Source organism: Ceratotherium simum, chromosome 33, assembly GCF_057802395.1.
Source record: "Ceratotherium simum simum isolate JZ-2026a chromosome 33, ASM5780239v1, whole genome shotgun sequence".
Taxonomy (NCBI): Eukaryota; Metazoa; Chordata; class Mammalia; order Perissodactyla; family Rhinocerotidae; genus Ceratotherium; species Ceratotherium simum.
Window position 1 is genome coordinate 5,610,946 of NC_141932.1, and position 143,874 is coordinate 5,754,819.

Sequence of the window (143,874 nt, forward strand, 5' to 3'; positions counted from 1 at the left end):
TGGCCCTGGGCTAACATCCATGCTCATCTTCCTTTACTTTATGTGGGACACCGCCACAGCATGGCTTGACAAGAGGTGCGTCATTGTGCGCCCGGGATCCGAACCCATGAACCCTGGGCTGCTGCAGCAGAGTGCGCGCACTTAACCACTTGCGCCACTGGGCCGGACCCTCTATTTCTTCTTTTATATTTGAATTGTACTGATTGATTTTTGAATATGAAACCAACCATGCATTTCTGAAAAATAACATACCAGCATGGTCATGATATATTATCCATTTTATATACTGCTGACTCTTTTTTTTTTTTTTGGGAGGAAGATCAGCCGTGAGCCAACATCCGTGCCAATCCTCCTCTTCTTGCTGAGGAAGATTGGCTCCGAGCCAACATCCACCACCAATCCCCCTCTTTTTTTCTTTTTTTCTCCCCAAAGCCCCAGCAGATAGTTGTATGTCATAGTTGCACATCCTTGTAGTTGCTGTATGTTGGACACGGCCTCAGCATGGCTGGAGAAGCGGTGCCTCGGTGCACGCCCGTGATCCGAGCCTGGGCCACCAGTAGCGGAGTGCGGGTACCCAACCGCCAAGCCATGGGACCGGCCCCTACTGACTCTTTTTTGGGAATATTTTGTGTAGGAATCTACAGCTAAGTAAATGTGAGAGAGCTTCCTCTGATTTTCCCACTTGGTAGGTTCTTGTGAGGTTTTGGTATCAGTTTTTTTGTGGCCTGATAAAACGTGTTGGGAGGAATATTCCCTCCTTCTCTATTTGTGGAGGAAGCTTATTTAAATTTGGTATGTGTATGTTCGTGTGTGCGTCCGTGTGTGTGTGTGCGTCTGTGTGTGTGTATGTGTGTCCAGGTGTGTGTACATGTGTATTTCATAAGTGCATACATGTTGGGAAGCGTTCACCAGTGAAGCTTTCCAGACTCAGAGTTCACTTTGTGGGAAAATTTTTAATTACAGATTCAACATTTAATATACAAAACAATTCAGATTTTCTGCTTAGTTTTATGTCTATCATTTTGGTAAATTGCATTTCTTGAGGATTTTGTCCATTTCATCTACATTTTCTAATATATTGGCATAAAACTGTTCAAAATGATCTCTTATCTACTTAAAGTCTGTAGGATCTGTGCTGCTGTGCTGATAATGTAATGTGTGCCTTCCCTCTTTTTTCCTTGAGTGTTGTGGGTGGGATCTATGTGTGATTAATGTTTTCAAGAATGAATTTTTTTTGTCTTTATTGAATTTTCTTTATTTTTTATTCATCCTCATTAGTAGCTACTCTCGTGGTTACTTTTTCCCTCCTACCTTCATTTGGAATAATTTGCTATTCTTTTTCTAAATTCTTGGTATGATAGCTTAGGTCATTGATTTTTTTAGGCTTTTCTTTTCTAAGATATTCATTCATTTACTGTTCTTAATTTTCCTATTTGGTAGGTTTGATGTGTAATATTTACATCATCGTTCAATTTAAAACATTCTCTCACTTCTGGTATGGATTTCTCATTTCACTCATGGATTACTGAGAAGTCCGTTGCTTTTATTTACAAAATGTGTGGATATCAGTTATCTTTGACTGCAGAATCTGGTGAGTCCCAAAGTGTCCCAGAAGCTCCTGGTGGTCCATGTTAGGAGTTTAGACTGGCTGGGAGTCATTAGGAGGTGTCCACTGGAGGAAGCTCCTGTACCTTCTGGGGTCCCTGCAATCTCTCACCCTGGAGAGTGGGTCTGGGTCATTTCTGGACTAGCGCATGGCCAGAGCTGCATACACAGTGGGCTCTGCTCGGGGGTCCTCTGACTGGGTGGAAGAGGGTGTTCTATCCCTTCTGAGGGTCAAGTGGCACAGCTGGGCATAGGTCACATCCTGGGGGGCTTCAGATGCAGCAGCCTGGAGCAGGGGAAGAAGGGGGGATAGGTATATGGTTGGGGTGGGAGAAGCCAGGGGTCTAGGAGAGGATGGGACCCACCTGTCTGCCCATCTGTCTGTCCTCTTCTACTTGTGTGTCCTTCACGTCCAGTGATTCCACTGACATGGGGGAAGGAGAGGTTGCCACTCCCCACCTGCATCTTGATCTTGAGTGGTTCACCTGGGCATATGTCACTCCCTGGGGGTCTTCATCCTGGGGGCCCTGCTGGAGGGAGACAGAGGGCAAAAACAGTGTCTCCCTGACCCCACTGCTGACCTCCTCCAGTCAACTGTCCACACTGTTACAGAGTGAGGTCACTTCCTGATGGAATCCTCAGGGACTTCCTGAACCTTGGACATCTGGATACTTTGTGTGGTTCTGATTCTTATCCTAACATGCTCTCTCTCACTCATTTGTCTCCAGCCACGTGGCCCATCTTCCTGAAAAACCATGTTGCTGCCTCAGGACCTTTGTACCTGCTGTTTCCACCACACCCCACATACTCTATCCCCTTTCCTTACTTTATTTTCCTTAACAGCACTTTGCATTCTAGGATGGTACCTGCATATTTACATGTTGTCTCTCACCCACGAGGTGAGCTTAAGGAGTGTGGAGACAGTTTTCTCACTGCTGTACCTGCAGCACCTGAATGGAGCCGGGTACACAGGGAGCTCCCTGTGCACACTGTAGGGTGAGTGAATGAAGGGAGCCTAGGGGACGTGCGGGTGAATCACTCATTCACGTGTCCTTTTGAGACCTGGGGGTGCACTCCAACAACCAGAAGTTCAGACAGAGGAGGAACCAGGAAAGGGGATCATGAGGGAGGAGCCATGAGGTCACAGAAACTAGGAGGAGTGAAGTCACAGCAGGACGACCCAGGGTGCCTGAGAGGAGAGGTCAGTGTGGGACGCTGCTGAGAGTTGGGTGATATGAGGACAGGAAGTGTCCATTGGATTAAGTTTGGCAACAGGAATGTCCTGGGTGGCCTGGACAGGAGTAGGGGTCTCACCTGATGGTCCAGCTCCACGCCCTCCTCAGGCTGTGTGTCCTTCATGGTAGCACCTGCTGGGGCAGAACAGGGGGTGTGTCTCTTGGCGGGATTCCCTGAGATCTCTCAGGGCTGCGGCCCCCCTCTGCTCCCAGATGGGCCACTGAGATCCAGGGGTGAAGAGATGTGCCCGAGGTCACTCAGGGTGAGATTTCAGTCCTTCTAAGATGGACAGAGTCTCAGCCCTGGGGTGTTATGACCACTCACCCTCCACATGGGATTTGGGAGGAAAGAAGGAAACCTTAACATATACTTTGTATGTTTCAATAATTCACGAGATCGAAAAGCTGAAAGAATACCTTAAATGTCTATGTGTGCGCTCTGTCAAGCGTTTTCTTTAGGATTTCCTAATTGGAGATTCTGGAACGTGTTTTTCTAGTTGACTTTCCCATCTATTGGGTTTCCTTCTAGCTAGTGCCCTAAGGCCGTCGCCTCCTGTGACCTGGGTCACCCTGTTCCCTGCTCACCCAATGTCCTGCATTTGCCGTGATGCCGATGACAGATGAGAAGGAAGAGGAGGAGGGAGAGCATCAGGACAAAGGCTGTCGAGATCCCGATCAGAGGCTTCAGGTACCATTTGAAACCTGGGCATGAGTGACATCATGAATGAGCCACTGATGCTGTTTAATTGAGGGCCTACTGTGTGCCAAGCATGTGCTGAGTTCTGTGCATTGCCTCGTCTCACTCACAAGAATCCTGCAACAGGGGACTGTCTCCCCCACACATCCATTTCACAGATGAGGAAACTGAGGCACAGAGAGGTAAACCATGTGCCCCAGGTCACCCAGCCTGAAGTGGCAGAGCTAGGAACTGAATCCAGGGAGCTGACTGCCTTCCTTGCTCTTTCCACTCAAGCTGAGCATCCTGAACACCCTGGAACCTTGTCCTGACCCTCCCTCCCCATATAATGTCACCATCACTGCTGCAGAGGGGACAGGTCTCCATAAAATCAAGTCCTGAGGGCTTCCTTGTGAGGCCTCCTCTCCCAGGAGGTCAGAGCCATAGTCAGAACTGAAAGGAAATGTAAGCCCTGGGCCACGATTCTCTCCTTTACACTTGGAGAAACTGAGGCCCAGACAGGGAAAGGCATGTCCAAGTCAGGGTCTCCTGATGGCATAACTCAGCCCCCGACTCCCAAGAAACCACCCACCACCTCTCCACAGAAGCCCTCCTTTATCCCTCCTCACACCTGACTCCCTCCCATAGGAGGGAGTTGACCTTCAGAACCACCTGGGGGTCAGGATGGAGGTGGGGGGGCTGCTTCTCCCCACTTCAGCCCTAGTGCCCCTCTCCCAGCCTGGGCCCCAACATGTCCCTCTGTCATGATTGCCCCAACCACTACCCCCCCAGCCTCAGAGCCCTGGAGCCCCATGGACCCCCATCTCTGCCCGACTCCCAGCCCCCCTGGGGGACAAGCTGTGCTGAGAGAGGAACTGGGAGTCAGCTCAGCTGAGTCTCGAGAGACAGGCCTGGGGAAACTGTGACCTCTCTGGACAGAGACCCTGTGACTCACTAGTTGTTAAGTTGAGTCCTGTGGGTGGGGAGGTGGGATCCCCAGAGGATCCTGGGAGAAAGGACAAGAGGAGATGAGGGGCTGGAGTTTCCCCAAGAGACCCTGTCTCTGTTCACTCTCTTCTCCTTCATCTGCCCTGTGTCCCCAAGGCTCTCCCTCCACCCACCTGGAGGATTCTGGAGATGGGGACATGGGAAGAGGCAGCCATGGGAGGGCGCTGTTTCCCTCCTGCACTCTGAGGGGCAGATGCCTCTCTGGGTGACCCTCCCTCAGAGCCCCCTCACTCCCATCCCAGCCCAGAGCTCTCTGGGGGACAGAGCCCTGAGCTGACTGACTCAGAAAGGACAGAGTCACGGCCCCTCACCTGAGACCATGAGCTCCAGGGGGTCACTGGGTTGTGATAACAGGTAGGGGGAGGTGCTGTGTGAGCTGTAGCACCTGTAGGTCCCCCCGTGGGCTAAGGTCACAGGACTCATGGAGAATTGGGCCTTGTACTGCTGAGCCTGGTACTCTGATCTAAGACGCAGGGGGGGATCAGCTGTCCCCTCTTTGGACAGAAGGAAAGTGTCCCTCGGGCTCCGTGACTGACACAGCAGGGTCACATTCTCTCCTGAGGCCACTGTGGGGCCCGGCTGCACTGAGAGGGATGGTGTGTCAGGGAGCTGTCCTAGAGAGAGGAAGGTTGGGTGAGGGGCTGCCCATCCCACTTGTTCTGAACTGAGTCCCTAGGCCTCTCTTCCAGGACGCTCATCTCTGTCTGTCTTGTTTGCTCTGAGTCTCTCCCTTTGCCTGCCCATCCCGTTTCTCTGTCTCCCTCCCTGGGGACCCCTAACTAATCATCCCAGCATCATCACCCGGGGCTCCCCCATCAGGACCTGTGTAGAGTCTGAGACCCTGAGTGACCTATTGACCCCTCACCTGCCACCAGGATGTCCAGGGGGTCACTGGCAGCCGACCACTTGGAGGAGAGGTTGTGCCCACCATAGCATCTGTACTGGCCCCCGTGGGAAGGTCTCACAGGGCCCAGGGAGAAGTCAGCCTGAGAGAGCCCAGCCTGGGGCTGCCGAGCAAGGCCCTGGGGGAGGTCACATCCTCTCTCCTTGGACAGAGCAAATCTGTCATAGCCGACATCAGAGAGACACTGGAGGGTCAGGTTCTGTCCAGAGGCCACGACAGGGCCCTGCTGGGTCAGGAGGGAGGGCTTCCCAGACACACCTGGGAGAAAGAACACCTGTGGATTGTAGGGGTTGATTTCTCCCATAAATCCCCTCCTGCATCCTGGGCCCCAGGTCTCACGGTCTCTCACCCTCTGTGTCTCTGGCCCAGGAGCCCCATGCTTCCCTCACCTCACTCTGTCACAAGGGGCTTCCCTGGGAGCAAAGACCCCAATAAGCTGTCTGATGCCTGTAAACATGGATGGGGCCAGGATGGGACTATCGTACCTGGAACCAGGAGCTCCATGGGGTCACTGGGGTCTGACCACGCCTGCGGCCTGTACCTGTAAAAGCCATAGCATCTGAACATCCACCTGTGGTGGGGCATCACGTGGCTCACAGGGAACAGGGCCTGGGACTGCCCGTTGGGGTGTTGCTGTGAGTTCAGGGTCCAGGAGGTCTTATGTTCTCCTTCCTTAGTCAGAATGAATCTGTCAAATCCCAGCCATGAGCCACACTGGAGGGTCACGGTCCTTCCTGAGGTCACCACAGGGCTCGGCAGGGCTGAGAGGGAGGGTTTGCTGTAGACTCCTAGGAGAGGAGGAGGCAGCTTGTTAAATGGGGCTCACACCTCCCACATATCCCCCAGGGCTGGACTGTGAGAGGGAGACACACCCCTGAGAGAAGACCACCTTCCTGAGGGCAGAGCCTGAGGCTTGGACCCCTGAGTGTCCTCTTACCTGTCACCACCAGCTCCAGGGGGTCACTGTGCTCTGACCAGCCAATGTGGCTAAGATAGTAACAGTGATATCTCCCTGCATATTGCTCTGCCATGTGTGGGATCGAGAACTTGGCTTTGTCCTCTGGCTTCAGTGGGCTCTGTCTGCTCCATGGCTTTGGGCTTCCCTCTTTATCCAGATGGTACTCCTGGGCCTCCAGGGTCCCCTGACACCAGACAGTCACAGGCCTCCTCCAGGGGATCACAGAGCCTGGCTCAGCCCAGATGGTGGGTTTGGGGAGGGTCCCTGGAAGGAACACAGAGCCGGAGTCCAAAGTCTTTCCCCACCCCTCATTCTCCCAGCTCAGCCTCCGGCCCCTCTTGGTTTTATCCCCATCATCCCAGAGTCACTGGGCTCATTCCTGAGTGCTCAGGGGCTGAAGTAAGAGGTGGGAATATGGCAGCCTGGGGAGGACTCACCTGCCTGCACTCGGGTCCTCAGAACCAGACTCAGCCCTAGAAGAGAGTCCCTGTGAGAGATCTGCACCCGCATGTCTGAGCCGATTCTCTTCCCATCAGGATCCCAGTCCACTCAAGCTGCCAGAGCCCTGAGGTTCCCCATGAACAAGGGGTGTGGAGCCTCCCCATCCCCTGCTGCTGTCCCCCTTCCCACTTTCCACAACTGACCGAGGCAGAGAAGAGCAGAGAGGATGGAAGTCATGGTGCCTGCTCTGAGCACTCCCACTGTGCAGATGGAGGAGACCACGGGGCCTGCGGGACAGACACATGCACAGGATGTGGTAAGTCAGGGGCTGCTGCCACCCATTCGGGTTCCCACAGCTGTGGACCCACAGGAATGGATGGCCCCTCCCTGGGCCTGGCTCTGCTTTTCTCCAGGGCAGGGCTCAGGAGGACTCCAGCCCCTCTGGAGACGTCTCAGCCCAGAGCTGAGGTCCCATCACGTTCCCAAAACTCTGCCTGACCTGAATCCCACTCAGAGAGGATGGGGACCTAGGTTCTCGTCCTGAGTGGGTCTCTGACAGACTGGCTCTTATGGGACACACCACTGATTTCCTCAGCACCTCGACAAGTGGAGTTTACTTTCTGTCTTTGGCCAGTCCATAAACAAATATTATTGAGCACATTCTACATACAAGGCATTGGTGTCAAACACCAGAAATACATCCATGATCCAGATAAACCCATTCATGTATTTTGAGAACCCAGATTAACAGATTATAGACATTCAAAGGCTAGTATTGCCCTTAATTTATTTACAAAGGAGAAATATGAGAATAACTGGAGACCATGACTAGTCTATGAAAGAGAGAATAGCTGTTTGAGGAGGGGGAGACCTATGGGATGGGATACCTACGAGAACCCTCTAGAGATGAAAGGACATTCTAGAGAATGTCGTAAAGGGAGGGAGAGAGGGGAAGGTGGCGGCTGGTCATGCAGGATGCTGTCCACCATGTGAGGACATTGGATTTTATTTTTAAGATAAATAGAATATATCAGCAAAGACTGTTATGATAAAAATTTATATGAGAGTCATATTTGCTGCTATATAGAAAATTTATAAAAATAAATAAACAACAATAGTTGAAGTCTAATTACTCCCATACTGGTGTGTCAACCAGTATTATAAATGATTTATGTGGATTTATCATATGAAACTCATACACCCTTAAATGAGACGAAAACACATTAACAGAGGATAGAAATGATACATGATTTACATTCTGTGTCTATTTTGTACTGGGAGTTGGGAAGGAATTTGTTGGGTCCAAGCTCTGCAGGAGAGCTGATATGGGAATGCACAGAAGTGTTAAATGGCCCATTGTTTTGCTGTGTGTGTGTGTATTTCTGGTATGGCTGCACTGTCTGGTTTGTGGGGAAGGAGAACTGAGAGCTGAGAGTGGAGAGTCACATCTGGACTGATCATGCACAGCATTTATTTTAAAGAGAAGAGTTTGGAGTTTACCCTGAAGACAGTGAGGTCCATGGAAGAATTTGGGGCAGGGAAGGGACAGATTCTGAAACGGATGTTAGAAAGACTGACATGTGGAGGGCGAACTGGAGAAGGGAGTGTGGGCCTGCAGCTCAGAAACCAGGAAAGTGGTGGATGTGATCACACAGGCCAGCTGTGTCCAGGTGTGGGCTGTGGGCTGGACTCTGTGGATGGGGAGGACAACAGGGGTCAGGGGGATTCTGGAGGCTGAATGGTTTTTATTGGGTGCTTGGCTGAGAGATGTAAGAGACGAGGAAGTGAGGGCGACCTTCCCTCCCTGCCTTGGTTGACTGGAGACGTCAATGGTGCCCTCAGAGACATGGTGAACCCAGGGGTGGTGGGGATGGAGGGGCCTGGGGAGTTTGGTGCAATACGCTTCTGCTCCCCCAGGAAAGAACAGCTCATCCTCTTGGCCCTGGAATGTGAGTTTCACTTCTCACAAACAGCTCCCTGACTGACATGCTGGTTTCTGTGAGAAGCAGGACCTCTCTCTCTGTCACCTTGGGGTGAACCATTTGAGTCATCTCTGTCTCTTCAGAGCACCCTTCAATACTGGGTGTTGCTCTCCACTTCAAACTGTGGAGATGACTCAGAATTCAGACAAGAATAGTCCTCATCAGAGCTCCTGTTTGAAGACAGTGATATATATATATATATATATATATATATATATATATATATACTTGAACAAGAGGGAAAGTAGCCTGCTAAAGATCATCAACCCATTCAGGAAGTGGTAGTGCTACATTTCATATGTATGTGTGTATGCATGTATGTATTTACTGACTCACTCATTAATCAATCAATAAATTAATCAATCTACCGACCTATACATCCAGTTTTATAGAGATATAATTGACATACAGCCTGTATAAGTTTATGGTGTACAGGACAATGACTTGACTTACATATCTATTGAAATGATCACCACTGTAAGTTTAATTACCATCCATCATCTTGTATAGATACAAAAAAAGAGAGAACATTTTTCCCTGTACTGAGAACTCTTAGATTCTACTCACTTAATAACTTTCAGAGACATAAACAGCAGTGCTAACTATAGCTGTCACATTGTACATTCCATCTCCAGTACTCACTTATCTTAGAACTTGAGGTTTGTGCCTTTTCACCCCCTTCATCCAATTTTCCCTCCCCACAATCTCTGCCTCTGCACAAATATAATCTCTTTTTCTATGAGCTCATTTGTTTTTTCTTTTAGATTCCACCTATTAGGCAAATCATACAGTATTCGTCTTTCTCTGTCTGACTTATCTCACTTAGCATAATGCCCACAAGTTCCATCCATGTTGTCATAAATGGCAGGATTTCCTTCTTTTTACGGTTGAATAACATTCCAGTGTATATATACTTGTTTATTCTTGATTTTATTGCTTGTCCACGAGTGTTGATAAAATCTTAAAAGAGAGTTTCTCTTAAAACACAATTTTATAGCTGACCTACCTAACACGTAGTCACAAACACAGGGAAACAGGCAAAATGAGGAGGCAAAGGAATACATTCCAAGTAAGCGAACAGGACAAAACCCCAGAAAAGGAAATAAGTGAAACAGAAATGAGCAACCTACCCAAAAGAGAGTTCAAACAAAGAGTGTTAAGGATGCTCACTGATGTGGGGAGAAGAATGGATGAACTCAGTGAGAATATCAACAAAGAAATGGAAGATATAAAAAAGAAGCAATCAGAAATGAAGAATACAATACTGGAAATTAAAAATTCACTAGAGGGACTCAAAAGCAGAGTAGAGGATACTGAAGAACGGATCTGCCAGCTGGGCGAAAGACTAGAAGAAATTACCCAAGCTGAACAGGTAAAAGAATTAAATAGAGTGAGGACAGTCTAAGGGACCTCTGGGACAACATCAAGCGCACTAACATCCGTGTTATAGGTGTCCCAGAAGGAGAAGAGCGGGACAAAGGGGCAGAGAATCTATGTCAAGAAATAATAGATGAAAACTTCCCTAACCTAAGGAAGGAAACAGACATCCAGGTACAGAAAGCACAGAGAGCCCCAAACAAGATAAACCCAAAGAGGCCAACACCAAGACACATCATAATCAAAATGTCCAGAATTAAAGATAAAGAGAGAATCCTAAAACCTCAAGAGAAAGTAAAGTTACATACAAAGGAAACCCCATAAGGCTATCAGTTGACTTCTCAGTAGAAACCTTACAGGCTAGAAGAGAGTGGCACGATATATTTAACGTGTTAAAAGGAAAAAACTTACAGCCAAGAATACTCTACCCAGCAAGGTTATCATTCAAAATGGAAGGAGAGATCAAAAATTTCCCAGACAAGCAAAAATTAAAGGAGTGTGTCACCAAGAAACCAGTGCTACAAGAAATGATAAAGGGACTGATTTAAGGGGAAAAGAGAAGACCACAAATAGGAAAAGTTATCTATTTCCATGATAAGAGGGTAATGGATACAAATGCACAAAAAAGAGGTTAGATATGATATCAAAAACAAAAAAGGAGGGAGGAGGGGAGTTAAAGCGTAGAGCTTTCAGACAGAGGTCAAACTAAAGTGACCATCAATTCTGTATAAAAGAAGTAAGAAACAGAGAAGGACTACTAAAACACTGAGGAAAAAAAGTTAAAAAATGGCAGTAAGTACGTACTTATCTATAGCTACTTTAAACATCAATGGACTAAATGCTCTAATTAAAAGGCATAGGGTGGCTGATTGGATAAAAAAAAAGACACATAAATGCTGCATACAAGAGACACACTTCAGACATCAAGACACACACAAACTGAAAGTGAAGGGATGGAAAAAGGCACTCCATGCAAATGGTAATGAAAAGAAAGCTGGGGTAGCAGGACTCATATCAGACAAAATAGACTTTAAAACAAAAACTGTAAAAAGAGACAAAGATGGTCATTACATAATGATCAAGGTACCAATCCAACAAGAGGATATAACACTTGTAAATATCTATGCACCCAATGTAGGTTCACCTAAATATATAAAGCAATTATTAACAGACATAAAAACAGAAATAGACAGTAACACAATAATAGTAGGGGACTTTAACACTCCACTTACACCAACGGATAGATCATCCAAACAGAAGATCAATAAGGAAACATTGGCCTTAAATGATACATTAGAACAGATGAACCTAGTAGACATATACAGAGCATTCCATCCAAAAACCGAATAATACACGTTCTTTTCAAATGCATATGGAACATTCTCCAGGACTGATCACATAGGCCACAAAACAAGTCTACATAAATTTAAGAAGATTGAAATAATACCAAGCATCTTTTCTGACCACAACAGTGTGAAACGAGAAATCAACTATAAGAAGAAATTCAGAAAAGCCACAAATACGTGGAGATTAAACAAAATGCTACTGAACAATGACTGGGTCAACGAAGAAATCAAAAAATACCTGGAGACAAATGAAAATGAAAATACGACATGCCAGAATTTATGGGATACAGCAAAAGCGGTTCTAAGAGGGAAGTTTATTGCAATACAGGCCTATCTCAACAAACAAGAAAAATCTCAAATAAACAATCTAACAATGCACCTAAAGGAACTGGAAAAAGAAGAAGAAACCAAGCCCAACATCAGTGGAAGAAGGGAAATAATAAAAATCAGAGCAGAAATAAATGAAATAGAGACCAAAAAAAAAACCAATAGAAAAAATTAATAAAACCAAGAGCTGTTTCTTTGAAAAGATAAATAAATTGACAAACCTTTAGCTAGACTCACCAAGAAAAAAAGAGAGAAGGCACAAATAAGTAAAATCAGAAATGAAAGAGGAGAAATTACAACAGACACCTCAGAAATACAAAAGATTATAAGAGAATACTATGAAAAGCTATATGCCAACCAATTCGGCAACCTGGAAGAAATGGATAAATTCTTAGAATCATACAGCCTTCCAAAACTGGATCAAGAAGAAGTAGAGAATTTGAATAGACCAATCACCAATAAGGAGATTGAAACAGTAATCAAAAACCTCCCCAAAAATAAAAGTCCAGGACCAGACGGCTTCCCTGGTGAATTCTACCAAACATTCAAAGAACACTTAATACCTATCCTTCTCAAACTCTTCCAGAAAATTGAGCAGGTGGGGAAGCTCCCTAACTCATTCTACGAAGCCGACATTACCCTGATACCAAAACCAGAGAAGGACAACACAAAAAAAGAAAATTACAGGCCAATATCACTGATGAACATCGATGCAAAAATCCTCAACAAAATACTAGCAAATTGCATACAACAATACGTTAAAAAGATTATACACCATGATCAAGTGGGATTTATTGCAGGTATGCAGGGATGGTTTAACATTCGCAAATCAATCAACGTGGTACACCACATTAATAAAATGAATAATAAAAATCACATGATCATCTCAATAGATGCTGAGAAAGCATTTGACAAGATACAGCATCCATTTATGATAAAAACTCTGAATAAAATGGGTATAGAAGGAAAGTACCTCAACATACCATATATGAGAAACCCACAGCTAATATCATCCTCAATGGTGAAAAACTGAAAGCTATCCCTCTAAGAACAGGAACCAGACAAGGATGCCCACTGTCACCACTCCTATTTAACATAGTACTGGAAGTCCTAGCCAGAGAAATCAGGCAAGAGAAAGAAATAAAAGGAATCCAAATTGGAAAGGAAGAAGTGAAACTATCACTATTTGCAGATGACGTGATTTTATATATAGAAAACCCTAAAGAATCCACCAGAAAACTTTGAGAAGTAATAAACGAATATGGTAAAGTTGCAGGATACAAAATCAACATACAAAAATCAGTTGCATTTCTATACACTAACAACAAAGTAGCAGAAAGAGAAATTAAGAATACCATCCCGTTTACAATTGCAACAAAAAGAATAAAATATCTAGGAATAAACTTAACCACAGAGGTGAAAGATCTGTACACGGAAAACTATAAAATATTGCTGAAAGAAATTGGAGAAGACACAAAGAAATGGAAAGGTATTCCGTGCTCTTGGATTGGAAGAATTAACATAGTTAAGATGTCCATACTACCTAAAGCCATCTATAGATTCAATGCAATCCCTATCAAAGTTCCAACAACATTTTTCACAGAAATAGAACAAAGAATCCTAAAATTTATTTGGAACAACAAAAGACCCTGAATAAGTAAAGGAATCCTGAGAAAAAAGAACAAAGCTGGAAGTATCACACTCTCTGATTTCAAAATATACTACAAAGCTATAGTAACCAAAACAGCATGGTACTGGCACAAAAACAGACACACAGATCAATGGAATAGAATCGAAAGCCCAGAAATAATCCCACACATCTATGGACAGCTAATCTTCGACAAAGGAGCCAAGAACATACAATGGGGAAAAGAAAGTCTCTTCAACAAATGGTGTTGGGAAAACTGGATAACCATATGCAAAAAAATGAAAGTAGACCCTTACCTTACACCATACACAAAAATTAACTCAAAATGGATTAAAGACTTGAATGTAAGACCTGAAACTATAGCAAAGGAAACCATCAACAAAACGAAAGGACAAACTAACAATTGAGAGAAGATATTTGCAAACCATACATCTGATAAGGGCTTAATCTCCATAATATACAAAGAACTGATGCATCTCAACAACAAAAAAACTAACAACCCAATTACAAAATGGACAAAAGACCTGAACAGACATTTCTCCAAAGAAGATATACAGATGGCCAACAGGCACATGAAAAGGTGTTCAAAATCATTAACTATCAGGGAAATGCAAATCAAAACTACAATGAGATATCACCTCACACCCATCGGATATGGCTATAATTAACAAGACAGGAAACAGCATGTGTTGGAGAGGATGTGGAGAAAAGGGAACTCTCATACGCTGCTGGTGGGAGTGCAAACTCGTGCAGCCACTGAGGAAAACAGTATGGAGATTGCTCAAAAAATCAAGGATAGAACTATCATATGATCCAGCTGTTCCACTGCTGGGTATTTATCCAAAGAACTTGAAAACATCAATGCATAAATATTCATGCACCCCTGTGTTCATTGCAGCGGTATTCACAATAGCCAAGACTTGGAAGCAACCTAAGTGCCAGTCAAGGGATGAATGGATAAAGAAGATGAGGTATATATACACAATGCAATACTACTCAGCCATAAGAAACGATGAAATCAGCCAATTGTGACAACATGGATGGACATTGAGGGTATTATGCAAAGTGAAATAAGTCAGAGGGAGAAGGTCAAATACCGTATGATTTTCTTCATTAAGTAGTAGATAATAACAACAACAAACACATAGAGACAGAGATTGGATTGGTGGTTACCAGAGGGGATGGGGGGAGGGAGGACAGCGAAAGGGATAATTCGGCACGTGTGTGGTGATGGATTGTAATTAGTATTTGGGTGGTGAACATGATGTAATCTATGCAGAAATAGAAGTATAATGATGTACACCTGAAATTTATACAATGTTATAAACCAATGTTTCTGCAATAAACAAACAAAAAAAACCACGCAAGTTTAAATAACAACAACAATTATACACAGAAGAGAGCAGCAAGTTGTACTTGATGAAAATGAGGTGAAATGTGAACGCTGATTTTTTGTTAAGCTTTCGCACATCAGAGTGTGCCCCAAGGTGCAGGTGGCCCTGCCTGCTGACCAGTCCCTTCCTCTGAAGGAGGTCAGCGGGAGGCCCTGCAGGTCATAATTCAAGGGCAGGTGGAGAAGGCGTGTGGGGTCCTGGTCCTGGGAGGGCTCTGTGGGTCCAGTATTTTGTCCCCCTCTCATTGTAGAGATGAGACGCATCTGCCCTGACCCCAGTTTCTGAAAATCACAGCCTCATTCAGGTGAATACAGAGCTGGGTTAGCCTCTGGGGAGTGTGTAGACAGAGCCTCCAACACAAAATAAGACCCTAGGATCCACAGGGCATGCCACTCTCCTTGTATTCCCAGAAGTCTCATCACAGATCCTCCAGTATCACTTGTATCAGCTCCAACTCCTCTGCTCCCCCTCCCTGGGTAAAACATACTGTTTTGTGTCCACACAGTCATGAGGGAATGGGGAGGACTCACCCACGTGTGCCCAGATCCTCTGGCTCAGACAGAATCCTGGAAGGAAACCACATCAGAGATGGTTTCCAGGCGTTGATGCCCCCCATTCATGGGGCTTGGGCATGTGCCATGAGAAGCCCAGATTTCCACCATGATCCTCTTCTCCCTTCCCTTATAGGACTCACCAAGGCCCAGGAGGATAAAGAATTTGGAGGACATGGTGCTGCTTCTGTTTGACAGGAGACAAGTGCTGAGCAAAGCTGACAAATTCACAGGATGTGGTAGGCATGGTCCCAACAGCACAGTTTATACAGTCCACAAGGTGCCTGTCACACTGGAAGATGATCAGCTTCTTCTCAGCCTAAGGGTGGTGAGTGTTGAGGGTCTGAGTTGAGCCACATCACTGAACATGCCTTATGTCTAAAGTATCACATTTAGTTTTCCTAAACTCTACAATCCTGTAAAAATTTTGAAGATCGTGCTGCATTTTGTAAGTCATGGTTATTTTGTTTATGACATGCAATATTCCCTTCTCCAGCTAATATATAAATTTCAATAGTATAAAACTCTTTGTGGAAGGAATATCCTGTGACTCATATTTTTGGGGCTTCATACTAGCTGCAAATTCTTTACTTATGTAAAAAAGAAAGCAGTTAACTGGAAGCTTTGTTTCTTTTCTCCTCGACTTTATTGGGGTATAGTTGACCAACAGGAATTGTATATATTTTAGGTGTGCATATTGATGCTTTATGTGTGTGTGCATTTTGAAAATATCACCATGCTCGAGCTTATTCACACATCCATCCCCCCAAATAGTTAAAATTCGCCTGTGTGTGGTGAGAAAATTTGAGACCTCTTAGTATATTTTAAGTACATAACACATTATTATTAACTATAGTCACCACACTATACATTAGGACTCCAGAACTTATTCATCCTGTGACTGACAGTTTGTAACATTTGGTCAATATCTCTTCTTTTTCCCCATCCCCCAGCCTCTGGTAGCCACCATTCTACTCTTTGTTACTACTAGTTCAGACTTCTTTTTTCCTTTATGTAAGTGAAATCATCAGTGTTTGTCTTTCTGTGTCTGGACATTAACGTAACGTCCCCCAGGTTCACCCATGTTGTCACAAATGTCAGGATTTTCTTCTTCTTGTTTTTTTTTTTTTGTTTTTCTTTGTGTGTGTGAGGAAGATCTGCCCTGAGCTAACATCTGCCAATCCTCCTCTTTTTGCTGAGGAAGACTGGCCCCGGGCTAACATCCATGCCCATCTTCCTCCACTTTATATGGGACACCACCACAGCACGGCCTGACAAGCGGTGTTTCGGTGCGCACCCGGGATCCAAGCAGAGAACCCTGGGGACCCCAGCGGAGCATGCGCACTTAACCGCTTGTGCCACCGGGCTGGTCTCAGGATTTTCTTCTTTTTTAAGGCTGAATAATATCTCATTGCCTATACAAATGTATTCACCACATTTTTTTATCCGTTCATCTGTTGATGGACACTCATGTTGTTCCCCTATCTCGGCTACTATGAATAATGCTGCGACGAACATGGGGCGCAGACATCTCTTTGAAATCCTGATTTCATTTCCTTTGGATGTATCCCCAGTGTGGCATTGCTGGATCATACGGTAGTTCTATTTTCAGTTTTCTGAGGAACCTCCACACCAGCTGCAGGGTCTGCGGGTGGGCTGTGGGCAGCATCTGTGGGTGGGTTGAGATCCCACCCTGTCTGCTGTGAACTCCTCTCCATTTCTTTGTTCTTAGCTGCCCCCAGAGGATCCAGTCATGCTGATTCCCTCAGCAGGACAGAAGGGGGCTCTCACGCAGCTCCTGGAAAGGCTGCAGATGAGACGCTCACATTGTTCTCTGCCCCCCAGGAGAAATCGCGGATGGAGGGGTCTCTGTGTGCTGAGCTGAGCCAGCTTGTGGGAAGGTGGTGCAGGGGGAGCGAAGCTGTTCTCTCTACTCTTTTCAATGAGGTTGTTCTCAGATTGTGTGCTCTACCGGCGTGCTGAGACCTCACACCTGGACTCCAGAGCTTTCATAAAGATATTTACGTCTGTGGCTGGTGGTTAAATCGTGGTTTCTGTGGGCGATGAGTGCTGGACTTTCCTATCCCACTATCTTGCTGATGTCCATCACTGTCATTTTATTTTGTATTTCCCTAATGACCAATGAAGGTGAGCACCTTTCCCTGCGCTCACTGTCTTTTCACAGAATTATGTCATCTTTGCAGAATGTCTTATCTGTAGAAATGTTTACTCAAGACCTCTGACCATTTTTTCAAATTGGATTTTTTTTGGTAGTTGGGTTGTATTATTTGATACATATTCTGGACCAGACCATTATCAGATAGATAGTTTGCAAACATTTTCTCAATATGTACGTTTTCTTTTCACTTTCTCAATAGTGTCCTTTGATTCATACATATTGTTAATTTTGATGAGGTTCGATGTATCTGTTTTTTTAAATTTTTTTGGAATATTGTACTTTTGATGTTCTTTCTAAGAAAACATTGGAAGGCCAACCCTTATGGAAGGAAAACCCTTATGTTTTCTTCTGAGTTTTATAGTATTAGCTGTTACAATCATCCATTTTGAGGTCATTTTGGTGTATGGTATGTGATGAGGGTCCAACTTCATTCCTTTGCATGTTTTCTTTTTGCATTCAGTTATCCAACACCATTTGTCAAATCACCAAGTCTTAGTGATACTGTGTTTGTTTTTCAAGGTCAAGCATCCATTGAGTTTCCATCTGGGAATTGAATCAAAACAAGCCGACTCCAACATCCGGCACCCTCTGCACACAGCTTCCTTCCCCTGATTCCCCCTCACTGGGGTCTGAGAAGAGAACAGGCCGCGTGAGTATTATTCAGTCTGGAACCAATCCCCGTGTGATCCCTAAACCAGGACTTTATGGGGTTGTCCCCATCTCTGAAATAACCCCCAAGTCCATATTGGTGGCCTCCATACCAATTCAGATTGTTTGACCAAAATGGAGTCAGAAATTCCAGTGGCCGTTTAAATTTTTCAGTTGCATGTCAAGTGATACTGGACAAGGTGTTTTCTGAGGCCCATTTTCACCCCCGGGCAGGGACCCATTGTTTGACTGGACTTTGTGAGGCTAATCAGGCAGGTGGTGGTCATGTTTTGAGGAAACTGCATTGCCATGATGTGATGTATTTAATATCTAACACATCAACAGCTACATTGTTGGAAGTTCAAAGCCTAGTTCAGGCTGTAGATTTTAACCCCTACTTCAATCCCAGATCATTAAATTGTATGGAAAATAAAGATAGAAAGGCAAAAATAGGTTACAAAATAGAAATGCAGTGTTTACCAGTATGACAACTGGACTCATGAGTCACCAATGAGGGTAAAGAAGAATATCACCAGATTTCCAGTGCCTGTGTCTTCCATTTTGAATAAACCTTTCGACATTGCATTCTATTTAACCACTAAAAGCATTTCGTGGAGTTCTTTTCCTTCTTTTACTTACTGGGTTTATGTTAGGCATGCCTACATAATGACACATGGCGTCTCTTTCTGACCTTTATATAATGAAATGGCCCTGCTTGGCTCCTTTTGACAATCTTTCATTCACTCATCACCATGTTTGAAAATCTATATACATTGCTGTTTGTAGATTTAATCTGTGAGTTTGCAGTGCCATATGATATTCTATAGTGGAGATATACCACCCATCTTTCTTATTTTAATTTATGTATTTTTTGTATTTTATGGATGTCTTCTAAATAAGGGCCTCTCCTATCAATGTTCTTGTGAGTGTTACCTTGTGCTTACACACACATTTACCTATAGGGTATAAACTTTCTGGTCATAGCTTTGTGTCTCTTTATTTTAACTAGATAATTCCAATATATTCCCTAAATTTGTTGAAGTAATTTTTACTCCCATCATTAATGTGTTGGAAGTCTACGTGAACCCTATTATCACTAAAAGACAATGAAAGACAGGTCTACGTGCAGATGATAGGGAAGTGTGCTGCAGATGGCTCTTACACATTTGTGAGGATGATTCTGTTGATCTCCTCCCAAATCTGCATTTAGTGAAGTCACATTTGCACCTTGTTGTTGGCCTTGAAGGGAGGATTTATGTGACAGAAACTGGAGAATGCAACGAATCAGGGATTTTTTAAAAAGTTTTTTCAGAGGCAGCACACCACTAGGCTGTCCCTTCAAATACCTGTGTGTTGATTCCAAGTGATGCCATTTTTGGGGAAACAACACAGGTGGCATCTGAGGAAGAGAGAAAGGATTACGGGGTCCAGAGAGGGTGGTAGGCATCATTTTGGATTTATCTTTCCCGGACTAGAATCTCATTTTTTCCCATTTATTCAGCTATTGAAACCAACTTAAATCCTGTGAACTGAAGCGATGGAGACTCAACAATGTACATCTGGTTATGTGGTTATTAGAAATAAAGGAAATTATATAACATAAAGGTGGATGACAACATCAGGTTTTACATGTGGACCCAAATCAGCCATGTGGGATGTACCCTCATGTCATAGGGGTGAGAAAAAAGGGGGAGCCAGTCAAAGAAAGTCAACAATGGCAGGGAGAGAAACATCTTTAATGGTTTGAGATCATATTCAGGGAACACTCCAGACATTTTCCTGCATAAGCAAGGTCTACTCCCCTCGACATTCTCAGCAGGCAGATCCCCAGACTTATGGTCTAGACTTTCTTTCAACCTCCTGGGATCATCAGATTTGTTCCAAGCCTCCACCACTCTGAACGGTGCAGTGTTCCCTCTTGTGTTTTCCTCCTGGCTGCATCTTGGGTCTTCCTCTTGCTGTGTAGAGCCTGTATCAGCAGCACCCCGAGGACCACCAGGATCAAGACAGCCATTCCCATTCGGATGAAATTCTCCACTGCGTAGTCTTGGGGGTGTGAGGCTAGAAATTGTGGACAAAGAGTTCATGAGGTCAGTGCAGACCTAAGTCACCCCAGGATCACTGCATGTCTACCCAGGGCACCTGCCTCCCTTTGACAGGACATGACCCTCTGAGCTCATCCCCATAAGAAGAATTTCTCCTGCTCACCACTCTTGGGGTCTGACTTGTTTTGTGATGGGTTGATGATATCAGCTGTTCCTCAGGAAAAAAACCAGAGAAGATGGTGAGGAATTGAAGAGATCCTACTCCAGCCTTTCCTCTGGGCTCTGTGTTTTATATGCCTGCATTCCTCATGACATAATTTATAAATAGTTCCTTCATTAACCCTTTCTCTGCTGTAGCAGGGTTCCTTCTGGTCTCCTCACTGGATTCTTTCAGGATCCCTGTTTTCTTTGAATTCAGAATCTGCTTCTGAGTCTCAGTGGAACAGAATTTGGATGTGCCCCAAGAGTTCAGGATTGGGGAGAAAAAGTTGTCCCAGTACAGAAATAGTTGAGCCCTTGTATGTTACACTGTTTAGTCTGGGATACAGTCCCATAAGCTTATTCTGTACAGCTGAGAGTTTCCACTTATTCAACAGCTGAGGACCCAGGTTCCATGGATGATGGGTTGGTGTCAGGGGCTCCTGAATGTCAGGAGCACAAAGGATTGAGAATCTGAGGCTGGGTCCCCTTCACTCCAGTTCACCCAGTTCCCTCCCTTCTGCATTGTAATCACCACCTGGACTTTTTCATCCGTTTCTTCTTCCATTACTTCAGTCTTCAGGTAGTTAGTAATACCTCCAATGGTAGATAGATGGACAGACATATACACATAGACATGCAAACAAGTATTTTCTAAAGGTGATGTTCAGTTATTGTGTTATAAAAACACTGTTATTCCTTGCTTGGAGTGTGAATCAAGGTGGAAAGACTAATAACAAAGGTGTGAAAACATACCCAATGAAAGGTATGGGTACATGGACGAATATTGGTATATATTCATAGATGTGTGTGTATAAATATATATAACTGTATATTTTATATGATAGATATATGTGTAATTACATATATACACAATTGTGTGTGTGTGTATATATATATATAGAGAGAGAGAGAGAGAGAGACAGAGAGAGAGACAGAGAGAGAGAGACAGGGAGAAGTAAGCTCTCAGTCTGCTCTTCAATAAGGAACAAAGTCTTGTCTGAGGGATGTACAGAGGGGCAGAGGATAAGGAGGAGCTGAGACTCGGGGGCCTTGGTAAATTGGAGACAGGTCAGGGATGGTGCCCAGAAGAGGGGGCTCCATTATCATCTCTCTTCTTTTGGACAAACTCTAGAAAGCCTGATAAATTATCAAGTAGAGGTGGCTAATCATTTGATTTTTATCTTAAAGAGAACCTTTACCCCTTCTTTATAAAAAATCCAGAACCAAGCAAGTCCACGGTTCTGGTTTGCAAATCTCAAGGAACATAGAATATCAGTGGAAGTATAATACTGAGTGAGAACAAAAAGAGAAAATCATGTTAATCTCAACCCAGTTTTGATATGAAAACCAAGATAGTAGAAAAAAAGAAAGAAAGAAAAGAAACACGTCATAGACCAACCCTAATTATAAAGGTCCATGCAAAAATTATAACTAAATATTAACATAAAATTCAGAAAATGTGAATGAATAATAAAGGCTATTCAGTTGGGTTAATATCCAAATGTTTGAAACTAAGACGCCTTTGTAATGTGTCTGACATGGTTATAAATTAAAGAGAAAAGATAATTGTGCAGCTGATGTATAACTTCCAGGAGAAGAAATTATTCCTAATAAAACCCTAATGAATCAGGAAAATGAATTGAAATGGACAGGTCCATAGTGCTATAGATGTGAAATACAAATTTTAAGTAGATTAGCCTCAAAATAATGTTGGGTATAAATTAAGCTGTTTTCTTGAGGTGAAGATCAAGGACACTTTATACTGTCGTCATCATCATATGGTATTCAGAGAGAGAAAAATTGGTATGCAATTTGGAATAAAGAAGTTAAATTTCCTTTTACCTGTGGAAATTACTGTTCTTATCAGTCTATCAGAAGAGATCAATTGAAAAACAATTGAAAGGGAGAGAATCTGTAGGGAGTGAATAGGACATAAAGTTAATACGCCGAAACCAGGGGCTTTCTCGTGTGTTCTTAACTGTTATTTAGAAAATATAAAGGAACCAAACACCTTACTTCTTAAAATAGGCTATGGAGTGACACCATTTTGTGAATAAAACTGAAAATGCTTCTGAAGTTTAGTAATAAACCTCATTTGAAAATTTGTGTTATAAGGAGACTTGATATTAATAAAAAAGTTATTCTCTATAATGTCTGCATGAATTTAATCTAATCCCAATAATAATGTAGAATTATATATATTTGAATCAGAAATCTGTATTACATAAATTAAATTTGTAAGTTTATAGATTTAAATACTGCTTAAAAAATTCTCAAAAAAAGAGAAATAATAGAGAAGTGTGCATAGAAAATGCAGAGTAGATGTGAGCTGCACACAGACGTGCTGTGCAGTGATCCCCTACATGACCCCAGTGAGCCGTGCACGGTCCCTCCTCAGTGTCAGGTGTGCACTGAGTGGCTGGAGGCCTCCAGGAGAGCAGAGGAGGGCTGCGCAGAGTGGTACCTGTGGGGGGGTGTGCTTCCCTCCATAGGAGAGTGTCCAGTGGGGGCTGGGACACCAGAGGCTCAGATTCTGAGATGGAGGCCTCAGGAGGTGAGCAGTGGGGCCTGTCTTCTACCCTCAGTCTAGTCACCTTCCTGCTGGGTTCACCCATGTCTCACTCAGCTCTCCCTACTCTGTATCTCTGCTGAGACTTCAGGGAAGGGGTGCGCCAGGGGCGGGAGGACCCTGGCTCTTTCCACCCTCTCATGAACTAGACCCTTATCTGTGGAGCCTCCCTCTGTGCCCCCTCATTTATTAGAGTCTCTGATTTCCTGAGGACAGAAATCTGAGCTGACTGACTCAGAAAGGACAGGGTCACAGCCCCTCACCTGAGAGCACGAGCTCCAGGGAGTCTCGGGGGTGTGACAACAGGTAGGGGGTACTGCTCTATGATCTGTAACACTTGTAGGTCCCCAGTGGGCTGAGGTCACAGGACTCATGGAGACTTGGACCTAGTTCTGCTGAGCGCAGTAGTTTGATCTAAGACGCAGGGGTGGGGATCAGCTGCCACTCCTTGGACAGAAGGAAAGTGTCCCTCGGACCCCATGACTGACACAGCAGGGTCACGTTCTCTCCTGAGGCCACCATGGGGCCCGGCTGCACTGAGAAGGAGGGTGTGTCAGGGAGCTGTCCTAGAGAGAGGAGGGGGGTGGTGAGAGGCTTGTTCTGAGCTGAGAGTCCCCAGGCCTCTCCCTGAGGACCCTCATCTCTGTCTGTCTTGTTTTCTCTGAGTCTCTCCCTCTCCCCTCCTCTGCCCTGTCTCTCTTTTTCTCTCTACCTCTCTGGAGACCCCACATCCCTCATACTGGCATTAATACCTGTGGCTCCCAGGCAGGGCCTGCACTGATTCTGGGTCCCCAACTGAATCCACTGGCTCCTCACCTGCCACCAGGATGCCCAGGGTTCACTGGGGGCTGACCACTAGGAGAAGAGGTTGTGTCCATCATAGCATCTGTACTGGACCCAGTGGGACCCGTTTGCAGGGCACAGGGGGAAGTCGGCACGAGAGAGCTCAGCCTGGGGCTGCAGACCAAAGGGATGAGGGAGGTCACATACCCCCTCCTTGGACAGAGTGAACCTGTAGTAGACAACAGAAATGATACTGGAGGGTCAGGCTCTGTCCAGAGGCCACAACAGGGCCCTGCTGGGTCAAGATGGAGAGCTCCCCAAACACATCTGGGAGAGGGATGACCTCTGGATTGCATGGGCTGATTCCCCCCATGAACCCCCTTCCCCATCCTGGACCCCAGTTCTCACTGGCTCTCACCCTCTGTGTCTCTGGCCCAGGAGCCCCATGATCCCCTCACCCCACCCTGTCACATGCATCTCCCCTGGGACAAAGACCCCAATAATCTGTCTTGTACATGAAAACATGGATGGGGCCAGGATGGGACTTCCTCACCTGGAACCAGGAGCTCCATGGGGTCACTGGGGTCTGACCACACCTGGGAGGTGTACCTGTAAAAGCCATAGCATCTGAACATTCACCTGTGGTGGGGCGGTCACGAGGGTCACAGGGAACAGGGCCTGAGACTGCCCATTGGGGTGTCTCTGTGAGTCCAGTGTCCAGGAGTGAAAGTCTTCGCCTGCTACAGTCAGAATGAACCTGCAAAATCTCTGCTGTGATCCACACTGGAGGGTCATGGTCACTCCTGAGGTCACCACAGGGCTCGTCAGGGCTGAAACTGTGGGTTTGCTGTAGAATGCAAGTAGAGGAGGAGGCAGCTTGTTAAATGGGGCTTACATCTCCCTCATATCCCCCACGGCTGGGCTGTGAGAGGGGAGACACCCCTGAGAGCAGACCCCCTTCCTGAGGGCAGAGCCTGAAGCTGGGACCCCTGAGTGTCCTCTCACCTGTCACCACCAGCTCCAGGGTGTCACTAAGCTCTGGCCAGCCAACGTGGCTAAGATAGTAACCGTGAAATCTCCCTGCATATTGCTCTGCCATGTGTGGGATGTAGAACTTGGCTTTGTCCTCTGGCTTCAGTGGGTTCTGTCTGCTCCACGGCTTTGGGCTTTCCTCTTTATCCAGATGGTACTCCTGGGCCTCCAGGGTCCCCTGACACCAGACGATCACAGGCCTCCTCTAGGGGATCACAGAGCCTGGCTCAGCCCAGATGGTGGGTTTGGGGAGAGTCCCTGGAAGGAATACAGAGCCTGGAGTCCAAATCTTTCCATATTCCTCATTCTCCCAGCTCAGCCCACAGCCTCTCTTGATTTTATCACCATCATCCCAGAATCACTGGGCTCATTCCTGAGTGCTCAGAGGCTGAAGTAAGAGGTGGGGACATGGCAGCCTGGGGAAAACTCACCTGCCTGCACTCGGGTTCTTGGGCCCCGACTCAGCCCTGGAAGAGAGTCCCTGTGAGAGTTCTGCACCCGGATGTCTGAGCTGATTCTCTTCCCATCAGGGCCTCAGTCCACTCGAGCTGCCTGAGCCCTGAGGTTCCTCATGAATGAGGGGGTGTGGAGCCTCCTCATCCCCTGCTGCTGCCCCCCTTCCCACTCTCCACGACTGACTGAGGCAGAGAAGAGCAGAGAGGATGGAAGTCATGGTGCCTGCTCTGAGCACTCCCGCTGTGCCGATGGAGGAGACCATGGGGCCCAAGGGACAGAGAGAAGCACAGGGTGTGGTACGTCATGGGCTGCTGCCACCCATTCGGGTTCCCACAGCTGTGGACCAACAGGAATGGACAACCCCTTCCTGGGCCTGGCTCTGCTTTTCTCCAGGGCAGGGCTCAGGAGGACTCCAGGATCTCTGGAGACATCTCAGCCCAGACCTGAGGTCCCACCTCGTCCCCAAGACTCTTTCTGCCTGGCCTGAGTCCCGCTCAGGGATGGTGGGGACCCAGGTTCTCGTCCTGAGCTGGTCTCTGACAGGCTGGCTTTAAATAGGACACACCACTTATTTCCTCAGCGCCTCAACAAGTGGAATTTACCCTCTGTCTTTGGTCAGTCAATAAAACAAATATTATTGAGCACATTCTATGTACGAGGTATTGGTGCCAGACACCAGAAATATGTTAGTGATCCAGGTAAATGCATTCACGTATTTTGAGAACCCAGATTAACAGAATATAGGCGTTCAAAGGCTAGTGTTGCCCTTAATTTATTTACAAAGGAGAAATATGAGAATAACTGGAGACCATGACTAGTCTATGAAAGAGAGAATAGCTGTTTGAGGAGGGGGAGACCTATGGGATGGGACACCTATGAGAACCCTCTAGAGATGAAAGGACATGCTAGAGAATATCGGAAAGGGAGGGAGAGAGGGGAAAGTGGTGGCTGGTCATGCAGGATGCTGTCCACCACGCGAGGACATTGGATTTTATTTTTAAGAGACATAGAATATATCAGCAAAGATAGTTATGAAGAAAAATTTTTCTAAAGGTCACATTTCCTTTTATGTAGCAAATGAAAAGGAAGAAAGAAGGAGAGAGAGAGAGAAAGAAATGAAGGAAAGGAGGGAGACGGAAAGGCAGGGAGAGAGAGAGAGAATGAGAGACAGAGAGATAGAAGGAAGGGAGGGAGGGAGGGAGGAAGGAAAGAGGAAGGAAGGAAGGAAGGAAGGAAAGAAGCAAGCAACGAAGGAAGGAAGGAAAGAACAATAGTTGAACTCCAATTATTCCCATAAGGATATGTCAACCAGTATTGAAAATAATTTATGTGGATTTCTCATATTAAACTCACATGCCCCTTAGTGAGACAAAAACACGATAACAGAGAATAGAAATGATACAGAGTTTGCCTTTGTGTCTATTTTGGGCTGGGAGTTGGGAAGGAATTTGTTGGGTCCAAGCTCTGCAGGAGAGCTGATGAGGAAAGCTCGGAAGTGTTAAATGGCCCATTGTCTGAGTGTGTGTGTATGTACGTGTGTATGTGTGGTGAGACTGCACTGTCTGGTTTGGAGGGAAGGAGAACTGAGAGTTGAGGGTGAAGGGTCACATCTGGACAGATCGTGAACAGCATTGAGTTCAGAGAGAAGAGTTTAGGGATCACCCTGAAGATGTTGAGAACCATGGAAGGATTTGGGGCAGGGAAAGGACAGATTCTGAAATGCATGTTAGAAAGACTGATATATGGAGGGTGAACTGGAGAAGGGAGGGTGGACCTGGGGATCAGAAACCAGGAAAGTGGTGGATGCGACCACTCAGGCCAGATGTGTCTAGATGTGGGCTGTCGGCTGGACTCTGTGGATGGGGAGGACAGCAGGGGTCAGGGGGATTCTGGAGGCTGAATGTTTTTTATTGGGTGATTGGCCGAGAGATGTAAGAGACAAGGAAGGGGGGGCGACCTTCCCTCCCTGCCTTGGTTGACTGGAGACGTCAATGGTGCCCTCAGAGACATGGTGAACCCAGGGGTGGTGGGGATGGAGGGGCCTGGGGAGTTTGGTACAATACGCTTCTGCTCCCCCAGGAAAGTACAGCTCTCCCTCTTGGCCCTGGAATGTGGGTCTTTTCACAAACAGTCCCCTGACTGACATGCTGGTTTCTGTGAGAAGCAGGACCTCTCTCTCTGTCACCTTGGGGTGAATCATTTGAGTCATCTCTGTCTCTTCGGAGCACCTTTTGGTGCTGGGTGTCTCTCTCCACTTCAGACTGTGGAGACTGTTCAGGATTCAGACAAGAATGGGCCTCATCAGAGCTCCTGTTTGAGGACTGTGATGTATATATATACACGAACAAGAGAGGAAGTAGTCTGCTAACAATCATCAACTCATTCAGAATGTGGTAGTGCTACAATTTACATTTATGTATATATGTATTTACTTATTCACTCTTTAATCAGACTGCCTATATCTGTCTGTCTGTCTGTCTATCTATCTATCTACCTACCTACCTACCTATCCATCGAGTTTAGAGATATAATTGACACTCAGCACTGTATAAATTTATGGTGTACAGCATACTGACTTTACTAACATATCTTGTGAAATGATCAGCACGATATTTTTAGTTAACATTCATTATCTCATATAAATACAAAAAAAGAGAAAAAAAAGGTTTTTTCCTCCTGTGATGATCCCTTAGGATCTATTCTCTTAACAACTTCCAGATACACAAACAGCAGTACTAACTATAGTCCTCACGTTGTACATTCCAACTCCAGTACTTAATTATCTTATAACTAGAGGTTTGTGCATTTTGGACCCCTTCATCCAATTCTCCTTCACTTGACCTTTCGCCTCTGGTTAAGACAAATTTAATCTCTTTTTCTATGAGTTTGTTTGTTTAATTTTTTTAGATTCCATGTAATTGAGATCATGCAGTATTCGTCTTTCTCTGTCTAACTTATCTCACTTAGCATAACGCCCTCACAGTCTATCCATGTTGTCATAAATGGCAGAATTTCTTTCTTTTTATGGCTGAATAATATTCCAGTGTATATCCACTTGTTTATTCTTGATTTTGTTGCTTGTGCAAGAGTGCTGATAAAATCTTGAATGAAGTTCTCTTAAAACACAATTTTAAATACCGACAATTATACACAGAGAGAGGACCAAGTTCTATTTGATGAAAATGAGGTGAAATCTGAACCCTGATCTTTTGTTAAGCTCTCCTACATCTGAGTATGCCCCGAGGTCCAGGTGGCCCTGAATGCTGACTAGTCCCTTGCCCTGAGGGAGGTCAGTAGGAGGTCCTGCAGATCCTAATTATTCAAGAACAGGTGGAGAAGGCGTGTGGGGTCCTGGTCCTAGGAGGGTTCTGTGGGTGCAGTATTTTGTCCCCCTCTCATTAGAAAAGGGGAGTAGATGGTGACACACATCTGCCTTGATCCAGTTTCAGAAATTCACATCCTCCTTCAGGTGAATACAGAGCTTGGTTAGCCTCTGGGGAGAGTGTAGGTAGAGTATCCAGGACAAAATAAGAACATGGGATCCACAGGGCATGCTGCTCTCCTTGTATTTCCAGAAGTCTCAGCACAGGTCCCCCAGTGCCATCCCCATCAGCCCCAACTCCTCTGCGCCCCACCCCAGCTCTGGATAAAACACATTGTGTTTGGTCCACACAGTAATGAGGGAATGGGGAGGACTCACCCTCGTGTGCCCAGATCCTCTGGCTCAGACACAATCCTGGAAGAAAACGCATCAGAGATGACTCTTCCCCAGTGAATCCCAGGCTTCATCATGCCCCCATCCTCCAAACCTGGTCATGTACCATGAAGAAGCCCAGATTTCCACCATGACCCTCTCCTCCCTTCCCTTCCAGGACTTACCAAGACCCAGAAGGCTGAGGAATTTGGGGGACATGGTGCTGCTTCTGTCAGACAAGAGGCAGCAGCTGTGCAAAGCTGACAGATTCACAGGATGTGGTGGGCAGGGTCCCCACACCACAGTTTGTACAGTCCATAAGCTGCCTATCACACAAGAAGGTGACCAGATTTTCTCACCCTGAGGATGGCAGGTGCTAAGTGTCTGACTTGAGCTGCATCACTGAACACGCCTCATGTCTACAGTATCACATTTAGTTTTCCTAACCTCCACAATCGTGTAAGGACTTTAACAGATCTTGCTGCATTTTGTAAGTCATAGTTATTATCCAGTTTATAACATGAAATATTCCCTTCTCAAGCTAATATGTAAATATTAACATTATAAAACTCTTTGCAGAATGAATATCTAATGTGTGTCCCACTAATATCTTTAGGGCTCGTGCTAGCTGCAAATTCTTTACTTCTGTAAAAAAACAAGCAGTTAACTAGAATCTTTGTTTCTTCCCCTCCCAGCTTTATTGGGGTATAATTGACAATCAAGAATTATATATATTTAAGGTGTGCATATTGATGTTTGATATATACATTCATTTTGAAAGGATCACCACCCTCAAGCTAATTAATACATCCATCACCTCACATTGTTACCATTTGTGTGTGTGTGTGTGTGTGTGTGGTGAGAACACTTAAGATCTCTTAGTAAATTTCAAGTATATAACACATTATTGTTAACTGTAGTCACAGCACTGTACATTAGGTCTCCAGAACTTATTCATCTTATAACTGACAGTTTGTAACATTTGAACAATATCTCTTTTTTCCCCCAGGCTCAGCCTCTGGTAACCACCATTCTACTCTGTCACTATGAGTTCAGCTTTTTTTTTTTTTCCGTCTACATATAAGTGAAATCATGCAATATTTTTCTCTCTAGGTCTGGTGTATTTAACTTAGTGCAATGTGCTCCAGGTTCATCCATGTTGTCACAAATGGCAGAATTTCCTTTTCTGAGGCTGAATAATACCCCATTATATGTATATATATACACCACATCTCATTTATCCATACATCTGTTGATGGACACTCATGTTGTTTCCATATCTTGGCTATTGTGCAAGATGCTGCAATGAACATGGGTGCAGATATCTCATCCAGATCCTGATTTCATTTCCTTTGAATGTATCCCCAGAGTGGCATTGCTGGATCATAGGGTAGTTCTATTTTCAGTTTTCTGAGGAACCTCCACACCAGCTGCAGTGTCTGTGGGTGGGCTGCCGGCAGTGTCTGTGGGCTGGTTGTTGAGATCCCCCATTGTCTGCTGTGAACTCTGCACTGTTTCTTTGTTCTTAGCTGCCCTCGGAGCATCCAGCCATTGTGATTCCCTCAGCAGGGCAGAAGGGGCTTTCAGGCAGCGCCGGGAGAGGCTGCAGAAGAGACGCTCACATTGCTCTCTCCCACCTGGGAGAAATCGCAGGTGGAGGGGTCTCTCTCTGTGCTGAGCTGAGCCAGCTTGTGGGAAGGTGATGCAAGGGGAAGTGAAGCTGTTCTCTCTACCCTTTTCAATGTGGTTGTTCTCAGAATATGTGCTCCACTGGCGTGCTGAGACCTCACACCTGGACTCCAGAGCTTTCATAAAGGTCTTTTCATCCATGGATGGTGGTTAAATCGTGGTTTCTGTGGGCGATGAGTGCTGGACCTTCCTATCCCACCATCTTGCAGACGTGCATCATTGTCGTTTTATTTTGCATTTCCCTAATGACTAATGACAGTGACCATCCTTTCTTGTGCTCGTTGTCTGTTTCTAAAAATATGTCTTCTTTTTAGAATATCTTTTCTGTAGAAATGTCTATTCAAGTCCTTTGAACATTTTTTTAAATTGAATTTTTTTGTGTGTTTGAGTTGTATGTAGTCTTTACGTATTCTACACCAGACCATTATCAGACACGTAATATGCAAATACATTCTCCAATTCTGTATGTTTTCTTTTCACTTTTTTTTTTTGCAGGGTAAGAGTCACCCTCAGCTAACATCTGTTGCCAATCTTCCTCCTTTTTCCTTTGTTTTTCTCACCAAAGCCCCAGAACATAGTTGTGTACAGTTGTAAGTTCTGGTTCTTCTATGTGAGCCGCCACCATGACACAGCTACTGACAGAAAAGTGTTGTTCCCTGCCCGGCAGCCAAACCCAGTCCACCTAAGCTGAGCACGAGGAAATTTAACCGCTACGCCATCAGGACTGGTTCATTTTTCACTTTCTTGACAGTGTCTTTTGATTCACACACATTTTTAATTTTGATGAAGCCCTATGTATGTGTTTTTTAATTTATTGTGCTTTTAATGTTCTTTCTAAGAAAACATTGAAAGCCCAAGTTCATGAAGACTGACCCTTATGTTTTCTCCTGAGGTTTATAATATTGGCTGTTACAGTGATCCATTTTGATCCATTCATTTTGGTGTATGGTGTGTGGTGAGGGTCCACTTTCATTCTGTTGCATGTTTTCCTTTTGCATTCAATTATCTAACACCATTTGTCAAAGATACCAAATCTTAGTGATACTGTGTCTGTTTTTCAGGGTGAGCATCTAGTGGGTTTCCATCTGGGAACTGAATCAAAACAAGCCTGACCCCAACATCTGGCACCCTCTGCACACAGCTGCCTTTCCCTGATTCCCCCTCTTTGGGGTCCAAGAAGAGACCAGGCAACCTGAGTATTGTTCAGTCTGGAACCAAGCCCTGAGTGATCCTAAACCATGACCTGATAGGGATGTCCCCATCTCTTAATAACCCCAAGTCCATATTGGTTACCTCCATCTGTAATGGAGCATGAAGAGGTTAAAAAATCTTCCGTGGGCTAGAAAAAGGGAACAAAAAGCTTTGATAACTGCAGCTGTGCATATTCAGCATAATCAACTGTTGTTTAAAACTAACCAGGTCTTTCTGTCCCTTCTTAGCATATGAGTGAGCTGTCTTTCCCAGGAAGTCAAGGTCCAGACATCAAGATTCAGCCTCACAAGGCCAAACTCATGCTGAAGATGAAAACTAACCAGAAAAGTCCAGACAGTTAAGGAAAAAGAAATTCAGACTTCAAGACTAAATACAGGATGGTGGGAAGGTGCCAACCAGCAAGGCCACATGCTCCCCCTCCCCTACCTAAAACCCCAGCACACGCTCTTCCTCCCTTCCTTAAAACCCCAGCACATACTCGCCCTCCCCTGGATAAAATTCCAGATAAAAAACCCTACCTTTTTCCCTTCAGGGTGGTGGATCTGAGTTCTAGCTCCCATCTCCTCGTCTGGCTGCCTTTTGATAATAGTAGACCTCTTTCTTTGCCACAAGTCTGGTGCTTCAGTTGTTTCTTTATTGGTCCTACTATGCGGTAGGTAAAGGAACCTGTGTTTGGGTTCAGTAACAATATGGCGAGCCAGCCAGGAGGCTCTTTGCCTGTGGCTCCACAGCCCAGGGCTGACTGGGATCTCCTGGGAAGCAGCCCAGCAGCTGCCTGGGTGATTTGCCCTAGGGACTGTCCCCAGTACTTTCCATCTGACCAGACTCTGCTGGACTTAGGCGCATTTGTCTTGTGGCAGGGAAACAGGCTCCAGATTTGTTTGTTCTTTTGTTTGTTTGTCTGTTTCTTTTGGCTTCTGCTTTGGAACGGATGTCCTTTTGGTGAGCTTCCTCGTAAAGTTGAGTGAGACCTGTTTTTCCTTTGTTTGCCTCTGTTTCAGGGTTTTTGTTCCCTGTTACTGGAGTTTGTTCAAGGGGCTCAGATTTTGTTGAAAGGACTAGGGAATCTTGCTCAAGAGAAAATTCTGGGCCCCATTTGTTTTGGTTGAGTGTCTTCGTTAAAACTGACTGAGTCTTAATTTTCCTTTTCTTTATTTGCCTCTGCTTCAGGGGTTTTGTTCCAGGTTTCTGGAGTTTTGTCAGGGGCCCTAACTTTGTTGAAAGGACTAGAGATCTCACTCAGAGAGGACTAACTCTGAGCTGCATTTGTTCTGGTACTTGTCTGCGTATGTGTGTGAGTGTGCATGTGAATGTGTAGTTTGTTTCCTATGTTTCAGGGGTCTTGTTCTAGGTTACTGGAATTTGTTGGGGGGGGAACCCTAATTTCTTGAGAGGACTAATTCTTGGTTCTATCTGTTTTGATACTTGTGTGGATATATGTGCGTGTGTATAATATGTGTGTGTGAGTGATGTCATAATGGGATACTCAGATTTGATTCCCAGTGGCTTATGTATTGCAAAATTGGGATGTTTTCAGTTATAAACCTATGAAAACTTAAAAAGATGAAACTTAATCAAATTTGGGTTCTCAGGTTCCTCTCATGGTCTTACAGATGCTAATGAAAATAAGTTAACAAAAAATTTTAAAAATCTTAGAATAAAATAAAGGGACTCTTCTCAACAAGGTAGAAATTTTTTAAAGTTTTTTTTTTTAATAAGGCAAATGGGCGTGGTAAATAAGACAAATATTAAAAGTGGAGAAGTAAAGAGGAATCAAAAAGGGAAGAATCACAGGACTCAGCAGGATGGAAGTCTTTAGCTAGTTATTAAAAAGAAAAGTGGGATAAAGGAAACAGACATGAATTTGGTTAAAACAGAGGTTTTAATAAAACACTGCCTAAGTTTGGGTGGGCTAAAGGGACCTCCTCCTAGCCCCCTACATTAAATCGCCTCAACAGGCCCATTCTGTTAACCCTAGTTTGGAAGAAAAAAAAATTTAAAAAGCCAGAAGGCAGAGATCACAATGAAAAACCTGACCAAAAATTGTTTGGGGCAAGAGTTAGGCCTCTAAAGTTGGGAAGATTATAAAGACTAAAATGTTTGAGCTAATATTATATGATGAGGTCATGTCAACTTTTCCTGAATGCTTTCTTTTTTCTTTGAAATGGATGTTATATCTGGCTTGGAATGCTTCCCCTACACAATATTATGAGACTGAGAGTTATTGATGAAATCCTAATGAAAGCTATGATTAGAGGTATAAGAGTTGATAAAATTAAGAAAAGTTTTGTAAAAAAAATTGGTCTATTTAATTGGACTTTATGTAAAATGATTGCATCTCTTTTGTCTGATTGTATTATAGATTATGTTGTGGGGATATTCATTGTGTCTCACTGGGAATGTTTCTTCTGCCTGATATTGTAAGAACATAAAAATCCACCCTTCAGGCAATGTTAATTAAACTTGCTAAAGGAGATTTCACTTTAAAATGACCAAAGTGTGGCAGCCTCAGTTTACCTAAATTGGTGTATTTATATATGCGATTGGAAAAAGCCAGCTATAAAATCAAACAACCAATGGGAAGCCTATTTTCATCTTTTGAGGCTTCTAAATTAAACCAGGAATACAGTACTGCCTCTTTAAAAGAAAATAATTAAACATGCCAGCAGTGGAAGCTGAATCTGCCGCTCCTCTCTCCTCTCTTGCTTAGCTTCCCCACTTCAACTCCCCCGAAATTCCTGAACTAAAATTAAGCAAGTAGAAATCAGTAAACTTTTGAGATAATTTGGAGTTGTAATGGCCATTCTGGGGAACCTCTGTTTCAGATGAGTCTGCCTTAAGGGTCGCCCTTACAAGAGAGGATTCAAAACGTCTCAGAGACAATGGAATGCAGTCATTGATCAAGATGCAAAAGTTTCTAAAAGACAAAATGATTTCAAGAACAGCTATTAAATAGATCCTTACAACAAAAAGGAAAGAATATTAGTAAGTATTTTTAGTCATGAGCAGGTCCATCTGTCAAGAAGCAATGGATCTAGTCGTTCTTCTGAGTTTTGTACCTGAGACCTGGTTAAAATTTTGTAGATCTCTCTTTGTGTCTATCTGTATGTAAGTCTCTCTCTACTCTTGTCTGCCACCGGATGGTACAATTTCTAAAAGATCTCTAATTGACTTAAACTAAGTGCTTATATAAACTATTTCTAAATGTAATAGAAACTAACCCAATTGCCTTTCAAGTTAACATAATATAAAATGATCTTTGGTAAATAAAAGCTAGTTTAAGTTTGTTGGTTGGATTAAAATAAATATGTTTTCAGAGTTATCAACATTGCATATGGTACAAACCTTATCTCTCTTACAAAATTTGTCAGCAAAAAATAACTTTGAATAATGGCTGGTTTTGTCTGATGTCTCATGATGGTTTGGTCAGAAATCTAAATGTAATTATTGGGAACAAGTAAACTAAATAAATGTGAAAAGCACAAAAGACTTTGGGGGGACCTTTTTAACATAATTGTGTGTTATGGTTCATGTCCCTAAAACAACTCAAGATGCTGGCTAATTGCTTTAATGGCGCATGAAGTTTTTGTGAGTAATCTAAACATAATTGTTGGGAACAAGCAATTTAAATAGATAAAAAATGAGGAAGATGTTTTGGGTACAATAATTATGTTTTATGGTATGGAACCTTAAAAAATAGCTTCCAAAATACTTTGCAAATTTAGAATTTTGCTAAATTAAGTTAAATAATAAAATTTGTTGATTGTCTAGGTTATTTCTACATAAGATGAACTATTCAAAATTAATGATTGAGCATAGATTTGTCTTCCTTTAGTTTCTTATCTCAAAGAAACTAAAAAATGTTTAAGCTTATTGATAAACATGTTTTGTGTATGCTGAGAAATTTTCTTTGAGAAAGCACATATTTCTGGAAAGTCTATATACAAGGAAGGTAAAATGTATATTTTCAGTAAAGAAGGTATAAAAGTAGAGATATTCTTGTTTGTTTTATTAAGAAAGATAAATTTGCCCTAAAGTACTAGAGAAAAAAATGTTAAAAATGCATGGCACAAATTCTGAATGTAAAAAGTAAGTGACAGTAGGTTTGTGGAAGTAAAACTCTGAGGAGCTTTTCGCAAGGTCAAGTGGGTTAAAGTAAGCTGGTGGAAAATTAGAATTTGGTTTTCTCTCTTAAAATGAAAATTTTCTTGAACTATGGTCTGTTTTTGATAAGAGCTTATAAAAGGTGTTTCCTTGCCTTGAGTAAGTCTCCCTAAATGACAGAAAATTTACGTTTTATTAAAATAACTTCCTATGTTTGAAAGGACAGAAGTCTCTCTATGAAGGTTTTTTGACTGTTTTAACTCTCTGTTGCCTTTGACTGTTTCTGTTGTCACCTTGATTAAATGGATAACTAAGCATTATTTCCTATTTGACCAAATGTTTTAAAACTTTTTAATATTTTTGACAAACTCCCGCCCAAAATTAAAGTCTTTCTTTTGACTTAAAAAGGAATCTTTGAGAATTTCCAATCAGCCCTGAGACTTCTCAAAAAGTTTGCTCTCTTTTACTATAAAGAGGAAGATATTAAACTAATTAGGCTTATTTGCTATGTTAAATTATATGTGAAACATTATGAGATAAGTAATAATAAGACTTCCTTGACTATATTATATAGGTAAATATTATTAATGTAAGTGTTTTAAAAATATATAACATTCCCAAACTTCTGATCTGTCCTGATTGTCAGTCATAATTCTAGTTATTATCTCAAGGTGCTATATGTGACAAAAATAACCAAATGTCTTTGTCAATTGTCATTTTGAATGTTTTGTCATTTGCAGATAGCTGTTTTACTCTGAAGTTTTTGCAAATATGTTTCCTCTTCAGAGAGATTCATGGAAAAGATTCTGACACTTGCTCTAGAATAGAGGTTTGTGATAAAATTTCAAATTAGGAACCTGAGCTGGGTAAAAAAAATTACAGAACTGTAATGGAGAAACTGATGTCGTCATGAAACTGCTAACAGAAGATCAAGAGTTGATATCATGGGACCAAATAAATTAATAATGATGATTATAATTTTTAGGACTTTTTGTTTAAAATATTGCTGTTTTTTTAATGTTTTGTTTTTCCAGGTTTAATGAAAACTTTTTCTCTTTTCTTTTAAAGAACTATGACATATAAAAATTTGTAAACAAAATTGAAGCATTTATCTTTTTGTTCCTATCCGATCTTTCAAGAATTTGAAAACTTTTGATTAGTGAGTATTCTTAAATTCATGGCAATATAGTTATTTATATAAGTTCAATAATAATCTGTTTTCGTTATATCAGGACACAATTGAAAACACTTGTTATAATACCAAGGCTTTGACTGAAAAGTCATATTTAAGAGAAATATGCATAAACTTGGTATGACCAGACAGATTTAGAGAAAAAAAGGTCGGACTTTATAAGATAAAGCCATGGAAATATTGGCCTTGCACCTTGCTTACAGGGTTCCCAGCAACTGAGTAAGTAAGGTGAGTAAGGAAGGTCACTTCTCTGGCAGGTGCAGAGAACCCCAGGATATTTTGGGAACCTCAAGAAGACAGGAATTCACTGAAATCTCTTGGTATTGCAGGAGGAGTCTAATGACAAGTCCTTGGCTTGGCCTAGCCTCAAGAGGCCTTTAAAATTCAACCTGAGATTCCTTGTAAAAAGTTCCAGCAAAGCAGATTCAAAAGAGCCTATATGACCAACTGTCATTCTTGTTGTGCTTGTGTAAATAATTGGGCCAAGTTTATTAAAACTAGAGTTATTTTGCAAGTGAATGAGTCTTAATTTGGCTATCTTTGGTAAGAATGAGGGTGATTTTAGGGAGAAAAATTATGTTTCAACAGAAACTATAATACATATTTGTGGATGTTGCATTCTGGTCTGTTAATTTTCTTCAAGGTTTGTGTTTTCTATCTGTAAACTGGCCTGGATCCTGAATTCTACTTTCCTCAAGTACCTAGTACAGATCTCAAAATTAACATTTTCAATTTTTTTTCTGTCCTTTTCATTTGGAATCATTGAGAACTAACACCACGCTTTTTCCTGAAGCCCTGCAAACTGAAGCTGGACAATTAAGTATAAACCTAAGAGAGAGCACCATGTTAGCCCACATTTGAACAATCTTCATGCCTCTTGCTATGGAAGCCACTCAGAAGGTTTACCTGAATGCCTGATAACATCATTGGAGACATTTCAAACTGTGGAGGATTCTTTAATACTGACATCTAGAGATCCTCTTGACTGCCCATCCCCTGAGCTCAGAAATTGGTTTATAATTTTTTCTAATCATTAACCTTGTTTTTCTTTTTGTTTTTCTAGAAATGCTTCTTATTAAATATCTGGTTACCTGCTTACACAATGTAGGACTAACTTTGGGACCTTTCTATGTTCTGGAGATGATCCAAAAGACCCGGAGGAAACATGAACTAAGGAACTAGGCACTGTCAGATGTTTCTCTGCACTATTTTTGTCATAGAGACTGGGTCATATTGAAATCCTAAACTTCATCTCTGCTGGATGGGACCATACAAAAAACAGGAAATATGAACCATGCCATAGAAAAACATCACAACTGGGATCACCCAAACCTTGAGTGACTTCACACTCTAGACACTGTCTTTTCCTAATGGTCGAGGGAATCCCTGATAGACTGCAAGTTGTTGTTCAGAAAATGGCCTTCAAAAGATAAGTAATAAATGACTCCCAGATTCTTACCTTACTTGTTGGACTATTAGACAGGAGGCTACTTGGCTACATCAGATTTCACCTGAGGTTCTACACACTAACCTTGATTGGTTTACAGGCCTCTTCTACTGGATTTCCCAAAGATTGAGATCCTTTATGGAGGGGATACTAAAATTTGGGCTGTCTATTTTGCTAATATGTGTAGTCATCCATATAATTTTAAAATGTGAAATTAAATGTTATTCCAAAGCCATTCATCAGAGTACTAAATTATTGGTGATGCAAAACATATCTTGCTCTCTCCACCCGGTATCCAAAAATACTTTAAAATAAAGATAAAACATTTTCATTCCTCTGATCCTGATCTGCACCCTTTTACAGAAGGAAGCAGTTAGAGTGGTCTTTGACCCCATTCCCCAAGATTGCAGAATGATCATAAGACAGTGGGGATTGAAACCAAACACACAGAGGTTAAAAAATCTTCCCTGGGCTAGAAAAAGAGAAGAAATACTTTGAGATGAGCTTTGCTAACTGCAGCTGTGCAGCATAATTATTCAGCATAATCAACTGTTGTTTAAAACTAACCAGATCTTTCTGTCCATCCTTAGTATATGAGTGAGCTGTCTTTTGCAGCTAGTCAAAATCCAGACATCAGCATGCAGCCTCCCAAGGCCAAGCTCAGGCTGAAGCTGAAAACTAACCAGAAAAGTCCAGACAGTCAAGGAAAAAGAAACTCAGACTTCAAGGCCAAATGCAGACTGGCAGACAGGTGCCAACCAACAAGGCCACATGCTCCCCCGCCCCCACCTGAAACCCCAGCACATACTCCCCCTCCCCTACCTAAAACCCCAGAACATACTCCCCCACCCCTACCTAAAACTCCAGTACACGCTCCCCTCCCCTACCTAAAACCCCAGCACATGCTCTCCCTCCTCTACCTAAAACCCCAGCACATGCTATCATTCTGCTGCCTAAAATCCCAGATAAAAACCCCTACCTTTTTCCCTTCTGGCAGGTGGATCTGAGTTCTAACTCCCATCTCCTCACCTGGCTGTCTTTCAATAATGGTAAACCTCTTTCCTTACCACAAGCCTGGTGTTTCAGTTGTCTCTTTATTGGCCCTACTATGCAGTAGGTAAACGAACCTATGTTTGGGTTCGGTAACACATCCCTGTTCAGCTTGTTTGAACAAAGTGGAATGAGAAATTTTAATGTCCATTTAAATTTTTCAGTTGCATGTCAAGTGGTACTGGGCAAGGTCTTTTCTCTTCTGAGGCATAGTTTCTCTCCCAGACAGGGACCCATAGTTTGACTGGACTTTGTGAGACTACTCAGGCAGGCGGTGGTCATGGCTTTGAGGCAACCACATTGCCAAGATGTGACATACTTGCTATCTAACACATCAATAGCTACTTTTTTGGAAGTTCAATGCCTAGTGCAGGCTGTGGATTTCAGCCCTTACTTCAGTCCCAGTTCACTCAATTGTATGGAAAATAAAGATAGGTTACAAAACAGAAATGCACTGTTTACCAGTATGACAACTGGATTCATGAGTCACCAGATGAAGGTCAAGAAGAACACCACCTGCTTTCCAGCAGCCCCTGTGTTTTCCATTTTGAATAAACCTTTCAATGTTGCATTACATTTAACCACTAGACGGATTACATGGGGTTCTTTCCCTTCCTTTATTTATTGAGTTTGTCTTATGTGTGCCTATGTAAATGACAAATGATGTCTCTTTCTGAACTTTATGTAATGAAATGTCCCTGCATGCCTCTTTTTAAAAATTTTTCATTTATTCATCACCATTTTTGAAGATTGCTCGTTGTAGATTTAATCTGTGCATTTGCAGTGTCATATGATATTCCATGATGGAGATATGCCACCCATCTTTCTTTTTTTAATTTATGGATGTTTTCTAAATAAGACCCTCTCCTATCAATGCTCTTTAGAATGTAACCTTGTGTTTACATACACATTTCCCTCTAGGGTATATGCTTTATTTTTGTTGCTCAATGTCTCTTCTTTTTGCTAGATAATTCCAATATATTCCCCAAATTGGTTGAAATAACTTTTACTCAAACCACTAATGTATTGGAATTGTAAGTGAGCTCTATTATATCCCCCAGTGGATTTTTTTTCATTTGCCTCTCATGTGGATTTGCTGGGGCTGGAGAGTTTAGCTCAGCCCGATCATCAACCTCATGGATTGTCATGTGGAGATGGTTGGAATTTTCTTGAAGGAAGGAGGAGACCTTTGGAAGGGCTTTCTGCAGTGTCATTGACAGAAAAGTTTGGGGCCATAACAATAAAACACCTTATCAGGTAGTGAAAGCCCAAGGTATGCAGCAGGAAGGAGGCTGATGGGGTCCCACCAAGATGTCTTGAGTCTTTTATTGAACTTGGCCCTGGTGGTGGTCTAGGGTCATGGATAAAAGGGATCAGTGGCAGAACTGTTGAATTTGTTCATTATAAGTGATCTGCAAGAGAGTGAAGAATTGAGGGCTCTTCCTTTCTCTGTCTTGGTTGGCTAGAGGAACCAATGGGGCTAACACAGGATGGGTGAACCCAAGAGGAGAAGAAGGCCTGGGGAGATGTTTATAATACTGTCAACTGACTCACAGAGGAACCACCACCTCCCTCCTGGCCTGGGTATGTGGTTTTGTTTCTCCCAAGCACTTCCTCTCTCTGACTTTCTTGTTTCCATAAGCAGCAGCACCTTCTCTTCACCACTATCCATCAAAATGTCTGAGGCATTTCTGCCCCCTCACCACCTCTTGTCCTCCAGACAATAACTCTTCATCTGAGACTGTGGATTGCATCTCCCTGCTTTTGGCAAATGTACTAGTTGGAGACATTCAGAGGTTTTAATTGTTGTTGTTTTTCCATAATCAGTTGATGGGCATTTGGGTTGTTGTCACTTTTTGTCAATTGTGAACAGTTCTTCTATGAACACACTTTCATAAGTGTTCAAATATCTGTGAGCAATTATTTTTCTTTTCTTTTCTTACTGTGGTAAGAGAACTTAACGTGAGATCTACCCTCTTTACAAATTTTCGTGCATGCTACCGTATTGTTAACTATAGGCACATAGTTGTATGACAGATCTCTATAATTTATTAGTCTTGCATAAGTGAAACAAACCTGGAAGGAGATTTTCTAGATCGTATGGTAATTCTGGGTTTAATTTTTGAAGAACTGCTGAACTGTTTTCCACATGGCTTAATCATTTTACATTCCCACCTGCAGTGTATGTGGGTTCAGATTTCTCCACATCCTTATCAACACTTTTTTTTTTTCAAATTATGGCCAATCCAATGGGTTTGAAGTAATATTTCATTGTGGTTTTATTTTCAATTCCGTAATAACTAGTGAGTTGATCATATTTCATATGCTTGCTGTCCACCTGTGTATCTTTTTTTAGAAATGTCTGTTCAAGCCATTGGACTATTTTTTTTTAAATAGGATTGTTTTTAGTTGTTGAGAAACGTATTCTTTTTACATAGTGGATACTAGACTCTAATAAGATGCGTGATTTGCAAATTTTTTCCACTTTTGGAATTTGGCTTTTACACTCTAAATCATCTTTTTTTTTTTTTTTGTGAGGAAGATCAGACCTGAGCTAACATCCATGCCAATTCTCCTCCCATTGCTGAGGAAGACCGGCTGTGAGCTAACATCTATTGCCAATCCTCCTCATTTTTTCCCCTTTTTCTCCCCAAAGTCCCAGTAGATAGTTGTACGTCATAGTTGCACATCCTTCTAGTTGCTGTATGTGGGACGTGGCCTCAGCGTGGCCAGAGAAGCGGTGTGTCGGTGCGCACCCGGGATCCAAACCCGGGCCGCCAGTAGTGGAGCATGCGCACTTAACTGCTACACCACAGGGCCAGCCCCATAATCATCGTTTTTAACGAACATATATTTTAAATTTGATGAAGTTCAATTCTTGTATTTTTTTTCTTTTCCAGTTTGTGCTTTTAGTGTCATAACTGAAAACTATTGTCAAGTCTAAGTTTATGAAAATTTACTCCATGTCATTCTCACATTGGCACCTTGAAGTTGGCCGTGAAGGGAATATATACACCAGAGAAACTGGAAAATGCCTTGAATCAGTGTTTTTAACAATGGGTTTTTCAGGAGCAGTAAGAACTGTGCTATGTCAAACAGCAATGTCTTGATTCCAAGTGATGATATTTCTGAAGAAACTACACAGGTAGCATCTGATGAAAAGCGAAGGGCTTGTGGAGTCCAGAGAGGGTGTTAGGAAATCATTTTGGATTTACCTCTTTCAGGCTGGATCTTTGTTATTATAATTTATTGATTTATTAAAGTAGATTTCACGCTCCCAAAGAAGAAATAGAGACTCCTTAATACACATCAAGGAATGTGGAAATTAGAAATAAAGGAAAAAGGAATTGCATGAAAATGTACCAGAGCATGAAAGTGTGAGGAGGTGAGGACCCAAATCCGCCATGTGGGATACGTGCTGATTTCACAGAGAAGGGGAAAGATAGGAGCCAGTCAAGACAACTCAGCAGTGGTTGGGAGGGAATGTTCCACAGTTTATTGGCAGAAGAGTCCAAACATTGTCTCTGCACATGGACAATGATTCCTCCACCTTGCAATGACCTGTAGACAGTTCACACTACATATGCCCCGGATGTTCTTCCAGAACCTCCTGGGCACACAAGATTTATTTACAAGCCTCTACCTCTCTGAACAGTGCCTTGTTCTCTTTTGTGTCTACCTCCTGGCTGCATCCTGGGGTCTTCTCAGGCTGTGCCGAGCCTGAAAGAGCAGAATCCCGAGGACCACCAGGATTACGGCAGCCACCCCCATCCGGATGAGATTCTCCACTGTGTAGTCTTGAGGATGTGAGCCTAGGAATTGTGGAGAAAGAGGTCACAGAGGTGAGGGCAGAGCAAAATCACCCCAGGATCCCTAGATGTCCACCCAGGTCACCTGCCTCCCCTGTGGAGGACGTGACCCTCTGCACCAGCCCCATAACTGAGAATTTCTCCTGCTTGCTACTCTTGGAGTCTGACTTGTATAGTGATGGGCTGATGGTGTCAGCTGCTTCTGAGAAACACAAAATAGTGAGGATGGTTGAGGAGTTGATATGACTCAAGCCTTTCCCCTGGGCTCTGTGGTCTTATAATTCCCTCTGTTTCTCATGAAATAAATATGATGCAGTCTCTTAAAGAATCCTTTCTCTGTTGTAGAAGGATTCCCTCTGTTCTCATTGGATTCTCTCAGTCTTCATGTGGTTTTTTGAATTTAGACTTTGCTTTTGAACTTCTTTGGAACAGAGTTTGGATGTGCCCCCAGAGCTCAGGATTGTTGATAAACCTGGTCTCTCAATACAGAAATAATTGAATTCTTGTATGCTCTCTGTTCACTCTGGGTTATTGACCATGTAGGCTAACTCTTCCAGATATGAGTGCTTACATTTACTCAACGACTGAAGACTGGGGATCCATGGATGAGAGGTGGGTCATATACACATGAGAAAAGAGAGAAAATTCAATCCATACAAACATACAGCGCCAGTTGTGTTAATTACAAGAAATAAATTATGTAACGGGGAGGTAGGTCTGATCTATACAGTATCACCATGAAGGTCACACTTGGAGATTATGCTTAAACTGATTCCTGAATAGGAGAAGGAGCCTGAGAGGAGCCACTTGAAGACCCAGATGAAGCACATCACAGGCTGCAGGAGGAGCAGGTCCCCAGAAAGACCTCTGACTGTTCTTCAATAAAGAATAAAGTCATGTCTGTGAGATATAGCCTGGTCCAGAGGAGAAGGGGGCGCTGAGATTTGGGGTGTTGGTGCATTTGAGACAAGGTAGAAATGACAGGACAGATGAGGGAGTTTCCATAACTGTCATCATCATGATGATCATCATCATCATCATGATGATCATCATCATCATCACCATCATCATCATCTCTCTCTCTCTGTCTGAAATAACTCTGGGAAGTGGTATAAGATTCCAAGCAGAGAAGATAGTCATTCGATTTTATATATGAACTTTTTCATGCTAAAATACTGGATAAGAAAATGAGTTATAAGAATGTGTGAAATTCTCAGCTTCTTTGATATTAAAATCATGTAGAAGTTAATGGCACTCAGTAAACACTACATGAAAGAAAAAAAAGTAGATAATCTCTACCCTCTCCATTTCAGATATCCCAAACCAAGAAAATCCACATTGTTAGCCTTCAAGTTGTTAAGGAATAGGAAAATCAGTGGTTTTATGTATTGGGTGAGCACAAAAAATAGGTAACTCTTCAAATCTATTTTAACCAGTTTTAACATAAAAAAAGGAAAAAGCAAGTTATAGATCAATTCTAATTATTCATCTCAATGTAAAAATTCTAAATAAGCTTCTACTGGTCGAAAAGTACGAAATAATAGTAGATGTCACTCAGTGGGGTTAATATCCAGATGTTTGTTACTAATAAGTCTTTTAAATGTATCTCACCATGGCTAAAATTAAAGAGAAAGAATTCAGGAGATGTAAAAAAGTCCAGAAAAAAATCCTAATTTCTATAAATAAAATAATATTTTTTTCCTAATAAAAGCTGAATGTAACAGAAAAATGGACTGATGGATTGGTCAATAGTGTTATACATACAAAAAATATAGGCTTTTGATGTGTTTGCCTTAAAACAATTTGGATTAAAAATGAAGATATTATCTGAAAGTGACACTCAGGTATATCTTAACATTTTACATTGTCTGCATTTTCATATACTATATGATACAAATAAAATTGGTGCACAATCTGGAAACAAGTGAAATTTCAATTTCCTTGAGCTTAATTAAATTATTGTCAGTAAATCGGAGGAGATTAATTGAAAAACAATTGAGTGGTGGAGAATCTTTCGTAAGTTAATGGGACATAAAATTAATATAACCAAGCCAATATCATTGTTATCTATATTTAAATATTTATAAATTATAAAAAATCAAAGATCTTACTTATCAATTAATAAAGCAGTTGAACAAATCTTAAGCTGTGAGTTTAGACAATTTTATGCATAAAACTTCAAAATGCATCTGAAGTCATAAATAAACCCTCCTTTTAAGCATCTTTTGAAGGAAAACTTCCCAATAATAAAAAGTTACTCTCCGTAATGAATGTATAAATTTAATCTAATCCCAATGAAAATAGGAATAGAATTGCCTATTTTTAAGTCATAAATGTTTATAAGTTAAATTTGCAAATTTATATATGCAAGTTTTGCTATTAAAGTTCTCAGTGAAAGAGAGGAATAGCAGAGAGGTGTGCACAGAAAATTCAGAGTAGACGTGAGCTGCACACAGATGGGCGGTGCAGTGATCCCCTAAGTGACCCCAGTGAGCCGTGCACAGGCCCTCCTTAGTCTCAGGTGTGCACTGAGTGGCTGGAGGCCTCCAGGTGAGCACAGGAGGGCTGTGGAGAGCAGTACCCACGGGCGGGTGCTTCTCTCTATAGGAGAGTGTCTGGTGTGGGCTCCACCTGCATCCACAGCAAATCCAACTCAGGCTTGAGCAGCCTCCTAGCCTGTTCTGAGAGGACTAAGGGACTCGCACGTGTGTGTGAGGCGCTGCATCTAAAGATTTCTTGGAAATGAGAATTAGGAGCTGCCAAGGGAGTGTCTGTCTGTTCTCTCTCCAACTCTTCTAGCCTGTCCTCCTCCATCAGTCCAACATCTTCCTTGGATTCCAGCTCAGACCTGGACACCAAATGCTGCAACCCCGTCCCTCTCCTTCTACTCCACACATCCTCCAAAACTGGTCAGGGGCCTGGGACCAAGGTGATCTGACAAGGGGGAGTAGCTTTTAGTAGAAAATCCCACAGTTTTTGTGTGGACCAGGAGAGTTGAGGTGCTAAATCAATAGGGTTTCCAAATCTTTGTGTTCTCCACAATACTGTGGCTTCTCTTGCTAAGCTGAGACTCCAGGACTGATGGATAAAAATCACATGCACCGGCCCCCTGTCTCCCTCAGCTTTTTAATCCTGACAAGGTCAGAGTTACTGGGAGCAGCAGGACAAGCCCAGAGAGGGCTGGACTAGGAGAAGGTCTATGATGAACCACTTCCCAGATGCCCCAGAAGGTCAGAAATGAAAGGGGCTCTGGAAGGCATGGCCATGTAGCTTCCCCTTGTTCAGATGAGGAAAGGCTTTCTCAGAAGTTCACCCTCCCAGGAGAACTGAGCCCACACTGCCCCAGCCCCACCTACTCAGGGGGTCCCTGCCACCCTGATTCCTAGACTGAGCACCTCTGTGGGATCTCCCCCTGCTCCTAGCTCCTGATCAGTAGCGATGCTGTGGTTCTCAGATGGAGAAACCAGGAAGTCAGTCTGTGGGGCCTCTGACTTGTAACTTCAGTCTAATCTCATTTCCTCTTAGTTTCACTGACTCATTCCATCCCTCTCCCACCCTCAGCCCTGCCTGAGACTACAGGGATGGGGTGTCCCAGGGGTGGGAGGTTCCCACCTATTTCCACCCTCTCATGGGCTGGATTTCCTCTGTGGACCATCCCTTGTGCTCCAATTATTCCACTGTTTCTGAGACTTTCCTGTGGACGGGGCCCAGAGAAGACCTGAGCTCAGAGAGGACAGGGACAGGGGTTCCCCACCTGAGACCAGGAGCTCTGGAATCAAGGACCTGTCCAAAATCACCACCTCAGGGAGCACTGAGACTCCCCAGTGGATCACACCCCATATATCATAAACCAAAGGTGGGAGAAGTGAGGGGCGGCTGCTCTTCTCCCGTCATCAGCCCGGCTGCCCCTCTCCAAGGCTGGTCTAACATCTCCCTCTGCCATGATCGCCCCACACATCGTCTGCCCAGCCTAGAGCCCCTAGAGTCCTGTGGTCCCCGCCTAGATCCCTGCCAATTATCAGTTCCCTAGGAGACAAGCTTGTCTTTGAGTATCTGATGGGGCATTATATCCTCAGAGAGACTGTCAGAATGCCCTGGGTGGTCTGTGGTCGCTCTGAGCAAAGGGTCCTCAGTGAATCTCCAGTTGTTGAGATGGGCCCTGTAGGTGAAGGGCTGGGCTGACCCTGAAGTACCCACCTCACTCAAACATTCTCCTACATCTGCCCTGTGGCCCCTGCAAGACTGTCCTTCTCCCTAGCTAGCACATTCTAGATCCACTTGTGGGGGCTGGGGGGTATCAGTAGGAAAGACTCTGAGGGGCTTATCCTCTTCTGGGTGACCCTCCTTCTGGCCCCCTATCTCCATTCTCAGCCAAGACGTTGCTTGAGGACAGGGCCCCAAGTAGATCATAGGGACAGAGGGAACAGCGCTAGGGCTGCTCACCTGAGACCAGGAGCTCCAAGGGGTCACTGGGGAGTGACAACAAGTAGGGGTAGGTGCTGTCTGAACCATAGCACCTGTAGGTCCCCTCGTGGTCTGAGATCACGGGACTGATGGTGAAGTTGGCCTGAAATGGTGCAGGCATGTCCTGCAGATGAAGGTGCTGGGGAGGATCAAGTGACCCCTCCTTGGACAGATGGAAGGTATCCAAGTGGATCTCAGAGCAACACTGCAGGGTCATGTACTCTCCCCAGGACACTGAGGGCCCCGGCTGGGCTGAGAGGGAGGGTTTCTCGTACATTCCTGGGGGAGAGGAAGGTTGTGATGTGTAGAGAGCTGCCCCCTCACCACACGCCCTTGACCCTGAGCTGGGGAACCATGGTCCTCTCTCCAGGGACTCTGTCTGTGACCCCCTCTCAGCTCCTCTTAGTCACTCTGGGTGGGTCTCTTTTATCTCCTTGCCCCTCACTCTCCCGTTCTCAATCCTCTCCCTAGACCACTGCCCCATCTCAGCCTCTGCTCCAGGATTGTCTCCCTGGACCCCATCACCAGCAGGGGTGACCCTGGGCCCAGGGCACTGAGCTGACAATCAGGACATGGGGCAGGGCAAGGGCGCCTCACCCGCAATCAGGATGTCCAGGGGGGCACTGGGGGCTGACCATGCATAGGAGAGGTTGTGTCCACTGTAGCATCTGTACTGGCCCCCGTGGGTGTAGTTCACATGGCCCAGGGGGAAGTCAGGGCTGTGCTGACCCTGAAGACGCTGGGGGTGTGTGAGCCCCTCGTCCTTGGTTAGAGCAAATCTGTCAAAGCCGGCCTCTGAGTGACACTGGAGGGTCAGGTTGTCTCCAGACAGCACCAGGAAGCCCGGCTGGGCTGAGAGGGAGGGCTCCCTGTACACACCTGGAGAGAAGGGACAGTGACATTGAAGAGGACGCACACCTCACATTGCCCACTGGGCCTGCAGTGAGAGTTCCCATTGGTCCCTCCTCAAGCCTCCTGCTTTGTGGTTCAGGCCCCAGCAGCCCAAGTCACCAACTTCCCACCACCCTCAGGGCTCCACTGGGCACATATGTAAGTCATTTTTGTGTCCTAGGAAAGAGAAGTGTTGGCGGTTCCCTCACCTGTGACCTCGAGATGCAGAGGGTCGCTGGGGTGTGACCACACATAGGGGTAGGAGCTGTGAGAACCATAGCACCTGTAGGTCCCTCCATGGGAGGTGTTCACGGGGCCCACAAGGAAGACAGCCCGCCACCTCCATTGATAGATCCTTGATTCCATGTGTCTTGACAGGTCAGCTCCTGCCTCCTTCAGCAGATGGAACATGCCCCTTGTGAACTGTGAGCTACAGGAGAGGGACACATTCATTCCTGACACCACCACAGGGCCTGGGTGGGCTGAGAGGGAGGGTGCATTGAGCACTCCTGAGGGAGAAGGAGGGAGCTAGTTTAAAGGGGGACCATCAGCCCACATACCCCAGCTGTGGACTGTGAGAGCTGAGGTCCCCTGAGTCCCCACTCCATTCCCTTCTGCCTGTGAGGAGCAGCCCACAGTGGGAGGGGGCAAGCTCCTCCCCCTTACCTGTCACCACCAGGGGCAGGGGGTCACTGTGCTCTGACGAGCCCTTGCTGCGTGTGTGATATGCACACTGAAATAGCCCTGCATTGTGTGAGCTCACAGAGTCAATGGAGAAATTGGCCTTGTTGCTGGAGTCCTGTGGGGCCTTTGTATCGAAGGGTTTAGAGCCTCTGTCTTTATACAGATGGTAGACATCAGCCTGCACAGATCCCTGACACCCGATGGTCACAGTGCTCCCCGCAGTGACCATGGAGCGGTCAGCCCAGATGAAGGGTTTTGGGAGGGCTCCTGGAAAGAATCAGACCTGAAGTGTCAGGGGACTCTTTTCCTTCAGCATCCCCAAATGTCACTCAAGACTCCTCCCACAGTGGTGACCTCAGCCCAGACCCTCTGACCTCCCCCAAGCTGCTCAGAGGGATTCACTGGGCTGAAGCAGGTGGTGTAGGAGAGGACTCACCCACCTGTACCTGGTTCCATGGGCCCCGACACAGCCCTGGAAGAGAGTTCCCTGTGAGGGCATGTCACCCCATGCACACGTAGAAGCTCCAGGCCAGATCTGGGTCCCTGAGCACTGGGGTCTGATCTGGGACTGAGCACATCTCTCCTCCTCCCAGAATTTCTGCCTGCACTGACCTCCTGAGTCCTGGGGTCTCGGGGACTAGGACCTGTGAGGAGTGGAGATACTATGCCTCCTCTTTTCCCCAAAACTCACCGAGGCAGACAAGGGCAGTGAGGGTAGGTGTCCTGGCTCTGCCTCCCATGGTCTCCAGTGGAGCAGACGACTGATAAATACCACAGAGCCAGACAGGACAGACAGAAGCATGGAGTGTGACAAGGACCAGTCTCCGTGTGACACATCGTGGGTTCCTCATCTGTTGCCTCACAGGAAGGGGAACAGCCCTCTCAGGGCATCGCTCTGCACTCCCTAAAGTATGGAGACAAGGAGACAGCAGGTTGTGGGGACCCTCCAGACCAGAGCCAAGTCTCTGCACACCCACACACTCTGCCTCCACCTCATGCCAAACCCAAATCCAGAGAGCGACACTTGTCCCAGAACATGAGTCTTGGAGAGGGCAGAGGAGGACCAGCACATTTTCTGTTCCAACTCTGACTCTGCCTCTTATAGAGGCTTTGTGAGCTTGGGCAAATCACTTCCCTTTGTTGAGCTTCTGTAAATGCAAATTTTCTTCCTTTATTTCATCAGCTGGGCAGTCAGTCAATATTTATTGAGCAGTTACAATGTCCAGTGTTGGTGCCAGGAGCTGGAGAGTCATTGCTGAAGCTGACAGATCTTTCCCTGTACTCATGGGGCTCAGATGAATGAAGACAAGACATTACAAATATTCAGGTGGCAAACAATTCAGTTATAGTCTTGTTTTAACACAAGGTGAAAGAAACATGAAAACAGGAGACAATGAGATTCAATAACAGGTAGACATCCTGCAACCTGTGTCCTGGTTGTCAGGGGTCCTTCTGGTGAAAGAGTGACCTAAGACATGAACAGGGGTCAGCCCAGAGTTGATGGCAAGGGGGCATCCTTGCCCGGAAAGATCTGAGCTGTTCTCAGAATTGAGAGCCATCAGGATAAGGCTGGGCCTGTCACACAGGATCCTGAGCACCATGCAAGTATTTCGGATTTTATCTTGAAGGCAATGGGAAGATGTTAAACAACAGATAGTATGAACAGATTTCTGTTTTAAAAAGACTACCACTATGTAGAGAATGTAATGCAGGAAGCCTCTATTGATAATTAACTCTATTAATAATAAAACTCCAACATTACTCTGGCCCTGGGGTGGTTTGTTGATCAGTATTTTAAGTCTTTTATGTGGTTTTCTTGAATAACCCTTGCACAAACCTATAACACAAAATACAATTACAGTTGAGTGGAATGAGACAGGATGGCTTTGTGGTCCCTCAGGTTGGAAAGGAGTTGGCTAGGATCAGACTGGCTGAGGGAGGAGCCCGAGGAAGGCGCAGAATTGTTAAGTAGCTCAGTTTCTGGGTGTGTTTGGGGTGTGTGTCCTTAACTGTGATGAGTTTGGTGGAGGAGGAGAGTTGTGTTTGCTGTGGCTGTGACTTTAGCTCAGGCCTGATCGTTCACAGCCCTGAACATCAGATAGTGCATTTTGGATGTGTTTTGAAGATGGAACCTTTTTGAAGAGTTGTGAGCAGGACAGCATCAGACCAGATAGGGTTATTAGAAGAGTCCTTTGGAGATGGTGAGAGGCATGAACTGGAAGAAGGAGAGGGTCCTGGATTGGAGGACCAGGAAGGAGGCTGATGTGATGACACAGATGAGATGCCCTGATCTTGCAATGGGTCAGGGATATTGTTAAGAGGGACTCAGGGGGCGTGGTGGTTGGGATTTGATGATTGGCTGTGAAGTGCAAGAGTGAAGAACTCAAGGCTGTTCCACTCTCTGCCTTGGTGCCTGGAGGAGCCAGTGGGGCCATCACAGGGAGGAGGACCCTGGGGAGAAGGAGGCTGGGGAGATGCTTAGAAGACTGATCATCATTTCTCAGAAGAAAGCACGGCCCTCCCTCCTGATCTGGGATTGTGGATTTTCTTCCCCAAAAACACTTTCATTCACTGACTTCCTTGTGTCTATAAGTCAGCACTATCTTTTTCTTCATCACCCTCCTTCAAAACCTTTGAGTCATTTCCACCTCCTCAGTGCCCCTTCCTTCCCCAGGCAGAAAACTTAAAAAAATTTTGTTGTGGTCATATCGGTTTATAACATTGTATAATTTCAGGTATACATTATTATGTTTCAATTTCTATATAGACTGCATCGTGTTCGCCACCAACAGTCAAATTTTTATCCATCACCACGCATATGCGCCCCTTTACCACTTTTCCTCTCCCCCTCCCCCTCCCCATCTCCCTCTGGTAACCAGTAATATGTTGTCCTTATCCATGTGTTTGTTTAACTTCCGCATGTGAGTGAAATCCTAAGGTGTTTGTCTTTCTCTGCCTGGCTTACTTTACTTAGCATAATGCCCTCAAGGTCCATCCATGTTGTTGCAAATAGCACAATTTTGTCTTTTTTATCTGAGTAGTATTCCACTGTGTATATATACATACACCACATCTTCCTTATCCATTCATCCATTGAAGGGCACTTGGTTTGCTTACACATCTTGGCTATTGTGAGTAATGCTGCAGTGAACGTAGGGATGCATAAATCTCTTTGCACTGCTGATTTCATGTTCTTTGTGTAAATACCCAGTAGTGGGATTGCTGGATCATATGTTATTTCTATTTTTAATTTTTTGAGAAATCTCCATACTGTTTTCCACAGTGGCTACACCAGTTTGCATTCCCACCAGCAGTGTATGAGGGTTCCCTTTGCTCCACATCCTCTCCAACATTTGTTATTTTTGTCTTGTTAATTCTAACCCTTCTGATGGGTGTAGGTGAAATCTATTGTAGTTTTGATTTGCATTTCCCTAAAAATTAGTAGTGTTAACATCTTTTCATATGGCTGTGCCAATAATTAGTGATGTTGAACTCTTTTCATATGCCTATTGGTCATCTGTTTATTTTCTTAGGAAAAATGTCTGTTCATATCCTCTGCCCATTTTTTGATCGGGTTGTTTGTTTGTTTTGTTGTTGCATTGTATGAGTTCTTTATATATTTTGGAAATTAACCCCTTGCCAGATATAAGATTTAGAAATATTTTCTCCCAGTTGGTGGGTAGTCTTTTCATTTTATTTATGGTTTCCTTTGCCTTGCAGAAGCTTTTTAGTCTGATGTAGTCCCATTTTTTTACTTTTCTTTTGTTTCCCTTGCCCAAGTAGACGTGGTATTCGAAAAAAGCCCCGCCAAGACCAATGTCAGAGAGTGTACTGCCTATATTTTCTTCTAGGAGTTTTATGGTTTCAGGTCTTACATGCAAGTCTTTATTCACTTTGAGTTCATTTTTGTGCATGGTGTAAGACAATGGTCTTACATCATTCTTTTGCATGTGGCTGTCCAGTTTTCCCAACACCATTTATTGAAGAGACTTTCCTTTCTCCATTGTGTGTTCTTGGCTCCTTTGTCAATGATTAACTGTCCATAGATGTGTGGTTTTACTTCTGGGCTTCCTTTCTGTTCCATTGATCTGTGTGTCTGTTTTTGTGCCGCTACCATACCATTTTGATTACTATAGCTTTGTAGTATATTTTGAAGTCAAGGATTGTGATGCCTCCGGCTTTGTTCTTTTTTCTCAGTATTTCTTTGGCTATTTGGGGTCTTTTGTTGTTCCATATATATGAATTAAGAGATCTCCTTGTTCACCTTTTGTGGTGCTTCTTTCTATGTGTGCTGGACAAGTACTTGTAGGAATTTCTAGGAAAAAAGACAGAGAAGGGTGAGCCAGTGTCTTTCCTCGTCTACTGAGGTAGGATCATTCCTCTGGTAGGTTGGTCCCCTGTCCACCCCTCACTCTGTCATGCCCCCAAGAACTGATGGGGCCTTCTGGACCTTCTACCTGGATGCTTTGAGCAGATGCTTCCTCTTTGAGATGTGATGCTGTAAAGAGGCACTAGGATATGCCTGGTGATGAAAGACAGCTATGATCATGAAACATTATTTCCCCTGGGTGATAAATATTTATGGTCCTCAACTGAGAAATAATTCGTGCATCAGAGGGGCTTCTGGGAAAAAAGTAAGGGTGAGGGCCTGATGCAACCTCTCATCTCCCCAAATTCTGTCCAGCCTTTCCCCTACCTGGATCTGCCCTGACCCATTTCTTCATTCACCTGGATACAGAGGATCCCAATGTGGGCATCTACACAGGAGGTGGAGGAGGGTTTGGAGGTGCCTTGACTGCCATCCTCTCTTTTCCTCTCTGTATTTCTCCTTGCTTCCATTTCTCCAGAATCCCTAAGATTCCCCTATTGCCAAAGTTTGCCCTTCAGCTGTAGCTCCATCATTTTTTTTATTGATGTTTTAATGGTTTCTAACATTGTGAAATTTTGGGTTGTACATTTTTGTTTGTCCATCACCACATATATGACTCCCTTCACCCCTTGTGCCCACCCCCCACCCCCACTGCCCTGGTAACCACAGTCCAGTTTTCTCTGTCCATGTGTTTGTTTATATTCCACGTATGAGTGAGATCATGCAGTGTTTGTCTTTCTCTTTCTGGCTTATTTCACTTAACATAATACGCTCCAGGCCCATCCATGTTGTTGCAAATGGGACGATTTTGTCTTTTTTTATGGCTGAGTAGTATTCCATTGTATATATATACCACATTTTCTTAATCCAATCGTCAGTTGAGGGACACTTAGGTTGCTTCCACTTCTTGGCTATGGTGAATAATGCTGCAATGAACATAGGGGTGCATAAGCCTCTTTGGATTGTTGATTTCAGGTGTGTTGGATAGATTCCCAGTAGTGGGATGGCTGGATCATAGGGCATCTCTATTTTTAATTCTTTGAGGAATCTCCATAACGTTTTCCGCAGAGGCTGCATCAATTTGCATTCCCACCAGCTGTGTATGAGGGTTCCTGTTTCTCCACATCCTCTCCAACATTTGTTGTTTTTTGTCTTGGTGATTATAGCCATTATAACGGGCGTGAGGTGGTATCTTAGTGTTGTTTTGATTTGCGTTTCCCTGATGATTAGTGATGTTGAGCATCTTTTCATGTGCCTATTGGCCATCTGTATATCTTCCTTGAAGAAGTGTCTGTTCATTTCCTCTGCCCATTTTTTGATCGGGTTGTTTGTTTTTTTGTTGTTCAATTGTGTGAGTTCTTTATATATTATGGAGATCAACCCCTTGTCAGATGTATGTTTTGCAAATATTCTCTCCCAGCTGGTTGGTTGTTTGTTCATCTTGATTCTGGTTTCATTTGTCTTATAAAAGCTCTTTAATCTGATAAAGTCCCACTTGTTTATTTTTTCTTTAGTTTCCCTAGTCTGGGTAGGCATGTCATCCGAAAAGATTCCTTTAAAACCAATGTCAAATAGTGTGTTGCCTATATTTTCTTCTATGAGTTTTATAGTTTCAGGTCTTACCTTCAGGTCTTTGATCCATTTTGAGTTAATTTTTGTGAATGGTGATAGCACATGGTCCACTTTCATTCTTTTGCATGTGGCTGTCCAGTTTTCCCAACACCATTTATTGAAGAGACTTTCCTTTCTCCATTGCATGTTCTTAGCACCTTTGTCGAAAATTAGCTGTCCGTATATGTGTGGTTTTATTTCTGGGCTTTCAATTCTGTTCCATTGATCTGTGTGTCTGTTTTTGTACCAGTACCATGCTGTTTTGATTACTATTGCTTTGTAGTATGTTTTGAAGTCAGGAATTGTGATGCCTCCTGCTTTGTTCTTTTTCTTTAGGATTTCTTTAGCTATTCGGGGTCTTTTGTTGCCCCATATAAATTTTAGTATTCTTTTTTCTATTTCTGTGAAGAATGTCATTGGGATTCTGATTGGGATTGCATTGAATCTGTAGATTGCTTTAGGTAATATAGACATTTTAACTATGTTTATTCTTCCAATCCACGTGCATGGGATATCTTTCCATTTCTATATGTCATCGTGGATTTCCCTCAATAATGTCTTGTAGTTCTCATTGTATAGGTCCTTCACCTCCTTGGTAAGATTTATTCCTAGGTATTTTATTCTTTTGATGCAATTGTAAATGGTATTATCTTTTGAGCTCTCTTTCTGTTAGTTCATTATTAGCATATAGAAATGCAACTGATTTTTGTAGATTGATTTTGTACCCTGCAACTTTGCTGTAGTTGTTGATTGTTTCTAATAGTTTTCCAACAGATTCTTTAGGGTTTTCTATATATACAATCATGTCATCTGCAAATAGTGAGAGTTTCACTTCTTCCTTACCTATTTGGATTCCTTTTATTTCTTTTTCTTGCCTAATTGCTCTGGCCAAAACCTCCAGTACTATGTTGAACAGGAGTGGTGAGAGTGGGCAGCCCTGCCTCGTTCCTGTTCTCAGAGGAATGGCTTTCAGTCTTTCCCCGTTGAGTATGATGTTAGCTGTGTGTTTGTCATATATGGCCTTTATTATGTTGAGGTACTTTCCTTCTATTCCCATTTTATTGAGAGTTTTTATCATAAATGGATGTTGTATATTGTCAAACGCCTTCTCTGCATCTATTTAGATGATCATGTGGTTTTTATTGTTTGTTGTGTTGATGTGATGTATCACGTTGATTGATTTGCGGATGTTGAACCATCCCTGCGTCTCTGGTATAAATCCCACTTGATCATGGTGTATGATCTTTTTAATATATTGTTGTATTCGGTTTGCCAATATTTTGTTGAGGATTTTTGCATCAATGTTCATCAGCGATATTGGCCTGTAATTTTCTTTCTTTGTATTGTCTGTGTCTGGTTTTGGTATCAGGGTGATGTTGGCCTCATAGAATGATTCAGGAAGTGTTCCATCTTCCTCTATTTTTTGGAATAGTTTGAGGAGGATGGGTATTAAATCTTCTTTGAATGTTTGGTAAAATTCACTGGAGAAGCCATCTGGTCCTGGACTTTTATTTTTTGGGAGGTTTTTGATTACTATTTCAATCTCTTTACTTGTTATTGGTCTATTCAGATTCTCCATTTCTTCTTGGTTCAATTTTGGGAGGTTGTATAAGTCTAAGAATTTATCCATTTCTTCTAGATTGTCCAATTTGTTGGCATATAATTTCTCATAGTATTCTCTTATAATCCTCTGTATTTCCATGGTATCCGTTGTAATTTCTCCTCTTTCATTTCTAATTTTATTTACTTGAGCCTTTTCTCTTTTTTTCTTAGTAAGCCTGGCTAAGGGTTTGTCTATTTCGTTTATCTTCTCGAAGAAACAACTCTTTGTTTCATTAATCCTTTCTACTTTTTTTTGGTCTCAATATCATTTATTTCTGCTCTGATTTTTATTATTTCTCTCCTTCTGCTGGCTTTGGGCTTTGTTTGTTCTTCTTTTTCTAGTTCTGTTAGGTGTAATTTAAGGTTGCCTTTTAGGGCTTTTTCTTGTTTGTTAAGGTGGGCTTGTATCACTATGAGTTTCCCTCTCAGGACTGCTTTTGCTGAATCCCATATGGTTTGGTACGGCATGTTATCATTTTCGTTTGTTTCCAGATAGTTTTTGATTTCTCCTTTAATTTCATCAATGATCCATTGGTTGTTCAGTAGCATGTTGTTTAATCTCCACATTTTTGTCACTTTCCCAGTTTTTTTTCCTGGTTCATTTCCAGTTTCATAGCCTTATGGTCTGAAAAGATGCTTGTTATGATTTCAATCTTCTTAAATTTATTGAGGCTTGCTTTGTTTCCCAACATATGGTCTATCCTAGAGAATGTTCCACGCGCGCTTGAGAAGAATGTGTAGTCAGCTGTTTTGGATGGAGTGCTCTGTATATGTCTACTAGGTCCATCTCGTCCAGTTTTTCATTTAAGTCTAATATTTCTTTATTAACTTTTTGTCTGGATGATCTATCCATTGCTGTAAGTGGGGTGTTAAGATCCCCTACTATTATTGTGTTGTTGTTGATGTCTCCTTTTAGGTTTGTTAATAGTTGTTTTATGTACATTGGTGCTCCTATGTTGGGTGCATATATATTTATAAGTGATATGTCTTCTTGATGGAGTGTCCCTTTTATCATTATATATTTCCCTTCTTTGTCTTTCTTAACCTGTTTTATCTTGAAGTCTACTTTGTCTGATATGAGTATGGCAACACCTGCTTTCTTTTGTTTGCCATTAGCTTGGAGTATTGTCTTCCATCCTTTCACTCTGAGCCTGTGCTTGTCTTTAGTGCTAAGATGTGTTTCCTGAAGGCAGCATATTGATGGGTCTTGCTTTTTAATCCATCCTGCCACTCTGTATCTTTTGATTGGAGAGTTCAATCCATTTACATTTAGGGTAATTATTGAAACATGAGGGCTGAATGTTGCTGTTTTGTCACTTATTTTCTGGTTCTTTTGCATTTCCTTTGTTTCTTGTCCCATTTCTTTTGGACTGCCAATTCAGTTTGGTTGTTCTGTCTTATGATTCTTCTAGTTTTCTCTCTTTTTATCATATGTGGTTTTGCTTTGATTATTTGTTTAGTGGTTACCTTGAGGTTTGGGCAAAAAATCTTGTGTATGAGATAGTCCATTATCTGATAGCCTCCTATTTCCTTATACTAAGTCAATTCAGTCACTTTCCTCTTCCCCTTCTAAGTTGCTCTTGTTATACCTTATTCTATCTTGTGTTGTGGCTGTGTGTTTACAGTGATGAGGTTAAATTTATTTTTGGTGAATTTCTTCCTTTGATCTTTGAGTTTAGTATTTAAGTGGTTGCTAACCTATTCCGGTAAAGATCTACTATTTCTCTGATTTTGTCTACCTACTTTTCTCCTTCCTCCAAGCTTTGTGTTCCCTTTCTCTTCTTTTTTTCAGGCCTGAGGGCCTTCTTGAGTATTTCTTGTAGTGGGGGTCTCGTGGCCATGAACTCCCTTAGCTTTTGTTTGTCTGGGAGAGTTACTATTTCTCCATCATATTTGAAGGATATTTTTGCTGGATAGAGTATTCTTGGCTGAAAGTTTTTGTCTTTTAGTATTTTGAATATATCATTCCAGTCTCTTCTAGCCTGAAAAGTTTCTGTTGAGAAATCCGCTGAGAGCCTGATGGGAGTTCCTTTGTACGTTATTTTTTGTTTTTGTCTAGCTGCCCTTAATATTGTTTCTTTGTCGTTGACCCTGGCTAGCCTTACCACTAGGTGTCGTGGTGAAGGCCTTTGTCTGTTAATATATATAGGTGTCCTGTTGGCTTCGCTTACTGGTATTTCCTGGTCCTTCTCCAGATTTGGGAAATTTTCAGCTATTATTTCCTTGAATAGGCTCTCTGTTCCTCTTTCCCTCTCCTCTCCCTCAGGAATACCTATAATTCTTACGTTACATTTTCTAATAGAGTCAGATATTTCTCAGAGTCTTTCTTCATTTCTTTTTAGTCTTAGTTCTCTCTCTTCTTCCATCTGGAGTATACCTGTATTCCTATCCTCTAAAGTACTAATTCTTTCCTCCATATTGTCAGCTCTGTTCTTTAAAGATTCCATATTCTCCTTTATCTCCTCCATTGTGTTCTTCATCTCCATCAGCACTGATTGGTTTTTCTTTATGATTTCAATCTCTTTTGTGAAGAAACTCCTAATCTCATTGAATTGTTTGTCTGTGTTGTCTCGTATTTCGTTGAGTGTTTTTATGATAGCTATTTTGAAATCTCTGTCATTTAGTTTATGGATTTCTGTGTCTTCGGGGTTGATTTCTGGGTGCTTGTCATTTTGTTTCTGGTCTGGTGATTTCATATATTTTTGCATTGTGGTTCCTGTGTTGGTTTTGATTTTCCTCATCCTGGAAGTCTCAGGTTGCATTTTCCACCTGCCGCCACTGTCTGGTGGTAAAGGGCTGTGTAGTCTAAGCCCCCTGCGCTCTGCCCCGGTTTTTCTGCTGCGATCCGCAGTTTTGTTTTGTTTTTTTTTCCCGCTGCGATCCACGGGTCCAGTCCAGTTTGTTCAGGTCTGCCTCGGATCGCTAGGTCTGGTCGAGCTGCAGACTCCGGGTTGCGGGGAGGGGGGAGCGCTCTCTTTTGCCCTCTGGGTCCCTGACGTGGGAGGCTTCTCGTTTGCCCCTCTTTATCCGCTCTCTGGGGTGCTCAGATGTTGATGGTAGCCCTGTGGCTCCTCTGAGTCCTCTGTGCGGGAGTTTCCCACTGGCTGAGAGAGCCGGAAGAGCTACAGTTTTCTTGCTGAGGGCCGCCCCTCCCCCTCTCTGGGAGCCGCGAGGACTGGGATCGCTGATCTGATGGGGAGGGAGCGGAGTTCTCCTTACCTCTCCCCACTTCCTCCGGGGGCCCAGCACGTTCCGCTCTCAGATGTGCGGCAGTGTGGATCCCTCCGCTCTAGGTTTTCACTGTCTGGGATTCCATTGTTGGTCTGTGGCTGTTGCTTTTGTTGTATCTTGTGGGGGAAGAATTCACGGGGAAGCTCACTCCTCCATGATGCTGACGTCACTCTCTGTAGCTCCATCACTTAGTGTATTGTGAGACATGGGACAGGATGAGGTTCCTCACCTCTGACAGAAAGGTGCAGTGGGTCACTCAGGTCTGAGCACCCACCGGGAGAGTGATTCAAAGAGCCGTAGCAACTATAGGTTTTGCCATGGGCTGCGGTTGCAGGGCCCAGAGGGAAGAAGGCCTAGAATGCATCATTTTGGCTCTGCCCTCCAAGGACCCAGTGTTCATGTGCTGCCCCCTCTCTGGATAATGGCCCAGGTCAAAGAGTTCTCCTACTCAAAGGACGAGGTCAGGTTCTCTCCTGTGGGACCCACCTGGGCTGAGAGAGATTTCTTGTGTATTCCTAGGAGAAAAAAAGTCCTTGATATGAGAGCACAGGTCTTATCACATTCTCCTTGGTCACGACAAATCGTTCTCTGTTCCCGTTCCGGGGTGCCCACTCTGCATGTCTTCTAGTGCCCATAAGTCTCAGCTTTATCTCTGCATTGCTGACTCGTTGTGTGTGTGTCCACGTGTGTGTCTTTTCAGGACTCTGCTTCTCCCTCATTCTCTGTAGCTTTCTGATGGTATCTCCATGTCTTACTGCTACTAGAAGCCATAAGAGATGAGGTGTTCTCTCGAAAAATGCAACCAACTAGCCACTTTGGGGACCCTCAGAATACATGGTGTTGGCCTTAGGCTTCCTGACACAGAACAAGGAGATTCTGGAGTAAAAAGTGTCAAAATCCCCATAGGATCTGCGAGAACCTCATTATGCAGGGAGTGGCCAGTGTGGCCCAGCACCCCAAAGTGTGGGAAGTGACCACTAGGTGGTAAAGTTTGGAAGTGAGCATGCCTCCCTCTTGTGCAGGAAGATGTGTTAGACCACGTTGTGATCAACACCTCAGGGTCCCAGTCTCTATTCAGATCACTCAGGGCCTGGCTGCAAGGCTGTCTAGTGTGTCACTGTGTCCTCACAGCAGAGGAGGGGGCTGTGGAATTAAAGGGGGAACCAGCTACGACTGTCACTCGGTGCCTGAGCTGGGACACCCCTCATCCCTGTGTGCAGGAGTATTTCTTAGTCCCTCTTTCTCATCCTCTGTCTCATGCTCTGTCTCTGTCTTATTGGTTTTCTCTTTTGATTATAACAAGGTCTATGTTTCTTCTCCTTCCCCTCCCTCCCCACTGCTTTCTCTCTTGAGTTTGTCTGTACCTCTGCATGTCTGTCTTTCTCTCACTGTACTAACATTGTACTTGAGACCACATCACTCCTGAGCCTCCAGGGCATAAAGAGAACAGAGGCTGTGCAGGTCACACTCCCCTGTGATCATGATGTCCATGGGGTCACTGGGGGATGACCACCCATGGGGGAGTAACTGTGAGAGCCATAGCCTCTGTAGGTCCCCACATGGGCAGATGTCATAGGTCCCTGGAGAAATGAGCTAGGGTGTGCCCACCAGGAAGTTCCTCTACAAATTTCTGAGAATGCCATGTGTCCCCTCCTTGAGAAGGAAAAATGAGTCCAACACCAGTTCTGAGTGACAGCACAGGGTCACAGTCTCTCCTGCATGCACAACGGAGCCTGGGAGGGCTGAGATGGAGGGTTTTGTGAACACACTTGGGAAGAAAGAGAGTATGAGTTTCCATGTGCATCCTCTGTGCCCTCCTCCTGATAGTTTCAGAGTGATTTCTACCTCCCTCAAGCCCAAAGCTGTCTCAGTTCCTTCCTATGCCTTTTTTACTGCATGTTCTCTGAGGCTTATTCTCCATCCTCTCCCTCATGACTTTTATAGTCTGGATTTCACCCCCTCATCTCCATCTCCTTTTCTCTCTCCCTTGGCTAAAAGCTCTTAACCTTCTCAGCATCGCTTCTAACATTTGCGAACTTTAGATCCACTCCCCACACTCTGGGCTCCAATCTGGACTCTGAGTAGGGCCATTGGACACAGCATGGACATTGGCTGGCCTGGACTTCTCCTACCTATGACCACAATCTCTAGGGGGTTACTGGGTCCTGACCACACAGAGGGGATGTGGTTGTAAGTTCTGGAACATCCATAGACCCTTGCATGTGCTGTGGTCACAATGCTTATGGTGAAGCTGTTGAAAAGACCTCTCTGGAGCTCAGGGACATAGGTCCCAGCTATTTGAGTATTTTGAATATGACAAATGGAAGATGGAAACGACACTGAAGACTCACATTCCCTCCTAGGGGAACCACAGTGCTCTAGTAGGCTGACAGGGAGGGCTTGTCACGTCCACCTGGGAGAGAAGGAGGCACAGCCTTAGAGAGGAAAATGGGGCACGTCCCCCTCCCCTCACTGCCAATAGGGAGCTTTTCTTCCTTTACATTCTTTCAAGGCTTCTCATCCAAACCAGAGTCCATTCCCAAAGAGAACTGATGGCAGGCAAGTGACACAGCCCACCCCTACAAGGTCATGACAGGTCTTCCCAGATCAAGAATTTTGCTTAGACTGTTGATAAAATGTTGAACAAAGGTTCTCTTAAAATTTCTCTATGATAACAAAAAATATGCATTCAAGAGATGGGTGAAATCTAAAAGATTCAAGCAACATAAGAAAAAACTAGGAAACTCATTGAGAAACATTTTCTTTCAGCAGAATGCAGCACAAGGTCCATGAAGACACTGCCCTCTGAACACTCCCTTCTCAGACTCTGGCAGCAGGAATGCCCTTTATCTCAACATCATGGATGGGCTGGAGAATATGAGTTGTTTCTTGGTCCTCAGAGGGTTCCATATAGCCCAGCATGGGGTCCTTCCCTCCTCACGGAGATTGTTCTAACTACCCTCAGAGACTCCGGTCTCTGAACATCACAGGCTCCCTCAGGAGATTGGCTCAGTCCACAGGAGGTGTCCACAGAGGCTCTCTAGGACAAAATCAGAGCCTGGGTGTACCAGATAGCCCCACTTCTTGTGCTCCCAGGTGATCCCTGTCCAGCTCTCCCAAGTCATCTGCATCACCCACTCCTGTGCTCCAACCCTTCCCCGTGGAACAGCCATTTGTATTCAGCCAACTCAGCCACTTGCGATGGGGAAAGACTCATCCACTGGTGCCCAGATCTGGATCAGACAGGATGTTGGAGGGAAACCACATCAGAGATGATTTGTCCCATATAAATCTCACTCTGCCAGGAACGGTGCCTTGTCTTGGATGTTAGCCTTGGCAAGTCAGCCTGGGCTCAGACAGCAGATGAACTCAACTTCCCACAGGTTCCCACCTCCAGCCCTGGGCTGTAGATAGCCCATGTCTTCAGGACAGGGTTTTCCACCATTACCCTCCCCTCCCTTCCCTTCAGGACTTACCAAGACACAGGAGACTGGTGAATTTGGGGGGCATGGCACTATTTCTGTTGGACAGGGTGCAGGAGCTGAGAGAAACTGGAAAATGAGCAGGATGTGCTTCCATGGCCTCAGCTTCACAGTTTGCAGAGTTAACAGGTGCCCCACCACACAGGAAGACGACCAGCTTCTTCTCACCCTAAATACGGGGGGTGCTGTGGATAAATACAGACAGTGTTCACGGTTCAGCACAGCCCCTAATGAAGGCATGACGTAAACCTCATCATTTACCAACCCCTCATACCCAAATTTCAAATTTAATTTTCTTATCTCTAAAATCATATAAAGATATTTAACATCTTACTGCCTTTTTTAAGAATAATGCATAATTTGATTTATAATATGCAACATTCTTCTGCCAAATTAACATATATGTATTGTTAATGTTATAAAATGTTTTAGATTCAAATAAAGGTCTTCTCTTTTTACATTCACTACTATATTAACTGCAAATTGAGAAATATTTGCAAATTTAAAAATTTCCCCAACAAGTGTCAAGCAAACTTGATTCTGCACTATTAGCACAGAACAAAACATGAACATTCTAGCTATTGAAGTTCTATTTAACATTCCTCTTAACTCATGAGTCAAACTCAGAAATCCCTCTCTTACTTCCACACAACCCAAATAACATATGTACAGTCATTTGTTGCTTAACAGCAGGGACACATTCTGAGAAATGTGTCCTTAGGTGATTTCCTCCTTGTGTGAACATCATAGAGTGTACTTACTCAAACCTAGACGGTATAGTCTACTACACACCTAGGCTCTACAGAACTAATCTTATGGAACCACCAATGTATAGGCAGTTGATCGTTGACCAAAACGTCATTATGCAGTTCATGTCTGTATACATACATGCACATACGAAACATGAACAGATGCATAAATATGTGTATATGTAATGCTGATGGTATTTTAAAACAGCCAAATAATACTCTCAGAAAAACTAAATGATTTCAGGAATAAAAGTGTAAAATTGCCACTGAACATGAAAGCAGGATATTCACAATACTAATATCGACTCATGTATTGTCTCTCATCCATCCCTGCACTTCCGATACCGTGAAATAACCACCAATCCAGATGTTTTCTTCACCTCTTCTGTGTTATTTTTGTAGGTCTGGTTCTGCAGTGCAACATCGTGTGTATAGTTACTCAGACTGTATTGTGCACTTAGCATTTTGTTAAGAGGTTAGATCTCTTGTGTCTTTAACACAATAAAGTAATTTTAAAAATCAGAAACATGATAAAATGGTACTTATCTTGCCCTATAGAAATGATGAGGGGAATTATCCATATAGTAACCTAGTAAGTAACAAGTGTACAATTACATATTAAGTTACGGGTTAGGAAGTACACCCCATGGAGCTAGGACAGGAGATGACAGGAAATCAAAACTCATCTGGGATATGATGGAAGACCTTGGTTTGATGAGATGACATTTGAGAACAGAGCTGAAGGTTGAGAGGGACTTTCTACCTCAGGTGAATGGGAGAGAGAGAGAGAATTCCAGGAGGAGGTAATATTATGTGGAAGGAAACTTTGCACTCCATTTGGGAATTCCATTCAATATTCTTGATCTATCAATGTGTCTGCTCTTCGGATTCTTCTGTAAATTGGTTGTAACATCTTTCAAGTTCCCTCATTAATAATGAGTTCAATAAAAAAGTTAACTTGTGTTTATTTTATATCTGTAAAACAGTAATGATTTTATCTTTAAAAAATATCATTTACCAAAATATATTTAAGAAAAGGAATGTTGGTTGAAAGTGGCACATATCTGTGTCTTAACTTGCTCCTCCCACCAGCAGAAAAATGCAGTAACACGTGTGCTATGTTGCATGCACTGCAGAGCTCACAATAGCAGACACACAGTTAACATCTAACTGTACAGGTCAAGTTCTGCTTCATTGTGACAATGAGCACAAAGGAGAAAAACAGAGAAATATGAGGAGAAAACATGACTTTCCTCTTGACCCCAGATAATGAGTTGTCTTTCTACTAAACATTTCCCTTCATGGCCTTCCCTTTGAATCTTGCAACACCATCCACCCCATCTTCCCAGAAACAAAACTCTGAGTCTCTTCAGTCGCCTCAGTGCCTCTTGTTTCCTTTCTCAGATATCTCCTCCTCATTCTGTGGTCCAGCCTTTCAATGTTATGGGTCATTGAATTAGGTTAGTGTTCTGAATTTGAAGGGAAAGCTGAGCTTTATTTAAATACTCAAGCATCATCCACTGCCTGTGTGACTTTGAGCAGTAAAGTCCAATCTCTGAGCTTCTGTTTTGTCATTTGGAGGATCTTGTTATGAACCCTATTGCTGAGACTGGGTGTGAGGGCCAGTATTGTCCGGTTCATGGTTTGGATCAACCATTATTAACTTCCTGACAAGATTAAAATGTATGAGACTTGGTACATGAGAGGATCATGGTGTCCAACTTCACAGTCAAGGTGGGTGAAGGATGTTCCCACTCAAGAGCCCTAGTTGGCTCCCAAACACTGAGAAATGCTATTTATAATATTTCTGAAGTACATAGTCATAGCCAAATGCAGAAAAGGAGAAATGAAAGTTCCCTACCTTGAGAGAGGACCACAACAGATAAATGATGCCAAAGCTGAGTGGCCATTTGTGCTTAGGAGTAGTAAGGGGTCGTTAGAGAAGGGGTTTTCACCTGTGCGTGGACACAAGACAGGAAACCTGGGATCGTCACAGGCTATGAAGGGATCAGGGCTCTGGAGTGAGTTTGGAAGGTGCGTTGCCTCCTCCCCAGTTTCTGTGGATGTGCACTGGGATATCTCTGCCCACTGACCTCAGCCTGTGGCCAGCACTGAGCCACCTCCCCTGTGTGTGCATGGAACAGATTCACTGCAATATAGGAAGATATGGATGTCTGTGCCATGTGTGAGTGAGGGGCTTGCATTGGACCCATCCCTGCTGGACACAACCCTGAGTTTGGGAGAGTGGGTGCCACAGGGCAGAAGGAGCTTCAATAATCCCCCTCACCATGCCTGACTCCCAGCACAGCCCTGGGAGAAAATCTCCATGGAAAATTAGGTGTGTGGAAAGCCTTCCAACAAGCACGGACAGCAAAGAGGAGTCCTAATAATGATGTACCGTGTTACAAAGACAATCTACCATTAATGGGCTTATCATATCCCTGGAAACAGAATGGTAGGCATATATGAGACATTTAAAATTAAGAATGTGTTTACATATATGAAAATTAAAGGAGGAAATTGAATTTTTGAGGCAAGAAGATGGGTTATGCTATGGAAGAAGTCATTCTGCCACTCTATGTCTTCTGATAATCCATTTACATTGATAGTGATTAGTGATATGTAAGGACTTACTACTGACATTTTATTAGCTGTTTCCTGACTCTTCTGTAGTTTCTTTGTTCCTTTCTTACTCAAATGAGGGGATAACAGGGTCAGAGAAAGCAGATTCACAGAATGTCATCTACGAGAGCTTCTGATGTAGAAAATACACAGGAAAAAAGGAGCCACTTTTCCCTTGTGCACTTTCTCCAATTCCCCCTCATTGGGGACCAAGATGAGACCAGGCCTCCTAATTAAGGTTCAGACTGAAACCAAGTCCTTGTGTGATCACCACACTAATGCCTAATGGGGTTGAAGCCCATCTCTGAAATCACCCCCAAGTCTATATTGGTGGCCTCAATAGCCAATTCAGATTCATGGGATATGAAGGATTCTAAAACTCACATGATCCTTATTTAAACCGTTACTTACATATCCAGTGATATTGGGCAGTGTTTGTTCAGAGACAAGTTTCTTTCTTTTTTTGTTTTTGTTTTTTTTTTTTGTGAGGAAGAATAGCCCTGAGCTAACATCCATGCTAATCCTCCTCTTTTTGCTGAGGAAGACTGGCCCTGAGCTAACATCTATTGCCAATCCTCGTCCTTTCCCCCCCCACCCCCAAAGCCCCAGTAGATAGTTGTATGTCATAGTTGCACATCCTTCTAGTTGCTTTATGTGGGACGCGGCCTCAGCATGGCTGGAGAAGCGTGCGTGGGTGCACGCCCAGGATCTGAACCCGGGCTGCCAGTAGCGGAGTGCGAGCACTTAACCGCTAAGCCACGGGGCCGGACCAGAGACAAGTTTCTAACCTGGGAAGTAGCTCATTGTCTGCTTGGACTCAAAAGAGGATGAACAGGCAAATGGTGACCATATTTTGAGGGAACATGTAAAGTATTTGTTTAACAGTTCAAGAGCAAGTTTGGTTGATATTCACTGTCAAGTGAAGCCTGTGGCTTTCTCCACCCTAATTCAATACCACCTCACTAGATTGTATGGAAATTAAACATAGATTGTAAATGGAAATGTATTATTTACCAGTAACAACCAATGGACTTAAGAGTAAACAAATAGAAGTCAAGAAGAACATAGTCAGTATTCCAGATGGTGGCTTCCTTCTTAAAACCTTCCAAATTACCTGACAGTTTACCATAATTACGGATTCCATGAGATGCTTTTCCTTCATTTATTTATAGAGTTAAACTTAATTTTGCCTCGCTAAATAATAAATGTTGTCTCCTTTAGAAATATATGTATTGAAATGAATAATCCTTCATTCATGTGTCTTAAAATTTCTCTCATTTATTCACTACCATGTTTAAAAATTGATCTGTATTACGGTTTGTTGTTTTTTTCTCAATTCAGACATTTTATTATTTTTTATTGAGGTATAATTGATATATAACATGATATTAACTGTTTGTAGTTTTACTTTGTGCGTTTTGCTGCCATATAATTTTCCATTGCATATATATAACACAAATATTCATTATTTGTGAGATTTACTTCTATGGTTTGTGTCTAAAAAGAATAACATGCCTGTCAGTATCAATAGTCTCAAAAATAAATTATTGTTTATGTGCACATATTTTAAACCCGGGTGTCTATACATACATACGTATATGTTTATCAGTTAAAAGAAAAAGACACATAGCTGTCTCCTTTTAAATAACAATTATCCACTCTCCAAATTGTCTGACAATACGTTATCTACTCCCCAAATTGACTAAAGCAATTTGTGCTTCTCCCAGAAAAGTATTGAGACTCTAAGTATGCAATATTTTCTCGCCTAGTTGATTCTGTCTTTGTTGTGGTTTTTAATGTGGATATACGAGGATTTTGACATCACAATTTCATTGACATGAGAGTGAGGTGATCTTCTGGAGAAGAAGAAACCAAGACAAGGTATAGTCAGCACAAGTGTGGTGAGAGGCTGGCATCCTTGACCAGGAAAAGGGTGAATTAGTCTAAGAACTGTCAGGAATCGGGTAACGTTGCATCCTGATCACACAGGTCTTGTACACCTCTAAGTATTCTTGGATTTTATCTTTCTGCAACAGGAAAATTTTCAGTAAAGGAACATATGAACATATTGCAGTTTTGAGAAGAGCACCACTCTGTAGGGACTGTTCTGTAAGAGGACTGTATTGAAACAAACAGTGATAAATATCTATCATTAATCCACCCCCTATGTGATGAGTCAATAAGTATTCTAAGTGGTTTATGAGGATATCTCAGGTAACATTTTCAAAAATCTTACAACTAAAATACATTTACAATTGAGTGGGATGATGTAGGAAGAGTTCTTTGTCAGTATCATGGTTTAGGAGGATTGGAAAGGAGTCTGCTATGTTCAAATTGGCTCAAGGAGTTGCCCCTGTGAAGGGAAACGTGTGGTAACTACTCAGGTTGTGTGTGTGTCTGGGGAGGAGAGGTGGTTAACTGGGCTGAGTTTGGTTTGTAGAGAGGAGCCAGTTTTGCTGGGGATGGAGAGTATATCTCAGCCTGATCATCAACTTCATTGACTGGAGATAATTGAGATATTGGAATTTACTAGAAGGAAGCAAGAGAACTGTGGAGTGGATTTTTGCAGGATAGGGTCAGTGAAAGATAAGTTTGGGGCCACCAGAATAGAACACTTCATCACAGAGTGAGAGCCTGGGGTAAGTGGCAGGAAAGAAGCTGATAGTGTGGCACCAACAAGACGTTTGGATCTTCAGCTGAACTTGTCTGTGGTGATGGACCAGGGTCAAGGAAAGAAGGGCTCAGGGGCAGAACTGCGGATTTGTTCATTGTATATGAAGTGGAAGAAGGTGAAGAATTGACGGCTCTTCCACTCTCTGCCTTGGTTGACTAAAGGTGCCAATGGGGCTATCACAGGATGGATGAGCCCAAGAGGAGATGGCGGCTTGGGGAGATGTTTATAATACTGTCAACTGCCTGCTGAGGGAACCACCACCTCCCTCCTGGCCTGGGTCTGTGGTTTTCTGTCTCACAAACACTTCTTTTCTCTAATTTCCTTGTTTCTATAAGCAACAGCACCTTATCTTCATCATTCTCCACCAAAATCCCCGAGTCATTTCTGTTCCCTCACCACCACTTGTCCCCAGGACAATAACTCTTCATCTGATATTGAGAATTCTATCCCCATGCTTTGAGCAAAAGCACTAGTTGGAGAGAATTCACAGGTTTGTTTTTGTTGTTTTCTGTTCATCAGTTGATGGACATTTGGGCTTTTGTCATTTTTTGTCTATTGTGAATAGTTCTTCTATCAACACACTTGCATAAGTACTTGTTCAAATACCTGTTGGCAAATCTTTTTTCTTTATTGTGTTAAGAACACTTAACATGATATCTAACTTCTTTACAAATTTTCATACACGGGACGGTATTTTTAACTCTAGGCAAACAGTTATGTGGCAGATCTGTAAAAATGATTAATTTGCATGACTGAAACTTAGAGCTAGAAGGGGAGTTTACAGGTAATGTGGTAATTCTGGGTTTAACTTTTTAAGGAATTGCCAAACTGCTTTCATCAATGGCCAACCATTTCACAATCCCACCAACAATGTATGTGGATTGAGATTTCTCCACATCCTCATCACCGCTTGCTATCTTTTTCTCAAATTGTGTTCAGTCTAGTGGGGGTGAAGTGGCAACTCATAGTGGTTTTATTTGCATTTCTCTAGTTGCTAATGAGTTGGCCATCTTTCATATACTTGCTGTGCATTTGTACATCTTATTTGTAGAAATGTCTATGCAAGCCTTTGAACTGTTTTTTAATTGGGTCTTTTTTTTGGTTTATATGTTAAAGGTATTCTTCATATATTGTGGATACTAGAACATTATTAGATATCTTATTTGAAAATATATTTTTCAATTTTGTAGGTTGTGTTTACACTTGATATATAGTTTAAAATTTAATGACGTCCAATTAATCTATTTTTTCTTTGCTGCTTGTCCTTAAATGTTATATCTAAGAAACTATTGTCAAGTCCGGGGTTGGGAAGATTGATTATATATTTTTTCTCTAAGAGTTTTATAATTTTAGCTCTTATATTGATCCATTTTGAGATAATTTTTGCATAAAATGTGTGTAAGGTCCAGGTTCCTTCTTTTGTATGTGGATATCCAATTTTCCCCACACAATTTATTCAACAGACTATTCTTTCCCCATTGAGTGGTCTTGGTATCTTAGTCAATAGTCAGCTGTTCATATGTATGGGTTTATATCTTGTCCTTCAATTTTATTCCATGCGGCTATATGTCTGGCCTCATGTCAACACCACACTGTTTTGACTACTTGAGCTTTGTAGTAAGTTTGAAATCAGGAAGTGTGAGTTCTCCAAACTTGTTCTTCTTTTTCAAGGTTTTTTGGAGATTGTGGGTCTTTTGCAATTACCTTGAATTAGAGAAAAGGCTTTTCCATTTCTGCAGAAATGGCCTTTATGATTTCAAAAGGGATTGGATTGATTTGATAGATTTCCTTGGAGAGTATTGTCATCTTTACAAGGTTAAATCTTCCAAGACATAATCCTGGAATGTCCTTCCATTGGTTTAGATCTTTTCAAATTTCCTTAGCATATTGAAAAAAAAATTACAGTGCATAAGTGTTGCACTTTCTTTGATAAATTCATTCCTATGTATGTTTTCCTTTGGATGCTCATGTGAATTGAATTGCGTCACCTAAAATGATATGTTGAAGTCCACTTGGCCAGTACCTGTGAATGTGACTTTTTGGAAATAGGACCTTTGTAGATTTAATCCAGTTAAGATAAGACTGTAATTAATTGGAATGAGCCTTAATCCAGGATATCTGTTGTCCTTATCAGAAGCAGAGAATAGGCACATAAGGAGTCTTCATGTGAAGTCAGGAATACACGAGGAGATGTCAGCCGTGTGAAGGTGGAGGCGGAGATTGGAGTTACGCTGACACAAGCCTAGGGGTGCCTGTGGTCAGCAAGAGCTAAGAAGGATTTTTCCCTAGGACCTGAATAGCCAGCATGGGCTTGCTGACACCTTGATTGTGGCCTTCTAGTCTCCAGAATTGTAAGACAATAAATTTGTTTTCATCCACCTGGTTTGTGGAAATGTTATGACAACCCTAGGAAACTAATAGAAGGTTGAAATGCATAGTGTTTGCAAGACTGGACTCTGGTATCTGGAATCTTGGCCTCATTCCTGAATCTTCCACTCTTTGGATCTGTGACTCTGAACATACTGCAGGATCTCTGAATCTCGACTTTCTCATCATGTATCATGTAAATGTAAACGAGATTAGTAATTTCCCCATGAGCTTTAAATGAGGTGCAAATTATTTATTACATTGAAAACTTCACAAAACTACATGCCACCATGTTGTCTGAAAGTATTGAACATAATTATAGAGCTATTTCTATGGGTATACCATGAGACTCAGCACCACTGTGACCCACGTCTTGTCCCTACAGTACAGTGAGGTGGCCGAGTAGAGATGGGCTCCATGTGGGAATACAGGCCTGTGTCCAGCTTAGGGTCAGAAGCAGAGAGTTGGGGAGAGGACTATGGAGGCACTTGACCTGTCAACACCACCTCCAGGGGCACTTTCTGTTGGGGCATTTGCAAAGCCAGCAGTAATTGTGCACATGCAGTCACTGAGGACAGCTGTCGTGTTCTGGGATCTCAGTGTGCTTGGTTATCCTAGAGTTCAGAGTGTCCCTTTTCTCCCGGCATGGATGGTCACGTGCTCATTGCTGTGGAAACAAGGTTGGAAAATCTGGGTTTCTTCTCTTTTCCAGGAGGATGGTATAAGAGAAGGAACTACTATTTGTGGGGCATCAGTTATTTCAGGGCCTTTCAGTGGAGGTCTTCTTCTGTTGGGATCCTTTCTAACACTAGAATATCATCTCTACATTTAAAGACAACAACACGAAGTCTTAGGGATGTCTGTCTGTTCTTTGAGGACAAATCTCCAGTAAGTTTCCATCTGAGAAAGGAATTCAGATCACCCTGACCCCAGAGTTAGGCATCTCCTTACACAGCTGTTTTCTTTGAAATTACAGATACTGGGGGTGAGACAGAGATGAGGATGATGAAGCTAGGAGTGAGGGTCCTGCCAGGTCCTCAGGACAATGTTTGGGTAGGATGGAGTTGGGAGGCAGTGAGCTGGAATGGGCAGGAAATAGGAGACAGACATACTTGTAAATCGATGGTAGTCCCAAACTGGTGTGTTTTAGGCAAATAAATTCCTGATCCTGAAATCGTCTTTACAATGGAGGAGATGACCCACATCTAATAGTCATATGTTGAGGACTCAGCAATGGGGTATGTGCAGCACCCAGCACAGGTCCTGGCACCCAGAAGGCACTGAGAAAATACTCGTCTGTACCACAGTGTGCAATAACTGGGTTGCCCATTGCTATATGCAGGGCAGACTTCATGGTTGGTGAGCTGTGTGATAGGACAGGGCTCCAAATTCGGGTGATGTTCTTCTATCACCATCTTGAAATTGATCTAAGGGGCGTTGTATTTTCATTTAGCATTGTGCCCCACAAATTATGTAGCCTTCTTCGCCTCCATGATTTTGTTTTTTGGTTGATTGGCTCATTTCGGTTGGCCAGCTTTTTCTTATGTCTCAGCTGAGTGGAGTGGAAAATGGAGAATTCTTGGGTCTGAGAACTGAGAGAGGGACCAAATTTACAAAATGAAAGAGGAAGGCAGCAGGGGAGGATACAAGCTTGATTTATTTCAAATTGCAGTGTGTGTGTGAAATAATTTTTTTTTCATTTTTTTCTGTTTACAAACATTCCGTTCACCCATCCAATCAGTCAAAGTTTATCTACAAATATCAACTATATTCAGACAATGTACCAAGCATGAAAACTAAAATATGTGCTTACCTGACATGGATCCTGTTCCTGATCCCTACTAGTCTTGGGATGTGAGGGACATCCAATAATTAATTACAAAATAAATGAAATTATACACCATGACGTGTTATGTGGAACACATCCTTGGGCATTGGAGATTAGATAATAGCAGATCCTAACAAGTCTGAGCATCATGGAAGGTCAACCTTGAGCAGGTGAAATGAGAAGATAGAGCTGAGACGTGTGGAGAAGTCTTAGCTGAACTGCACAGGAGTGTTGATAATCTCTGGAAAAAGAAAGCAAAGAGTTAAATGTCCCCATTTGAAAGGGACCATGGCTGCTGAGCTCCTTGGGGTCCATTTTGTCCTGGAACCTGGGCTGGGCTGACTTCCCTGCAGTCCGCACCACTTCTATCCAGGAAACACAGGGTGGGCATGTGAGGACCCAGGCACTGTCCCAGCCCAGCTTGTCTGGTTCAGTGCAGATGAGGAGAGCAGACAGAACCAGACAGGACAGATTCACACAACATGGCACATGAGAACCTCTGACATGCTTTTTCTGTAGGAAAAGGGAGTTTCCTCCCTCCCATGACCTCTATCTGATTCCTCCTCAGTGGGTCCAAGAAAGACCAGACATTCTGAGTGTAGTTCAGTCCTGAATCAACCCCAGGGGTGTGACCCAAAACCACTACCTGATGGGGTTAAACCCCATCTCTGAAATCACCCTCAAGTCCACATTGGGTGGATTCATCTCAGCTCAGATACTTGGACCATTAGGGATCAGGAACACATATGAGCCCACTTTAAATTCTTAATTGCATATAGTCTAGTATTGGCCAAATTGTTTGTTCAGAGACCCAGTTTCTCACCTGAAAAGCATTTTATTGTCTAAATAGATTCAGGTGAGGGTGATTAGGCAGGTACATGTCATGTTTTGAGGAAAACACAATGCCAAAATGTGAAGTATTTGCTGTAACAGATCAACTGCCACTTGGTTAGGAATTAGTCACTAGTGTAGGATGTGGCTCTCATCACCCTACTTCAACCCCACATCACTAATTTGTATGGAAAATAATAATGGTTATAGAGCAGAAATGCACTATAGACCTGTAATGACAAGTAGACTTATGAATCATCAAATGAAAGTCGAGAAGAACATTGTCAGTATTCCAGAAGAGTCTGTTCTTTCCAACGTGAACAAAACCATCTAACCCCAGCTTATTTGTAACCACCATCATGGATTGGATGGAATTCTTTTCTCTCCTTTTTCCAAGAGAGTTTATTTTATGTATACATTCCTAAATAATGCATGATGTTTCCTTTTTAACGTTAGGTAAATGGGATAATCCTAAAGACATGGCTTTTTACAGTCTTTTTACATTTATTCAGTACTATGTTTGAAGATGGATACACATGACCATTTGGAATTATAGTTTGCTCATTTTCTCTGACATGTAATATTTGATTTTCTACAGAGAAAAGCAAATTGTCTCTTTTGTTGGTGCATATAGTATTAAAATGATTTTGACTAAGATGAATATCTCTTCTGTCAATGTCCTTGTGAATGGATCCTGGTGTAAATGTACACATTTTCTCTAAGGTACATACTTAAATATCATACCTGTGTGTCTCTTACTTTAACTAGATAAGTATCATCAGTTCTCTAAATTGATGGATGTTCTTGCACTCCTACAAGTAATGAATTAGAATTCTGTGTGCTCACTATTCTCTCACACAACTGATATTCCCATTTTTCTCCTTGCATCTCACTTGAACGTGCTGAAATTTTGACCTTGTGATTTCCCTGAAACTCTGTCACAACATTAAAGTAGGAATGATCATTATACACAAAATACAAGGAAACTTAGGTGCACTTTGGGGCTATTAGAGTGGAATTCAAGGTGTCCTATTGGCTTGGACTGTTTTGTGACAGGCAATTCTGTGCATCACTTCCGAACTGTGCATCCGGGACCTCACATTGGCACCCTGAAGTTGGCCATGAAGGGAGTATATACATCGGAGAAACTGGAAAATACCTGAATTACTGCTTTTAACGACGGGTGTTCAGTCGCAGTAAGAATCTTGCTATCACTTCAGACAGTAGTGTCTTGATTCCAAGTGAACATATTTCTGAAGAAATTACACAGGTAGCATCTGATGAAAAGTGAAGGGCTTGTAGAGTCCAGAGAAAGTGTTAGGGCATCATTTGGATTTACCGACTTCAAGCTGGATCTTTGTTACGGCAATTTATTGATTTATTAAAAAGGATTGCATGCTCTCAATAAGAGGTGAACACTCCTTAATACACATCAAGGGATGTGGTGATTAGCAATAAAGAAAAATGTGTTACATGAAAGTGTGCTAGAGCATGAAAGTGTAAGGAGGTGCGGACCCAAATCTGTCTTGTGGGAAACATGCTGATTTCACAGAAAGGGGGCAAAATAGGAGCCAGTCAAGATAACTCAACAGTGGTTGGAAGGAAAGTTCCACAGTTTAATGGCAGAAGAGTCTACACTGACCCTGCACATGAATAATGATTCCTCCACCTTGCAATGACCTGCAGACAGTTCACACAGCGTATGCCCCAGATGCTCTTCCAGAACCTCCTGGGCACACAAGATTTATTTCCAAGGCTCTACCACTCTGAACAGTGCATAGTTCTTGCTTGTGTTTACCTCGTGGCTGCACCTTGGGGTCTTTTTGGGCTGTGCCGAGCTTGAACTAGCACAATCCCGAGGACCACCAGGATCACAGAAGCCACGCCCATCTGAATGAGATTCTCCACTGTGTATTCCTGGGGATGTGAAGCTAGGAATTGTGGATAAAGAGGTCACAGAGGTAAGGTCTGAGCAAAGTCACCAAAGATCTCTGTATGTCTGCCCAGGCACCTGCCTCCCCTGTGGAGGACATGACCCTCTGCACCAGCCCCATAACTGAGGATTTCTCCTGCTTGCTACTCTTGGAGTCTGACTTGTATAGTGATGGGCTGATGGTGTCAGCTGATTCTAAGAATCATAAAATAGTGGGGATGGTCAATGAGTTGATATGACTCGAGCCGTTCCCTTGGGCTCTGTGGTCTTATGACTCCCTCTGTTTCTCAGGAAATAACTATGATGCAGTCCCTTGAAGAATCCTTTCTCTATTGCAGAAGGATTCCCTCTGTTCTCATTGGATTCTCTCAGTCTTTGTGTGGTTTTTTGAAGTTAGACTTTGCTTTTGAGCCTCTTTGGAACAGAGTTTGGATGTGCCCCCAGAGCTCAGGATTGCTGAAAAACCTGGTCTCCCAATACAGAAATAATTGAATTCTCGTATGCTCTCTGTTCACTCTGGGATATTGACCATGCATGCTAACTCTTCCAGATATGAGAGCTTCTGTTATTCAACAACTGAAGACTGGGGATCCATGGATGAGAGGTGGGTCATACATACAGGAGAGAAGAGAGAAAATTCAATTCATACAAATATACGGCATCAGTTGGGTTAATTATAAGAAATAAATTATGTAATGAGAAGATAGGTCTGATCTACACGGTGTCACCATGAAGGTTACACTTTGAGATGATGTTTAAGCTGATTCCTGAACAGGAGAAGGAGCCTGAGAGGAGCCACGTGAAGACACAGATGAGGCACATCACAGGCTGCAGTGAGAGCAGGTCCCCAGAAAGACCTCTGACTGTTCTTCAACAAGGAATAAAGTCATGTCTGTGAGATATAGCTGGGTCCAGAGGAGAAGGGGGAGCTGAGATTTGGGGTTTTGGTGCATTCCAGACAAGCCAGATATGACAGGACAGATGAGGGAGTTTCCATAACCGTCAGCATCGTCATCATCATCATCATCATCATGATCATCATCATCATCATCATCATCTCTCTCTCTTTCTCTGAAATAACTCTGGAAACTGCTATAAGATTTCAAGGAGAGAAGACTATAATCATTCGATTTTATATTTGAACTTTTTCGTGCTAAAATGCTGGGTAAGAAAGTGAGTTGCAAGAATGTGTGAATTTCACAACTTCTTTGATATTAAAATCATGTAATGGTTAATGACATTCAATAAACACTAAATGAAAGAAAAAAAAGTAGATAATCTCTATCCTCTCTATTTCAAATATCCCAAAGAAAATCCAGGTTGCTAGTCTTCAAAGAGTTAAGGAACAGGAAAGTCAGTGGTTTTATTTATTGTGTGAGCACAAAAAATAGGTAACTCTTCAAATCTATTCTAACCAGTTTTAACATAAAAAAAAACATATTATAGATCAATTCTAATTATACATCTCAATGTAAAAATTCTAAATAAGCTATACTGGTCAGAAAGTATGAATTAATAATAGACGTCATTCACTGGGGGTAATATCCAGATGTTTGATACTAATAAGTATTTTAAATGTATCACACCATGGCTAAAATTAAAGAGAAAGAATTCAGATGTTAAAAAGTCCAGAAAAAAATCCTAATTTCTATAAACAAAATAATATTTTTTTTCCTCATAAAATCTGAATGTAACAGAAAAATGGACTGAGGGATAGGTCAATAGTGTTATACCTATAAAAATATAGATTTTTGTTGTATTTGCCTTAAAGCAATTTGGATTAAAAATGAAGATGTTACCTGAAAGTGACACTCAGGTATATCTTAACATTTTACCTTGTCCGCATTTTCATATAGTATTTGATATAAATAAAATTGGTGCACAATCTGGAAACAAGTGAAATTTCAATTTCCTTGAGGTTAATGAAATTATTGTCTGTAAATCATAGGAGATAAATTGAAAAACAATTGAACGGTGGAGAATCTGTAGTAAGTTAATGGGACATAAAATTAATATAACCAAGCCAATATCATTGTTATCTATATTTAAATATTTATAAATTATAAAAAATAAAAGATCTTACTTATAAATTAATAAAGCAGTTGAACAAATCTTAAGCTATAGGTGTAGACAATTTTATGAATAAAACTTAAAAATGCATCTGCAGTCATTACTAAGCCCTCCTTTTAAGCATCTTTTATAGGAAAACTTCACATTACTAAAAAGTTACTCTCCATAATGAATGTATAAATTTAATCTAATATCAATGACAATAGGAATAGATTTGCTTATTTTTAAGTGATAAATCTTTATAAGTTAAATTTGTAATTATGTATGCAAGTTTCACTACTAAAGTTCTCAGAGAAAGAAAGCAATGTTAGAGAAGTGTGCAGAGAAAATGCAGAGTAGACGTGAACTGCACACAGATGTGATGTGCAGTGATCCCCTAAGTGACTCCAGTGAGGCGTGCATGGTCCCTCCTCAGTCTCAGGTGTGCACTGAGTGGCTGGAGGCCTCCAGGTGAGCACAGGAGGGCCGGGAAGAGCGGTACCCACAGTCAGGGTGCTTCTCTCTATAGGAGAGTGTTTGGTGGGCTCCACCTGCACCTACAGCAGATCCCACCTTGGCCCGAGCAGCCTCCTGTTCTGGTCTGAGAGGGCTCAGGGACCCCCCCACATGTGTGAGTGAGGGACTCCATCTAAAGGTCTCTTGGAAATAAGAAATAAGAGCTTCCAAGGGAGTTTCCATCTATCCTCTCTCCAACTCTCCCAGCCTCCTCCATCAGCCCAACATCTTCCCTAGATTCCAAGTTAGGCCTGGACACTAAACGCTGCAAACCCGCCCCTCTCCTTCTACTCCACATATCTTCCAAAACTGGTTAGGGGCCTACAAGCCCCAAGGTGGGCTGACAAGGGGGTGGTTTTTAGAAGAAAATCTCACAGTTTTTATGTGGGACAGGGAGGGTTGAGATGGTAAATCAATGGGGATTCCAAATCTTTGCAATCTCCACAATATTGTGGTTTCCTCTCACTAAGCTGAGACTCCAGGCCTGATGGATAAAAATCACATGCACCTGCCCCTTGTCTCCCTCAGCTTTTTAATCCTGACGAGGTCAGAGTTACTTGGAGAAGCAGGACAGGCGCAGAGAGGGCCAGATCAGGAGCAGGTCTATGATTAGCCCCTTCCAAGATGCCCCAGAAGGTCAGAAATGAAAGGGCCTCTGGAGGTCACGACCAGGCAGCTCCCCCTTATTCAGATGGGGAAAGGCTTTCTCAGAAGTAAACCTCCCAGGAAAGCTGAGCCCATACACCTTCAGCCCCATCTCCCAGGGATCCCTTGTACCCTGACTCCTAGATGAGCACCTCTGTGGGATCTCCCCCTGATCCTGGCTCCTGGTGAGTGGCGATGCTGTGGTTCTCAGATGGAGACACCAAGAAGTCAGTAGGTGGGGGCCTCTGTCTTGTAACTTAAGTCTAATCTCATTTCCTGTTAGGTTCACTGACATTCCATCCCTCTCCCTCCCTCAGCCGTGTCTTAGACTTCAGGGATGGGGTGTCCCAGGGGGGAGATTCCAACCTATTTCCACCCTCTCATGGGCTGGATCCTCCTCTGTGTAACCTCTGCTGTGCTCCAATTATTCTATCGTGTTGCAGACTTTCCTGTGGATGGGGCCCAGATAAGTCCTTCTGAGCTCAGAGAGGACAGGGACAGGGGGACCTCTCCTGAGACTAGGAGCTCTGGGACCAGGTACCTGGCCAAAATCACCATCTCAGGGAACACTGAGAGCCCCTCAGTGGATCTCATCCCATATATCATAAACAAGGATGGGGTATGTGATGGCAGGGCTGCTGTTCTTCCCTGTTCTTCTCAGCTGCCTCTCCCCCAGGACGACCCCACAACATCTCCCTCTGCTGTGACCACGTCACCTATCATCAGACCAGCCTCAGAGCTCCTGGAGGCCTGTGGTTCCCACCTGTATCACTGCCCAATTCCCAGCTCCCCTGGGATGCAAGCCTATCCTTGAGTGTCTGAGGGGCATTACATTCCCTGGGAACTCTCAGAAGTGACTTCGCGTTGTCTGTGCTCTCTCTGAGCCAAGGGGCCTCAGTGACTCCCCAGTTGTTAAGAAGAGCCCTGAGAGCGAGGGGTTTGGGCTGACCCTGGAGTCCCCATCTCACTCAAGCTCTTCTCCTGCATCTGCCCTGTGGATCCCCAAGACCATTCTTCTCCCCAGCTGGCACCTTCTAGACCCAGGGAAGGGGAATGGGATGGGCGGGGAGGGAGGAGAGTCTTTGAGGGACAGATCTCCATCTGGATGACCCATGCTTTGAGCCCTTCTCTCCCATACCAACCCAGATATCTCTTGAGAACAGGGACCCAAATAGATCATAGGGACAAAGGGGACAAAGCTGGGGCTCCTCACCTGAGACCGGGAGCTCCAAGGTGTCACGGGGCAGTGACAACAGGTAGGGGGAGGTGCTGTTTGAACCGTAGCACCTGTAGGTCCCCTTGAGGTCACAGGACTGATGGTGAAGTTGGCCCAAAAGGGTGCAGCTCTGTCCTGCAGACGAAAATGCTGGGAAGCAGCAAGTGTCCCCGCCTTGGACAGATTAGAAGGTATCCAACCAGATCTCAGAGCGACACTGCAGGGTCACCTTCTCTCCCCAGGACACTGAGGGCCCTGGCTGGGCTGAGAGGAAGGGTTTCTCATACATTCCTGGGGGAGGGGAAGGTTGTGATGTGTAGAGAGCTGCCCTCTCCCCACACGCTCTTGACCCTAAGCTGGGGGACTGCCGTCCTCTCTCCAGGGACTCTGTCTGTGACCCCCCTCTCAGCTCCTCTCAGTCCCTCTGGATGGGTCTCTTTTATATCTTTGCCCCTCACTCCCACTTTGTCCCTCCCTCTCCCTAGACCACTGCCCCATCTCAGCCTCTGCTCCAGGACCCTCTCCCTGGACCCCATCACCACCAGGTATGACCCTGGGCCCAGGGTCCTGAGCAGACAATCAGGACATGGGGTTCCTCACCTGTGATCAGGATGTCCGGGGGGCACTGGGGGCCGACCATGCATAGGAGAGGTTGTGTCCACTGTAGCATCTGTACTGGCCCCCGTGGGCGCAGTTCACATGGCCCCGGGGGAAGTCAGGGCTGTGCTGCCCATGAAGACTCTGTGGGGGTGTGAGCCCCTCATCCTTGATCAGAGCAAATCAGTCAAAGCCGGCTTCTGAGTGACACTGGAGGGTCAGGTTGTCTCCAGAGAGCACCAGCAAGCCTGGCTGGGCTGAGAGGGAGGGCTCCCTGTACACGCCTGGAGAGAAGGGACAGTGGCATTGAAGGGGACGCGCAGCCCACATTGCCCATTGGGACCTGCAGTGAGAGTTCTCACTGGTCCCTCCCCAAACATCCTGCTCTGTGGTTCAGGCCCCAGGATGCCATGTCACCACCCCCATCACCACATGGCTTTACTGGTCACGAAGCTTAGGTCGGTCATTTTGGGGTTCCAGGAATGAGATGGCTTGGGGGATGCCCTCATCTGTGACCTCAAGATGCAGAGGGTCACTGGGGTGTGACCACACATATGGGTAGGCACTGTGAGAAGCATAGCATCTGTAGGTCCCCCCATGGGAGGCATTCACGGGGCCCACAGGGAAGACAGCCTGCCACATGCATTGATAGAACCTTGATTTCATATGTTGGGGCGGGTCAGCTCTTCCCTCCTTCAGCAGATGGAAAGTGTCTAACGGGGACTCTGAGCTACAGGAGAGGGACATGTTCCCTCCTGATGCTACCACAGGTCCTGGGTGGGCTGAGAGGAGGGTGTGCTGTACACTCCTGAGGGAGAAGGAGGGAGCTGTGTTAAAGGGGGGACCATCAGCGCACACACCCCAGTTGTGGACTCTGAGGGCTGAGGTCCCCTGAGCCCACACTCCATTCCCTCTGCCCTTGAGGAGGACCCCACAGTGGGAAGGGACCCGACTCCTCCCCTTATCTGTCACCACCGGGGGCAGGGGGTCACTGCGCTCTGACAAGCCATTCCAGCTGGTCTGATATGCACACTGATATAGCCCTGCAGTGTGTGAGCTCATAGATTCCATGGAGAAACCAGCCTTGTTGCTGGAGTCCTGTGGGGCCTCTGTATCCAAGGGTTTAGACAGACGATAGACACCAGCCTGCAGAGACACCTGACACCAGATGGTCACAGGGCTCCCCGCAGTGACCATGGTGCCTAGGTCAACCCAGATGGAGGGTTTGGGGGTTACTCCTGGAAAGGAAAAATAACTGAAATATCTGGGGAGCCGTTTTCCCCTCAGTTTCCCCAGCTGTCACTCAAGGCCCCTTCCAGACTGGTCACCATCAGCCCCGAACCTCTGTGCTACCCCCAGCTGTCCATGGGGATCATTGGGTTGAAGCAGGAGGTGTGGGGGAGGACTCACCTGCTTGTACGTGACTCCACAGGCCCCAACACAACCCCCAAAGAGAGTTCCCTGTGAGAGCGTGTCCCCCAACCACGCATAGAAGGTCTAGGCCAGGCTAGGCCCCTGAGCATTGGGGTTAGTTCTGGGAACTGAGCACACTCTCCTCCCCCTGAAGTTCTCTCCCACTGAGCCTCCTGAGTCCTTGAGTCTCTCAGGGACCAAGACCTGGGAGAGGAGGAGACACTATCCCTCCTCTTTTCCCCAGACTCACCGAGACAGAGAAGGGCAATGAGAGTATGTGTCTGGGCCCTGCCTCCCATGGTCTCCAGCCACACAGATGACTTATAAAGTCCACAGAGGCTGGCAGGACAAGACAAACACAAGGAGATTGACAAGGTCAGGGCTCCATGTGGCACGTCATGGGTTCCTCATCTGTAGCCTCACAAGGAGGGGAACAGCCCTCTCAGGGAGACCTTTGCTGTCCCTGAAGGATGTAGCCACATAGACGGCAGGCTCTGGGGACCTCTCAGACCAGATGTGAGACTTGCCAGACCCCACGCACTCTGCCTCTACCTCATGCCAAGTGAATCCAGAGAGTCACACTTGTCCCAGAACATGAGGCTTGGATAGGGCAGGAGAGGAGCCAGCACTACCTCTGTTCCAAATCTGCCTCTGCCTCTACAGAGGCTTTGTGACCTGGGGCAAATCACTTCCTCATGCTGAGCTTCTGTAAATGCAAATTTTCTTCCCTTCTTTCATCAACCAGACAATTAGTCAATGTTTATTGAACAGTTTCCATGTCCAGTCACAGTGCCAGGCGCTGGAGAGTCATTGGTGAAGCTGACAGACTCTTACCTGGACTGATGGGGCTCAAATGAATGAAGACAGACATTACAAATATTTAGGAGGCAAACAATTCAGTTATACTCTTATTTTAATACAAGTTGGAAGAAAAAAGAAAACAGGAGACAATAAGATTAAATAATGGGCTGATGTCCTGCAACCTGGGTCCTGGCTGTGAGGGATCCTTCTAGGGGAAAGGAGTGACCCCAGGCATGAGCAGGGTTAGTTCAGAGGTGGTGTTGGTAGGGCATCCTCACCCAGAAAGATCGGAGCTGTCCTCAGAATTGAGAGCAATCAGAGGAAGACTGAGCCTTATCACACAGGATCCTGAGCACCATGCAAGTATTTTGTATTTTATCTTTAAGGCAATGGGAAGACTTTAAGCAACAGACAGTATGAACAGATTTCTGTTTTAAAAAGACTACCACCATGTAGAAATGTAATGCAGGAAGGCTCTATTGATAATTAACTCTAGTGATAATAAAACTCCAACATTAATCTGGCCCCTGGATGGCATATTGATCAGTATTTTAAGTCTTTTATGTGGTTTTCTCGTACTACCCTTACACAAACCTATAACACAAAATACATTTACAGTTGAGTGGAATGAGACAGGATGGCTTATAGGTCTGGCAGGTTGGAAAGGAGTATACTAGGTTCAGACTGGCTGAGGGAGCAGCCTGAGGAAGGCACAGAATTGTTAAGTAGCTCAGCTTGTGTGTGTGTTTGGCGGGGGGTGTGTGGGTAACTGTGATGAGTTTGGTTGAGGAGAAGAGTGGTGTTTGCTGGGGCTGTGAGTTTAGCTCAGGCCTGATCATTCACAGCCCTGAACATCAGATGGTGCAACTCGTATCTTTTTTGAAGACGGAAACTGCTGGAAGGGCTGGATCAGACCAGATAGGGTTGTTAGAAGAGTCCTTTGGAGACAGAGAGAGGCATGAACTGCAGAAAGGAGTGGGGACCTGGATTCGAGGACCAGAAAGGAGGCTGATGTGATGACACAGGGCAGATGCCTGAGTCTTTTGGTGGATCAGGATATTGTTAAGAGGGACTCAGGTGGCGTGGTGGTGTGGATTTGATGATTGGATGTGACGTGCAAGAGTGAGGAACTGAAGGCTGGTCCCCTCTCTGTCTTGGTGCCTGGAGGAGCCAGTGGGGCCATCACAGGGAGGAGGACCCTGGGAGAGAAGGAGGCTCATGGAGATGCTTAGAAGACTGACCACCATTTCTCAGAAGAAAGCATGGCCCTCCCTTCTGATCTGGGGTTGTGGATTTTCTTCCCCCCAAACACTTCCCTTCACTGACTTCCTTGTTTCTATAAGTCAGCACCAGTTTTTCTTCATCACCCTCCTTCAAAACCTCTGAGTCACTTCTGCCTCCTCACTGCCCCTTCCTCCCCTGAGATGTCTTCATCTCATCCTGTGAATTCTTTCTCCAGGCACTGGGTGAGAGTAGGGGTTGGAGGCAAGAATGACTTTAAAAAATGAACACAGACTCAGGGATATGTAAGAGAATTTATATTATTGATCTCCCAGCAAAAGGAGATTGATGTTAATGAAGAAAAAATATTTGAATAAACATGTAGCTGACCATTTCAGAGATTTTTTGAAAGTCACAAAAATACACATTCAAGATGCTCAGAAAAAGAAAATAGGATAAGCTTTAAAAACCATGCCTATACACATCATAATCATAACCAAATTTGTGAAAGCCAAAAGAAAAAAAAACTTGAAAGCATCCTGAGAAACATGCCATGAAACACAGAGGAAAAATGATTTGAATGATTATAGATTTCACATCAGAAAACATCAAGGTCAGAAGATGCTCAAGTTCTGAGAGACAAGAACAGCCAGCCTGAAATTCTTCTGGGTATATTCTTCAGGAATGAAAGCGAAATAAAGTCATTCTGAGAGGAAGGAACACTGAGAGAATTTGTTGCCAGCAGACCTGCTCTGAAAGAAATAAGGAAAGTTCTTCAGGCTGAAAGGTAATAATTCTAGAGGGAAACTTGGAAATTCAATAATAAAGGAAGAGCAAAAAATGGTAAATATCTAGATAAAAGTAATAGCATATTTTTATCCTGTTAAGTTCTTTAAAATGGCTGTTGAAAGCAAAACTGATAACCTTGTCTGGCGAGGTTTTAATGGATGTAGGTGTAACACACAGAACAACCACGGCATAAAAGGATGGGGGTGATAGGACTTTAATATGGTGTTAGGGCTTCTACATTTCTCTTGAAGAGGTAAAGTGTTAACTCTATGTAGACCCTGTGAAATTGGGTGTGTATATTATAATACTTACAACAGCCACTTAAGAAACAACATGCAAAGAGTTACAGCTAGAAGACCAATAGATAAATTAAAATGGAATACTAAAAAGTATTCCAAAAGCCAAAGAATGCATAAAGGGAAAACTGGAGAACAAACAACAGAGGGAACAAGCACAAAACAAACAATAAATGGTAAACCTGAAAAGAACCTTCAATAATTACATTAAATATAAACAGAGCAAGCACAATCGAATGGCAGAGATTGTAGGATTGGATTAACAACAACAAGTATGACCCAACTCTATGTAGTCGACCAGAGGTTCCCTTTAATGCAATGATGTAGACAGGTGAAAAGTAAAAGGACGAATATATTGTGGAAACATTAATTAAAAGCACTTAAGTGGCTGCCTAAATTTCCCATTGTTGCTGTAAGAAATTATCACAAACTTAGTGGATTTAAGCAACACATGTAAGGTAACTCACTCACAGGTTTCAGGGATTGGGATGTGGATTAGTTTGGAATTTGGGATAAAGCAGAATTATTCTATCCACCACAGTGGCTACCATATGAGAAAGTACAATAGAAGATATCAGATAAAGTAGACTTTTGAATAAGAAAATTATTGGGATAAAGACAGATACTACATGAAGATAAAAAGTTCAACTCACCAAAAAGACATAGTAATCCTAAATGTGCGTGCAGAAAACCACAGAGCTTTGCAGTCTGTAAAGCAAAACCTGTCAGAAATGAAAGGAGACATAAGCGCATGAAAAATTATAGTCCTGGAATTTACACTCCTCTCTTGGTAATTGATTGAGTAAACGGATGTCAAATCAGCAGGGACACGGAGAACCTGAACAATATTGTCAACAATTTAAACTGATTGACACACAGAGAGCACTCCTCTATCAGCAAAATACACATTCTTTCCAAGTGCACATGGAATATTGGCCACAATAGTCCATATCCTTGGTTGTAAAACAAAGATTAACAATTTAAAAGAATTAGTATCATACATCACTTCTTTTCTGATCCTTACGGAATCTAAGTAAAAATGTATTATTAGGAAGATCTCACTCATTAAGTAGTAGATAATAACAACAACAAACAAACACATAGAGACAGAGATTGGATTGGTGGTTACCAGAGGGGAAGGGGGGAGGAAGGAGGGCAAAAAGGATAATTAGGCATATGTGTGTGGTGATGGATTGTAATTAGTATTTGGGTGGTGAACATGAGAACATGATGTAATCCACGCAGAAATAGAAGTATAATGATATACACCTGAAATTTATACAATGTTATAAACCAATGTTACTGCAATAAACAAAAAATAAAAATAAAAAAAAAGATCTGGAAAATTTTCAACTATTTGGAAATTAAAGACCACACTTCTAAATAATCCATAGGGTGAAGATGAACTCAAGGAAAATTGGAAAATAGTTTGAACTGAATGAAAATGAAAATACAGCATACTAAACATTGTGGGGTGCAGCCAAAGTAGAGTTTAGGAGTAAGGCAAGAACAGCAAGTGCTCATGTCAAACAAAGAATGGTTTCTAATCACTAACCTAAGGTTTCATCTTAAGACACAAGAAATAGTAGAGCAAACTCACCCCAAAGTAAGGATAATAAAATAATAACAAAAGGCAGAAATCAATGAAACTGAAAACAAAACAGGAACAAAAATCAATGAAACTCAAAGCTGATTCTTTAAAAAGACCAATAAGGGGCTGGCCTGGTGGCGTAATGGTTAAGTGCACGTGCTCTGCTGCAGCAGCCCAGGGTTCAGATCCTGGGTGCCCTCTGATGCACCGCTTGTCAAGCCATGCTGTGGTGGCGTCCCACATACAGTGGAGAAAGATGGACATGGATGTTAACCCAGGGCCAGTCTTCCTCAGCAAAAAGAGGAGGATTGGTGACAGATGTTGGCTCAGGGCCAATCTTCCTCACACACAGACCAAAAAAAACCCAATAAAATTGACAATTGACTAGCCAGACTAATCATGAAAAAAAGGGGCAAGAAACAACTTGCCAACATCTGGCTTGAAGGATGTGATATCACCACAAATATCATTATTTTTAATTAATTAATAATTAATAGAATACTAACAGAATATTACTACAAACAACACTGCCCATAAATTTGAGAAATTAAATGGAATGCACCAAGTCTTGAAAGACACAAGCTACCAGACTCAATCAAGAAGAAATCTTCTGATATTCTTGAAAAATATGAAATTGCATTTGTAGTTAAAACAACTTCCCAACAACAACAACAAAAAACTCCTGGCCACAGTGGTCTCACTGGCATGTACCACCAAACATCTGGGGAAGAATTAATACAATTCTTCACAATCTCTTCCAGAAAGTAGAAAAGAAAGAACAATTTGCAACAATTTTATGAAGCAAGTGTTACTCAAAACTGAAATCAGACAAAGACAGTACAAGGAAAGAAAGGTGCAGACCAATGTCTCTCAGGAACAGAGATGCAAACATCCTCACCAAAGTATTATAGGAAAAGGATAATCATCAGAATCAAGTAGTTTTATCCTCAGATGCCAGGCTAGTTCAGCACTTGAAAATCAATAAAGATATCCACCATGTTAAAAGACTAACAAAGAAAAACTGCATCATTACACAGACACCAGCAAACAAAGATTTGATAAAATGCTTAGCTATACAGGTATAGAAGGGACTTTCCTTAATCATATAAAGAGCATCTATGATCTATGTTTAGCTAAGAACATAATTAAAATGTTTCCCCTGTGATTGGGAACAAGACAATGATGCTCTCACCACTTCTGTTCAGAACTGGCTGGAACAGTGAGACAAGTGAGAGGAATAAAAGGCACACAGATTGAAATGGAATAAAACTGTCTTTATTCCCAATCCACGTAATCATGTGTGGAGGAAATCCCAAGGAATCTACAAAGGAGCTTCTACAACTAATAGGTAAAAGAGCAAGGTCTCAAGATAAGATCAATATTCTAAAATCAATTGAATTTTGTTGTCTAAATTGACAAGGAACAATTGGAAAGAAAAATTAAAATACAATACTATTTACAATAGCTCCAAAAACCGTAAACCATGTTGGGATCAATATAAGTATAGACATGTAAGATCTGAAAACTATAATGCTTAGCTAAGAGAAATCAAAGAATTAAAAAAAGAAGCAGCAATATCCCATGATCATTGATTGAAAGACTCAATATTGTCAAGATACCAGCTCTCTCTAAACCGATATGTATTCAAAGCCACCCCAGTCAAAATTGCAACTGACTTTTTCAGCAATTGACAGGCTGATAGTAAAACATATGTGGAAATACAAAAGAGCAATAATAGTACTACAATGTTGAAAGGGAATAAAATTCGACATCTTCTTACACCAAGACTTGCTATGGAAGGAAGAAATGTGATGGGCAATGTGGTATTTGCATAAAGATAGGAGGTAGAAAAATAAATGGAATGGAGATCCCAGAGGTAGACCTACACATAGATGATCAATTGACTTTTAACAAATGACAGAAATACTTTCTTGAGGAAAAGATCACCTTCTCCACAAATGTGGCTGGAACCACTGGACATCTGTTTGGAAGAAAATGAACGTTAACCTTTACCTCACACCATACACGATAATTCACATGAAATGTAACATAGATCTAATTGCAAAAGTCAAAACCATAAGGAGCCTAAAAGAGAACATTAAAGAAAATCTTTATAACTTTAGATTAGACAAAGATTCATCACAAAGATACAAAAGGCAAAAACAACAAAAAAGAGTAATTGGAATTTATAAAACTAAATATTTTTGCTTTTCAAAAGGCACTGTTAGATAATGGAAGAAACAAACCAGACTAAGGGAAAATATTTAGTGTGCACGTGTGTGTGTGCGTGTGTATCTGATAAGGAATTTGTATGTAGAATAAGTATGGACATTTACAAATAATAATATCCCTCCCACATGAGCAAAACAGTTTGAACAGACATTTCCCAAAAGAAGGTATTTAAATGACAAGCACATGAGACAATGCTCAACATCAATAATCGTTAGAGAAATGAAACTAATACTAGAATGAGATATCAATAAAATGCATGCATTTTAAAAAACATTATACTGCACAAAAGAGGGCAGAAACAGTAGAGCACACACCTTATGATTCCATATTCCAATTTTTATGAAATTCTAGATCTGGCAAGACTGACACCTAGTGAAGAAAGCTGATTGCTGTTTGCTTCAGTCTGGGTTTGGGGGCGTAGATTGACTCAAAAGGTCACCAAGGAACTGTAGGAGTGATGGCAATGTTTTGTATACTGATTGTGGTGATAGTTAGTTGTTACATGCATTTCTACATTTGCCAAAGCTGATCAAACTACACACTTAAAGGGGATGTGTTTTATGTCTGAGTATTCACACACATACATACTAGTTAAGTTCAATCAGTGTCCATTTCACCAGGGCTGAAATCAACTTGCAACCACATGTCTGATTCGCTTCCATAAGGAATGACACAATATTAAGGACTTTGTGTTGGTCTCCGCTGCTGAGACAATGGCCATTCATCAGTGTCTGTAGTTGGATCAGTCTCAGTGACAGGTGGTCCATGACATCAGGCTCATGAGTAGCCTCCATCTCTGCCGCCATGGGTGTCCATCATAGGCCCACTGTGTAAACACTGGGATGATGAAGAAGGGAGGCTGGCTAGTATCTGCTGAACGAGCCATCCTGTCCCCTTGGTTGTTAAGGACCTTGTCTATGGGCTCTCTGGGGCATTAATATCTGATTCAATGATCCAGTGCCTTGTGCCCACTCCTGTACATCTGTCCATACACATGGCTGCTTCCTGGATATCCTTGTCTCTTCCATTCAGTTTTGCTCCTTCCAGTCCCCTGACCATATAGACAAGGCATTTGCTACTATCTTGGAGTCCGTGTACACATTTCCATCTAGCTGGTTCTCTTTCTACAAAAAGTGCGTTATCCTTTTCATTACCCAAATGTCTGCCCACTGAAGGCACTTTCTCTCCTCAGATTCCCCAGATTGGGGCTGTAGAGCAACACTACTCCAAAACATCCCAGCACCCAGGCATGGCCCAGGGCACAGAACCATAGATGACAGCTGAGGAGAGGCGCCATTGTGATGGGTATGGCTGTAGCGTCATGTGCTTCTAACCTACATCTTTGTGTGAGTCACCTTTGTCCTCTGGACTTGTCCATGGCCCCAGCTGTACCAATCTCATCCAACAAAGGATTGCAAACTTATGACTTGGTGGGTATGACAACAGCCCACTCATCATGGATGGTTCCAGTTGCATAGACACTTGATGTCTCTTTGTCAGTCATTCAGTTTCTATTGGGAACCAGCAGCATGTCAGGAGCATCTTCTTAAATGGCGTCTACTCTCTATTGCAGGTGATGTGATGGCAGGAACCCAAGGGGGCTGAACTCCAAATCTGCCCTTGGGGGTGGGTAGGGAATTCACACAGCATCCCAGAACACGGGCACTTACAGCACCAGGGGACCTGGCAGATCACATGGCCATGGCTGCAGGGTCCCGGTACTGCAGACCCCTGTCTTCCTCTGGGCTCCACTCACACCCACAGCCTTTTCAGTCACCTGATAAGTGAGAAATCTGTTTTCTCAAGTATGGTATATGTGGTTTCCACCATCCAAAGCCTCATACCCAGAGTTGTGTCTCTTTCTTACTGTGAGGTGTTGCAAGGTGCAATACAGGGTGTGTCTTGGCAGAACTCAGAGAGCAGCACCTCTATAAAGTTCACTGCTTTGGCAGATCCTGAATTTTTGGATTTCTTTCTTATTTCTCTTTCTTTAAAATCTCTCACCATCTTGGGTACATACTAGGGCAACCAGAGTATTCACCACCCTCTACTCATCAGGTGAAATTAACACGATGTCACCAATATTGAGGACAAACGTGATGTTCTGCCTCATGTCAAGATTCAAAGGATCCCTTTGGATGATGCTGTGAAAGAGAGAGGGTTAGTTTATCCCTGGACACTGTGAACATGTACTGCAGTCCATCCCAGGGGAAGAAGAGCTGCTTCTGTTACCAGATCAACAGCTGCAGAAAAGTGACCAGAGGCTGCATAATTCTGTCCTAGGAAATGCATCCATCCCGCAGAGCAGCTGACAGGAGTCAGTACTTGGTGAGGTCTGTGTCCCTCCACCATCCACCACCCAGAATCCACGCAGTTTTTCAGTGGCCAGGCTGGTGTATTAAGCAGGGATACGGTGGCCCCACCTCTGCCTCCTTTAAGTCTTTGAGGGTGGCACTAACCCCTGCTAGTCCACCTGAGTGCAGGGTTGTTTGTGATGACTCTGCCAGGCACTATGGAAGTTATACTGTTGAGTACACAGATTGTGTTTCCTTTCTGTAAAGAGTATGTAACTATGTTTTGGGAGTCGATTAAATGACTTTGTGACTCAGCTTTTCCTTTCAAGGCTTTAACAACAATCTGTCTTTAGGCGTGTGCTGCAGCTCGTTTGGCCTGACTACCAAGACCTGGCTCTTCTGGGGGTGTCTCGATTGCTCCAAGTGTTCCACAGGTTCCTTACGCTGCATGGAATTCAAATGTCTCCCTTCACTGTGTGAGCTCTGGGAATTAAAACTAATTTATCCTTATTTACTAAAATGTTAGTAGATTAAGAAAGGATGCAAATATCATTGCATAAATGCCTGTATGTTTATTTTTGCTGCCTCAAGATTTGAAAATAATGTGAGGTGCATGTTCATGGAGGAAAAGTAACTGGGAAGTTCTGACTCTCTGTCCTCTGCGCTGTCCCAGTGTCCACGTGTTTTCTTCCCATTCTTCTGTCTTCCTTCCTCATGTGCCAGGATTCCTCCCTTTGTCAGGTCCTTTCTGGGTCAGGTCCTTTCCATTCATTTAGGGAAGGCCTGCTTGTGATAAATCCTCTTATCTTCCTTCACCTGATAATGTGTTATTTTCTCTTCCTTCCTGAAGAACAATTTCACCATATGTAGAATTTGAGATCGACAGTTCTTTTCTTTCTACACCTGAAAAATGTTGTTCCACTTGCTTGCTGCCTTCACAGTTTCTGATGGGAAGCCCGTTGTCATCTGAATGGTTTCCCTCTATGGGCAGGTGGCATTTCTGTTTCACTGCATTCAAGGAACTTGTCTTTTGTTTTCCTTAGTTGGATCATGATGCGTCTCGGCATGGATTTCTGTGGGCTTCTCCTGTTTGGGGTTCACTGAGTGTCCTGAATGTGTAAGTTTATGACTTTTGCCAAGTCTGGGGAAATTCCAGCCATGATTTCTTGAATAGTTCTTCAGTCTCGTCCTCTGTCTCCTCTGCTTCTAGGACTCAGATCACATGGATGTACGATCTTTTGTTAGAATTCAACAGGTGCTGAGTCTCTGTTCATGTTCTTTTCCAGTTCATTTGTTCCCTGTTGTTTATACTGAGTAATCTCTATTGTTCTGTCTTCATGGTCATTATTTCCTCTGTCGTCTCCATTATGCTGTTGAACCCATCCATGGAGCCTTCTATTTTGATTACGTATTTTTCAGATCTTAAATTTCCATTACTTTCTTCTTTGTATCTTCTATTTGTTTGCTGAGGCACACGTTTTTAAAGATTTGTTTGAAGTGTGTGTGTAATTGCTTATCAAAGCATTTTTATTATGGTTGCTTTACAATTCTTATCAGATAATTCCAACCTCTGTGTCACCTCATGTTAGCATCTGTTGATAATGGTCTTTCCTCACTCACGGTGAGATTTTCCTGCTTTTTGTTATGAACTGGACATTATGGATATTATTTTGTGAGAGTCTGGATCTTATTTAAAACTTCCATTATAGAAAGCATTTTCTGACACATGGCTGGGGTACTGACTCATTACTGTCAGGTGGAGGGTGCAGTCAAGGTCCCCATGTGGCTCCTTTGACACCTACTGTGTCACTCCTGGGGTCCTAACAGTCTTAGCCTATCTGCTGCCTTCTCTGCACTGTTTGGAGTATTCTCATGTTTGTTGTATATATAAGGTCCAGGAATTTTCTGTGTCTTATGGGGGTTAGGGAGACATACCTCTACTTCCTCTTGGTCTCAAACCAGAAGTCTGAAATGAAACTGATTTTAATATATTGTTGATGTATCTAGTGACATAGGGTCAATTCTTTTCAAATTAGAATAATAGATTTTTATATTATTTGGGATTTTCCGTGCACACGGTTTTCCAATCTGTGAGTAATACAGTTTTGTTCCATCCCTTCACTCTAATCATGTTTTTTGCTTTTTTTGTTAGTCCTTCCAGCGCCCTGCTGAGTAGAAGAGGTTGTAGTGAACATTCTTGTCTCATTCTCAGGCACAGGGCAGAAAGATTTCTAGTTTTTACCTGTAAAAATGATTTTTATTGTAGATTTTTAAAGATATTTTGATAAATGATAGGAAATTCCCTATTATTTCTGAGGAGGTCTCTTTCATTAAAAAATTGGTGATGTATTTTATGAGAAGCTTTGAATCTGTTGATACGATTATTTTTCTGTTTCTTCTTTCATGTTTGAAATGTATTAATTGATTTTGACTATGAGACCAATCACACATTCCATGTGAGAAGAACACACCAGCATGGTCATGATATATCATCCATTTTATACATCACTGGCTCTTGTTGGGAATATTCTGTGTAGGAATCTACAGCTAAGATCCTGTGAGAGAGCTTCCTGTTATTTTCCCCTTTTGTAGTTTCCTCATCAGCTTTCATATCAATTTTTTTGTGTCCCGATAAAAAGTATTAGGAGGAATAGTCCCTCCTTCTCTATTTTCGGGAGAAACTTATGTAAGTTTGGTATATGTTTATGTGTGTGTGTGTGTGTGTGTCCAGGTGTGTGTACGTGTGTATTCCGTAAGTGCGTAAGTGTTCAGAAGCATTCACCAGTGACACTTTCCAGACTCAGAGTTCACTTTGTTGGAAAACTTTTAATTATAGATTCAACATATTTAATATATATGACAATTCAGATATCCTATTTGTTTTTTATTTCCATCATTTTGGTAAATTGTATTTTTGAGGATTTTGTCCATTTCATCTAAATTTTCTGATAGATTGGCATAAAATTGATCATAATGACCTGTTATCTATTTAAAGTCTGTAGGATCTGTGATGCTGTCTTGATAGTGGTAATGTGTGTCTTCTCTCTTTTTCCTTGAGTTCTGTGGCTGGGCTTGATAAATGTGATTAATGTTTTCAAGAATGAAGTTTTTTGGCTTTATTGACTTTTCCCTATTTTTTATTTGACCTCCTTGGTAGCTACTCTTGTCATTATTATTTCCCTCTTATCTTCATTTGGAATAATTTGCTATTCTTTTTCTAAATTCTTGGTATGATACCTTAGGTCATTGATTTTTTAGGTTTTTCTTTTCTAAGATATTCATTCACTCATGGTTCTTAATTTTCCTATTTGGCAGGATTGATGTATAATATTTACATTATCATTCAATTTAAAACATTGTCTCGCTTCAGTTTTGGTTTTGTCATTTCACTTATGGATTATTGAAAATTCTGTTGCTTTTTTCCAAAATGTGTGGATATTAGTTATCTTTGACGGGAGAGTCAGCGAGTCCCAAAGTGTCCCAGAAGGTCCTGGTGGCCCATGTTAGGAGTTCAGCCTGGCTGGGGGTCATTAGGAGGTGTTCACTGGGGGCAGCTCCTGTGCCTTCTGGCGTCCCTGCAGTCTCCCTCCCTGGAGGGTGGGGTTGGGGTCCTTTCTGGGCTAGTGGATGGCCAGAGCAGCATACACGCTGGGCTCCACTGGGGGCTCCTCTGACTGGGAGGAACGGGGTGCTGTCTCCTGCCTGAGGGTCAAGTGGTTCAGCTGAGCGTAGGTCATGTCCTGGGGGTCTTCAGATGCAGCAGCCTGGAGCAGGGGAAGAAAGGGGCATTGGTATGTGGTTGGGGTGGGTTCATCCTGGAGTCCGGGAGAGGATGGGACCCACCTGTCTGTCCATCTGTCTGTCCTCTTCTGCTTGTCTGTCATTCGTGTCCAGTGATTCCTCTGACAGGAGGGAAGGAGAGGTGGCCACTCCCTGCCTGAGCCTTGATCTTGGGTGGTTCACCTTGGCATACGTCAGTCCCTGGAGGTCTTCATCATGGGGGCCCTGCTGGAGGGAGAGAGAGGGACAGAAACAGTGTCTCCCTGACCCCACTGCTGACCTCCTCCAGTCAATTGTCCGCACTGTTACAGAGTGAGGTCACTTCCTGGTGAAATCTTCAGGAACTTCCTAAGTCTTGGACATCTGGATGCTTTCTACAGTTGTGATTCTTATACTCACACGTTATCTCTTGCTCATTTGGCTGCAGCCATGTGGCCCATCTTCCTGAAAAAGCATGTTGCTGCCTCAGGACCTCCGCATCCGCTGTTTCCTCTGCCCCTCGCCCCCATGCACTCTACCCACTTTCTTTACTTTATTTTCCTTAACAGCACCTTGCACTCTAGGCCTCGCCCCATGTATTTGCATGTTATCTCTCACCCACGAGGTGAGCTCAAGGAGTGTGGAGACACTTTTCTCACTGCTGCACCTGCAGTACCTGAATGGAACCAGGTAAACAGTTAGCTCCCTGTGCACATTGATGGGTGAATGAATAAAGGGGGCCTAGGGGACTTGAGGGTGATTCACTTATTCATGCATCCTCTTGAGACGTGGGGGTGCACCCCAACAACCAGAAGGTCAGACAGAGGATGAGGACCCAGGAAAGGGGACCGCATCGGAAGGGCCATGAGGTCACAGAAACCAGGAGGAGTGAAGTCACAACAGGATGACCCAGGGTGCCCGAGAGGATTGGTCAGTGTGGGACGCTGCTGAGAGCTGGGGATGTGAGGACAAGAAGTGTCCATTGGATTAAGTTTGCCAACAGCAATGTCCTGGGTGGCCTGGACAGGAGCGAGGGTCTCACCTGATGGTCCAGCTTCACCCCCTCCTCGGACTGTGTGTCCTTCACGGCAGCATCTGCTGGGGCAGAACAGTGGGGTGTGTCTCTTGGCAGGATTCCCTGAGATCTCTCAGGGCTGCAGGCCCCCCTCTGCTCCCAGATGGGCCACTGAGGTCCAGGGGTGAGGAGATGTGCCTGAGGGCACTCATGTGGGACTTCAGTCCTTCTCACCCCGAATCCCCAAACCCTCCCAGCCCATTCCCCCATGGCTTCCTGCAATCTCTGTGCCCACCCCCCAGGGCGGCCCCTCCTCTCCTCTCACAGAGGGTCTCTTCCTGGGCATCAGCAGCTGGGATGGAGCTGGGGGAGGAGAACGGAGTGTTAGGGGCAGAGAGGGGGCCAGGGGCGGGGTGGGAGTCTGGGGACTCCTGGGCAGGAATTATCTGATCTGCAGGCTTCTGTCCTTGGGCTCTGGGTCTGCAGCCCCTGCAGGGAGTTGGACATCAGCCTGTCCCTGGGCTGGGTCACGATGGACAGAGTCTCAGTCCTGGGAGGTCCTGACCATCCCCCCTCCACATGGGATTTGAGAGGAAAGAAGGAAACCTTAACACACACTTGTGAGCATGTTTCAATATTTCATGAGATTGAAAAGATGAAAGAAATTCTTCAATGCATAAATGTGATGTCTTAAGTGTTTTCTTTAGGATTTTCTGATTTGAGATTCAGGAAATGTCTTTTTCTAGTGGACATTTCCATCCATTTTTTTCTTGGCTGGTGTCCTAAGCCCACGTCCTCCTGTGACCTGGGTCACCCTGTTCTCTACTCACCTGAGGTCCTGTGTTTGCCCTGATGTCGGTGTTGGAGGAGGAGGAAGAGGAGGAGGAGAGACAGCAGCAGGACAAAGGCCACCGAAACCCCAATCAGAACCTTCAGGTACCATTTGAGACCTGGAGTATAGGTGACGTCATGAATGAGCCAACGATGCTATTTAATTTAGCGCCTCCTGTGTGCCACACATGGGATAGGGTCTGTGCATTCATCTCCTCTCACTCACAACAATCATGCAACATGAGACTGCCACCCTCATCCACCCATTTCACAGATGAAGAAACTGAGGCACAGAGAGGTAAATCATGTGCTTCAGGTCACCCAACCTGAAGTGGCAGAGCTGGGACTGGAACCCAGAACTGTTGGTTCCCTTGTTTTTTTTATTATTTTTTATGCTGTCCTTTCACCCTCCAAGGAGAACACCAGTGCAGATCCTGCACCAAACCCGATCCCTGTCCCTGGTCCACCTCTCCAAGCCCAGGTCCGTCTCCTGCTCTGCAGAGGCCTGGCCCCCCACGTGGGGCTTGTGTGGACATGGAGCTTGAGTGTCTGGGAAGGGCAGGATGGAGGGTTCTGTCCTCCTTGAGCTCTAACAGGGCCAGGCCCCATGCTGAGGGCTTTCACCCTGAGGGAGGTAATGGGAGGCCTGCTGTGTAGAGAGGAACCTAGGACTTGGAGAGGAGCATGATGTGTCCAAGATCCTACAGGTGGGAAGTAGCAGAGCTGGGGTTTGAACCCACGAGGTGTTCTTTCCCTAACTCCAGGACTGCTGCTGGGAGGGCAGAGTTCCCTTGGGCTTATGGAGGAGAGCTCAGACTGTGTTCCCTCACACAGTGTCCAAGCAGCCTTCTCAGCCTTTGCAAGTGGAGAAATTGGTCCCAGTGAGAAGAATGAACTTTTCTCAGGTCACCATCTCAAGAAGTGGCTGAGCCAAGACCAGACCTGAGCTCCTTCCACCCACCACCTCCCCAGAGAGACCCTCATTTAGCCACTGTGGGCCTGACTCCATGGAGGAAAGTCCATCCTCGGGATCAGGACTGGAGGTGAGGAGGTGCCTGCCATTCTCCTCACTTCGGCCGGGCTTCCCTTCCTCCAGGATGGGCCCCAATATCTCCCTCTGCCATGAGTGCCCCACAACCTCTCCGCCCAGCCTCTGCAGTCCCTGGAGCCCCGTGTTCCCCTGCATCTCTGTCTGACTCCCAGCCCCCCGGGGACAAGCCCTGCCAGAGCAGGTCATCTTGGTCCCTCTGGGTATCGAGCCTCTGCTAGCCACTGCTCTTGTGTCTCTGGGTGAGGGGCTACTAGAACTAGAGACTGGAGGAAGATCAGGAGGAGTTGCCCCTGGCCTTTTCTCTTTTGGTCAGGCCTGAGTCCTTTCTGGTCTCCTCCACTCACCACAAAAGTATCCAGACCTCAGGGATGAGGATGAAGATGAGGATGAGCCAGGGATGGGAGTTGCTCTGGCTTTTTCCATCCCTCTGAGAGGGGAGATTCGCCTCTGGCTGACTCGCTTTCTGTGACCCCCTCACTCTCATCCAGCCCAGGGATGCCCTGGGGACAGGCACCTGAACTGACCCTGAGGACACAAGGGGCATGACTGGGGCTCCTCACCTGAGAACCTGAGCTCCAGGGGGTCACTGGGGAGTGACAACAGGTAGGGAGAAGTGCTGTTTGAACCATAGCACCTGTAGGTCCCCTCATGTTCTGAGGTGACAGGACCGATGGTAAAGTTGGCCTGAAAAGGTGCAGCCGTGTCCTGCAGAGGAAGGTGCTGGGGAGGAATAAGTGACCCCTCCTTGGACAGATGGAAGGTATCCAACCAGATCTCAGAGCGACACTGCAGGGTCACGTTCTCTCCCCAGAACACTGAGGGCCCCAGCTGGGCTGTGAGGGAGGGTTTCTCATACATTCCTGGGGGGGAGGAAGGTTGTGATGTGTAGAGTGCTGCCCCCTCCCCACATGCCCTTAACACTGAGCTAAGGAAACACTGTCCTCTCTCCAGGGACTCCAGCTGTGACCTCCTCTCAGCTCCCCTCAGTCTCTCTGGGTGTGTCTCTTTTATCTCCTTGCCCCTCACTCCCCCTTTCTCCCTCCCTCTCCCTAGACCACTGCCCCATCACAGCATCTACTCCAGGACCCTGTCCGTGGACCCCATCACCACCAGGGGTGACCCTGGGCCCAGTGCTCTGAGAAGACAATCAGGACATGGGGCTCCTCACCCGCGATCAGGATGTCCAGGGGGGCGCTGGGGGCCGACCACACATAGGAGAGGTTGTGTCCACCGTAGCATCTGTACCGGCCCCCATGGGTGTGGTTCACATGGCCCAGGGGGAAGTCAGGGTTGTGCTGCCCATGAAGACCCTGGGGGTGTGTGAGCCCCTCGTCCTTGGTCAGAGCAAATCTGTCAAAGCCGGCCTCTGAATGACACTGTAGGGTCAGGTTGTCTCCAGAGACCACCAGCGAGCCTGGCTGAGCTAAGAGGGAGGGCTCCCTGTACACGCCTGGAGAGAAGGGACAGTGGCATTGAAGGGGATGCACACCCCACATTGCCCACTGGGCCTGCAGTGAGAGTTCCCATTGGTCCGTCTTCAAGCCTCCTGCTTTGTTGTTCAGGCCCCAGCAGCCCAAGTCACCATCCTCCCACCATGCTCAGGGCTTCACTGGGCACGTATGTAAGTCATTTTGGTGTCCTAGGAAAGAGAAGTGTTGGGGGATCCCTCACCTGTGACCTCGAGATGCAGAGGGTTGCTGGGGTGTGACCACATATAGGAGTAGGAGCTGTGAGAACCATAGCACCTGTAGGTCCCCCCATGGGAGGTATTCACGGGGCCCACAGGGAAGACAGCTTGCCACCTCTGTTGATAGATCCTCGATTCCATGTGCCTGGACAGGTCAGCTGCCCCCTCCTTCAGCAGATGGAACATGCCCCTTGTGAACTGTGAGCTACAGGAGAGGGACACATTCATTCCTGACACCACCACAGGGCCTGGGTGGGCTGAGAGGGAGGGTGCGTTGAACACTCCTGAGGGAGAAGGAGGGAACTGGGTTAAAGGGGGACCATCAGCCCACATACCCCAGGTGTGGACTGTGAGAGCTGAGGTCCCGAGTGCCCACTCCATTTCCTTCTGCCTGTGAGGAGCAGCCCACAGTGGTAGGGGACCAGCTCCTCCCCCTTACCTGACACCACCAGGGGCAGGTGGTCACTGCGCTCTGACCGGCCGTTCTTGTGTGTGTGATATGCACACTGAAATAGCCCTGCAGTGTGTGAGCTCACAGAGTCAATGGAGAAATTGGCCTTGTTGCTGGAGTCCTGTGGGGCCTTTATATTGAAGGATTTAGAGCCTCTGTCTTTATACAGATGGTAGACATCAGCCTGCACAGACCCCTGACACCCGATGGTCACAGTGCTCCCCACAGTGACCATGGAGCTGTCAGCCCAGATGGAGGGTTTCGGGAGGGCTCCTGGAAAGAATCAGACCTGAAGTGTCAGGGGATCCCTTTTCCTTCAGCATCCCCAAATGTCACTCAAGACTCCTCCCAGACTGGTCACCTCAGCCCAGACCCTCTGACCTCCCCCAAGCTGCTCAGAGGAGTTCACTGGGCTGAAGCAGGTGGTGTAGGGGAGGACTCACCTGCGTGTACCTGGTTCCATGGGCCCCAACACAGCGCTGGAAGAGAGTTTCCTGTGAGGGCATGTCACCCCACCCACACATAGAAGTTCCCAGCCAGATCTGGGTCCCTGAACATGGTGGTCTGATCTGGGACTGAGCACATCTCTCCTCCTCCCAGATTTTATGACCCCCAGGCCTCCTGAGTCCCGGGGTCTTGGAGACTAGGACCTGTGAGGAGAGGAGATACTATGCCTCCTCTTTTCCCCAAAACTCACCAAGGCAGACAAGGGCAGTGAGGGCAGGTGTCCTGGCTCTGCCTCCCATGGTCCCCAGTGGAGCAGACGAATGATAAATACCACAGAGCCAGACAGGACAGACAGCCGCATGGACTGTGACAAGGACCAGGCTCCGTGTGACACGTCATGGGTTCCTCATCTGTTGCCTCACAGGAAGGGGAACAGCCCTCTCAGGGCCTCGCTCTGCACTCCCTAAAGTATGGAGACAAGGAGACAGCAGGTTGTGGGGACCCTCCAGACCAGATCCATGTCTCTGCACACCCACACACTCTGCCTCCACCTCATGCCAAACCCAAATCCAGAGAGCGACACTGGTCCCAGAACATGAGTCCTGGAGAGGGCAGGGGAGGATCAGCCCATTTTCTGTTCCAACTCTGACTCTGCCTCTTATAGAGGCTTTGTGAGCTTGGGCAAATCACTTCCCTTTGCCGAGCTTCTGTAAATGCGAATTTTCTTCCTTTATTTCATCAGCTGGGCAGCCAGTCAATATTTATTGAGCAGTTACCATGTCCAGTGTTGGTGCCAGGAGCTGGAGAGTCATTGCTGAAGCTTACAGATCTTTCCCTGGACTCATGGGGCTCAGATGAATGAAGACAAGGCATTACAAATACTCAGGTGGCAAACAATTCAGTTATAGTCTTGTTTTAATACAAGGTGAAAGAAACAAGAAAACAGGAGACAATGAGATTCAATAACAGGTAGACGTCCTGCAACCTGGGTCCTGGTTGTCAGGGGTCCTTCTGGTGAAGGAGTTACCTAAGAGGTGAACAAGGGTCAGCTCAGAGGTGGTGGCAAGGGGGCATCCTTGCCCAGAAAGATCTGAGCTCTTCTCAGAATTGAAAGCCATCAGGAGAAGGTTGAGCCTTGTCACACAGGATCCTGAGAACCATGCAAGTATTTTGGATTTTATCTTGAAGGCAATGGGAAGATGTTAAACAACAGATAGTATGAACAGATTTCTGTTTTAAAAAGACTACCACCATGCAGAGAATGTAATGCAGGGAGGTTCTTTTGATAATTAACTCTATTAATAATAAAACTCCAACATTACTCTGGCCCCGGGGTGGTGTGTTGATCAGTATTTTAAGTGTTTTCTTGAATAACCCTTGCACAAACCTATAACACAAAATACATTTACAGTTGAGTGGAATGAGACAGGATGGCTTTGTGGTCCCTCAGGTTGGAAAGGAGTTGGCTAGGATCAGACTGGCTGAGGGAGCAGCCCAAGGAAGGCACAGAATTGTTAAGTAGCTCAGTTTCTGGGTGTGTTTGGGGTGTGTGTCCTTAAGTGTGATGAGTTTGGTGGAGGAGGAGAGTTGTGTTTGCTGTGGCTGTGAGTTTAGCTCAGGCCTGATCGTTCACAGCCCTGAATATCAGATAGTGCACCTTGGATGTGTTTGGAAGATGGAAACTTTTTGAAGAGTTCTGAGCAGGACAGCATCAGACCAGATAGGGTTATTAGAAGAGTCATTTGGAGATGGTGAGAGGCATGAACTGGAGGAAGGAGAGGGTCCTGGATTGGAGGATCAGGAAGGAGGCTGATGTGATGACACAGATGAGATGCCCTGAGTCTTGCAATGGGTCAGGATATTGTTAAGAAGGACTCAGGGGGCACGGTGGTGTGGATTTGATGATTGGATGTGAAGTGCAAGAGCGAAGAACTCAAGGCTGTTCCACTCTCTGCCTTGGTGCCTGGAGGAGCCAGTGGGGCCATTACAGGGAGGAGGACCCTGGGGAGGAGGAGGCTGGGGAGATGCTTCGGAGACTGATCACCATTTCTCAGAAGAAAGCACAGCGCTCCCTCCTGATCTGGGATTGTGGATTTTCTTCCCCAAAAACACTTCCCTTCACTGACTTCCTTGTGTCTATAAGTCAGCACTATCTTTTTCTTCATCACCCTCCTTCAAAACCTCTGAGTCATTTCCACCTCCTCAGTGCCCCTTCCTTCCCCAGGCAGAAAACTTAAAAAAATTTTATTGTGGTCATATCGGTTTATAATATTGTGTAATTTCGGGTATACAGTATTATGTTTCAATTTCTATATAGACTTCATCGTGTTCGCCGCCAACAGTCAAATTTTTATGCATCACCACACATATGCGCCCCTTTACCACTCCCCCGGCCCCTCTGGTAACAGCTAATCTGTTCTCCTTATCCATGTGTTTGTTTATCTTCTGCATGTGAGTGAAATCCTAAGGTGTTCGTCTTTCCCTGCCTGGCTTACTTTACTTAGCATAATGCCCTCAAGGTCCATCCATGTTGTTGCAAGTACCACAATTTTGTCTTTTTTTTATCTGAGTAGTATTCCACTGTGTATATATACATACACCACATCTTCCTTGTCCATTCATCCATTGAAGGGCACTTGGTTTGCTTACACATCTTGGGTATTGTGAGTAATGTTGCAGTGAATGTAAGGATGCATAAATCTCTTTGCATTGTTGATTTCATATTCTTTGTATAAATACGCAGTAGTGGGATAGCTGGATCATATGGTATTTCTATTTTTAATTTTTTGAGAAATCTCCATACTGTTTTCCATAGTGTCTGCACCAGTTTGCATTCCCACCAGCAGTGTATGAGGGTTCCCTTTTCTCCACATCCTCTCCAACATTTGTTATTTGTCCTGTTAACTATTGCCATTCTGACGGGTATAAGGTGAAATCTATTGTAGTTTTGATTTGCTTTTCCCTAAAAATTAGTAATGTTTACATCTTTTCCTATGCTAGCCCTAATAATTAGTGATGTTGAACTCTTTTCGTATGCCTATTGGCCATCTGTATATCTTTTTAGGAAAAATGTCTGTTCATAGCCTCTGCCCATTTTTTGATGTGGTTGGTTGTTTTTTTGTTGTTGTTGAGTTGTATGAGGTCTTTATATATTTTGGAAATTAACCCCTTGTGGGATATGATTTACAAATATTTTCCCCCAGTTGGTGGGTTATCTTTACATTTTATTCCTGGTTTTCTTTGCCTTGCGGAAGCTTTTTAGGCTGATGTAGTCCCATTTGTTTACTTTGTTTTTGTTTCCCTGGCCCAAGTAGACATGGTATTCGAAAAGATGCTACTAAGACTGATGTCAAAGAGTGTACTGCCATATTTTCTTCTAGGAGTTTTAAGGTTTAAGGTCTTACATGCAAGTCTTTATTCCAATTTGAGTTCATTTTTGTGCATGGTGTAAGACAATGATCTACTTTCATTCTTTTGCATGTGGCTGTCCAGTTTTCCCAACACCATTTATTGAAGAGAATTTCCTTTCTCCATTGTGTGTTCTTGGCTCCTTTGTCAATGATTAACTGTCCGTAGATGTGTGGTTTTACTTCTGGGCTTTCATTTCTGTTCCATGGATCTGTGTGTCTGTTTTTGTGCCGGTACCACACCATTTTGATTACTATAACTTTGTAGTATATTTTGAAGTCAGGGATTGTGATGCCTCCGGCTTTGTTCTCAGTATTTCTTTGGTTATTTCGGGTCTTTTGCTGTTCCATATATATTTTAGGATTTTTTATTCTATTTCTGTGAAGAAGATCATTGGTATTCTGATTGGAATTGCATTGATTCTGTAGATTGCTTTAGGTAATATAGACATTTTAACTATGTTCTTCCAATCCATGAGTACGGACTATCTTTCTATTTCTTTATATCTTCTTCAGTTTTTTTCAATAATATCTTATAGTGTTCAATGTATAGGGCTTTCACCTCCTTGGTTAAATTTTTTCCTAGACTTTTTGTTATTTTTGTTGTGATTCAAAATGGGGCTGTATTCTTGAGTTCTCTTGCTGTTAGTTTGTTATTAGAGTATAGAAATTCAAATGACATCCGTAAGTTGATTTGTACCCTGCAACTTGGCTGTAGTTGTTGATTATTTCTAATAGTTTTCTGATGGATTCTTTAGGGTTTTCTATATATGCGATAATGTCATTCACAAACAGTGAGAGTTTCAATTCTTTGTTTCCAGTTTGAATACCTTTTATTTCTTTTTCTTGCCTGAGTGCTTTAGCCAAAACCTCCAGTACTATGTTGAATAGGAGTGGCAAGAGTGTTGTCTTGTTCCTGTTCTCAGAGGGATGGCTTTTAGTTTTTCACCATTAAGTGTGATGTTGGCTGTGGGTTTGTCCTATACGGCCTTTATTATGCTGAGATACGTTCCTTCTATACCTATTTTATTGAGAGTTTTTTTTATCATAATGTGATGTTGAATCTTGTCAAATGGTTACCCTGCATTTATTGAGATGATCATGTTCTTTTTATTCTTCATTTTGTTAATGTGGTATATCACATTGATTGATTTACAAACGTTAAATCATCCTTGTGTCCCTGGAATAAATCCCTCTTGATCATGATGTACGATCTTTTTAATGTATTGTTATATCTGATTTGCTAACATTGTGTTAAGGATATTTGCATTAATATTCAGCAGCATTGTTGACCCGTAAGTTTCCTTTTTTGATTTGTCCTTGTCTGGTTTTGGTATCAGGGTAATGTTGGCCTCATACAATGAGTTAGGAAGCAGCCCATCATCTTCAACTTTTTAGAAGAATTTGAAAAAGGTAGGTATTACATCTTCTTTCAATGTTTGGTAGAACTCACCAGAGAAGCTGGCTCTGGGCTTTTGTTTTTTAGGAGGTTTTTGATTACTGTTTCAATCTCTTTTACTGTGATTGGTGCATTCAGCTTCTCTATTTCTTCCTAATTCATTTTTGGAGGGTTGTATGATTCTAAGAATTTATTCATTTCTTGTAGGTTAACCAATTTGTTGGCATATAGCTTTTCATATTATTCTCTTATAATCCTTAGTATATTTGTGGTATCCATTGTAATTTCTCCTGTTTTGTTTCTGATTTTATTTATTTGAGCCTTCTCTCTTTTTTTTAGTGAGTCTAGCTAAGGTTTTGTTAATTTTGTTTATCTTTTCAAAGAACCAGTTCTTAGTTCCATTGATCCTTTCTATTTTCTTTTTAGTCTCTATTGCATTTATTTCCACTCTGATTTTTATTGTTTCTTTCCTTCTACTGACTTTGGGCTTCATCTGTTCTTCTGTTTCTAGTTCTCTCAGACATAGTGTTAGATTGTTTATTTGCCATTTTTCTTGTTTCTATGGGTAGGCCTGTATTGCTATCCATGTCTCTCATTATACTGCTTTTTTTGCATCCCCAATGTTTTGGTATGTAGTGTTTTCATTTTCATTTCTCTCCCGGTATTTTTTGATATCTCCTTTGATTTCTTCACTGATATAACAGTTTTTCAGTAGCATGTTGTTCTCTACATTTTTGTGACTTCTCTAGCTTTTCTTTTGTAGTTCCTTTATTGTTTCATACCATTGTGGTCTTATCACAGCTTTTTGATTTATTTATTTTGTTCATTATTCCAGTGCTTTTGCTGGAATAGTAAATGTCATAGTGAGCATTCGCATCTCATTCTTGATCAGAGGCAGAAAGATTGCAGGTTTTTACCTCTAAAAATTATTTATTGAAGATTTTTTTTTTCTGAGGAATATTCTCCCTAAGCTAACATCTGTCACCAATCTTTCTCTTTTTCTTGAGAAACATTAGCCCTGAGAAAACATGCTGCCAATCTTCATCTATTTTGAATGTGGGTAGCTGCCACAGCATGACTGCTGATGAGTGGTGTAGGTCCACGCCTGAGTATTGGATATTCAGTCTATAGAATATTAACAGGTGGACAATACATATTTAAAGTGCTCCTTTAAATCCTTCCCACCTCCCATCATCCCCATCCTCACAGACCCTGCGGGAAGGAGGATAAACATCTCTCTTGGGCATGTGTTCAGGGTGACTAGACGCCTTCATTCCTTTTAGAAGAGGCCTCAGTCCCAGAGCATGAAAGGATATATGTCCCCCCTGATTCCTATACTGACCACAGCCTCAAATGCTGATGGAGACTTTGGCAATCAGAGGGGGAAGTTGACTAGCCCAAGGTCACAGAGCTGGGAGATGGCAGAGCTAACATTTACACAGGAACCTTCTGCCTCCCCAGGATTCATAGATTGAATTAAGAGATCTCCCTTTTCACCTTTTGTGGTGCTCTTTTCTACGCACGATGGACAAGTACTTGTAGGAATTCCTGGGAAAAATGACAGAGAAGGGTGAGCCAGTGTCCTTCCTCGCCCACTGAGGTAGGACCATTCCTCTGGAAGGTTGGTTCTCTGTCCACCCCTCACTCTGTCATCCCCCCAAGAACTGATGGGGCCTTCTGGTCCTTCTACCTTAATACCTTGAGAAGTTACTTCCTTTTTGAGACATGATGGTGTAAAGAGGCACTAGAATATGCCTGGTGATGAAAGAAAGCTATGATCATGAGACATTATGTCCCCTCGGGTGATAAACACCTATGCTCCTCAACTGAGAAATCATATGTGTGTCAGAGGGGCTTCTGGGAAACAAGTAAGAGTGAGGGGCTGATGTAACCTCTGATCTCCCCAAATTCTCTCCAGCCTCTCCTCCACCTGGGTCTGCCCTGACCCATTTCTTCATTCACCTGGATACATAGGATCCCAATGTGGGCATCCACACAGGAGGTGGAGGAGGGTTTGGAGGTGCCTTAACTACCATCCTCTCTTTTCCTCTCTGTATTTCTCCTGCTTCCTTTTCTTCAGAATCCCTAAGATTCCCCTATTGCCAATATTTGCCCTTTTGCTGTAGCTCCATGATTTAGTGTATTGTGAGACATGGGACAGGATGATGTTTCTCACTTGTGACAGAAATGTTCAGTGGGTCACTCAAGTCTGAGCACTCACAGGGAGAATGATTGAAAGAGCCATAGAACCTATAGGTCCTGCTGTGGGCTGGGGTTGTAGGGTGCAGAGGGAAGATGGACTAGAATACTCCCCTCCAGGGAGACGGTGTTCACGGACTGTCTCTCTCTCTCTAAGTTGATGGTCCAGGTCAAACAGTTCACAGACTCACAGAACAAGGTCAGATTCTGTCCTGACATCATCACGGGGCCCACCTGGGCTGAAAGAGTTTTCTTGCGTATTCCTAGGAGAAAAGAGTCATTAATCTGAGAGCTCAAGTCTTATCCCACTGTCCTTGCTCATGACAGATCATTCTCTGTTCCCGTTCTGGGGTGCCCACTCTGTGTGTCTTCTAGTGCCTCTAGGTCTCAGCTTTATCTCTGCAGTGCTGACTCTTTGTGTGTGTGTCCACGTGCGTGTCTTCTCAGGACTCTGCTTCTCCCTGATTCTCTATAGCTTTCTGACTCTGTCTCCATGTCTTACTGCTCCTAGAAGCCATAAGACACATGAAGTTCTCTCGAAAAATGCAACCAATTAGCCATTTTGGGGACCCTCAGAAAACATGTTGTTGGCCTTAGGCCCCATGACAGAGAACAAGGAGATTCTGGAGTAAAAAGTGCCAAAATCTCCGTAGGATCTGTGAGAACCTCATTATGCAGGGAGAGCCAGCACCCCAGGTGGGGGGAGTGACCACTTGGTGGTGGTGACCACTCGTCCCTCTTGTTCAGGAGGACACGTTAAACCACGTCATGATCATTACGTGGTCCCAGTCATTGTTGAGATCACTCATCACCTGGCTGCAGGTCTGTCTGGTGAGTCCCTGTGTCCTCACCACAGAGGAAGGGGCTGTGGAGTTAAAGGGGAAACTGACTCCCAGTGTCACTCAGTGCATGAGCTGGGACACCCCTCATCCCTGTGCTCAGGAGTCTTTCTCAGTCCCTCTTTCTCATCCCCTGTCTCATGCTCTGTCTCTGTCTTATTGGTTTTCTCTTTGGATTATAACAAGGTCTCTGTTTCTTCTCCTTTCCCTCCCTCCCATCCACTCTCTCTTGAGTTTGTCTGTAACTATTTATGTCTGTCTTTCTCTCCCTGTACTAACATTGTACTCAACACCACATCACACCCTGAGGCTCCAGGGCACAAAGAGAACAGAGGCTGTGCTGGCTGCACTCTCCTGTTATCACGATGTCCAGGGGTTCACTGGGGGCCAACCACTCACCGGGGAGTGACTGAGAAAGCTGTAGCATCTGTAGGTTCCCACATGTGCAGTCATCATAGGGACCATGGAGAAATGAGCTCGGGTGTGCCTGGCGGGAATCTCCTCTACTAATTGCTGAGAATTCTGTGTGTCCCCCTCCTTGAGAAGGATACATGTGTCCAACACCAGTTCTGAGTGACAGCACAGGGCCACAGTCCCTCCTGCAAACACAAAGGAACCTGGGTGGGATGAGATGATGGGTTTTGTGAACACACCTGGGAAGAGAGAGTGAGTTTCCACGTGCCCCCTCCTCACCCTTCTCCTGATATTGTCAGAGTGATTTCCACCTCCCTCAAGCCCAAAGCTGTCTCAATGCCTTCCCATGCCTTTGTTACTTCATTTTCTCTGAGCCTCATTCTCCATCCTCTCCCTCATGACTTTTATAGCCTGGATTTCACTGCCTCATCTCCGTCTGTTTTTCTGTCTCTCTTGGCTAAATGCCCTCAACCTCCTCAGTGGTGATTCTAAGCTCTGTGAACTTTAGATCCACTCCCCACGCTCTTGGCTCCAATGGGATCTGGACTCTGAGTAGGGCCATCTTGGCACAGCATGGATATTGGCTGGGGAGGACTTCTCTTACCTGTGACCATGATCTCCAGGGAGTTACTGTGTCCTGGCCATACAAGGGGGATGTGGTTGCAAGTTCTGGAACATCCATAGACCCTTGCATGTGTTGTGGTCACGGGGCTCATGGTGAAGGGGTTGAAAAGACCTTTCTGGAGCTCAGTGACATGGGTCACATCTAGTTTGAATATTTTGAATATGACATATTGAAGGGGGAACTGACTGAAGAGTCACATTCCCTCCTAGGGGAACCACAGTGCTCTACCAGGCTGACAGGGAGGGCTGGTCGTGTCCACCTGGGAGAGAGGGAGGCACAGTCTTAGAGAGGAAAATGGGGAGCATCCCCTCCCCTCACTGCCAGTAGGGTGCTTTTCCTCCTTTATACACTTTCAAGGCTTCTCATCCAAACCAGGGCCCATGATGCTCAAAGAGAACTCATGGGGGGCCAGTGACACAGCCCAACCTGCAGGGACATGACAGGTATTCCCAGTTCAAGAAATTTTCTTAGAGTGTTGATAAAATGTTGAAGAAAAGTTCTCTTAAAATTTCTCAATAATAAAAAATATGCACGCAAGAGATGGGTGAAATCTAAAGGATTTAAGCAACATAAGAAAAAACTAGGAAACTCATTGAGAAACATGTTCCTTCACCAGGATGTGGTACATGGTCCATGAAGACATTGCCCTCTGAACATCCCTTCTCAGACTCTGGTAGCAGGAACACCCTTTATCTCAGCATCAGGAATGGGCTGGAGAATCTGAGATGTTCTTGGTCCTCAGAGGGTTCCATGTAGCCCAGCATGGGGTCCTTCCCTCTTCATGGAGATTATTCTAATCCATCCCCAGAGACTCCAGATTGTGCACATCATGGGATCCCTCAGGAGATTGGCTCAGGCCACAGAAGGTGTCCAGGGAGGCTCTCTAGGACAAAATTAGAGCCTAGGTATACCAGCTAGCCCCACTTCTTGTGCTCTCAAGTGATTCCTGTCCAGCTCACCCAAGTCATTTGCATCACCCAATCCTGTGCTCCACCCCTCCCACCTGGGGCACCATTTGTGTCTGGCCAACTCAGCCACCTGGGACTGCGGGAGGACTCACCCAGAAATGCCCAGATCTTCTGTACCAGACAGGATCTCAGAAGGAAAATCACATCAGAGATGATTTGTCCCATATGCATCCTACCCTCCTAGGAACGGTCCCTTGTCTTGGATATTAGCCTTGGCAGGTCAGCCTGGGCTCAGACAGCAGATGAACTCAGCTTCCCACAGGCCTCCAGCCCTGGGCTATAAAGAGCTCACGTCTTCAGGACAGGGTTTTACACAATCAGCATCTCCTCCCTTCCCTTCAGGCCTTACGAAAACACAAGAGGCTGATGATTTTGGGGCACATGGCACTACTTCTGTTGGGCCAGGAGCAGGAGCTGAGCAAAATTCGAAAATGAACAAAATGTGATTTCCAGGGCCCAACTTCAGTTTGCAGAGTTTACAGGTGCCCCACCACACGGGAAGATGACCAGCTTCTTCCCACGCTAAATATGGGAGGTGCTGTGGATAAATACAGAAAATGTTCATGGTTCAGCATAGCCCCTAATGAAGGCCTGACATAAACCTCATCACTGAACAACATCTCATATCCAAGTTTCAAATTTAATTTTTCTACCTCCAAAATCATATAAAGCAACTTACTGCCTTTTTTTAGATATATGCATGATTCAATTTATAATATGCCACATTCTTCTGCTAAATTAACACATATTTATTGTTAACGTTGTAAAATATTTTTAGATAAAAATAAAGTACTTATTCTATTATTTTCAAAACTATGTTAATTGCAAATTAAGAAATGCTTGCAAATTTTAAAATTTTCCCACCAAGCATCAAGCAAGCTTGATTCTGTGCTACTAGCACAGAACAGAACATGCAAATTCTGGCTGTTGAAGTTCTATGTAAAATTCCTCTTGACTCACAAGTCAAACTCAGAAATCCCTCTCTCACTTCCACACAACCCAAATAATACATGTACAGCCATGTGCCACTTATTGATGGGGATATGTTCTGAGAAATGTGTCCTTAGGTGATTTCATCCTTGTGTGAGCATCATAGAGTGTACTTACTCAAACCCAGATGACACAGCCTACCACACACCTAGGGTCTACGGTACTAATCTTATGGGACCACCAATGTGTATGTGGTCCTTCATTGACTGAAACGTCATGATGCAGTGCACGACTGTATACACACATGCGTATGTGAAACATGAATACATACATAGATATATGTAAATATAATACTGAAAGTACTTTCAAAAAACCCCATAATATTCTCTGAAAAAATAAATTATTTCAAGGAAAAAAGCGTAAAATTAACACTGAACCTGAAAAAAGGATATTCACGATAATAATGTCATCACTTCTGTGGTCTCCTATCCATCCCCGCACTTCCCATGACATGAAATAACCACCATTCTGGATCTTCTGTTCACCTCTTCCGTGTTATTTTTGTAGATCTGGTTCTGCAGTGCAACATCGTGTGTATAGTTACCCACACTGTATTGTACACTTAACATTTTGTTAAGAGGTTAAATCTAATGCTGTGTCCTTAACACAATAAAGTAATTTAAAAAAATCAGAAATATGTGATAAAATGGTACATATCTTTCCCTCTAGATATGATGAGTATTGGGGATTATCTGTATAGTAACCTACTAATTAACAAGTGTAAAATTACATATTAAGTTATGTGTTAGAAGTACATCCCATGGAGCTAGGATAAGAGATGACAGGAGATGAAAACTCATCTGGGACAAGATGGAAGACCTTGGTTTGATGAGGTGACATTTGAGGACAGAGCTGAAGGTTGAGAGGGACTTCCCACCTCAGGTGAATGGGAGAGAAATAGAGAATTCCAGGAGGAGGCAACAGCATGTGGAAGGAACCTTTGATCTGAATTTTGGAATTCCATTCAATAGTCCTTATCTTTACATGTGTCTGCTCTTTGCATTCTTCTGTAAATTGGTTGTAGCATCATTATAGTTCCTTCATTAATAATGAGCTAAATAAAAATGTTAACTTGTGTTAAAACGGTAATGATTTTATCTGAAAAAAATATCATTTACTAAAATATATGTAAGAAAAGGAATGTTGGCTGTAAGTTGCACACGTCTGTGTCTTAACCCGCTCCTCCCACCAGCAGAAAAATGCAGTAACACATGTGCTGTGTTGCATAGCTTGCAGAACTCAGATCAGGAGACACACTTTTAACATCTAACTGCACAGGTCAAGTTCTACTTCATTGTGACAATGAGCACCAAGGAGAAAAACTGAGAATTATGGGGAAAACCATGACTCTTCTCTTGATCTTGGATGGTGGGTTTTCTTTCTACCAAGCGTTCTCTCTCATGGCCTTCTCTTCGAATCTTGCAACGCCATCACCCCGTCTTCCTGGAAACAAAACTCTGAGTCACTTCTGTCTCCTCAGTGCCTCTTGTGTCCTTTCTCAGATATCTCCTCCTGATCCTGTGGTCCTGTTTTCCAATGTTATGGGTCATTGAATTGGGTTAGGGCTCTGAATTTGAAGTGAAAGCTGACACTTTTATTTAAATATTCACCCATCATCCACTGCCTGTGTGACTTTGGGTAGTAAAGTCCAATCTCTGAGCCTCAGTTTCCTCATTTGGAACAATTTATCATGAACCCAACTAGTCAGAGTGGGCGTGTGGGTCAGTGTTGCCTGGGTCATGGGTGGAGCTCAATCTGCATTAATTTCCAGACTGGAATAAGATCAGTGGGAGTTGGTGTGTGACAGGATCACTATGTAAGACTCCACAGTCAAGGTGGATGATTGATATGCCAACTCAAGAGCCCTAGTCAGCTCCTAAACACTGAGAAATGCTATTTATAATATTTCTGAAATATATAGTCACAGCCAAATGCAGAAAATGAGAGATGAGTGTTCCCAACATTGAGAGGGAAGCACAACAGATAAATGATGCCAAAGCTGAGTGGCCATTGGTGTCTAGGACTAGCAAGGGGTCATTGTAGAGGGGGTTTCCACCAGTGTGTGGACACATGACTGGAAGCCCAGGATCCTCACAAGCAGGGAAGGGATCAGGGCTCTGGAGTGAATTTGGAGGATGTGTTGCTCCTTTCCCAGTTTTTTTGGATGGACACTGGGATATCTCTGCCCACTGACCTCAGCCCATGGTCTGCGCTGAGCCAGCTCCCCTGTGTGTGCATAGAACTGATTCACAGCAGTGTAGGCAGACATGGATGTCTGCCCCACCTGTGAGTGTGAGGCTTCCATTGGAATCATCCTTACCATATACAACCCTGAGATTTGGAGAGTGGGTACCACAGGGCAGAAGCAGCTGCAAATATCCCCCTCAACATGCTTGACTCCCAGCACAGGCCTGGGAGAAAACCTCTATGGAAAATCAGGTGAGTGGAAAGTCTTCCAATAAGTGTGGGCAGCAAAGAGGAGTCCTGATAATGATGGGCAGTGCTACAAAGACAATCTACAGACTCATTAATGGGGATTATCATATCCATGGAAACAGAATGGTAGGCATATATGAGACTCATTTTAAATTAAGCGTGTGTTTACATATCTGAAAATTAAAGGAGGAAATTGAATTTTTGAGGCAAGAAGGTGGGTTATGCTGTAGAAGAAGCCATTCAATCACTCTATGTCTTTTGATAATCTAATTATATTGATAGTGATTATAGATACGTAAGGACTTACTTTTGCCATTTTATTAGCTGTTTCCTGACTCTTCTGTAGTTTCTTTGTTCCTTTCTTACTAAGATGAGGGGATAACAAGGTCAGAAATAGCAGATTCACAGAATGTCATCTATGAGAACTTCTGATGTAGAAATTCCACAGGAAAAAAGGAGCCACTTTTCCCCTGTGCACTTTCTCCAATTCCCCCTCACTGGGGACCAAGATGAGACCAGGTCTCCTAATTATGGTTCAGTCTGGAACCAAGACCTTGTGTGATCTCCACACTAGTGCCTAATGGGGTTGACCCACATCTCTGAAATAACCCCTGCATCTGTATTGGTGGCCTCTATCCCAATTCAGATTCAGGGTCATGATGGATTCTACAACTCATATGAATGATTTTAAAGCATTAATTCCATATCCTGTGTTATTGGGAAAACTGTTTCTTCAGAGACCCAGTATCTCCTCTGGGAAGTAGCTCATTGTCTGACTGGGCTCAAATGAGGATGAACAAGCAGATGGTGATTATATTTTGAGGGAACATCAATGGTAACATTTGAAGTATTTGCTGTAAGAAATCAAGAGCAACTTTGGTTGATATTAGTGTCAAGTGAATGCTATGGCTTTCTCCATCTTGATTCAATACCACCTTGCTAAATTGTATAGAAGTGAAACAAAAGTTTTGAACAGAAATGTGTTATTTACCAGTAATAACAAGTGGAATTATGAGTCAACAAACAAAAGTCAAGAAGAACACCGTCATTATTCCAGATGGTGGTTTCCATCTTGAACAAAACTCTCCAAATTACCTTATAGTTTACCACCATTATGGGTCCCACAGGATTCTTTTTCTTCCTTTATTTATAAAGTTAAACTTAATTTTGGTTCTCTAAATAATAAATGTTGTCTCCTTTAGAACTGTATTATGGAAATGAATAATCCTACACTCATGTGTCTTAAAAATTCCCTTCATTCACTCACCATCATGTTTGAAAATTGATCTGTATTACTGTTTGTTGTTGTTTTCTGCATTCAGACATTTTATTATTTTTTAAAGGCGTAATTGACATATGACATTATGTTAACTACTTGTAGTTTTACTTTGTGCGTTTTACTGCCAGAAATATTCCATTGCAAATGCATAACAAAATATTCATTACTTATGAGATTTATTTCTATGGTTTGTGTCTAAAATGAATGACACCCCTGTCAATATCAATGTGTTCATAAATATATTATTGATTACATGTGCCTATTTTAGTCCTGGGTGTGTAAATATATATATATATATACATATATATATATATATATACATTTATTAGATAAAAGAAAGAGACACACAGTTTTGTGTCTCTTTCTTTTAACTAATGTTCTACTCCCCAAATTGACTGATGATAATTGTTATCTACTCCCCAAACTGATTACAGCAATTTGCGCTCCTCACAGAAAAATATTGACAGTCTAAATACTCAATATTTTACTCCTCCAGTTGATTTTGCCCTTTCTTTGGTTTCTAATATGGATATACCAGGATTTCAACATCACAACTTCATTGACGTGGGAGTGTGGAGACCTTCTGGAGAAGGAAAAACCAAGACAAGGTAAGGTTAGCACAAGTGTGGCAAGGGGCTGGCATCCTTGACCAAGAAGAGGGTGAACCAGTCCAAGAACTGTGAATCATCTGGTAATGCTGCACCCTGGTCACAGAGTCTTGGGCACCCTGAAGTATTTCTGAATTTTATCTTTCAGTAACAGGAAAATTTTCAGTAAAGGAAAGTGTAGACAGATTGCTATTTTGAGAAGAACAACACTCTGCAGGGACTGTTCTATAGGAAGACTGTATTGATATACACAATGATACAACTCCATCATTAATCCGACCCTTAGATGATGAGTCGGTCAGTAATCTAAGTGGTTTATGAGCATTTCTTATGTAACCCTGACAGAAATCCTACAACAAAAATACATTCACAGTTGAGTGGTATGAAGCAGGAGGAGTTCTCTGTCATTACCCCAGTCTAAGAGGATTGGAGAGTAGTTTGCTATATTGAAATTGACTCCAGGAGCTGCCCATGAGAAGGGGCACATAGTAATTTCTCAGTTTGTATGTGTGTTTGGGGAGGAGTGCTGGTCAACCAGAGTGAGTTTGTTTTGTAGGGAGGAACCAATTTTGCTGGTGCTGGGGAGTTTACCTCAGCCTGATCATCAACTTCATTAAGTGCCAGGTGGAGATAGTTGGACCTTACTAGAAGGAAGGAGGAAACCTGTGGAAGGTATTTGTGTAGGGTAGGGTCAGTGAAAGACAAGTTTGGGGACTTGAGAATAAAATATTTTATCAGGGAGTGAGGGCCTGGGAAGAGGCAGGGTGGAGGCTGATGGGGTGGCAACAATGAGACGTTTTGAGCCTTCAGCTGAACTTGACTGTGATGATGGTCCAGGGTCAAGGAAAGAAGGGCTTAGGGGCAGAACTGTGGATTTGTTCATTGTATGTGAGGTGGAAGAGAGCGAAGAATGGAGGACTCTTCCACTCTCTGTCTTGCTTGACTGGAGGAGCCAATGGGGCCATCACAGGGTGGATGACCCCAAGAGGAGAAGGAGGCCTAAGGAGATGTTTATAATGCTGTCAACTGACTCGCAGAGGGAAACACACCTCCCTCCTGGCCTGGGTCTGTCGTTTTGTCTCACAAACACTTCCTTTCTCTAACTTCCTTGGTTATATCGGCAACAGCACCTTCTCTTCATCATTCTCCACCAAAACCTCTTACTCATTTCTGCCCCCTCACCACCTCTTGTCCCCAGGACAATAACTCTTCACCTGATACTGAGAATTCTGTCTCCATGCTTTGAACAAAAGCACTAGTTGGAGAGAATTCACAGGTATGTTTTTGTTGTTTTTCCAATCATCAGTTGGTGGACATTTGGGCTTTTGTCACTTTTTGTCTATTGTGAATAGTTATTCTATGAACACACTTGCATAAGTGTTTGCTCAAATACATGTTGGCAATTCTTTTTTCTTTTCTTTATTGTGTTAAGAGCATTTAACATAATATCTATCCTCTTTACAAATTTTCATGCACAGTGTGGTATTGTTAACTATAGGAACACAGTTGTATGGCAGATCTCTAGAATTTATTAATCTTGCATAACCAAAACTTAGACCTAGAAGGGGAATTTCTAGGTCATATGGTAATTCTGGGTTTAACTTTTTAAGGAACTGCCAAACTGCTTTCCACAATGGTCAAACCATTTCACCATCCCACCAACCATGTATGTGGACTCAGATTTCTCCACATCCTGATCAACACTTGTTATTTTTTTCAAATTATGCTCTATCTAGTGGCTGTGAAGTGGCAACTCAGTGGTTTCGTTTGCATTTCTCTAATTGCTAATGAGTTGACCAACTTTCACGTGCTTGTTGTGACAAACATATGCTTGTTTCATATACTTTTTTGGTACATCTTTGTAGAAATGTCTATTCAAGCCTTGGGACTGTTTTTTAATTGAGTCATTTTTTTGTTTGTTATGTTAAAGGTATTCTTTATATATTGTGGATGCTAGAACCTTATTAAATATATTATTTGTAAATATCTTTTCCAATTTCATAGGATCAGTTTTACACTTAATAAATATTTTAAAATTTGATGATGTTCAATTAATCTATTTTTTTATTTGTTGCTTGTCCTTAAATGTTATATCTAAGAAACCATTGTCAAGTCCAAGGTTATAAAGATTGATTGCATATTTTTCTTGAAGAGCTTTATACTTTTAGCTCTTATATTAATCCATTTCAAGATAGTTTTTGCATACTTGTGTGTAGGGCTCCAGCTTTTTTATTTTGCCTGTGGATATCCAGTTTTCCCCACACAATTTGTTGAAGAGACAATTAATTTCCCATTGAGTGGTCTTGGCACCTCCATCTATAGTCAGCTGCTCAAATGTATGGGTTCATATCTCATCATTCAAATTTATTTCATGAAGCTATATGTCTGTCTTCATGCCAGCACCACACTGATGTGATTACTCAGGCTTTATAGTAAGCTTGAAATCAGGAAGCGTGAGTTATCCACCTTTGTTCTTTTTTTCAATATTTTTTGGTTCTTCTGAGTCTTTTGAAATTACCTTGAATTAGAGAAGTGGCATTTTCATTTCTGCAGAAATTGCCTTTGGGATTGTGAAATGGATTGAATTGATTCTGTAGATTGACTTGGAGTGTATTGTCATCTTTACTATGTTAAATCTTCCAAGACATGATCCTGGAATATCTTTTTACGGGATTTTCAAATTTTCTTCAGCATATTAAAAAAATCTACAGTGTATAAATGTTGCACTTCCCTTGATAAATTCATTCCCATGTACATTTTCTTTTGAATGCAGTTATGAGTTGAACTGTATCACCTATGATGATGTGTTGAAGTCCTCAGTGCCTGTACCTGTGAATGTGAGGTAAGATAATATTGCAATGAATTAAGACAGGCCCTAATCTGGGATCTCTGTAGTTCTTATCAGAAGCAGAGAATAGGCAGGAATCCATGAGGAGATGTCAGCCATATGAAGATGGAGGCAGAGAGTGGAATCGTGTTGCATAGGAGTTCCTTGGGCCAACAAGAGCTAAGAAGAGACAGGAAGGACTTTTCCCTACAGCCTGCATAGCGAGCATGGGCTTGCTGACCCCTTGATTGTGGACATCTGGTCTCCAGAATTGTAAGAGAATAATTTTCTGTTGTTTTAAACCACTTATTTGGTAGTATTTTGCTACAAAAGCCCTAGGAAACTAATACAAGGTAGAAATGCATAGTGTTTTCAAGACTGGGCTCTGGTATCTGGCAGCCTGGCCTCATTCCTGGGTCTTTTACTCTTTGCCTCTGTAACTCTGAGCAAGCTGCGTGATCTCTGAACCTCAACATCCTCAATTTGAAAATGTTGATGGTATTAATAGCATCTTTATGAGGTTTACATGAGAAACAAATTATTTATTACATTGAAAACTTTACAAAACTGCATGCTGCCTTTTTATCTGAAGAATATTGAACATAATTGTAGAGATATTTCTATGGGGATACCATGAGACTCAGCAGCACTGTGACCCATGTCTGGTCACCACATTTCTGTGAGGGGGCCAGAAACAGATGGGATCCATGTGGGGACACAGGCCTGTGTCCAGCCTGAGGACAGAACCAGGTGGTGGAGGAGCAGGGTATGGAGGCCCCTGCCCTGTCACCACCACCTCCAGGGTCCCTTTCCTTTGGGGGCATTTGCAATGTCTGCAGTCATTGTGCACATGCAGTGACTGGGAAGTGCTATCTTGTTCTGGGATCTCATGGTTCCCGATATAGCTTGGTGTTCAGAACATCCATGTTCTCCGGCCATGGATGGTCACATTCACATTACTGTGAAAAGAAGGCTGGAAAATCTAGGTCCTAGGTGCTGTGGCATCCCGGAGGAAATGCATCTCCTCAAGAGTCCTCATTTTTTTCACTTCTACAGAAGGAAGGTCTATAAGGAAAGGAACTACTATTTGTGGGGTATCGTTAATTCAGGGTGTGTCACTGGAGCTTTTGTTCTGTTGGAGTGTCTCCTCCACCCAAGTATCATCTCCACGTTGAAGATGACAACACCAAGGCTTAGGGATGCTCTGTCTGTTCTTCAGGGTTAGGCATTCAGCAAGTTTTCATCTTGGAGTGGAATCCAGATCACCCTGACCCCAGAGTCTATCGCTCCATGCACACAACTTCCTTCCATGAAATTACAGAGACTGGAGGTGAGGCAGAGACCAGGACCATGAATGTGGTAGTGAGGGTCCTGCCAGCTACTCAGGCGATGCTTGGGTAGGACTGAGTTGGGAGGCAGTGAGCCACCTTATTGGAGACAGACCTATAAGTAGTTCAGATGGTTGTCCTAATCCAGTGTGTTTTAGGTAAATTACTTCATGAACCTGAGATCTTCTTTACAAAAAAGGAAATGACCCTCACCTAATAGTTATATGGTGAAGACTCAGCGATGGGGTGTGTGCAGCACCCAGTCCAGGTTCTGGGACCCAGGAGGCACTCAGAAAATGCTGTTAGGTACCACAGTGTGCAATAACTAATTGCTCATTGCTTTATGCTGAGCTGACTCCGTGGGTGGTGACTGCATGATAGGACAAGACTCCCAGCTGGGTTAATGCTCTGTTGTCACTATGTTGACGTTTTAACACGTGGCCCTGCATTTTAGTTTTGCACTGTGCCCCACAAATTATGTAGTTGATCTCTCCTCTACAATTAAGCTCCTGTATTTGATTGGCTCATTTTAATTTGTTACCTCATTGTTACATTTCAGCTGTGTGTAGAAGAAAACAGGGAATCCTTGGGCTAGAGAACTGAAAGGGGACCAAATTGACAGAAATGAAAGAGAAAGGTAACTGGGGAGGATGCTGGCTTGATTTACTGCAGATTGGAGTGTGTGTGTGTGTTTGTGTGTGTTTGTGTGAAAAATAAACCTTCCTGTCTTTCTATTTACAACGAATCCATTCACCTATCTGTTCTGTCAAAGTTTATATATAAATATCAACTATATTTCATACAATGTACAACTAAAATATGTGCGTAACTCACGTGGATCCTGTTCTGTGATCCCTGCTACTCTTGGGATGTGATGGATATCAAATAATTAATTATAAGCTATATGTAATTATACACTATGACATGTGTTATGTGGAATAAATTCTTGGAGATTGGAGATTAGACAACAATAGAAGATATAACTAGTCTGGGCATCATGGAAGATCAATTGTGGATTTGATTCATGGGACCCGATGTGTTCAGAAGCTCACATGAACCCATTTTAAATTCTTTTTGCATGTTCTGTGACATTGGGGAAGTGTTTGCCTGGTGACCCAGTTTCTCACCAAGAATGAGGGGAAGAGGCTTATTGTCTGATTGGATTCAGGAGCGGCTGACAGGCAGGTGTTTTGAGGGGACAAAAATGCCAAAATGTGACGTATTGGTTATAACAGATTAAGAGCAACATAGTTTGTCTGAATAAAGTGCCACTTTATTTAGTGCCTAGTGCAAACTGTGACCTTCTCCACCCTACTTCCATCTCGGCTCACTAAATTGTATGTAAAATAAATATAGGTGGTAAACAGAAGTGTTTTATTTACCAATAACAAGTGGACTTGTGTGTCAACAAATGAAAGTCAAGAAGAACTTTGTCAGTGTTGCAGAGGACACCATGAATTCCGTCTTGAACAAAACTTTCCAATATCACCTTCTAGGTTACCACATAATGGATTACATAGTAATCTTTTCCTTCCATTATTACAGGGTTAAAATTAGTCATGACTCCCTAAATATAAATGCTGCCTCCACTTGACATTATGTATGGAATGGAATAATCCTATGATTATCGTGTTTGAAAATTTATCTGATTGTAATTTCAGTATGTGCATTTTTACTGCCATACAATATTTCATTGCATATGTATACCACAAATATTCATTCATTGTCAGACTGATTTCTATGTTTTTTTTTTTTTGTCTAAAATGAACAATAGTTATGTCAATGTTCTTGTAAAAGTATCACTGTGCATATGCACACATTTTCCTCTAGGGAATATAGTTATGGACTAGAGATGCGTTTCTCCTCCTTTTAACTGATAATTGTTATCTATGACCCACATTGACTGAAGCAATCTGTACTCCTAACAGTAATGTATTGTGATTCTAAGACTCAATATTTTCTCCCATATTGATATCATCACTGTTTTCCCTTTTGTCTTTAAATGGATGTCCGAGGATTGTGGAATCATAATTTCTTTAAAACTGTGGCATAAAATTGAGAGGAAGTTGTCTTATCATGATGTTTAAAATAGAAGGAAGCATTCGTCACATGGGACTATTGGTGAGGTAAGCTGCCTCTGGCTCCTAATCACCTACAAAAGACAGTTCTATTCATTACTTCCCAACTCTGCACTCAGTGCATTCACACTGACATCTTGAAATTGGCCATGAAGGGAGTATTTACAACAAAGAATAGGCAATCTCACAAATCAGAGCTTTTGGAAAAGTGATTTTTCCATAGAGCTGGTTTACCAGCACACCACCAAGCTGTCTCCTCAAACACCAGTATATTCATTGAAACTGTTGGTATTTCTGGAGAAATTATACCAGGGATCATCTGATGGGGAGACAACAGTTTGACGAGTCTAGAGAAGGTTTTAGTAAATGGTTTTAGATTTATCTGTTTAAAACTGGACTTGACAGTCACCCATTTATTCAGTTATTTAAAGCATATTCTGTTTCTGGGCTTAAGGAATAGAGGTAATAGCACCCATGAGAGAATACGGAAATTAAACATAAAGAAAAATGTGTTACAAGACAGTGGGTCAGAACATGAAGGTGTGCAAAGGAGTGGGATGTACCCTCCTGGCATAGGGGTGATGAAAGACGGGGGGCAGCCAAGGAAAGTCGTCAGTGGTAGGGACAGAAAGCACCACACTTTAATGGAGGAATAATCCTGAACTGGGAATAGCCAGATATTTTTCTGCACCCAAACCATGTTTACTCCCTCGAGATCATCAGCAGACAGGTCAACCAGCATGTGCTTCAGATTTTCTTCCAGAACCTCCTGGGTACATAAGGTTCATTTCCAAGGCTCTGCTACTCTGAACAGTGAGTTTGTTGTCCCCTGTGTTTACCTTCTGAGTGCATCTTGGGGTCTTCTCTGGCTTTTCCAAGCCTGAAACAGGAACACCCCAAGGAGCACCAGGAGGAAGCCAGCCACGCCCATCCAGATGAGATTCTCCAGTGTGTAATCTTGGGAGTGTGAGGCTAGGAATTGTGGACAAAGAGGTCAGAGAGGTTAGGGCAGACAAAACTCACCCCAGGATCCCTGGAGGTCCACCCAGGGCACCCACCTCTCCTTGACCGGACGTGACCCTCTGCACCAGCCCCATAACTGACAATTGCTCCTGCTCACCACTCTTGGAGTCTGACTTGTTTTGTGAGGGGCTGATGGCATCAGCTGCTTCTGAGAATCACAAAGTGAGGTGGTGAGTGAAGAGTTGTGGAGACACAAGCCTTTCTCCTGGGTTCTGTGCTCTCATATGTCCCTACTTCTCATGTCATAATTTTTGTACAGTCCCTTTATGAGCTCTTAATCTCTTCTCACCACGTTAGCTCTGGTCCCCTCATTGGATTTACTCAGCCTCCTTGTATTCTTTGAACTCAGAACCTGCATCTGAATCACTTTGGAACATTTTGGCTGTGCCCCGAGAGCTAAGGATTACGTCTCCCAACAGGGAAATGAGTGCTGTGCATCCTCTACTCAGTCTTAGATGTGAGAATTCATAACCTTATTCCCCTACTGCTGAGAGTCCCACTTACTCAACAGCAGGGGACCCAGAGTACATGGATAAGGGGTAGGAGTCAGGGGCTCCTAATATTCCCCTCTGTAGAGCCTCTCCCTGTACCCCCTTGTTTATTACAGTCTCAGATTTCCTGAGGACAGAGCCCTGAGCTGGCTGAGCTCAGAAATCTCAGGGCTGCTCACCTGAGACCATGAGCTCCAGTGGGTCACTGGGGTGTGACAACAGGTAGGGGGAGGTGTTGCGTGAGCTGTAGCACCTGTAAGTCCCCCCGTGGGCTGAGGTCACAGGACTCATGGAAAATGAGCCTGGTACTGCTGAGCTCGGTACTTTGATCTAAGACGCAGGGGAGGATCGGCTGACCCCTCCTTGGACAGAAGGAAAGTGTCCCTCGAGCTCCATGACTGACACAGCAGGGTCACGTTCTCTCCTGAGGCCACTGTGGGGCCGGGCTGCACCAAGAGGAAGGGTGTGTCAGGGAGCTGTCCTAGAGAGAAGAAGGGTGAGTGAGGGGCTGCCTACCCCCCTTGTACTGAACTGAGTCCCCAGGCCTCACTCTGATGACCCTCATCTCTATCTGTCTTGTTTTCTCTGAGTCTCTCCCTCTCCCCGCCCATCCCCTGTCTCTCTCCCTCCCTGGAGACCCCACACTCCTTTGCTTGGCATCACCACCTGTGGCTTCCCCAGCAGGGCCTGTGCAGAGTCTGGGTCCCTGACTGACCCACTGGCTCCTCACCTGCCACCAGGATATCCAAGGGGTCACTGGGGGCCGACCACTCGGAGGAGATATTTTGTCCACCGTAGCATCTGTACCGGCCCCTGTGGGAGCGTCTCACAGTGCCCAGGGGGAAGTTGGCCAGAGAGAGTCCAGCCTGGGGCTTCCAGCCAAGGTGCTGGGGGAGGTCATGTGCCCCCTCTCTGGACAGAGTGAATCTGTCATAGCCGACATCAGAGAGACACTGGAGGGTCAGGTTCTGTCCAGAGGCCACAACATGGCTGTGCTGGGTCAGGAGGGAGGGCTTCCTAGACACACCTGGGAGAAAGAACATGTGTGGATTGCAGGGGCTGATTCCTCCCATAAACCTCCCTTCTCCAGTCCTGCCCTCAAGTCTTACTGTCTCTCGCTGTTTGTGCCTCTTCCCCAGGAGCCCCATTCCCCCTTCACCCCACCAACTCACATGGGGGGGGTCCCTGAGAATAAGACCCCTGTCTGGTGCCTCAAAACATGGATGGGACCAGGATGGGACATCCTCACCTGGGACCAGGAGCTCCAGGGTGTCACTGGGTCCTGGCCACACCTGGGGGTTTTTACTGTCATAGCCATAGCATCTGAACGTCCACCTGTGGCTAGGGGTCACAGGGCCTACAGGGAACAGGTCCTGGGACTGCCCGTTAGGGTTTAGCTGTAGGTCCGGGGTCCAGGAGGGCTGGTGTTCCCCTTCCTTAGTGAGAATGAACCTGTCAAATCCCAGCCATGAGCTACACTGGAGGGTCACGTTCCCTCCTGCTGTCACCACAGGGCTCGGCATGGCTGAGATGGTGGGTTTGCTGTAGATTCCTAGGAGAGGAGGAGGCAGTTTGTTAAATGGGGCTCACTCCTGCCTCATATCCCCCAGAGCTGGACTGTGAGAGGAGACACACCCCTGAGAACAGACCCCTTTCCTGAGTGCAGATCCTGAGGCTGGGACCCCTGAGTGTCCTCTCACCTGTCACCACCAGCTCCAGGGGGTCACTGGGCTCTGACTGTTTTGTGAGTCTGAGATAGTAACAGTGATATCGCCCTGCCAATAGGTGTGTCATATGTGGGATGGAGAACTCAGCCTTTTCCCCAGGCTCCAGTGGGCTCTGTCTTCTCCACGGCTTTGGGCTTCCCTCTTTATCCAGATGGTACTCCTGACCCTGCAGTGTCCCCTGACACAAGATGGTCACGGGCTTCCCCTAGGGGATTACAGATCCTGGCTCAGCCCAGATGGTGGGCTTGGGGAGGGTCCCTGGGAGGAATCAGAGGCTGGGTCACAAGATACCTGCCACCCCCAGTTCCCCAACTCCCAGCCCCATGACCATCCCAGATGATGCCATCCATCAGCCCAGAACTCCTGTTCTCTATCCCTAGCTGCATGGGGGTAGCCTCTTGTCCCCAGTGAGGAGGTGGAACCTGGGACACCTGGGGACAGACTCACTTACCTGCACTCGTGTCCTCAGGCCCACACTCAGTCCTGGAAGAGAGTTCTCTGTGAGAGATTTGCCCCTGGGTGGTGAGCAGAATCCCAACTCCCCGTGAGATTCCTGCATGCTAGGGTCTCCTGACAGACCAGGGCCTGGCTGTGGGATGGGGTCCCTCCCAGCCTAGGCCTTCCCTTCCCCCTCCTCAAATCTCACTAAGGCAGAGCAGGGCCATGAGGGTGGGGGTCATGGTGTCTCCTCCCTCTGGCCCCAGCTGTGCAGATGGAGGAGACTGCAATGCCGGGAGGGACCGACAGAGGCACAGGGTGTGGTAACTGTGAAGCTGGTCCTTCGTCATGGGGTTGTCACATCAGCAGGCCCAGAGGAAGAGGAACTGCTCCTCCCCAAGCTGGGACTGAAGTTGTACCAGGCTCTCAGAAGACATTTCAATGAAATGTGGTCTCCCCTGACCCTCATTGTCTGCCTGATCTGGACTCATCTCACCGGCGGACAGAACTTCACAGCAATAGATGTGGTGCCTTCCTGAGATGCCCCTTCCAGGTGAGGGTGACGCATGACGTGTCCTTCCCTCTCAGAGCCTCCCCCTGGGGTCTCCTTCATCCTCAGCCCGTCCATCAGAATATCCCTGTGGGGTCCTCACCATGGACAGTGGTCATCCAGGCCCTGGAGACGCTTCAGGGAAGACGCAGGATCCTGCTGCACTGCAGAGCTCAGATCAGCAGAGACCCTCGCTCAACATCTAACTCTACGCTTCAGGTCCAGGTCTTTGTGACAATGAGCACAAAGGAGAAACACAGGGAAATAAGGGAAGGAAACATCAGTCTTCTCATGACCCCAGAGCGTGGGCTTTCTTTCTATCACAGCCGCCTTCACGGATTTCTCTTTTTTCCTTCAAGAGCATCCACCCTTATCTCTCTGGGAACAGACCTCTGAGTCATTCCTGCTTCCTCAGACCCCTTGTTCCCTTGGGCAGAGCTCCCCTCCTCATCCTGTGGTTCTGTCTTCAGTTTCAGGGGTCAGTGACTGGCTTAGCACTCTTAATTGGGGGACACTGCTGAATCTTACTTAAATATTCATTGATCATCCACTGCCCATGTGACCTAGAGCATTAATGTCCAATTTTATGATCCTCAGTTTCCTCGTCTGCAGCATGTTGTCAGGAACCCCACTCCTCAGAGTGGTTGTGGGGTGAGTGGTGCTGGGTTCATGGGAGGGATCAATGAATTTTCAAGCCATGTTAACACATGAGTGGGTTGGGACATGAAAGTATCATGAGGTTGAACTCCACAGTCAAGTGGATAATTGATGTGCCCACTCAAGAGCTCTTGTGTGCTCCCAACACTGAGAAATGCTACTTACAACATTTCTAAAACATGTAGCCACAGACAAATGCAAAAAAGAGGAATGAAAGTTCCCACAATAGAAAGGGAACTACAGAAAAGAATAGAGGACAAAGCTGAGTGGCCATCAGTGCCCAGGACCATCAAGGGGTCCTATGGAGGACGTCACCTGTGTCAAACAGAGAGGACTCCCAAGTCCTCACAAGAATGGAGGGTTCAGAGCTCCTGGTGAAGGATGGAAGCTGTGGCTCCCCTCCCCTGTGTTCCTGGGTAGGCTCTGGAATATCTGCCTACTGCCCTGAGCCCGTGGTCAGGACCGAGAAACCTCCAGTGTGTGTCCTGAAACAGATTGAATCCAGTATTGTCAGCCATGGGCATCTGCCCCACCTGAGAATGTGAGGCTCTTATTGGACCATCCCTGCAGGACACAACCCTGAGCAGATGCTGAGTTTGAGAGAGTGGACACCATGACACAGAAACAGCTGCAACAGTCTCCCCTTGTCAGCCTGACTCCCAGGATGGCCCTGGGAAACCCTCTCTGGGAGATCAGTGGTGTGAGAGGAGAACCTTCCAACAAGAATGGACAGTCAAGAGTCATCCTAATCATGATGAACACATTATGGACAACGAACTACTGATTAATGGGGATTATCTTATGCCAGGAATAGAATCAACAGGAAAATATGAGAGTAATTTTAAATTAAGTGTGTTTAAATATCTGAAACATAAAGGGATAAATGGAATTTTTGATGCAAGAATATAGATTGTTTTTATAGAATAGGCAACTATTGAAGTGAGCTAGAAATTTTAGAGATGAAAAATCCAGCAGCATTAAGACATTAAAAAAATTCATCCCTCAAGGACAGCACAGCTGAAGGCCAATTATTAAAGTGGAACAGAATAATGAGGGAATTTTCCAGAATGCAGCACAGAGAGACCAGAAATGGAAATTTAAGATACTTGGGGAGTAGAATGAGGAGGACCAACGTCACATCTATTGTAAGTGTCAGAGGAAAGAACGAGAATGATGTCCAGCAACAGCTCAAGAGACAAAGAATTAACTTTTACAGAGATGAGGAAAGACTAAGTGCTGGGAGGCATATATTTAAAATGACATCTATGTCTTGACCTTCACGGTGAATGAAGAAAAGGAAGGGTAAATTAAAAGTGTGTATCTTACACTGAATTGTACACTTTAGAATGGTCTATTTTATATTATGTGAATTTCAACTCAAAACATTTCGAGGAGGACTGGCCTGGGGCCACATAAAAAGTCCTAAAATTACTTCCTAGAGAAAATGCAGATTATCGTCAATAGAATGACAAGCTCTGGGACCAGACTGCCCCACAGCAAAATGAGATGCCAAGAGAGATTGGAGAAATACCTTCCAGGAATTATCTGTTTGTGAATAATTTTATACTGAGCCAAATTATTTTTAAGGGACAAAGGAGAAAGGATCAGAGGGGCAAATCTCCAAACAAGAGGAGACTCTGACTTGAATCTCACACGTTAAACCCGCCACGTGGGGCCGCGTCTCCATGAGAGATAAGAAGAGATTTACAGGATGGATCCTTAACAGTCACGTGGATTTTCCTCTCCTGTTAGTTGAATCCTACACTTTATCTGAAATAACAAAATGTTCCCAAGTAACTTGATAAAGAGAACGAGTGAAAGAAGGCATTTCCAGAGCTGCAAGTTCATAGATATTTTACTCTTTTCACACCCAGTGAAAGGAATACTAAATAATGAAATTCAGTTAGGAGAAAAACGCACCCAAAGTGGAGAAAGTGAGATGCAACAGTGAGGAAAAAAATGGAAAAACTCTGAAAAATTACACAAACACACACTTGCAGACAATCGACACACGAAGAAAGACACACCCACACATGCACACGTACATGTGCTCATAGACACACAGATGTGCACACGCACACACATATTTACATATATGAGAACTCAGAGTTCAAATAAAGTGTAACTAGAACCTTGTCTTCTCTGAGGGAAGAGGATAATGAATACTTGCTTAGAAATAAAAATACATAACACATATTGAAAATGAGAGTAACTACTTAAAATTAGAAATGGAATAACTTCACAAATTCTTGGTGTAATTATGAAACAAAGATTTTTTTGGCTTTATTATGATATAATCGACAAACGAAAATTGTATATATTTAAGTTGTAAAACTTGACACATTGTATCAGAATCTTGTATATATTGTGAAATAATCAGCATAATCAAGGTAAATAACACATCCGTCACCCACATTGTTACCATTTTTTTCGTGTGTGTCGTGAGAACACTTCAGATCTACCCCCTAAGCAAATTTCAAGTACACAATAGAGCACTGTTAACTGTAGTCAAGGGACTGTACCTTAGATCTCCAGAACTCATTCAGCTGCATAAACTGAAAATTTGTACCCCTTGATCAACATCTCCCCATTTCCCCAGCCCCTTGCAATCACCATTAAACTATGTTTTTATGATTTTAACTATTTTGGACTCCAAATGTAGGTGAAATTATGTCGTATTTCTCTTTGTCTTGCTTATTTCACTTAGCATAATGTCCTCCAGGTTCATCCACGTTGTCACAAGTAGCAGAACTTCCTTATTTTTAAAGGATGAGTAATATTCCGTTGCATGTATATAAACCACATCTTCTTTATTCATTCATCCGTTGATGGATATTTAGGTTGCTTCCATATCTTGGCTGTTGTGAAGAATGCTGCAATGAACATAGGAGTGTAGATATCTCTCTGAGATCCTAATTTCACGCATTAGGAAATATACCCAGAAGTAGGATTGCTGGATCATATTGTAGCTCTATTTTTAATTTTTTGGGGAACCTCCATACTGTTTTCCAAAATGGCTGTACCACTTTATACTCCCACCAACAGCACACAAGTGTTCTCTTTTCTCCACATGTTTGCCAACACTTGCTATCTCTTGACTTCTTGATAATAGCCATTCTAACAGGTGTGAGGTGATATCTCGTTGTGGTTTTTCTTTGCATTTCCCTGATGACTAGTGAGATTGATCACCTTTTCATGCACTGATGGGCCATTTGAATGTCTTCTTTTGAGAAATGCCTATTCAAGTTCTTTGCCCATTTTTTTTGTGTGTGAGGAAAATTGGCCCTGAGCTAACATCTGTTGCCAATCTTTCTCTTTTGCTTGAGGAAGATTGTCCCTGAGCCAACATCTGTGACAATCTTCCTCTGTTTTACATGTGGGATGCCACCACAACATGGCTTGATGAGCAGTGTGTAGGTCCACGCCCATGATCCAAACCCATAAACCCCAGGCTGCCTAAGTGTAGACATGAACTTAACCACTACACTACCAGGCCAACCTCCTCTTAGCCCATTTTTTAACTGGGTTATTATTACTACTTTTGTATTCAGTTGTATGAGTTCTTTATATATTTTGAAAATTAATTCCTTAAATGTATGGTTTGCAATATTTTCTCCTATTCTGTAAGTTGCCATTTCACTCTCTTGATTGTTTCCTTTGCTGTGCAGAAAGTTCTTAGTTTGGTGCAATCCTACTCATCTATTTTTCTTTTGTTACCTGTGCTTTTGGTGTCACATCCAAAAAAATATCATTGCTCAAACTGATGTAAGAAGCTTTTCACCTTTGTTTTCTTCCAGTTGTTTTATTGTTTCAGATCTTATATTTAAATCTGTGGAAATTAATAAAAGAAACCTTAACTAAATTGGAGTCAAGGAGGCCTGTGGGGGGAGCTCTCAGTCCTATCACTCGTCCTCAGTTACACCAAACAGGAAGAGACAGAAGCTTGCATCTTCCACAGGAAGTAGAACTACTTCACCACGGAAGGAAGATTTCTCTGTGGCCTCTGGGAAAGGCTTCATCTCAGCCAATGACGCATCATTGCCATCTTGAACTTTTACTTTTCCCTAAAAACTTCATTTAGAACAACCCCTCCCTACTCCTCCTTTTTCTCTATAAAAGTAGCTCCCTTCCTTTGTTTTCTCTATTTGCCCATGGTTTGCCACAGCATGCACATCTTGAATTGCAATTCTTTTGGCTATTCTTGAATAAACTTACTTTAAGGATAAAATAGCAAGTAAATTTGCTTTTTAAGTTGACAAATCTTTAATCCATTTTGAGTTGATTTTTGTGTATGGTGTGAGCTGAGGGTCCAAATTCTTTCCTCTGCATGCGGGTATCTAGATTCCCCAATGCCATTTATAGAAGAGACTATCCTTTCCCAATTGTGTGTTCTTGGAAGCCTGTGGAAAATTAGTTCACCTAAAATAATTCAGGTAATTATTTTGAATAATTTTTAAGGGAAGTCATAGTTCTCCTTTTCTTTATGGTCGGTTAAAGGAGATTTACTTTTTTCCTCTGATCCTGTCATGTTTCCCTTATTCTTCGTGTTTCTTGTAGCTTGTAGTGTCTGTGCACTGGAAGAAGCAGCCACCTCTTCCACTCTTTACGGTCTGGTTCTGTCAGGGGGAGACCACCAATCAGCCCAGTCACAGCTTCTGGGAGCCTCTCACACGTGATCTGTGGATGTACAAGCTCCGCTCCTCTCCCCCCTCCTGGGGGAGGAGTCTCAGGGCTGTGCCTGCACTGAGAGCCCCTTTCCTCTGTTCTTGGCTGCTCCTGGTGTGCCTGCAGCCTAGCGCTCTGAGTGAGGTGGGACACCAGTAAGTCTCTGGGGCAGCGCCCTCAGATGCAGCTTCACCCTCTCTTTTCTCTGAGGGAGAAATCCTGGGAGGAGCTGATCTCTCAGAGGCTTAGGGGATGGGTGACGTGGGAAAAGTGAAACTGCGCTTTTGGACCAAATATCTTTGTTTTGTCAGTGTTTCTGTGGGGGGACAAGGACTGGGTCTTCCTATTCTGCCATCCTGCTGACATCACTGGAATAAAATATTGATAAAGTTTCTAGAATGCATCCCAGGGAGCCCGGAAGTTGAAAAATAGGAAAGGTAGGGAATATACACAAGAAATAGAATGAGAAGGGTAAGCAGACATCTATCACAGTTTCAGGATGAAAGAAGTGAGAATGGTGTTAGGCAAACCCGAAGAGAGAGTGGTTGAAATTTTAACAGAAATGAAGAAAAAACATGGATTTAAAATGCATGAATTTATAAGTGAAAATCATATCGTGGCCCTGGTAAAGGACATTGATAATAAATTTTTAAATAATTCTAAAACTACTAGAGAAATGCAAGTGACCCTCAAATGAATGACAAGCTCATTGGGACTGGACTTCTCAAGAGCAAAAACAGGTGACAGAAAATACTGGAGAAATACTTTCAAGGTATTTACTGTGAGTACAGAATTCTACACGGAGCCTAGTTATTATTAATGGGCAAGATGAACCATCAGCGGTGGAGAAATCCTTAAACACGTAGAGACTGAAGGAACATCTGACATATGGGGACTCGTGTCTCACACATGAAGCACCACGTCAGGCTGCATCTTTATGAGAGATAAGGAGGGCGTTGACGGTCAGATCTCTTAAATACCAGATGTCTTTCACTCTAACAAAGTAAACCTTCTCCTGTGATAGAGAGAATATTAATGCGAATCGGGCATTGTTGAGATATAAGGATGTAGATATTTTTATGTCTACACCCTTTCTGATAGGAATACTGAATGATGCAAATCGGAAAGAAGAATAATGGATCCAAAGTGGAGAAAATGAGATGGTACTGAGAACAAAAGAAATTGACAGTACATAGAAATGTCAGTAAGCATTTGGTATGAATATATGTCTATGCATATTTGCAAGTGCATATAATTCTGTCAATCGTCTGAATGAACAAGGAAATGGGTTCTCCTCTCTAGAGCCTCCAGAAAGGAATTCAGCCACGTCAGCACCTTAATTTTAGCCTGGTGAGACCCATTCACAATTCTGACCTATGGAACTGTGAGATGATAAATTTGGTTTAAGCTGCTAAATTTGTGGTAATTTGTTATGGCAGCAATAGAAAACTAACACAAACAGAAAAATATTTTTAAGAGATCAAGAATTGGTATTTCATATATATATATTTTATTTTGGTGAGGAAGATTATCCCTGAGCTAACATCCGTTGTCAATACTCCTCTTTTTGCCGAGGAAGATTGGCCCTGGGCTAACATTCGTGCCCATCTTCTGCTACTTTGTATGTGGGACGACTGCCAAGGCATGGTTTGTTAAGCAGTGCATAGGTCCGAGCCCAGGATCTGAACCTGCAAACCCTGGGCTGTCGAAGCGGAGTGTGCAAACTGAACCACGACACCACTGGACTGACTCCGGTGTTTTATATTTTTAAATCAACTAAGAAGCCACACAATTATGAATTTTCACTCAACCAATCACATATCCTTGAAGCATAAAAAACATAAATTGCTATGTAATGGGGGATTTGAACAAACATTTATTAGAAAAATATATACTATCTGATAGACTAGGCTGGCAAAAAATTTACGTGAGAGTTGGATCAATTAAATGTTCAATCTGCTGTGCGCACGTGATGAAGTTTTTGGTTGCGTATTTAGTATGCATAATTGTATAGAAACATTTTTGTGACATATATATTACAACAAAGTGGGAATGCTCATTATTTAAATCACATGTTGAAGAGAAAATATTGATTTCTTACTAGACAACAAAGTATCTATGTCTCTCCAAACTGTTATCCTACATACCACGTTTTCTGATTAGAGTACAATTAAATGAGCATCAACAAGAAAACATTAAGAAAAAAACCTAATACTTTCGAAACAAATAAAATCCCCAATACTTATGGTTATAGAATCACACAAAATTGAATTTACAAAATATTAATGAAGAATGATCAACGAAACTGCAACATATCAAAGCTTGTAGGATATAAAGAAAAAGAGCAAGAGAGGAAAAAAGAGAGAACATAAATTACTGATATCAAGAATAAGAGGGGTGTCGCTACCACTCCTACAGACATTAAAAGGATAATAAAGAAATACTATGAACAAGTTTATGCCAAGAAATTTTACAACTTTGATGAGAATGCCAAAGGTGGCTCAGCTGAGAAATACAAGAACTGTTCAGAAATCTCTTTCCTAGTGAGTCTACATCTGAGTATGTCAGGAAACCACCCACCAGACTTCTATCCTTGCACCTTCATGGCTAAGACGCTATGATTTTTCTCCACAGAGACTGTCATATCCTCCCTCCAGGATCATGGCTTCCACTCATTCTCTTTAAATGAATTCCGTTCACACTTGCCAATTTGTTCCTTCTAAAATATCATGCACATAATGCCACTTTTCTGATATACATATTTTAATGGATTCTGATTTGAGACAGAGTAAAATCCAAGCTCCTTGTCATTGCTTACCCACCTGTGCCAAGTTTGACTCCAGTCTACCTCTCTCAACTCCACCTCACCCAGCACAAGTCAGGCTCACGGGTGGTTTGAACTCACGAAGCTGATTCCCACATTGGATTCATGCCATTCAGGGTTCCATCTCGCGGGAATATCCTTAGACTAATCTTCTCAGGACTGGCGTTCTTTGTCATTAGCTCACACCTGAAATGTCACCCTCAGTAGAGTTTTGCCTACCACTTACTCTAAATTACCCACTTAAGCTTTCTCTATCACATGGCTCTATCTCAAAGTGTATGAATTAATGAATTTTAATGAATTTTCATTCATTTACTCCTCATACTTTTTCATTTCCTTTCACACACATCTGAAATATGATCCTCATGAAGACAGAATCTTTTTCCTTGTTAACTGTCGGATATTCAGCTAATAGAATATTAACAGATGGGCAGTACATATTTAAAGCATTCCCTTAAATCCTTCCAATCGTCTATCATCCCCATCCTCACAGATCCTGATGGAGGGAGGATAAGCACGTCTCCTGGGCATGGGGTCAGGGCCCCTGTGACCCCTTTATCCCTATTAGAAAAGGCCTCAGTCCCAGAACATGGGAGCCTAAATGCCCCTTCTGATTCTCATACTGACCACAGACTCAAATGCTGATGGAGAATTTGGGGATCAGAAGGGGAAGCTAACTAACTCAAGGTCACGATCTGGTAGGTGGCAGAGTCGACACTCACACAGGAGCCCTCTGGTTCCCAGAGATTCATAGATTAAATTAAGAGACCTCCTTGCTCACCTTTTGTGGTGTTTGTTTTTTTGGGCGATGGGCAAGTAATTGTAGGAATTCCTAAGAAAAAGGATAGTGAATGATGGGCCAGTGTCCTTCCTCCTCCACTGAAGTAGGACTGTTCCTGATGCAAGGTTGCTCCTCTGTCCACCACTCACTCTGTCATCCCCTAAGGACTTGTTGGGGAAGAGGGAGAATCCCCTTCCACGCTTTCACTTCAAGTTCTCATGACTGGGCCCAAATAATTAAAAGACAGGTTAGCAGGAGAAAATAATACCAAGTTTAGTAACATGTATACATAGAAGAAACCAGGGAAACTGTATACATGTTATTAAACTTGGTATTATTTTATCCTGCTAACCTGTCTTTTAATTATTTGGCCAGCCATAAGAACCCAAGGGAAAGGGCGGAGGAGGATCCTCCCTCTTCCCCACCAGACTGATGGGGCTTTCTGGTCCCTCTTCCTGAACACCTTGAGCAGATGCTTCCTCCCTGATATGTCATACTGGAAAGAGGCTTTAGGATATCCCTGGTAGTGAAAGATAGCTATGATCAGGAGATATTATGTCCTCTTTGGTGGTAAATATCTGTGCTCTTCAACTGGGAAATGACTTGTGAGTCAGATGTGCTTCTGGGAAACAAATAAGGGTGAGGGGGATGCAACCTCCAATCTCCCCAAACTGCATTCAGACTCTCCTCCTCCTGGATGTGCCCTGACCCCTTTCTTCATTCTCCTGGATGCATAGGACCTCAACTTGTGCATCCACTCAGGAGCTGGAGGAGAGTTTGGAGGTTCCCTGACTGCCATCCTCTCTGTATTTCTCATTGCTTCCATTTCTCCAAAATTCTCAAGATTCCTTTATCACCAACAGGGCACCCTCAGCTATAGCTCCATGATTTAGTGTATTGTAAGACATGGGACAAGATGAGGTGCCTCACCAGTGACAGAAAGTTGCAGTGGGTCACTCAGGTCTGACCACGCACAGGGAGAGTGATTGAAAGAACCATAGCCGCTATAGGTCCTGCTGTGGGCTGGGGTCACAGGACCCAGAGGGAAGATGGCCTGAAATGCACTATTGCGGCTCTGCCCTCTAGTGAGCTGTTGTTCATGGGCCTCCTCCTCCCTGGATATATGGTCCTTGTCAAACGAGATCTCGGGCTCACAGAAAAAGTTCAGGTTCTCTCCTGACATCACCACGGGGACAACCTGGCCTGAGAGAGAAGGTTCCTTGTGTATTCCTAGGAGAAAAAGAGTCATTGATCTGAAAGCACAAGTCTTATCACACTGTCCTTGGTCATGACAAAGCGTTCTCTGTTCCCGTTCCTGGGTGTTTGCTCTGTGTGTCTTCTAGCACCTCTCAATCTCACCTTTATCTCTGCAGTGTGGAATGATTGTACGTCTGTGTCTTTCTAGGAACCTGCTTTTCCCTGTTTCTCTGTGGCTTTATGACTGTATCTCCATGTCTAACTTCTCCTAGAAGCCATAAGAGATGAGGAGTTCTTTCGAATAATATAATCAACTAGCCACACTGGGGGCCCTCAGAAAACACGGTATTGGCCTTAGGCTTCCTGACACAGAACAAAGAGATTATGGGGTGAAAAGTGCCAAAATCTCCATAGGATCTTCAAGAAACTCATTATGCAGGGAGTGGCCAATGTGACCCTGCACCCCAAGGTGTGGGGAGTGACCACCAGGTGGTGAGGGTTAGAAGAGACCACTCCTCCGTCTTCTGCAGGACAACATGTTAAACTATGTTGTGATCAATACCTCACAGTGCCAGTCTCTATTCAGATCATTCAGGGCCTGATGCAGGGCTGTCTGGTGTGTCACCGTGTCCTCACAGTAGAGTAAGGGGCTGTGGTGGTAAAGTGGGAACCAACTCACACCCTACTTGGTGCCTGAGCTGGGGACACCCCTCATCCCTGTGCTCAGGAGTCTTTCTTGGTCCATCTTTCTCATTCTCTGTCTCGTCCTCTGTCACTGTCTAATCTGTTTTCTCTTTGGATTACAGTGAAAGTCCTCTGTTTCTTCCCCTTTGTCTTCACTGCCCAACCTGCTCTCTCTCCTGCGTTTGTTAGTATGTCTGCATGCCTGTTTTTTCCCCATGTACTCACATTGTACTCAACACTACATCTCCCCTGAGGCTCCAGGAACAAAGAGAACAGAGGCTGGTCCACCTCTGTATTTACTTCCTGTAATCACAATGAAAGGGTGATTACATCCTCATGGTCACTGGCGGCCGACCACATATGGGGGAGTGACTGAGAGAGCCATAGCACTTGTAGGTCCCACATGGGCAGATGTCATAGGGCCCATGGAGGAATGAGCTCAGGTTTGCCCATCAGGAAGCTCCTCTACAAATTGCTGAGAATGCTGTGTGTCCCCTCCTTGTGAAGGATAAATGTGTCAAACACCAGTTCTCAGTGACAGTGCAGGGTCACAGCGCCTCCTGCATGCACAAGGGAGTCTGGGTGGGCCGAGATGATGGGCTTTGTGAACACACCTGGGGAGAAAGAGACTGTGAGTTTCCATGTGCACCCTCCCCACCCTTCTCCTGATATTTTCAGAGTGATTTCTACCTCCCTCAAGACCAAAGCTTTCTCAGTTCCTTCCTATGCCTTTCTTACCACATTTTCTCTGAGCCTCATTCTCCACCCTCTGTCTCATGACTTTTTTAGCCTGGCTCTCACCGCCTCATCTCCATCTGCTTTTCTGTATCTCTGAGATAAAGACCCCCAACCTCATCTGTGTTGGTTCTAAGCTCTGACCTTTAGATCCACTCCCCACCATCTGAGGTCCACTTGGATCTGGACTCTGGGTAGGGCCATCTGGACACAGGGTGGACATTGGCTGGGCTGGACTTCTACCTGTGACTACGATCTCCAGGGTGTCAATGTGTCCTGACCACACAGAGGGGATGTGGTTGTGAGTTATGGAACATCCATAGATCCCTGCATGTGCTGTGGTCACAAGGCTCATGGTGAATCTGTTGAAAAGACATCTCTGTAGCCCAGGGACTCAGGTCTCATCTATTTGAGTATTTTGAATATGACGAACAGAAGACGGAAATGACACTGAAGAGTCACATTCCCTCCTAGGGGAACCACAGGGCTTAGCCAGGCTCACAGGACAGCTTCTCAAGGCCATGGGGAAGAGAAGGAGGCACAGCCTTAGAGAGCAAAACACGGAGCTTCTCACTCTCCTCACGGCACTCAGGTGGCTTTTTCTCATTTATGTTCTTCCGAGGCTTCTCCCCAAAACTGGAGTCCATGATGGCCAGGGAGGCCTGATGGGGGACCAGGAACACAGCTCATGGCCTCATGGGCATGACAGGTTTTCCCAGAACAAGAATATTTCTTAGAGTGTTGATAAATTGTTGAACAAGTGTTCTCTTAAAATTTCTCTACAAGAAAAAACATGTGCTTGCAAGAAAAGAGAGAAATATAAAGGATTCAAGCAACATGAGAAAAAACGTGAAACTCATTGAAAAACATTTTCCTTCACCAGGATGTGGTACAAGGTCCCTGAAGACACTGCCTACTGAACACCCCTTCTCAGACTCTGGCAGCAGGGGCACCCTTTATCTCAGCGTCAGGGAAGGGCTGGAGACCCTGAGTTAGTTCTTGGTCCTCAGAGGGTTCCATATAGCACAGCATTGGCTCCTCCCCTCCTTACAGAGATTATTCTAACCCATCCCCAGAAACTCCAGATTCTGAACATCACAGGCTCCCTCAGGAGATTGGCTCAGTCCACAGAAGGTGTCCAGGGAGGCTCTCTAGGACAAAATCAGAGCCTGGGTATAACAGATAGCCCCATTTCTTGTGCTCCCATGTGATCCGTGTCCAGCCCTCCCAAGTCATCTGCATCACCCACATTTGTCCTCCACTCCTCCTACCTGGGACAACCATTTGTATCCAGCAACACAGCCACTTGGGACCGGGGAAAGACTCATCCACTGGTACCCAGATCTTCAGAGATGATTTGTCCCATATGAATTCCACCCTCCTAGGAATTGTGCCTTGTCTTGGATATTAGCCTTGGCAGGTCAGCCTAGGCTCAGACAGTGAAAGAACTCAGTTTCCCACAGGCTCCTGCTTCCAGCCCTGAAAACTTCCCTAACCTTAGGAAGGAAACAGACATCCAGGTACAGGAAGCACAGAGAGCACCAAACAAGATAAATCCAAAGAGGCCCACCCCAAGACACATCATAATTAAAATGTCTGGAATTAAAGATAAAGAGAGAATCCTAAAACCCACAAGAGAAAGGCAACAAGTTACATACAAAGGAAACCCCATAAGGCTATCAGCTGACTTCTCAGCAGAAACCTTACAGGCTAGAAGAGAATGACACAATATATTTAAAGTGCTAGAAGGAAAAAACATACCGCCAAGAATACTCCACCCGGCAATGTTATCATTCAAAATGGAAGGAGAGATGAACAAAAAAAGTTTCCCAGACAAGCAAGATTTAAAGGAGTTTGTCACCAAGAAACTAGTACTACAAGAAATGCTAAAGGAACTTATTTAAAGGGGAAAGAGAAGATCACAAATAGAAAAAATTATCTACTTCCCTGATAAGATGATAACAGATACAAACACAGAAAAATAAGTTTAGATATGATATCAAAAACATAAAATGTGGGAGGAGGGGAGTTAAAGTGTAGAGCTTTCAGATAGAGGTCAAACTAAAGAGACCATCAACTTAATATAGACTGCTATATTCGTAAGTTACTGTATATGAACCCCATGGTAATCACAAACCAGAAACCTATAATAAATACACAGAAAACTAAGAGAAAGGAACCAAAACATAATGCTAAGGAAAGCCATCAAACTACAACGGAAGAGAGCAAGAGAAGAATAAAGGAACAGAGAAGGACTACTAAAACACCGAGGAAAAATGTTAAAAAATGGAAGGAGTGACGTCAGCATCATGGCAGAGTGAGCTTTCCCATAAACTCTATTCCCGATAAGATACAACAAAAGGGTCAGGCACAGACCAACAATGGACTCCTACACAGCAAAAAGGAAGATCAGAAAGATCCACAATGCTGCACATCTGAGAGTGGACGTGCTGGGGCCCCCAGAGGAAGTGGGGAGAGGTAAGGAGATCCTCTCCCTCCCCATAAGATCAGTGATCTGGGTCCATACGGCTCCCAGAGAGAGAGGTGGGGCAGTCCTCTGGGGGGAAACTGTAGCTCTTCAGGCTCTCTCAGCCAGTGGGAAACTCCTACACAGAGGACTCAGTACTGCTGCTGGGGTGACATCTACACCTGAGCACCTAGGAGAGTGGATAACGAGGGGAAAGTGAGAAGCCCTCCCCACTCCAGGGACCCAGTGGGCAAAAGAGAGAGGCTCCCCCCTGCATGCCTGACATTGCAGCTCTGCAGACCAGCCCAGACAGAACGGCCAGTGGATTGCAAGGGGAAGCCAGGGCTGGGTGCAGGGGGCTCAGATTACACAGCCCTTAACCCTCACATGGTGGCTGCAGGTGGAAACTGCAACCAGATATTTCCAGGATGAGGAAAAACAAAGCAAATACAGGAAACACAATGCAAAGGTACGTGAAATCACCAGACCAGAGGGAAAATGACAAGCAACCAGAAACCAACCCTGAAGGCACAGAAATCCATAACCTAAATGACAGAGATCTCAGAATAGCTGTCATAAAAAAAAACTCAATGAAATACAAGATAACACAGACAAAGAATTCAATGAGATGAGGAATTTCTTCACAAAAGAGATTGAAATAATAAAGAAAAGCCAATCAGTACTGATGGAGATGAAGAACACAATGGTGGAGATATAGGAGAATCTGGAATCTTTAAAGAACAGAGCTGACAATATGGAGGAAAGAATTACCATTATAGAGGATAGGGATACAGATATGCTCCAGATGGATGAAGAGAGATAGCTAAGACTAAAAAGAAATGGATAAAGTTTCCAATAAATATCTGACTCTATTAGGAAATGTAACAGAAGAATTATAGGTATTCCAGAGGGAGAAGAGAAGGAAAGAGGAATAGAGAGACTATTCAAGGAAATAATAGCTGAGAACTTCCCAAATCTGGGGAAGGAGCAGGAAATACCAGTAAGTGAAGCCAATAGGTGCCTAAATACATCAACAGACAAAGGTCCACTCCACGGTATATAGTGGTAGGGCTGGCTAAAGTCAATGACAAAGAAACAATATTAAGGACAGCTAGACAAAAACAAAAAATAACATACAAAGGAACTCCCATCAGGCTCTCAGCATATTTCTCAACAGAAACTTTACAGGCTAGGAGAGACTGGAATGATATATTCAAAATACTGAAAGACAAAAACTTTCAGCCAAGAATACTCTATCCAGCAAAAATATCCTTCAAATATGATGGAGAAATAACAACTGTCCCAGATAAACAAAAGCTAAGGGAGCTCATGGCCACGAGACCTCCACTACAAGAAATACTCAAGAAGGCCCTCAGGCCGGTAAAAAAGAAGAGAAGGAGAAGATGAAGCTTGGAGCAAGGAGAAAAATAGATAGACAAAATCAGAAAAATAGTAGATCTTTACCGGAATAGGTTAGCAACCACTTAAATACCAAAATCAAAGATGAAAGGAAGGAAATCACCAAAAATAAATATAACCTCATCACTGTAAACACACACCCACAACACAAGAGAGAATAAGTTGTAACAAGAATGACTTAGAAGGGGAAGAGGAAAGAGATTGAATTGTCTTAGTATAAGGAAATAAGAGGCCATCAGATAATGGACTATCTTATACACAAGATTTTTTATACAAACCTCAAGGTAACCACTAAACAAATAATCAAAACAAAATCACATATGATAAACAGAGAGAAACCTAGAAGAGTCCTAAGATAGAACAACCAAACTGAATTGGTAGTCTGAAACACATGGGACAAGAAACAAAGGAAATAGAAAAGAACTGGAAAATAAGTGATAAAAACAGCAAAATTAAGCCCTCATATATCAATAATTACACTAAATGTAAATGGATTGAACTCTCCAATAAAAAGACACAGAGTGGAAGGATGGATTAAAAAGCAAGAACCAACAATATGCTGCCTCCAGGAAACACATCTCTGCTCTAAAGACAAGCACAGGCTTAGAGTGAAAGGATGGAAGACAATACTCCAAGCTAATGGCAAACAAAAGAAAGCAGCTGTTGCCATACTCATATCAGACAAAGTAGACTTCAAGAAAAAACAGATTAAGAGAGACAAAGAAGGACAATATATAATGATAAAAGGGACACTCCACCAAGAAGACATATCAATTATAAATATATATGCACCCAACATAGGAGCACCAAAGTACATAAAGCAATTATTAACAAACCTAAAAGGAGACATTAAAAACAACACAATAATAGTAGGGGATCTTAACACCCCACTTACATCAATGGATAGATCATCCAGACAAAAAGTCGATAAAGAAACAGTGGACTTAAATGAAAAACTGGAAGCAATGGACCTAGTAGACATATACAGAGCACTCCATCTAAAAACAGCTGACTACAC

The 143,874-nt window shown here is 43.7% G+C and overlaps 4 protein-coding genes and 4 pseudogenes across 11 annotated transcripts; all 8 read right to left on the reverse strand.

Moving 5' to 3' along the window:
• Positions 1-1,001: 1,001 nt before the first annotated feature.
• On the reverse strand, positions 1,002-7,113 carry LOC101408501 (leukocyte immunoglobulin-like receptor subfamily B member 3). 5 transcript variants are annotated; one of them, XM_087421136.1, is made up of 9 exons: positions 7,031-7,113; positions 6,824-6,859; positions 6,366-6,650; positions 5,914-6,216; positions 5,390-5,686; positions 3,426-3,542; positions 2,920-2,975; positions 1,971-2,135; positions 1,002-1,891 (listed from the first exon to the last, which is right to left on the reverse strand). In XM_087421136.1, the coding sequence occupies exons 1-9, from the start codon at positions 7,062-7,064 to the stop codon at positions 1,748-1,750; spliced, it is 1,437 nt and encodes a 478-aa protein (XP_087277262.1). In that variant the 5' UTR covers positions 7,065-7,113; the 3' UTR covers positions 1,002-1,747. The 5 variants fall into 5 exon arrangements, with proteins under 5 accessions (XP_087277262.1, XP_087277261.1, XP_087277260.1 ...); XM_087421135.1 differs by lacking the exon at positions 7,031-7,113 and having other exon boundaries at positions 6,824-7,014; XM_087421134.1 differs by lacking the exons at positions 6,824-6,859; positions 7,031-7,113 and having other exon boundaries at positions 1,971-2,132; positions 2,920-2,972; positions 6,366-6,662.
• A 13,018-nt stretch (positions 7,114-20,131) lies between these two features.
• LOC106803285 (leukocyte immunoglobulin-like receptor subfamily A member 6) lies at positions 20,132-25,582 on the reverse strand (annotated as a pseudogene).
• A 17,518-nt stretch (positions 25,583-43,100) lies between these two features.
• On the reverse strand, positions 43,101-50,341 carry LOC101408241 (leukocyte immunoglobulin-like receptor subfamily A member 6). The gene is made up of 7 exons (XM_014794296.2): positions 50,293-50,341; positions 50,038-50,073; positions 49,584-49,868; positions 49,127-49,426; positions 48,624-48,905; positions 48,006-48,305; positions 43,101-43,565 (listed from the first exon to the last, which is right to left on the reverse strand). Exons 1-7 carry the CDS (start codon positions 50,339-50,341, stop codon positions 43,429-43,431), a joined length of 1,389 nt encoding a protein of 462 aa, XP_014649782.1. The 3' UTR covers positions 43,101-43,428.
• An 11,489-nt stretch (positions 50,342-61,830) lies between these two features.
• Positions 61,831-83,635, reverse strand: LOC147912718 (leukocyte immunoglobulin-like receptor subfamily A member 6; annotated as a pseudogene).
• An 11,731-nt stretch (positions 83,636-95,366) lies between these two features.
• LOC147912719 (leukocyte immunoglobulin-like receptor subfamily B member 3) lies at positions 95,367-102,410 on the reverse strand. 4 transcript variants are annotated; one of them, XM_087421139.1, is made up of 10 exons: positions 102,052-102,410; positions 101,798-101,833; positions 101,343-101,627; positions 100,888-101,187; positions 100,385-100,666; positions 99,777-100,076; positions 98,165-98,284; positions 97,362-97,417; positions 96,404-96,565; positions 95,367-96,324 (listed from the first exon to the last, which is right to left on the reverse strand). In XM_087421139.1, exons 1-10 carry the CDS (start codon positions 102,098-102,100, stop codon positions 96,181-96,183), a joined length of 1,734 nt encoding a protein of 577 aa, XP_087277265.1. In that variant the 5' UTR covers positions 102,101-102,410; the 3' UTR covers positions 95,367-96,180. The 4 variants fall into 4 exon arrangements, with proteins under 4 accessions (XP_087277265.1, XP_087277263.1, XP_087277266.1 ...); XM_087421137.1 differs by having other exon boundaries at positions 96,404-96,568; XM_087421140.1 differs by having other exon boundaries at positions 97,362-97,414; positions 102,052-102,409.
• A 350-nt stretch (positions 102,411-102,760) lies between these two features.
• Positions 102,761-111,066, reverse strand: LOC147912720 (putative killer cell immunoglobulin-like receptor-like protein KIR3DX1; annotated as a pseudogene).
• A 12,919-nt stretch (positions 111,067-123,985) lies between these two features.
• LOC147912721 (leukocyte immunoglobulin-like receptor subfamily A member 6) lies at positions 123,986-127,119 on the reverse strand. The gene is given in 9 exon segments (XM_087421141.1): positions 123,986-124,170; positions 124,319-124,369; positions 124,892-125,005; positions 125,008-125,193; positions 125,443-125,739; positions 125,962-126,264; positions 126,413-126,697; positions 126,887-126,922; positions 127,086-127,119. Coding segments are annotated over 9 exon segments (1,443 nt in total). The 3' UTR covers positions 123,986-124,033.
• Positions 127,120-133,671: 6,552 nt separating this feature from the next.
• LOC106803274 (killer cell immunoglobulin-like receptor 2DS2 pseudogene) lies at positions 133,672-138,662 on the reverse strand (annotated as a pseudogene).
• Positions 138,663-143,874: the final 5,212 nt, after the last annotated feature.

Coding starts and splice junctions, on each gene's coding strand:
- LOC101408501 (XM_087421135.1), bottom strand. CDS start 6,896: ATGCGGGTGCAGATCTCTCACAGGGACTCTCTTCTAGGGCTGAGTCTG. Junction 6,651..6,823: donor GAGGACCCGAGTGCAGGCAG/GTGAGTCCTCCC, acceptor TGTTCCTTCCAG/GGACCCTCCCCAAACCCACC. Junction 5,687..5,913: donor CATGGAGCTCCTGGTTCCAG/GTACGATAGTCC, acceptor TCTTTCTCCCAG/GTGTGTCTGGGAAGCCCTCC.
- LOC101408241 (XM_014794296.2), bottom strand. CDS start 50,341: ATGGGAGGCAGAGCCAGGACACCTACCCTCACTGCCCTTGTCTGCCTC. Junction 49,869..50,037: donor ATGGAACCAGGTACAGGTGG/GTGAGTCCTCTC, acceptor GATTCTTTCCAG/GAGCCCTCCCAAAACCCTTC. Junction 48,906..49,126: donor TCTGCATCTCGAGGTCACAG/GTGAGGGAACCG, acceptor CCTTCTCTCCAG/GTGTGTACAGGGAGCCCTCC.
- LOC147912719 (XM_087421137.1), bottom strand. CDS start 102,100: ATGGGAGGCAGAGCCAGGACACCTGCCCTCACTGCCCTTGTCTGCCTT. Junction 101,188..101,342: donor CCTGCCCCTGGTGGTGTCAG/GTAAGGGGGAGG, acceptor CTTCTCCCTCAG/GAGTGTTCAACGCACCCTCC. Junction 96,325..96,403: donor ACAGACAGATGGACAGACAG/GTGGGTCCCATC, acceptor CCCCTGCTCCAG/GCTGCTGCATCTGAAGACCC.